General features: G+C 59.9%; 2 protein-coding genes across 6 annotated transcripts; one reads left to right on the top strand and one right to left on the bottom strand.

The window, feature by feature from the left end:
* Positions 1–22,006: 22,006 nt before the first annotated feature.
* IMPDH1 (inosine monophosphate dehydrogenase 1) lies at positions 22,007–108,218 on the top strand. 5 transcript variants are annotated; one of them, XM_039520255.1, is made up of 15 exons: positions 22,007–22,111; positions 68,497–68,595; positions 79,888–79,936; positions 87,468–87,569; positions 87,780–87,854; positions 89,002–89,208; positions 90,063–90,150; positions 90,811–91,010; positions 91,558–91,648; positions 92,778–92,882; positions 93,220–93,363; positions 95,288–95,432; positions 95,626–95,769; positions 96,424–96,507; positions 107,356–108,218. In XM_039520255.1, exons 1-15 carry the CDS (start codon positions 22,020–22,022, stop codon positions 107,375–107,377), a joined length of 1,647 nt encoding a protein of 548 aa, XP_039376189.1. In that variant the 5' UTR covers positions 22,007–22,019; the 3' UTR covers positions 107,378–108,218. The 5 variants fall into 5 exon arrangements, with proteins under 5 accessions (XP_039376189.1, XP_039376190.1, XP_039376193.1 ...); XM_039520256.1 differs by having other exon boundaries at positions 22,009–22,111; positions 92,787–92,882; XM_039520259.1 differs by lacking the exon at positions 22,007–22,111 and adding an exon at positions 67,100–67,118.
* Positions 108,219–108,564: 346 nt separating this feature from the next.
* LOC120395659 (transmembrane protein 53-like) lies at positions 108,565–117,208 on the bottom strand. The gene is made up of 3 exons (XM_039520260.1): positions 117,116–117,208; positions 110,744–111,328; positions 108,565–109,841 (listed from the first exon to the last, which is right to left on the bottom strand). The coding sequence occupies exons 2-3, from the start codon at positions 111,273–111,275 to the stop codon at positions 109,477–109,479; spliced, it is 897 nt and encodes a 298-aa protein (XP_039376194.1). The 5' UTR covers positions 111,276–111,328; positions 117,116–117,208; the 3' UTR covers positions 108,565–109,476.
* Between the last annotated feature and the right edge of the window lie 21,727 nt (positions 117,209–138,935).

The raw sequence follows: 138,935 nt of genomic DNA, 5'->3' as shown, positions 1-138,935 counted from the left end.
CTCCCTGCTGGCAGCGGGACATTGCAGAGACTCTGCGATGCCCTGACACCCCTTAGCCTGCCCCGAGCAGCGAAGGGAGCATTTCCCTTCCCCCCACACGCCGAAGCAGCAGCTGCTTCCCATTGACGGGACTCTCTTGGGTGACCCTAGGAAGCTCAGCCCCCCCTCCCCCCTCTTGGTGAGTCCCCTTCGGGGCCCGGCTGCCCCCTGACGCGCGGGCATCATCATCTCAGGCAAGGCTGGAGGTGTCTCTAAACCAGGGGTAAGCAACCTATGGCCCGGGTGCCGAAGGCGGCACGCGAGCTGATTTTCAGCGGCACTCGCACTGCCTGGGTCCTGCCACCAGTCCAGGGGCTCGGCATTTTAATATAATTTTAAATGAAGTTTCTTAAACATTTTTAAAACCTTATTTACTTTACATACAACAATCGTTTAGTTCTATATTATAGACTTATAGAAAGAGACCTTCTTAAAACATTAAAATGTATGACTGGCACGCGAAACCTTCAATCAGAGTGTGGAAGCAGAGTCAGGATGAGCTCTACCCTGACATCCGGTGGTGAATTATGGGGAGTGTGGAAAGGAATTTCAGGTGTTTGCACTGGCCCACCCACCCCACCTAGCATAGCCCCTTAACACCCTGTGTGTGCCCCCCGCATTTCCACCCAGGCTTGGGGGGCAAAACTCTGCAGATAAACTTTTGAACTCTGGGGTGGCACTGACCAGAGACAGAGACTTTTGGGTTGTTGGACTTTGGGGTGATTGGACTTAAGACCCTGAGGGGAAAGGACAGTGCCAAACTTACTTGGTGGGTCTTTTGCTCATGGTTTATGTTATGAATCCTGTTTGTGGTATTTCCCCACTATGATGCCACATTGTTTCCCTCCTTTATTAAAAGGATTTTGCTACACTCATACTCTATGTTTGCGAGTGGGGAAGTATTGCCTCCTAGAGGCGCCCGGGGTGGTGGTGTGTAATTGTCCCAGGTCACTGGGTGGGGGCTCGAGCCGGTTTTGCATTGTGTTATTGAAACGGAACCCCTGGATACTGAACCCGGCCCTTGTTGCTGCCAGCTCAGAGGGGCAGAAGGGTTACAAGTGAATAAATGCAGACTCGGCACAGGACTTCTGAAAGGTTGCCGACCCCTGCTCTAAACACACGTCTCTAGTTCAGACGGGTTAATTCAGGACGTCCCAGGGCCTGGCTCTGCGGGGGTCAGACTCCACCACTGCAGGGGCCCCTTCTGGCCTTGGAGGTGATGAATCCCCTCCCCCCGCCCTGCAGGGCAGATGAAAGGGCTGCCAGGGCCAGGTTCCCAGCATGCTCCCTGGTAGGCACGATGCCCAGGGGCTGGGCGGGGCACTGGGCACATGCCGACCTAGAGCAGGGGGTTCCCCAAGGCAAAGCTCCCCAGGCCCGGGCATCAAGGAACAGGGGCTGCTCTAGGTTAGCAAAGGCCTTGATCTGGGCCCCTGGCCCACCCTGAGGAATCGGTGCGGCACCCGGCTGCTTCGCACGGGGTGACCCGGCGGCTCCGCGGCCCATCACCCCGAGGAATCGGTGCGGCACCCGGCTGCTTCGCACGGGGCGACCCGGCGGCTCCGCGGCCCGTCACCCCGAGGAATCGGTGCGGCATCCGGCTGCTTCGCACGGGGTGACCCGGCGGCTCCGCGGCCCAACACCCCGAGGAATCGGTGCGGCACCCGGCTGCTTCGCACGGGGCGACCCGGCGGCTCCGCGGCCCGTCACCCCGAGGAATCGGTGCGGCACGGGGCTGCTTCGCACGGGGCGACCCGGCAGCTCCGCGGCCCATCACCCCGAGGAATCGGTGCGGCACGGGGCTGCTTCGCACGGGGTGACCCGGCGGCTCCGCGGCCCGTCACCCCGAGGAATCGGTGCGGCATCCGGCTGCTTTGCACGGGGCGACCCGGCAGCTCTGCGGCCCATCACCCCGAGGAATCGGTGCGGCACCCGGCTGCTTTGCACGGGGCGACCCGGCGGCTCCGCGGCCCGTCACCCCGAGGAATCGGTGCGGCACCCGGCTGCTTTGCACAGGGCGACCCGGCAGCTCCGCGGCCCATCACCCTGAGGAATCGGTGCGGCACACGGCTGCTTTGCACGGGGCGACCCGGTGGCTCCGCGGCCCATCACCCCGAGGAATCGGTGCGGCACGGGGCTGCTTCGCACGGGGCGACCCGGCGGCTCTGCCCGAGGAATCGGTGCGGCAGTCCTGCAGAGAGAGGGTGTGACAATGCTGCCGGTGGGAGCCAGCTGAGGTCACTCAATTAGGCTGAACTGCAGACAAAACGGGGCAGACAAACCCCAGAAGCTGGTGGATATTCCAATGCTTAGATTTACCAACCAGCACAGAACAGCTTCTCTAGCACCTCACTGGTTACTCAGGAGTCCAAACCCCGCAGTTCCCTTAAAGTGCCCAGCCTCAGGCCTCCGTCCAGACACACCTGTCAGATATGATGATGATTCCTGAGAATCTGATCTCATCATATAAAAGAAAAGGTTCTTCCAACCCCAAAGGGTCAGCCACATACCCAGGTCCAATTACAACTTAGATCTTACCCAAAATACACGCCACAGCCAATTCTTATTAACTAAGCTAAAATTTATTAAAAAGAAAAGAGAGAGAGTTGGTTAAAAGATCAATTACAGACAGACTTGAATTCAATTCTTGAGGTTCAGACACAGCAGAGATGAGCTTGTAGTTGCCAAAAGTCCTTTTAGAAATGTAGATTGCCACGGACTCGCAGGGGCGAAAGAAAATGCAGGCCTGTTATTTACCAGGCTGCACGTGGCAACAGACTAAATTGGTAAGGGATGCAAGGAGAGTGTGGGTCACGATGCAAACTGCAGACACACACACACACACACACACACACACACAACTTAATCAATTTAAAAGTTTTATTGGGGATAATTACAAGGGGTAAGGGAGCAGTGTATGATTAGCTAATAGAGTTAATGAAACTTAAAACCCACAATGACTAAAATATCTACTAACAATATTTATAAACAAAGATGCAGCATTTAGTAATAACTGATACTTACAAATACAAACCAATGCATAACGACTGGCAAACGTAGAAGCTCTGTTTGAAACACGTGAGCTGAGAGAGAGGCTTCGAGGTGATCAGGCTCGGTTACGGGCATACACAGGATACACGGGTATACACAGGACACACGGGTATACACAGGACACACGGGTATACACAGGATTCGTTTTTCTTTCTCCTCTCCCTGCCTGCACATGGCAGGCAGGCCATAAAGTACCCACTATGACATCATAGAAGTGTCATAGGGGACAGGGCCCAAAACCTGTTTGTGTTTGTTTCTGATTGGCACAAGCGAAGTTAACACCATGTAGGGGAGCAGGTGCCTTAAAGTCTGGCTTCGCCCCCAAAAGGTGAGGAAATGCATATTGCCTTAGAATGCGTTCAACACTGAATGACAAACGAAGAGGCCAGGGCAATACCGGTATGGGCAAGTTTTACAGGATGCAGATAGGAACTCATCTCAACAAGAAATAGTCCATAGGTTACAGTCCAATGTCCATACTCAGGTGGCTCCAGTCAGTGACTGGGGATCTCAATCCTTGGGGCTTAAGGTTTCCCCCTCTTGAAACCCAGAGCAGATCTGAGATGAAGCAGGATCGTGTCCCAGGTTCTTATACGTTTCCAGCAGCCTTTCGGCCTGAGGAAACAATAGGCTTAACTCTCCTTCCAAACATCCTGGCAATTAGCACAGGGTAATTTATCCATTAAACAGCTCAGATACAGGTTACCACAACCTTCCAAGAGACACAGAGACAATAACACTATTTCACTCAAGTATCTTCCTAAATGTTAATATTCCTTTTTGATCTTTGAATCAGAGCTATAGCAATAGACGAGACTTGTTTGCTGACATCCCAAGACCTGAGCAAACACCTCCCCTTCTACCTCTAACACTGGCGGCTGCATCTCAAAGCTCTGTTCATTTACAGATCTTCCTAACGAGTCTCTAAAGGTCGGCCCTGGGTCAGGTCAGTCTGGGAGGTCATTAACTCTTTCTGGCCCTGTCACCTTTCAATGAGATAGGCTATCACACTCATAACGTCATAGAGGGGTGTTAAAGGGCCAGCGCGTAGCCCCCGTGGGCGCAGGATGCTCTGCACAGCTCCCTGTTCATTGCGCGCCCTGCAGGACTCAGCAGGCAGGGCAGGTGGTGGGAGCTGGGCGCCCCTCGAGGAGGCGGGCAGAGGGGGATCCAGGGTCTGCGCACCCAGGTGAATCGATCACAGGATCGGGGCCTTCCATGGGCCGCCCGGCTAACGGGGGTGCGCAGTACAGCCTGTGTCCGCTAGATGGCGCTGCCCCACAGGCTACTGGCTGAGCCGGCTGATTCCCGGCGCTGGGGACTCGGGCTGGGGGTGCCCCGGAGCCGCTCACAGGGGGCGGGGCTGGGCTGGAGACTGAACCCGCCGCAGGTCCAGGTGGGGCCTCGGCTTCCCCTGCAGGCCCAGGGAAGGGAGGGTCTGGAGGGCGGCCTCTGCTCCCCGCTCGCCCCCAGCCCCTCGCTTCACCCCAGGAGCCCCCAGCCCCCTGCTTCAGCCCTGACCCTGTGAGCCCCCAGCCCCTCGCTTCACCCCAGGAGCCCCCAGGCCCCCTGCTTCAGCCCTGACCCTGTGAGCCCCCAGCCCCCCTTCCTGCCCCTGCTTCAGCCTTTGCCCTCGCGAGACCCCAGCCCCCCACGAGCCCCCAGGCCCCTGGTTCAGCCCTGACCCCGTGAGCCCCCAGCCCCCCGCTCGCCCACAGCCCCTCGCTTCACCCCAGGAGCCCCAGGCCCCTGCTTCAGCCCTGACCCTGTGAGCCCCCAGCCCCCTTCCTGCCCCTGCTTCAGCCTTTGCCCTCGCGAGCCCCAGCCCCAGGAGCCCCCAGCCCCCTGCTTCAGCCCGGCCCCGTGAGCCCCCCGCCCCCCTTCCCGCCCCTGCTTCAGACATTGCCCACATGAGACCCCAGCCCCCCACGAGCCCCCAGCCCCACACGAGCCCCCAGGCCCCCTGCTTCAGCCCTGACCCTGTGAGCCCCCAGCCCCCGCCGCCCCAGCCCCTCGCTTCACCCCAGGAGCCCCAGGCCCCTGCTTCAGCCCTGACCCTGTGAGCCCCCAGCCCCCTTCCCGCCCCTGCTTCAGCCTTTGACCTCGCGAGACCCCAGCCCCCACAAGCCCCCAGCCCCACGAGCCCCAGCCCCTGCTTCAGCCCACGCCCCAGGAGCCCCCACGCCCCTTCCCACCCCTGCTTCAGCCTTTGACCGCGAGCCCCAGCCCCCACGAGCCCCCAGCCCCCTGCATCAGCCCACGCCCCCAGGAGCCCCCAGGCCCCCTGCTTCAGCCCTGCTCCTGTGAGCCCTCGATGCCCCATGAGCCCCCGGCAAATGCCCAGCTCCCACTTCATAAGAACATAAGAGCGGCCAGACTGGCTCAGACCAAAGGTCCATCTAGCCCAGTATCCTGTCTGCCAACAGTGACCAATGCCAGGTGCCCCAGAGGGAGTGATCAGAACAGGGAATCTCAAGTGATCCAGCCCCTGTCACCCATTCCCAGCTCCCAGCTACAGAGCCCAAGGACACCATCCCTGCCCAGCCTGGCTAATCGCCATTGATGGACCTGTCCTCCATGAATTTATCTAGTTCTTTTTTGAACTCTGTTATGGTCTTGGCCTTCACAACATCCTCTGGCAGGGAGTTCCACAGGTTGACTGTGTGTTGTGTGAAGAAATACTGCCTTTTGTTTGTTTTAAACCTGCTGCCTGTTCATTTCACATGCTGGCACCTAGTTCTTGTGTTAGGAGAAGGAGTAAATAACACTGCCTTATGTACTCTCTCCACACCAGTCATGATTTTATAGATCTCGATCATTTCCCCCTTGGTTGTCTCTTTTCCAAGCTGAAAAGTCCCAATCTTATTAATCTCTCCTCATACAGAAGCTGTTCCATCTCTCTAATAATTTTTGTTGCCCTTTTCTGAACCTTTTCCAATTCCAATATCTCTTTTTTGAGATGGGGCGACCACATCCGCACGCCGTATTCCAGGTGTGGGCGTAACATGGATTTATATAGAGGCAACATGATATTTTCTGTCCTAGACCCCACTGTGAGATACAAGCCCCCTGAAACTCCAGATTCCCCCATTTCAGTCCATGTCCTCCATGAACCTCCAGCCCCCCATGAGGCCCCAGTCCCCCTGCTTCAGCCTGTGCCCCTGCAAAACCTCAGCCACCTCCAGTACCCCAGTGACCCTCAATTCAGCCAATGCCCCCCAAGACCCCAGTACCTGTGAGACCCCATCCCCCCACTTTAGCCCAGGCCACCCATGAGCCCCCCATCCCCTGCTTCAGCCAGTGCCCCCATGAGACTCCAGCACCCCTTGTTCAACCTGTGCCCCCCTAAGCCCCCAGCACCCTGTGTGACCCCAGCCCCCCTGCCTCAACCTGTGCCCCCCTAGGCCCCAGCTATCCACATGACTCCAGCCCCCCGCTTCAGCCTGTGCCCCCATGAACCTCCTGCCCATGACCCCGGTGCCACCCACACTGCCCTGCTCCTCTGGGTGGGTTTGCACATGCGTAACTGGCCGGGACAGATGTAACTATTCCATGGGTGGTCCGTGGACCAGACTGGAGGGGCTGCCTCTCCCCAGGGCAGGGCTGGCTTTGTAGGGCTAGCAGGAGCACCCAGTGGGAGCAGACCTGCCAAGGCAGAGGAGAGGCTTCCACGGTCACTTTTCAGAGTCATCTGCAAACAGCCACAGCCCAGGGGAAGCCAGCTGGTTTCCTGGCTTGTTTTGGGCTTGCTGGGGTGGGGACTGTGACGTGCCAGGTACACTCCAGAGCAGTGACTGGCTGTGTCACTCCTGCCCTGTAACCTGGGGTGTCCTTTACAATGCCTTGCGCCGGAGTCTCCACACTGGACTGCTCACAAACAGCTCCCAGCCCTGTCTCTGTGTGTGCTGCAGCCAGCCACCCCTTGGCTCTCAGCAGCCTGGGTTATACTGCAGGGTGACCCCAACACCCCCTCGTCTTCCATTTCCCCTCAGAATGTGTGTCCTGTCCTGCCCGGCCCTCTCCTGGACAATACAAGTTTATATAAAGTTTGTTATTGCTTTAATAGGCATAACACGCACACAGCTTGCCAGCCCAAATGGCGTTTCCCAGACAATGCAGTTTAAAGACGCTGGATCAGCTAAAACAATAACACCCGTTTATTAACTGCAACGAGAGATTTTAGGTGAGTACAAGTTGTGAGGCATAAAAGTCAGAAATGATTCCAGGAAAAAGAAAGATAAAGTGCAACTAGTGCCTAACATAACCCACCATGTCACACTGAGAGCAAAGCTTTCTCCCCACATGTCCGTCGCAGTCTCACCAACCAACCTTCTTAGGTCAGGACTCCTTCTCCCAGTATTCAACCAATGCTTCCTTTGTCCCCGCAGTGAATCAATGGTGGGAGGGAAGAGAATGGAGGGGTGTCTTGGGGTGTTTGTCCCTCCTTTTACAGCGTCAGTCCCCCTCTGGGAAAACATTTCCCACTGAGATTCAGGAGACAGAGAGTCTACAGGGAAGGATGCTCCCTGCTGCGTCTTCCTCCCCTGTAGGCACTTCTTTTGTGTCCCTTCCTGCTTGATGCCTCTGGTTACGGATTAACGGCAAATTAAGCGGAGCACACATTCCTTGTTAGAGCCAGACCTCTCTGCCAGCTTGTTCTGTGGTTTGGGACATGTGTTATATATAGGGAATGACATTATATAGGGAAACCTTACAACTTCCCAGACAATGTCGCCACTCACGTTTTGTGAGGCGAATACTGGCCAGCAAATGAGGCGGTTTCAGATAAGCCCTCACAAGACATGCTTTGGGCAAACAGCACGACGATGGCGTGCCAGGTGCGGACGGGGGGGGCACTGGCACCTCAGGACTCTATCAGGAAGCTCAGGCTGCCCCTGCCCCAGGGCAAGTTGTTCTGCGGTGAGAAAAAAATCCACTCTCTGTTTCACAGCATTTCAGCCAAATTCTTGGGGTGTCTCAGGATTTTGCCCCCAAATTCCCCTTTATTAGGAATTTGCACAAAGTGGCTCCCCAGGTCATGCTGGATGGAAGCGGGGGTTGGGGGAGCTGGTCTGGGGCCACGGTTGCATTCAAAGGTCCAGGCCAATATTCGCCAGCCGTGTCTCTGGGGCCAGCACTCCGCTGCCTTGCTGACCTACGCTGTGCGCTGCACAGGGCGAGTACCGGGGGCAATCCCTTGGCTCACTCGTGCCTGCAGTGCACCTTGCAGATGACCGAGGGGAGCGCACACGGGGCAGGCGTGCAGCATAGACACCTCTCTTGGGTTTGGATGGGCAGTTGTCGTTTGTCCAGCCCCGTTGCTGCGCACGGCCCTGTCCAGACAAACAGAAACCTAGGGATGGGGCTGTGACATTATTGATATAAATGGGGACCATATAGAACATGGGTTGCAACCAAGGTCCTGTAGTGGCACCAAACCTTAGATAAAGGGGGTCATCTAAGGTGTCTAAGACCAGGTTAGGGGTTGCTGGTTATGATTATGCTGTCTGTATGTCTGTGTATCATTTTGTAGTTGAAGTTATAAGTATTGGCTCTGTACTGTCGGTATTTTGTATTATGCTCTGCCTCTGGGAAGTGTCCCAGACAAGCTGATGTCAGCCCTGCATAGCTGGCTTGATGGCCCATTAAGGGCCATCGGCTACACAATTGACCCATGGAGAGAAGGCAGACACGCCTTGTGACTCAGCAAAGTATGCAGAAACTTGTCCATGTGACTGAAAACTCCATTTTTTGCTGTAAGTTTCCACCGTGAGGACAAAGGGATTCTTACACCTGGAAAAGTCTATATAAGGCTGATGCATCATCTCCATCTTGTCTTCAATCCTGCTTCTGACCTCTGGAGGGACTTTGCTACAAACTGAAGCTCTACACAAGGGACTGAGGACCCATCCCAACGGGGGATGTATTCCAGAGACTCAATTTGAACCTGCAGTTTACTCCAGCACTGCTGCAAGCCTGAACTAAGAACTTTGCCATTACTGTATGTAATTGATTCCATTTAACCAATTCTACCTCTCATCTCTACCTTTTTCCCTTTGTAAATAAACCTTTAGATTTTAGATTCTAAAGGATTGGCAACAGCGTGATTTGTGGGTAAGATCTGATGTGTATATTGACCTGGGTCTGGGGCTTGGTCCTTTGGGATCGAGAGAACCTTTTTCTTTTATTGGGGTGTTGGTTTTCATAACCATTCATCCCCAGGACGAGTGCACTGGTGGGGATGCTGGGAGACTGGAGTTTCTAAGGAAATTGCTTGTGTGACTTGTGGTTAACCAGTGGGGTGAGACCAAAGTCCTTTTTGTCTGGCTGGTTTGGTTTGCCTTAGAGGTGGAAAAACCCCAGCCTAGGGCTGTGACTGCCCAGTTTAAGCAATTGGTCCTGATTTGGCACTCTCAGTTGGGTCCTGCCAGAATCGCTCCGTCACAGGGGCCCAATCCTGGGGCGGCACAGTGCCCTAGTAGCCCCAGGTTGGACCCAGGATGGGGGGAACTGGGAGGCCGGGGGTGCAAGGTAGCCAGTGTGCTGCACGCCCAGCTCTGCGGTGGGGCCCGGTTTCAGTACCGGCTCTCTGGACTTGGCTGAATTCTGCCAGCCCGGGGGGGCAGCAGCCGCTTTGCTCCGGGGTTTCTCAGCCCGCTGGGCAGCGAGACACACAGGCCCTGCACCCTTCTGGGCTTCTCTGCTTTCACGTGCTCATTTCCCTAATTTAAAAATCATCTGGGGCTGAGGGGAGGGGCTGTGGTGCTGCCTGCAAGGGGGAGGGAGCAGCGGGGCAGTGGGTGTGGTGCTGTGTGGGGAGGCGGGGAGAGGGATGGGCACACGGGCCTGGCGCTTCTGGCCAGTGGCTTCCAGTGACTTTGTGGGTAACTTCCAGGATCTCTCCGAGTTAATGTGAGCAAAGTCCAGTGAGGGGGCAGGGGCTGGGGGGGTCAATGCTGGCGGGGGGGGCTGGGCCAGTATTAGCACCTGGGACAGCTCACCCCGCTGGGATCCGGCACTGGGGAGCTCAGATGCAGGCTGGGGTGAGATCCGGTGCCAGGGCCAGGCTGCAGAGGGGTGCGGGATAGAGGGTCCTTCATGCCAGCTGTGCCCAGGTGATCGCTCCCCTCAGCACCCCCGGGGGTGGGCATGAGGCGGGGGCGGGGGCCGTCCAGGAGAGCTGGTTACGTAATCCCCATAAGCGTCTCTGGCCTGCGAGTGGCTGCTGAGCCCGGATTGCTCACTAAGAGGCTTGGGCCCACAGCCCGCGGCTGCTTGTGTGTTTGTGTCTAATCCCCACCCCGCAGGGAGCGTCGCCGAGGCAGCTGCACCGGCCCCAGGAGCTCCCCAGGCAGCCAGCCCCACGCACAGGCTGCCTGTTACCAGGCTGCGGGGAAGCTGGGGACTTGGGTTCCCAGATCAACAGCCCCGTGCGTGTGCCAAGCTGCCAGAGCCGGGCGCCAACTCGGGCAATGAGTGTCGCTCGGGCGGCGCGGGGGGGGGGGGGGTTCAGCCATCAGTGCGAGAGAGGGAGACAGGGAAATCGAGAGCTGCCACCTCTGAAGTACAACTCCCCCCTCCCCACCAGACATCCAGGGTGATCCTGGGCCCATCCCACTGGCCAGCTGGCCGGGGCACTGCGCACCTGGCAGATTTCCCAGGCCAGCTACCTCAGCAAAGGGGTGACCCTGGGCAAGGCTGGGCAGGTGGCTGCCCTAGGTACAGCTTCCCTCCCCTGCACCCCCAGCGCAGAAACGCCCCAGAATGTTCTGGACCAGCTGTTCCCAGATCTAGGCCAGTCCACGCTGGAGACCAGCCTGCATTCTGGAGCAGGGAGCAATCTAGAGCAGAACACCTGGCCCTCCCCGGGCGGAAGGGCAGCGATGGGACCCTGTGGCCCCAGTCATGTCTGTGCTCCAGCTGGGCAGTTCCAGACCCCGTCTCACCCCTGGCAGCAGCCCGAGCTGGGGGGAGCAGCACAGGGCACCGGCTGGCACAGCCCCGGGCTCCAGCTGGCCAGAGGCTTCCAGTGCCCAGAGAGGCTGGGAACAGCTGCGCCGGGTGAGCTGCTGCAGGGGGGCACGTCCGAGGCCGAGTGCCCCGATGCCACCTGCCTGGGTCCAAGTTACTGCTTCAGCCCTTTAGCACCATCCCCCACCCCCTGCACTGAGCTCTGCAGCCTGTGGGCAAACACAGGCACTGGGCCGAGTGCCCTGCCAGGCAGCCAGGGCCCCTCTGCCCCCAGCCTGGGGGGCTCTGGGAACAGGATCCTGCCTGGCTGCTGCCAGCGCTGCCTCCCGACCCCGCCCTGGCAGCTGGAGCGGTGAGAAGGCTGCGGGGGCGGCAGGGCCGGGGCCGGGCAGGGAGGGCAGTTCTGGAGATAGTGGTGCTTGTTTGCACATTGCTGGCATTCCTACTGCCCCGGACTCAGCCACAGCTGCTCAGGGCAGCTCCCGCTGCAGAAGGCTGGGCAGGGGCCAGCTCGGCCTGGGGGTGTCGGGAGCACAGGCCGAGGGGTTTCATGCACAGTGTTCGCTCTGCAGCTCGTTCAGCCGTTTCTGGGCAGGAGGGTCTCAGCGAGCTGGGCTCTGTGGCCTCCAGGTGGGATCACCACCCAGGGACCCTGCCCCTCCGGCCTGGGCATCACTGCGCGATGGGAGCGTCTTGGGACGCAGCGGCAAAGAGCCAAGTGAGACGATGCCGAGCAGGAGTCCGCGATGAGCGAAGCCAAGGACGAGGCGCAGCCAGCACCATGCTGCCTGGCCTGGTCACACCCTGGGACCCACAGGATTTAACGCTGTGGGTTTATGTGAGCCCTGAGTCACTTCTCCTCCAGAGGCTAACAGCCTACTACTGCTATCAGCTCCTGGTGTTCTTCCAGTGATCGTGGGCAGTGCTGCAGGTCCTGGGTTCAAAGTCTGCTAATGCTCTGGGCATCCTGACAGGATGGATTGCACCCTCAGCAAGTTCACAGATGATGCTAAGCTAGGGGGAGAGGTAGCTATGCTGGAGGGTAGGGATAGGATACAGAGGGACCTAGACAAATTGGAGGATTAGGACAAAAGAAACCTGATGAGGTTTAACAAGGACAAGTGCAGAGTCCTGCACTTAGGACGGAAGAATCCCATGCACTGCTACAGACTAGGGACCGAATGGCTAAGCAGCAGTTCTGCAAAAAAGCACCTGGGGGTTACAGTGGACGAGAAGCTGGATATGAGTCAGCAGTGTGCCCTTGTTGCCAAGAAGGCTAACGGCATATTGGGCTGCATTAGTAGGAGCATTGCCAGCAGATCGAGGGAAGTGATTATTCCCCTCTATTCGGCACTGGTGAGGCCACATCTGGAGTACTGTGTCCAGTTTTGGGCCCCCCACTACAGAAGGGATGTGGACAAATTGGGGAGAGTCCAGCAGAGGGCAACAAAAATGATTAGGGGACTGGAGCACATGACTTATGAGGAGAGGCTGAGGGAACTGGGATTGTTTAGCCTGCAGAAGAGAAGAATGAGGGGGGATTTGATAGCTGCTTTCAACTACCTGAAAGGGGGTTCCAAAGAGAATGGATCTAGACTGTTCTCAGTGATGACAGAACAAGGAGCAACGATCTCAAGTTGCAGTGGGGGTGGTCTAGGTTGGATATTAGGAAACACTATCTCACGAGGAGGGTGGTGAAACACTGGAATGGGTTCCCTAGGAAGGTGGTGGAATCTCCATCCTTAGAGGTTTTTAAGGTCAGGCTTGACAAAGCCCTGGCTGGGATGATTTAGTTGGGTTTGGTCCTGCTTTGAGCAGGGGGTTGGACTAGATACCTCCTGAGGTCCCTTCCAACCCTGAGATTCTCTGATTCTAATACATTCTTGATTGTTTTAAGACAAAAAGTTTTCTGGAAAGGGCTTTTTCCTCGTTATTTTACCATTTCCCTGCAGTCCACGGAGGGCAGGGACTGGCCTGTTCGCAGGGCAGGGCCCCAAATGTTGAACTCCTGGTCAGGGGAGAGAGCCCAGCCACGGTCACATGTGGGACCCACCACCGCCTGCCCCAAGGAATAAGGTGCCCGGGACCACGGAGAGACGGGCAGATGAGATCATGGGGAGAAATCTGAATACACGACAAGGCTGTGTTGGCGCTCAGACCTCCCAGCGATGGGGCCTTGGAAATACCAGTGAGAGGGGCATGGGCAGAGGTGGGGGTGAGACCCTGACTGGGCTAGCAGGGGGCTGTGGGTCAGGACTGAGGGGCAGCAGCAGCGCTGTGCGTGGAGGGAGGCCAGAACCTGTGGGGAGATGGGTCCCAGGCCATGGCTTGGGGCCTTTGGCAGACCTGGGCGGCAGAACCTGCCCGTCACTCGGCTTTTCAAGAGCAACAAACCCCTTATTTTAAGGGATCTGCACCCCCGGCCCACGCGAAGCAGGGGGCCCTTCCCTCCCTAACGCTGCGGGCCCCGGGCAGGCCAAGGCGTGGCCGTTCTCCCACACCCTCGGCGTCCCTCCCGGTCAGCGAGCTGGGCCTGGCGAGCGGTTCCCACAGGCTGCCCCGGGCCACAACCCACGTACGCACTCTGCTCACGCACCACAACACACCACACACCCAGCAGGCAGCATAACCCCCACCTGCCACCCCTCTCAACACACACCTACCATGCAACACGCACAACATACCCCCACCCCCACCTGCCACCCCCTCAACACACACCTACCACGCAACACGCACAACATACACCACCCCCCTCAACACACACCTACCACGCAACACGCACAACATACACCACCCCTCAACACACACCTACCACGCAACACGCACAACATACCCCCCCCCCGCTCAACACACACCAACCAAGCAACACCCCCAACAAACACCCACCCTCTCAACACACACCTACCATGCAACACGCACAACATACCCCACCCTCTCAACACACACCTACCCCGCAACACCCACAACCTACCCCCACCTACCACCCCCTCAACACACACCTACCACGCAACACGCACAACATACACCACCCCCCTCAACACACACCTACCACGCAACACGCACAACATACACCACCCCCCTCAACACACACCTACCACGCAACACGCACAACATACCCCCACCCCTCTCAACACACACCTACCATGCAACACGCACAACATACCCCCACCCCTCTCAACACACACCTACCATGCAACACGCACAACATACCCCCACCCCTCTCAACACACACCTACCACGCAACACGCACAACATACCCCCATCTACCACCCCTCTCAACACACACCTACCATGCAACACACACAACATAGAGTCTCAGGGTTGGAAGGGACCTCAGGCGGTATCTAGTCCAACCCCCTGCTCAAAGTAGGACCAATCCTCAGACAGATTTTTACCCCAGTTCCCTAAATGGCCCCCTCAAGGATTGAACTCACAACCCTGGGTTTAGCAGGACAATGCTCAAACCGCTGAGCTATCCCTCTCCCTCTCCACGTATCACCCCTCTCAACGCACACCTACCACGCAACACACACAACATACCCCCACCTACCACCCCCTCAACACACACCTACCACGCAACACACACAACATACCCCCACCTACCACCCCCCTCAACACACACAGGTAGGGTCTCTGGGCTGGTGGCTCAGGTGGGGGTCTCTGGGACAGGCCGGTGGCTCAGGCTGGTCTCCAGGCAGGTGGCTTAGTTGGGGTCTCTGGGCAGGTGGCTCGTGGGGGGGGGGTTCTCTGGGCAGGTGGCTCGGTGGGGGGTGTCTCTGGGCCAGGCCAGGTGGCTCGGGGGGGGTCTCCGGGCCGGTGGCTCAGGCTGGTCTCCGGGCAGGTGGCTCAGTTGGGGTCTCTGGGCTGGTGGCTCAGGGGGGGTCTCTGGGCCGGGCCAGTGGCTCAGGCTGGGGTCTTTGGGCCGGGCCAGTGGCTCAGGCTGGGGTCTCTGGGTGAGGCCGGTGGCTCAGGTGGGGTCTCTGGGCCAGGCCGGTGGCTCAGTCGGGGTCTCTGGGCCAGGCCGGTGGCTCAGGCAGGGTCTCTGGGCAGGTGGCTCAGTCGGGGTCTCTGGGCAGGTGGCTCAGGCGGGGTCTCTGGGACAGGATTTGGTTTCCGGGAGAGGTTAAACAGTAACTTGCCAGGGCCGATGTTGTTGTTGACTGTCCCAGCAGGATTAGCTCAAGGATCCCAAACAACGGCCTATCTCGGCTGCAGTGTAAACTGTGACCTTGGGCTGAGCCAGCAGCTGGGCCGGGAGGGACTCTCTGAATCCCAGAGCCTGGGGCAGAGACCACCAGAGCCGCCTGCACTACGGACAGAACTAACCCAGGCTCTGGCCACTCGCGCCCGCAATGCCCAGTCCTGACTCCTGGCCTGACTCCCACAGGTGAACTAGGCCCCTCAACCCTTAGTGCCGCCCTCCAGTTCGGATTGGATGCAGGAACTTTCTTCACTTCCTGTCCCAAAGTGACTGTAGTGCTGCTGAGCCTCAGCCAGCGCCCCCAGCCTGCCCAGCAGCTGCACTTCAGGGGCAGGCGCAGATTGCGGCAGGCTCACCCCTGCCGCTGGGCCGGCGACGCCACTTGACTTTGCTGACGCCAGCTCCCAGCCTGATCCGAGTCTGTGCAGCCCGGCCTCCCGGAGAGCCCTGTCGCAGTGACGGGCTGGGACTGTGGGACGCTGCAGCTCAGTTCTGTGGGGAGGTGTCACGGAGTGTGGGGGACCCAGGGCCTTCACCCCCGTGCTCCCTACGATTCACCAGGACTCTCAGCCATCCAGTAAAGCAGAAGGTTTATTTAGACGACAGGAACACAGTCCAACACCGGTCTTGCAGGCACAGATAACCAGATTCCCCGGTTAGGCCCATCTTGGGGGGCCTCACAGCCCCCCCCCGGGGATCAGAGCTCGGTCTCCTGACTCCCCTCTCTTCTCCAGCCCACCTTCTTCTCCCAGTCCTCTCCGGCCCCTCCTCTCTCCTCCGCCTCCTTCCTTTGTCTCCCCTGGCCAGAGGTGTCACCTCCCCTCCCCCAGGCCAGGCTCAACTCACCCTTTGAATTCCTGCATCTCACCTAAACCTCTGGCTCTCCCCTCCCCCGCACAGACAGTCTGTGCTTCCTACTTCTTCACACCTCTCCCCCCTCCGAGACTGAACTGAGCGGGGTCACTCCAGCCAGTGACCCGGGGAAGTTCGGACCCACCTACAACCTTATGCCGCCCGCGCCCTTTCCCCACCCCAGTACCCCTGGGGTGCACCCTGGGCTGGGGCCTTCTCCCCACGTTCCAGTCTGGGGGGCTGTGATTTGGGCTCTCTCGGTTCAGAGCCCCCCTTCTGACCCGGGCCCCCCTCTGGACAGGCTCCTCAGGGCGGGGCGAGGGCCTTACAGCCATCTCCCCCCTGTCCCGGGCCTTCCCCCCCCTCCGGCAGGGGCCACAGGAGCGGCAGTGCTGCCGGACATGGGCAAAGACCCCAGGCCAGTAATAGTTCTGCAGCAGCCGCTGCTGGGTACGCCAGGCTCCCTGGTGCCCTGAGGGGGGAATGTCATGGGCCTGGCACAGCAGCTGGCGGCGATACTCCTGGGGTACCACCAGCTGCCTCCTGATCCCCCCTGACTCCATCTTCCCTGGGGGAGCCCATTCTCGGTACAGGAGCCCCTTCTCCCACAGGAACCTTTTCCGGCCACCTCGTCCCATGGTCTGTCCCCCCCCGAGGCTGGCCAGGTCCCTTATCCTCCGCAAGGAGGGGTCTTCCCGCACCGCGGCCTGGTACTCAGCCGCTGGGGCAGGGGCGGGGATCTGTCCTCTCTCACCGGCTGGGTCTGGGACCACAGCCTCTCTGGGCCCTGTCCCTGGGCGTTCCCTCCCTACCGGGTCCGGGTCCGGTGTCTCGGCCAAAGTACTTTCCCCGGGGTCAGGGTGCAGAGCCCTGCGTCGACCCTGACTACGGTTCACGGACAGGGTACCCTGGGTGTTACTTGGCCAGTCCTCGAGGTCCCCCCCCATTAACACCTCCGTGGGCAAATATGGGTGCACTCCCACGTCCTTGAGGCCCTCCTTGTCCCCCCACTTTAGGTGTACCCTCGCGACAGGCACCTTGAATGGGGTCCCGATCACGCCCCTCAGGTTCAGGTAGGTGTGGGGCACCATCCGATCTGAGCCCACCACCTGCGGCCGGGCAAGCGTCACCTCTGCGCCCGTATCCCAGTACCCAGTGACCTCCTTCCCGTCTACCTCCAGGGGAACAAGGCACTCGCTCCGGAGGGGTAGTCCCGTGCCCACCCTGTAAACCCCAAACTCAGGGCTGGGAGCATCCAGCCCCTCGGAGGGGTCGACCCGGGGCCCCCCTCCCTCCTTTGCAGGGGGTACGCGGCCTACCCCCCTTTCGTGCGACCGCTGCCCCTCATCCGGCTGGGTCTCTACCAAGTTGACCCGGTGTGGGGTTGGTCTGCTCAGTTTGTCCCGGAGCTTGGGGCACTGGCCCCGTACGTGGCCCGGTTGGCCACATTGATAGCAGCCCATGTCTCGTGGGTCCCCTCGAGGGGGATGGCTGGACCTGACGCCAGATGCTTCCCTTTGATGGGGGCCCTCCCTCGGCTCCTTCTGGGAGGTCCCATGGTGACTCTCTCTCTGCGTTGAGGCAGATCTGCTCCTTTGAGACTCCTCCCTGCCATCCCCCGCCCGACTGTCCATGTATTGGTCGGCCAGCCGGCCTGCATGCTGCGGGTTCTCCGGCTTCCGGTCCATCAGCCACTGCTTCAGGTCAGCTGGGCACTGATCATACAGGTGCTCCAGTACGACTAGGTCAAGCAGGTCCTCTCTAGTTTGGGCCCCAGCCGTCCACTTGCGGGCGTACCCCTGCGCCCGGTTGACCAGTTGTAGGTATGTGACCTCCCGGGTCTTACGTTGACCCCGGAACCTCTTCCGGTACATCTCCGGGGTCAGCCCAAACTCGCGGAGCAGGGCCTCTTTGAACAGGTTGTAGTCCCGCGCCTCCTCCCCTTTCATTCGGCTGTACACCTCCACGGCGGTGGAGTCCAGTAAGGGGGTGAGGCGCCGGATCCTGTCTGCGGGGTCAACCTGGTGCAGCGCGCAGGCATTCTCAAAGGCCGTCAGGAAGGTGTCTATGTCCTCCCCCTCCTTACGCGGGGCCAGGAAGTTCGTATCGAAGCTCTTTGTAGGCTTGGGCCCCCCCTCACTCACCGCAGCCGGGGCCTCCCTGTTGTTCAGTTGGGCCATGGCCAGCTCATGTCTGCGCTGCTTCTCCCTGTCCTCAAATTCACGTTGCTGTTGCTTCTCCTTCTCTCTCGCCTCGAATTCACGCTGGCTTTGTCTTTCCTCATATGCCCTCAGCTCCTTACGCTCCTCCATTTCCATCCGTTTGATCTCTCTCTCCAACTCCAGCCGCCTGAGTTCCACGGAGGCCGAGCGTTGCCGGGCCGATCCCCTGCTGGCCGGGGGGGTCACGGTGCCCTCCGTAGCTGGGCTCCTCCTCCCCCTCCCCCTAGGCCTAGGGGTGGGGGGTCTCGAGGAGCCCTCAGCGGCCGGCTGCCCACTCCCAGCGGGTCCAGACACTGGGGCCTGCGCTGCATCTGCCCGGCTGCTTCCCTCAGAGACAGGGACCGGTTCATTCCTGCGATCTCTCTCCTCCAGCCGGGCAATCAGCTGGGCCTTGGTGAGCCTCCCACTGCGCAGCCCCTTCTGCCTGCACAGCTCCACCAGCTCACACTTGCGCTTCTGGGAATACATCTTCCTGCTGGCCGCTCGCAGGCCGGGGTGTTCGCCGCTCCCCACGGGTTCCAGGGGGACCCCTCGTGTGCCAGTCTTTGAGGTCACCCCCTCTCTGCCAGGGTCGAGCTGCAGACTCCTCCGCCCCTGGGCTCGCTCGCTGTGATCCCCCGGGGGACCCTGTTACTGCAAAGTCCTGCTCTCTGGCCACACTCTCCCAGGGGTGAATCGCCCCTTCGTTTTCCTGCTCCCCAGTCACTTACTGCAGGAAGCGCCGTCCACGAGTGCCGCCCGATCCCACCGCTGCCACCAGTTGTCACGGAGTGTGGGGGACCCAGGGCCTTCACCCCCGTGCTCCCTACGATTCACCAGGACTCTCAGCCATCCAGTAAAGCAGAAGGTTTATTTAGACGACAGGAACACAGTCCAACACCGGTCTTGCAGGCACAGATAACCAGATTCCCCGGTTAGGCCCATCTTGGGGGGCCTCACAGCCCCCCCCCGGGGATCAGAGCTCGGTCTCCTGACTCCCCTCTCTTCTCCAGCCCACCTTCTTCTCCCAGTCCTCTCCGGCCCCTCCTCTCTCCTCCGCCTCCTTCCTTTGTCTCCCCTGGCCAGAGGTGTCACCTCCCCTCCCCCAGGCCAGGCTCAACTCACCCTTTGAATTCCTGCATCTCACCTAAACCTCTGGCTCTCCCCTCCCCCGCACAGACAGTCTGTGCTTCCTACTTCTTCACAGGAGGGCACTTGGCTGACGGCCCCAGGAGACAGGGCGGCTCCATCTTTGCCGTTGGGCTGATTCCTCGTGGCAATAACGGCAGCGAAGGCGCTGGCAGAGCAGCCGCCCCGGGAGATGTGGGTGAGGGCAAAGCCATGAGCCCCGCCCATCCACAGCCCCAGAACGGCACATGCTGGAGCCACCGCCTGGGAGCCTCCCCCGACAGACTTCACCAGCCGGTCACTTGTCAGCCCACCGGGGTGGGAGCCGCGTGTCTGTGCCAGGGGTGGCACCACGGAGCCTGGGCCGCGGGGGCACTTGGCCACTACGGCACCTTAGCCAATAATCAGTGCGGCACATGGCGCTTGCCTGCTACCCGAGAGACTAGCCAGTGAACTGGTGCTGGCAAAGCGCCGACAGGTCCTGCTTGGAGCCGGTACCAAGCAGAGTGGCAGGGCTGGGTGTGGAGTACAGTATTCGGGATGGGAGTTAAGGGCCCGACCAGCCGGGGATGTCTGTGTCTGTCTGTCTGAACGAATCGCTCTGGCCTATTATTGTTCAGAGACCTCACCCAGGATCGGGCCCCTTCGTGCCGCATGCTGCCAGGAGAGACAGGCTGTGCCCAAATGTAAATGGAGAAAGGGTGGGAGGCCCGGACAGGGGCGGGGACTGGGCCAAGGCCACCCAGCAGGGCGGGGCCAGGACTCCTGCGTCCCCTCCCAGTGCCCTCCCGGCTGGGCCATGCTGCTCTCTAGCTAGTGTGTCCTGTTTGCTCCTGTGCCCTCCGTCATCACAGCATCTCCCGCAACGAGCAGCATCGTCACCCGTCCATTCTGCAGGCGGGGCACCACACCCCAGCTCCTCGCTGGTGTGAATCGGGGCCACCAGGGGCCCGGTTTGGGCTGGGGGGTAGCAGGGCAGAGCTCTGCAAACACCCTTCCCCATAGCTGGGAGGGCGGAGCTCCATGTGCACCCCAGCAGGGAGACCTCGCGGGTGGGTTGAGGCAATGGAATTGGTAGGTTTGATGGAGCCAAAACGTGTCACCAGAGGGCAGCTGCCACTCCCTGCTCTTGGCAGGCTCCGGGGCGGCACAGAAATCCAGTTCTGAATGAATGGGAGGCGCCTCCTCCAGGGAGGAGTGCGGAGGGCAGTTATGCCACGTGTGCTCTCACCCCAAGGGGATTAGCTCTGGGAAAGGCCTGGCCCACTGAGCGGTGCAGGCTGCAGGGGCTGAGTGTCAGGGCTCCTAGTTCTGTTCCCAGCTCTGGGAGGGGAGTGGGGTCTAGTGGTTAGAGCAGGGGGCTGGGGGCCAGGACTCCTGCATTCCAGTCCCATCTCTGGAAGGGCTGCAGGATCCAGGCGTTCAAGAAGTGGACAGGGGGTGTAAGGACTCCTGAGTTCTATTCCCAGCTCTCACTGACTTGCGGTGTGATTTTGGGCAACTCACATAACCTCTCTGTGCCTCAGTTTCCCCATATTTTAAAACGGAGCTAGGCCGTGTGGGTGGTGGGTGGGGCACCAGACTGCCACGTTGAGTTCTATTCCTGGCTCTGACACTGGCCTGTGGGAGAGACCGTAGCCGGTCACGTGCCATGCCCGTGACTCAGTTTCCCTCGCTGTCAGTGCAGGGTGAGAGGACGGATCCCCTGAGGGCTCCGAGGGGAACAGGCTCTACAGGGGCCAGCGTAACCCGCCGCCCAAGCGGGAGCCCCATCGGCGGGCAGCGCAGCAGGCTGTTGCGCTCCAGTGGGGAGCCCCTCCCTGGGCTCGGCCTGTGCCTCTGCCGCGCTGCTGGGGCAGGACCTCCGAGGCTTTCACGGGGATCGCCTGGGAAATAGACGGGGAGTCCCGGGGGTCTTTCAAATGCGTGAACTCGCCTCTGCCAAGCGCCCCCGCTCTCCCCCTCCGGCCCGCCCGTCTGCGGCCCCGTCCCCCGCTTTGCCCAGAGCTGGGGCTCAGCCCTCGCGTCTCTGCCTCCGGGCTCAGCGTGGGTGGAGACCGCCCGACCTGGGTGTGCAAAGCGGGGAGGGAGGAGGTGGCGATGGCGGAGTGTAAATCCCCTGGCTCCACGCGCCCTGGACACTCCCAGCTGCTTCCCGGACCTGCCGAGCAGCTGCTGCGGGGCGAAGAAGGAGCTGCCGGGCCGGGCCGGGCCATGTGCGCCGCTGGGGCCCGGGGCTCTCCCCGCCCTGTGCCCGGGGACTGAGGACTCGGCACCGGCCCAGACACCCCTCCTCCCCCCGCCAGGAGCTCCCGGGACGCGGAGCCCGGAGCCTGCTGCTTCCCAGGACCGTGCGCCCTGCGCGCCCCTGCTCGGTTCCCGTGCGCCCCTCCCCGCCAGGCTCCTGCCCGGTGCCCAGTCCCCGCCTGAGCGCTCCCGGGGCCATGGAGGGGCAGCAGCCGCAGCCCGGGAGCCCGTTCCCCGGCCGGGAGCCCCCGCACTACGATTACCGGCTGATCGTGGGGGACCTGCGGGAGCCCGCGCTGCCCGGGCAGCGGCTGCGGCGCCCGGGGACCATGAACGGCTGCGCCCCGCTGCATGCGGGACACGAGACGGCGGCACAGAGGTACAGCGCCCGCCTGCTACAGGCCGGCTACGAGCCGGAGAGGTGAGGGGAGCCGGCTCGGGACGGCGGGGAGGGGCCGGGCGGTGCAGACCGGGGCAGGAGCAGAGGCGCTCGGGGCTCTGTCCAGGGAGTCTGGGGGGCGGTTGGGAGGGGTCCCTGCAGCGGGGAGGGGCAGGGCGACCCTGCCCTGGGGGCGGGAGCTCCCTCTCCCCTATTAAAGTCAGAGGTCAGGTTTCCGGGGGGGGGGCAGGATTTCTGCTCTGTTAGCCCCTGCTCAGCCCTGTCCCCCAGGTGGCGGAGATCCCGTGGGGGGCGCAGTCTGAAGCAAGGAGGGGGCAGCTTGGGTCTGGGAGGCACCTGTTGCTGGAGAGGGGCAGCTGTGCCCTGGAAGGGGGAAGGGGAGCAGTGTCAGCTTGTGCCTGTCCTGGGAAGAGCAGTGGGGGCTGGGCTAGAGCCCTCGCCTGGCTCTGGGTGGGGGGGACCTCCTGCTGCCCCCCCCTGCCCTCTGGTGCCCCCTTGGCCAGGCCGGGGGAGCAGCCCTGGTTTGCTCCTGAGAGGAGGTTTCTGGGCCCCAGGGTACATGATCACTGCCAGGGAAGATTTAACTGCCCCAGCCCACCGTCCCTGCAGTGTGACCCTGGGGTCTCACCGAGAGACACTCCCCTAGTGCACCCCTGAAATGGGCCTTCACGCGTACCCCAGTATGAGCTGCTGGCTGCCCCGATGGCTTGGAACCCAAAGGGCCCTTTCCTGGCCCAGGGGCCCAGCACACCTGGTTGCAGCTGAGGCAAGAGGCAGACCCTGGGGGCTGACTCCTCAGGACTCCAGTAGGGCTGCTCAGACCCTTCTGAGATGGGCTTGTGGGTCCGGCTGGTAAAGGTAACGGCGCGGGTTTGCCGTGGTGTTGGGGTTACTCCCGCTGCACGTTCTGATGGAGACATTCGCTCCTGGCAAAATCAGGGCAGCCCTCCTTGGGTCTGGGTTCCCGGCGGGCGAACTGGTCAGTCTCGACAAGGAATTGGAAATGAGGCTTTGTCGTCCTGTGCGGTGTTTTCAGTGGGGTCTAGGGTGACCAGACAGCAAGTGTGAAAAATCGGGATGGGGGTGGGGGGTAATAGGAGCCTATATAAGAAAAAGACTCAGAAATCGGGATGGTCCCTATAAAATCGGGACATCTGGTCACCCTAGTGGGGTCCCACAGGGACCTGTTCTCAGCCCACTGCTAGTCAATATCGCAGCCATCTGGGAGAGCAAAGGAAGTCAGTGTGGGGAAAGCTGGCAGCTGGCACAGAGGTGATTGGAGCAGTGAACAGGGATGGAGAGGTCAGTTCCACCGAGCGCTCGGCCTCACTTGACCAATGCGCCTTTAATCCCGTTGGACGTAATTTACGGTCCTGCATCAAGGACCCACGGACACGGGTCAGGTTGTCAGGCGGGGGCTGTCGTTTGGAGGGCAGTAACTGACAAGGACTCGGGCTCTGATTGTTAAAGGTGCCTGTGCCTTGCTGTGCTCCACATTGAAATGCCAACTGGATTTAGGAGCCCAATCTCATTTTCAAACGGGATTTAGGAGCCAAAATCCCATTGACAGTGAAAGCGATTAGGCTCCAAAGTGCCTAAGCCCCTTTTACAAATGAGATGTAGGTTCCTAAATCAGTTAGGCACAGCAAGGCCCAAATACCTCTACAAGCCTGGGGCCTTTGAGGTCCTGGTGGGAGCCAAGTGCCACGGAAGCACAGGCCCGGTGCTGGCACCCAGCTCTGGACCAGTCCCCGGGAGGACCTGATGCCACGTGAGCTTGAGTTTGCTGGGGGGTGTGGTGGCTGAGACAGCACACAGGAGCAGCGACTAGCAAGCGAGGGTTCCCTGCACGGACGGTCAGCACCCCTGGGTAGCGTGTCCAGTTCTGGTGGCCGCTCCTCCGAAGGGAAGTTGGCCAGTTGGACAGGGTTCAGGACGCTCCAAGGTCTGGAAACCCTGCTTCCCAGAGAGGGACTTACAGCTCAATCTGTTTAGCTTAACAAAGAGAAGGGGAAGAGGTGACCTGATCGCACTCTATAAGTACCTACAGGAGGAAGAGATTTCCGTTGGCAAGGGATCTAATCTACCCCCGGCGGAACAAGCTGCAGTGGCTGGCAGGGGAGAGAGACAGGTCCAGGGAGAAATAAGGTCCACGCTTGTAACAAAAGCAACGTCCCTCAGGTCATTAACCAATGGGCCAGACTGCAAAGGGGCAGGTGGATTCAGGCGTCTCTTTCGAACAGGCACCTGGTGGGTGCGAGGTGGGACTCAGGGGTGGGTTCTCTGGTGATGCAGGAGGTCAGATGGGAATAGTCCCTCCTAGCTTTGGAGAGAGGAGCTGGGGCCGTGAGATCTTTTATTGCGCCAACTTCTGCGGGTGAGAGAGACGAGCTTCCGGGCCCCCCAGAGCTCCTGCAGCCTTCACATCCGTCCCTTGCAGCAGAGAAGCCGCCCCTGGCTCCAGCCTCAGTTTGTCCAGACAGGGCCCAGCCAGGCTTGTCCCTGGTCGCTAGAGTTCTGTGAAACGTTCTGAGCGCTGGCGCTCCTGGCCCGTCCCCTGGGAGGAAGGTTTTCCTAGGTTGGGTGTGAATATTCCTTTTCCTAACCCGACTGCAGCTTGTCTCCCAGGTCCCACCCTACGCGATTCCTCGTCATCCTTAGCGGGCCCCCGGCGTTAGCTGGCGCTTGGCCGAGCTAGCGGATGTGAACGCGTCGTACCTCCCCACAGTCAGTGCCTGCAGCCCACGGGGCCCGTCGGCTGCCTTCCCCCCTCCTGTAGTTCCCTGGGGCTGAGCCCAGGGGGGCTGGCGCTCCCCAGCCTGGCAGCGTCACGTGTGCCTGGGCCCAGCTGGTGAAACGCGGCCCAGGGCGAATTTGACCCTCTGTGACAGGAGAGTTTTACACACTTTGCCGGGGACACAGGCCCCGTCTTCCTGGTGCCGTTCCCCGAGCCATGCAGGGAGGGACACAGTCGTCCTGCCCCATGAGCTCTGGGCATGGGGCACAGTCACCCCATGAGCTCTGGGGGTGGGGCATGTCCCCCCCACTCCATCTGTGGGGCTCTGGGCATGGGGCACAGTCACCCCCAAGCTCTGGGGATGGGGCGTGTCCCCCCCACTCCATCTGTGGGGCTCTGGGCATGGGGCACAGTCACCCCCAAGCTCTGGGGATGGGGCGTGTCCCCCCTACTCCATCCGTGGGGTTCTGGGCATGGGGCACAGTCACCCCAGGCTCTGGGGATGGGGCACGTCCCCCCCACTCCATCCGTGGGGCTCTGGGGTGGGGCACAATCACCCCCAGGCTCTGGGGATGGGGCACGTCCCCCCCCCCATTCCATCCGTGGGGCTCTGGGCATGGGGCATGTCCCCCCCCACTCCATCCATGGGGCTCTGGGGGTGGGGCACAGTCATCCCCAGGCTCTGGGGTGGGGCACAATCCCTCTCATTCCATTCACCAGCTCTGAGGCTGGGGCACAGCCCCCCCTCTTCGCTCCCCAGCTCTGGGGCTGGACATTCCCCCCCCCCCCATGCACGTGGCCCAGAGTCACCTGGCTCAGCATTTGCTGCTCTGTCCCATGACAGGGACGATCTGATTGGCTGCTCACTCTCCCGACCCCCAGCTACCCTCCGCCTGGCCCTGCCTGGGGGCTGTTGTGCTCAGTCCTCGCTCAGGCGATGCTCCCGCTGCAGGCCTGGGACTGGCCTGCCATTCTGGGCCCGATCTCTCCTGCCTGGCACCTCGGGCAGGACCCGCTCCCCCACCCCACCCCCGCCCGGCCTGGCCGCGCTGGTGCGAAGGGCAGCGCACGGCAGGGATCAGCACCTGCAGCTCCCCGGTGTTTCATGCCCAGATCAGGCCTGTCCTGGGGTCTCTGTCCCCGGCCCCCAGGCTGCTGTGCCCGGCCCTGGCCCTGCTAAGCTGTAACCGCCCTGAGGCCTGCGGGACTGGCTCAGCAATGCTCCATTGATGTCAGCGCGGCTGTGCCATGCACGTGCCTGCGTCCCCGCAGGAGCTGGGCCCTGAGGGCTCCCCGCTGCAGTGCCCAGCTCCCCATCCAGTGCTAGGCCATTGCGGGTCCCTGCGGGGCCCACCGCTGCTCCCCAAAAGGCTTTATTCTCTGCAAGGCACTTCTGGAGAGCGGCTTTCAAATGACACTGCAGGGGAATGGGCTGTGGGAGGATGTTTCTTCATCTCACAAAACTCGGCGCGGTTGGCAGACCCTGCTCAGTGGAGGCTGGGGGTCAGGAGTGAGGAGCACTGGGAGAGCTGGGTTTGGGGGGAGCCTAGGCTTGGGAGATTACGTGGGACTGGGGGGCATTGGGGGGAGAGTCCAGGGCTGGAATAGCAAGGGCTGGATTGAGGCATTGGCAGAGCTGGGGGTTCTGGAGGACGGGAATCGCCAGGGGACCCGTGGGGCAGGCGGAGGTGTATTAATAGCTCTGAGTGGCGTGGCCTGCACCGGGTGCTGTTCCCACCGGCCCCAGGAATTCCCGGCTTTCCCAAAAAGCTGATACGCCAGTGGGGTTCTGGTTTGCAGTGCCGGCGTCTGGAGCCGGATCCTAGGCTCAGCCACATGCGAGCGGCTGCTGTGCGGGTCTCTGCCACGGCATAGTCCCAGCGAGCTGGGGGGTTATTTTTTGGTTTTTAAGCAAATTCTGCCGTCGTGCGCGCAGTGTCGGAGCTGCCGGGTCAGCCACCCACATGCCTGGGCTCTGGTTTCTCTCCTGCCTTCGGCCCCTTCCCTCTGTCTGTGCACTTGTGCCATGAAGCTGTGAGGAACTGGGGCTGGGATTTCGATGCTGCTAGAAATGAATTAAAGGCCTAGGCTAAGCAGCCAGGCTATTTTGATTTAATTTTTTTAAGCAGCATTTGCTGTTCTCCATCTGCTGCTGGCAAGCCAGGCCTGCCGCGACCTCGGGGCAAAGCATTTCCTGGGCAGTTAGTTAGCTGCATTTCTGCCTCAGTGTCCAGGGCTCTTATGCAATCACTTTGAAAAGCTTGATGCCAATTTGAAATGGCCACAGCAGAGCCAGAACCAGGGCCGCCCGGAGGGGGGGGGCAAGTGGGGCATTTGCCCCAGGCCCCGCGAGCCCCGGCCCAGCGGCGGTCCAGGTCTTTGGCCGGCATTTCAGTGGCGGGGGGCCCTTCAGTGCTGCCGAAAACGCAGAGCGACCGAAGGGCCCCCCCCCGCTGAAATGCCGCCGAAGACTCGGACCGCCACCGGCTGAGTACAAGCGCCATAGTTCCCCCACTTTGCTCCAGGCCCCCCGAATCCTCTGGGCCGCCCTGGCCAGAACTGGGCCCGGAGGGGCATCAGGGGCTTTGGGAGCCAAAGGATTTGGCCCCAGGAGGGTCGGTGGGAGGTGGGTTTGACTGGCAGGAATAACAACGCGGCAGGAGTACGTTCTGTTCGTATTTCGATTTCGAGTGCAAGTGCATCAAGTGCATTCCCCCCCGACCGCACCCCCGTGTCCTAGCCCGGGGCGGACCCCCGTCCGTGGGGTCCCAAAGGGGGGGGGAAGAGCCGGTTATTAACCCCTGACTGCGGGAATGGGACCCTCTCGCGGAAACCCTCAGCCCAGGGAAGTGTCTCTGGCAATTGGTTTATTGTTAAAATTCCAACCAAACCAGCCCCTGCTACCCGCCCACGGCAGCCCCCTGCCCTGTTCCCTTGGCCAGGCCGAGTGCGAATTCAATGAGATCGAAACGTTCCTGTGTTTTAAGTGGCCTTGGCTGAGTTTTAGTAGGGAGGGTGAAGTGTGGTTGTTGAGATGAGACGAAGGTCTCCCACGCTGTGGATACACACACACACACACACACACACACACACACACACACACACACACACACACACGCTGCCTGTTGCTTGCTGCGGGTTCCCGTGCTGTGGCAGGGCATGGCCTTGCCATGCAGATCTGCCGGTGTCCCCGTCCATTCGCTCGGCGTGGGATTATCGCTCAGGCAGGCTGGGCCGATGACACGATCACGCTAATCCCGGCTGCTCCCTTCACTGCTCCTCCTGCCCGGCTGCAGCAGCAGGGACAGACCCAGCGTCCTGCAGGTGGAGGCAGAAATTGCATGACGAGCGAGCGAGAGCAGGGAGGGGGCAGGGCCGTGGTAACTGGGCGCTGGCTTGGCAAACCCTCTGTCTCCATTACAGGACAAGCCCGTCCTGCACACCCCCCCCCCCAGCCTGCAGCCCCCCTCAGTCCTGCCTGTGGCCTCCGCGTGGGGATGGGCTGGGGAGACACATCCTCATCCCCCCGGCTTGGACACTTGCACCAGGCATCCCCCACTTCCCGTCCCTCTGGTGCTGCGGGTGGTTGAACTCCCCCTTCTCCCCCATCCCCCTGTCTCTCCCACTGCCCACCTCTCTCCCTCCCCCACACATAGTGGCCCTGATCCGGAGCAGGCAGAAATCCTTGTCCCCATGGGGGGCCGTGAGGGAACCCTGGGCACAGGGCTGCCAGCCGCTGTCCACCGGAGATCACCCTGTTCCAACTCACCCCTGGCTGGGTAGGGAGAGGGGGTCTGGGGGGGTCCCATCTGGCCCCCTTCTCACAGGCTCCAAGTCATGGATTCTGCTGGGGGTGCAGGGCTCCGGCTGCTGCTGTTTGCTGCCAGGCGGGTGGAGGGGCCGAGGGCCGGAGCAGCACCGGGAGAGTGACTAGCTGGGGCTGCAGCAGGGACCAGCCAGCCTCTCCGTCTCGAACCCGGCACCTCTGCCGCCAGCTGCCGTCACCACCCGGAGATGGCACCGGCCCTGCCTAAGCTCGGGGACCCAGGGTCAATCTGGAGTCACTCCCTGAGGCCAGTGGGGCTACTCCAGCTTGACACCAGTGTCCTGAGCTCTGAACCTGACCCACAGGCAGACTGGGACTCTGCTGCGAATCTGCCTCCATTGCTCCAGCCCCAGTCCCCTGCACTCCTCCGTCCCTGGCTCCCGTGGCTGGCGCAGGATGGGGTCTCTGCCAGGATGCACTGGTGCAGGCGAGTGCCCAGCGTGGTGGGTGGAGAGAGGCCACATGAACTTTATGTGCCCCAGCATGGAGGTGATGTCACACAGGGTCGTGTCACAGCTCACCTTCACATTGCTGCACGTAACACAATTCCTTCTGCACATGCGTGCGGAAAATCAGAGGGAACCCCGGTGGTGACAGGTGGGCACAGAGGCCGACCCCCTTCCCAGCCCCCTGGGCACGTCCGCCTGCTGAGCCAGGCCAGGGTGGCGAGGGGCATGGGTCTGCAGCCACCATGCCAGAGCAATTGGGTGTCTCCCTGGCATGCCCCGGGGGCCAGGCAGGCTCCGTGTCCCGCAGCGTGGTGGGAGTGGGGGCTGAGCAGACACTGGCCTGGCTGGCAAGGCTAGCACCCTGCAGCACATGGGCCCCACGGCTAGTGCCGGCTGGCGCTCTCCTCTCGTGGCCAGGTGGCTGCGGTGGCTGTATTTAAGCTCGGGTGGCTGAGGCCAACACTGGCTATTGGTTATTTCAGTTCCCGGGCCGATGCCCACGACCAGGGCATTGAATTCATCTCCCAGCATAGATTTTGGTCAGACTCTGTCAAGCCGTTTCCTGAAGCCCCAGTGCCACATCTGCCCCCCTGCCCCCCATTCTCCCAGCACACCCAGTAGGTGAACGCGGGCTGCCCACTGCATGGGGCCCTTTTAGCTATGAGCTGCTTTGTCTGTCTCTTTTCACCCAGAGCGTCTCCCGTCCCTTGGCTGGGGGTTGAAGCCAGACCGGCTGGGTGGGATTTCCAGCATCACTTCCAAGCAGACCCGCTCCACGTTCCCTTCCCTCGAGGCCCCCGCGGCCACCCCAGCACCCCGGAAGCTATTGCAGGGACTGGGCAGGTCTTGCCCTGGGGTTCCCTCGCTCGACCAATAGCTGTTGGCAGGGTCCTCACCCCAAGCCAGCCAGAGCTCCGGGGCATCCCGGGGACTGTGGGGAGACTGGGGGCGGAGCGGGGCAGGCAGGCAGAGCCGGTCCCGTGCTAAGAGCTGCAGGACACGGGGTGGGGACGGTACTAGAGATGGATGCCCGCTGCAGAGCTGGCTCATGGGCCCGGCGCGCTGGAAGCACCCAGGGGTTGAGCTTTGGCTTGGGCCCAGCAGTAGAAAATCCCAGTCCAGGATGTTGCTTTATTGGCCTGGGTCCTCCCTTCCGGTCAGCTCTGGGACTCTCGCTCCAGGTGGGAGCCCCGACCCACTGCCCACTGGGGGGCGCCAGAAACCTTCCCCCTCCCAGCACAGCGCCCCCTAGTGACCACCCAACGAAACCTGCAGCGCACTAGTGCCCCCTGGGGCTGAGCAACGGTCCAGCATGTAAGCGATGATTGACAAGTCCTGGGAACGCAGGAATGGCCAGACTGGGTCCGCCCCGAGCTCCAGCCAGCCCAGGGTCCATCTCCGCAGCATCCCCTGCCACACGCTTCAGGCCAGCCTGAGCCTGAGAAGGCGCCAGAATTTACCAATGTACATTGCCAAAGAGCCACAGTAATACATCCGCAGCCCCCATCAACTCTCCCACCCCCCCACCCCACTCCCAGCGCCTCCCGCCCACCAGCAGCCCCTCCGATCAGCGCCCTCCCCGCAATCAGCTGTTTCATGGCATGCAGGAGGCTCTGGGGGGAGAGGGAAGAGCGAGGGCATGGCAGGCTCAGGGGGGGTCGGGAAGGGGTGGAGTGGGGGAAGGGCCGGTGGCAGAGGCAGGGGCTGAGCAGTGAGCACCCCCAGCACATTGGAAAGTTGGCGCCCGTAGCTCCAGCCCCGGAGTCGGTGCCTGTACAAGGAGCCGCATATTAACCTCTGAAGAGCCGCATGTGGCTCCGGAGCCAGGTTGGTCACCCTGCTTCATAGTGATCAGGGCCTGGTAAAACTCTCCTGTGGAGAGAGATTGAAAAGCCTGAGACTGTTGCCTCAGGGAGGAGAGAAATGCCGGGCCCTGGTAAAAGGCTGCCTGGTCTAGGGAATGGAGCTTCTGTCCTCCCATCTCAGCACAAGAACAAGGGGACAGGTGATGGAATTCAAAGGTGGGAAATTCACAGCCGCTGAAACCGAAGACTTTTCACACCACATGCAATTAGCCTGTGGAACTCATTGCCACAGGAACCATTGAGGCCAAGAATTGAGTATGATTCAAAGGGGGATGGGGCATTTATTTGGATGCCAAGAATAGCCAGAGTTAGCCTAGTCGGTGCTAACAACAGAGAGACAAGGTGGGGGAAGGAATATCTTTCATTGGGCCAACATCTGGTGGTGAGAGAGACGAGCTTTCCAGCTACACAGAGCTTGTCTGCAGGCCTGGGAAATGAACTCTACACTACAGCCCTCTCTAGGTATAGCGACATCGCTCAGGAGTCGGAAAGCTGCACCCCTGAGGGACAGAGTCACACCGACCTAACCCCTGTGTAGACAGCGCTAGGTCACCGGGAGAGCTTCTCCTGTCAACACAGCTACCGCCTCTCGGGCAGGTGGATTAACGAGGCCGATGGGAGAGGCTCTCGGTGTAGGAGCATCTTCACTAGCAGTACAACAGCACAGCTGCACGGGTGTAGCGCTGTGTGTGAAGACAAGCCCTTGGGGCACTGGCTGAGGTACCCTGCATGTTGTGGTAGGCATGGGTAGGATACCTGGATCTCGAGAGGTGTGTTGTGGGGGGTGTTAATCAGGTTTTGCATCAGGGTCTGGTGCCTGCCACTCCGCGTTGGTGTGTTCTGGTCTGTAGGGAGCCTGCTTCTGATGCTGAGCTTGGAGGGGCTGGGGGGTGCTTGAAGGCCAGAAGAGGGGGTCCACGGAGTCCCTGGACGATGCTCTGGAATTGCTCCCCACAAAGCCAGGCAGGACTTTGGGGAGCCTCCTCTCCCTTGGAGCAGCCTGTCTGCAGGGCAAGAAGCTCACACGGCTTCACCTCCTGGGTCTCTCCTTGGAGCATTCAGCATCCTCTGCCCCTCCGTGCGCTTCCCACAGCGAGTCCACCCAGGCGGGGTCCTGGGGAAGCCACAGGGTCCTGCCCCCCCACTGCGCAGTCAGACGTGACTCTCAGCCAGCCAGTAACACAGAGGTTTATTCGATGACAGGAACAGGGTCTAAAACAGAGCTTGTAGGTACAGAGAATGGGACCCCTCAGCCGGGTCCATTCTGGGGGGCAGTGAGCCAGACCCCCATGTCTGCACTTCACTCCTCGTCCCCAGCCAGCCCCAGACTGACGCCCCCTCCAGCCCCTCCTCCTCTGCTCCGTTCCTTCCCCGGGCCAGGAGGTCACCTGATCTCTTTGTCTCCAACACCTTCAGTTGGCACCTTGCAGAGGGGGGCCCAGGCCATCAGTTGCTAGGAGACAGTGTCAGGCATTTAGGTGCACTGGCCCCTTGCTCTGCAGCAATCACACCCCCATCCCCCCACCTAGATATTAAGAACTGCAGAGGGGACACTGAGGCACCAACACCGTATTCAGAGCAAACATTAAGAACAGTCCCAGTTCGTCACAGGAGGTTCAGGAAAGATTTCTCTCAGGATGGGGTCCCCATTGGGTATGGGTGGTAGGTGTTTGACGGTGCCCCATCTGAGTTCCAGCGTGGGGTGTAGGTGACAACTAGGGGTGTGCGGTCGGGGGTGATGAGGTTATTTCTGTATTGAAGCAGGTTCTGTCGGGGTATGTGGCTGGCCCGTTCCATGATGTGATCTGCTCCTCTGGGGCAGCGTCTTTGTTTGGTGAAGGCGGTTCTGAGTGTGTTACGCTGTGTACCCCGGACGTTCTCCTCGGAGCATGTTCTGGGGTATCTGAGGGCCTGGCTGCAGAGCACAGATCTCTCGGGGAGCTTGGGGTGGTTTCGGGGTCTGTGAGGGTAGGTGGGGCGATCCGTGGGTTTCTTGTATGTACTTGTCTGTCGGGTTCCATTGCTGAGCCTCCTCCCTGCCTTTCCCTGCAGGCCTGGGAGGTGTTAACCCCTCGAGCGGGCCCTCGAGAGCAGGGTCTGTTCACAGCTTGTCTCTAGCAGCGCCGGAGGAAGAGCTCTGTGGAGCTCGACAGCTCGGCTCGCTCCCCAATAGAAGTGGGTCCCTGGAGCCGCCAGGGCTGTGACATCCCTGCAAACAACAGTGTGGCGTGCGAAGTGCGATTGGACTGTGCTGACCCCAAATCACAACCAGCAGGGCAAACACAGCACAGCAGGGGCAGGCTTGGGTTTTTTAGGCCAAACCAACCACCAACCAGACAAAAAAAACCAAAAAGGTCTCACCACCGGCCCAACACACAAGTCACACAAGCAACAGCAATTCTCCTCTCCCCCAGTCCCACCACCAGTGCACCACCACTGGGATATAATGGTTATAAAAAAAAAAACACCCCAAAAAAAAAAAAAAAGAATCCCAAAGGAAGGACCCCCCCCCCCAGACCCAGGTCCATATACATCAGATCTTACATCACAAATCACATTGTTGCCAATCCTTTAGAATCTAAAATCTAAAGGTTTTAAAACAAAAAAAAAGGAAGAGGTAGAGGGTAGAATTAAAAAAAAAAAACAATTAACAACAGTAATGGCAGGTTTAGTTCAGTTCAGCAGCAGCAGTGCTGGAGTAAACTGCAGGTTAGATTTAAGTCTCTGGACATCCCCGCTGGGATGGGTCCTCAGTCCCTGGTGTAGAGCTCAGTTTGTGGCAAAGTCCCTCCAGAGGTCAGAAGCAGGATTGAAGACAAGATGGAGATGAGGCATTGGCCTTATATTTTTTTTTTTCAGGTGTAAAGAATGTCTTCACTGTCAAAATTTAAAAAAAAAAATGCCTAGAGTAGAGTCATGGGCCAGTCCCCTGCATGCTGAGTCACAAGGCGTGTCTCTGCCTTCTCTCCAGTCAATTGTGTAGCTGATGGCCCCTTTAATGAGCCATCAATCCAGCTATGCCGGGCTAACATCAGCTATTAATAAGCAACCCATAATCTGGTCTTAGACACCTTAGATGACCCCCTTTATCTAAGATTTGGTGCCACTGCAGGACCTTGGTTGCAACCCATGTTCTATATGGTCCCAATTTATATCAATAACGTCACAAACAGCAGCGCCCCTAGGGGTGCTGAACCTCCTGCCTCGGGGCTTCAGCCAAACGGTATCGGGGCCAGGAGAGGAGCCCACCCCCGGGTGCTCCAGCGGGCGGGTGCCCACCCCCTCCTCAGCAGCGCTGGCGCTGGCCACGGGCACAGACTGGCTCCTGGTCTCGGTGGAGCAGGGCGCTGATCCAGCCTGGTGGTTCCCATGGGGGGCTCAGGGCTCGGCCCCTGGGCGGGACGAAGGTCTGGTCAGTCCCGCTGCTCTCCCCCATCCCGCTCAGTGTCTCCCCTCCCCAGCTGGAACACAAGGCAGAGCGTGGAGCTGTTTTGTTCTCTCCCCCCTGGGGGGTCATTAGCCAGAGTCAGAGCACAGGCAGCAAGGCCCTCCGGGGAGCCCCCGCCCCGCCCTGCCCAGGGGGCAGACGCGGAGAACCCTGCACACAAACATCTCCGGTGCTGATCCAGGCCAGGCTGCATGATCTCCCTGCCTGCTGGGGGGAGAGAGGGGGCTGCAAGTGAGGTCCTCTGCCCCCCCCCCAACCTTCACTGACAGCAGCGTGGAGCTTTCCCCTCCCAGACCATCCCCAGACACCAGCCAGGCCTCCCAGCGTCTGGGGGGCAATGGATGGAGTCCTCGGGCGGGGAACCCCAAACACACGGCTCGTCTCAGGGGGTGGCAGAGGATGTGATGTATCTCAACGAGTAAGGCTCTGCCTCAGCCCCATGTGACATCTCCGAAGCAAACCTGGGCGATGAGGACTAGACGAAATGACTGAGAGGGTGTCATGGGTGAAGGAGTGTGATGGAGCAGGGGCTGTCCGTGTGGGGGATGGGAGAGCCGGGGAGGACTTTGGGTGAGGGACAGGTGCTCAGCCTGTAACCTGAGCCGGGGAGGGGAGGTCAACACCTTGGCCCGGAAGCTGGACAAAGGCAGGGAGCCGGTTGGAGAGGGTTGGGTCAGTTTCGGTTTGGGGCTGGGGGGTGCAGTGCAGGGAATCCCAAGCTGGGAACTAAGCTCCCTGCACCCCCAGAAGGACTTGATTGAGAGGTCCTGGCTGTGCCCACGAGCTCTGCTGTAGCCTGCGTTCCTGTTGTCCAATAAACCTTCTGTTTTACTGGCTGGCTGAGAGTCTCTGTGAGTCCCAGGAAGAGGGGTGCAGAGCCGGACTCCCCCACACTCCGTGACAAGGAGCATAATCAGAGCAGCTATCAGTGAGTCAGGCTGGGAGGCCGTATCCAGCGGGGTCCCACAGGGCTCAGTCCTGGGTCTGGGACCATTCAGTATTTTCATTCATGACTTGGATACTGCAGTGGAGAGTAGGTTGATCAAACGTGCAGATGACACCAAGCTGGGAGGGGCTGGAAGCACTTTGGAGGCCAGGATTAGAATTCACAATGACCTTGAGTAATTGGAGAATTGGTCTGAAATCAACAAGAGGAAATTCAATGAAGACAAAGTGCAAAGTACTTCACTTAGGAAGGAAGACTCGAACGCAGAACCCCAGACTGGGGACGGCCCTGGCTAGGTGGCAGCTCTGCTGAACAGGAGCCGTGTTGTACAGACAAAACTACACAGGATCTTTTCAGGGGGCAAGACAAAGATGCCACATTTATTATGATAACAATTTTATTTATGACCAATAACTAATATCTTAATCCTTATACACACATTATACTTAATATACACACACACACACACACACACATATCCATCCATCAGATGTTCTGCAGCTGCTGCATAGTTCCCAGTCCTGAAGATAGCTTGAGTTCGTGGCTTGAGTTTGCAGCTTGGGTTCGTAGCTTGTGGCGGTAACTGGCCAGGAAAGCCGGGCGCAAGGACGAGCTGGGTCTCTGTTGGGCAGGCACCGATGCCCTTCCATGTTGGCAGCAGAATGTTACCCTCCAAAGTCTCCCATCTCACCCATCCTTTTTGTAGGCTTTAGTTTGAATCCAGAGTCTATAGGTCTTGCTGTGTCCCGCTGCCTCTGGGTTTGGTGATTGATCACCCGTCAATTGCAGGCGTGACTGTCAGCCTGGGACCTGGCTTTGATCTTCCTTCTATTGCACCTTTTCTTTTTAGGGTGGACTCTGCTTACTGTGTTAGGGCTCTTGTCTGCAGCTTCAGCCGGTGGGGTTTGAACTCTATTTCATCGGGACAGGCTGGGGCTGGAGGTTGTCACTGGGCTCCTCCCCGCCCTTCCCCTAGGCATAGGAATGGGGGGTCTCGGGAAGCCCTCAGCGGCCGGCTGACCACTCCCAGCGGGGACAGACACTGGTGCCTGCGCTGCATCTGCCAGGCTGCTTCCCTCAGAGACAGGGATCGGTTCATTCACGCGATCTCCCTCCTCCAGCTGGGCAATCAGCTGGTCTTTGGTGAGCCTCCCACTGCGCAGACCCTCTGCTTGCACAGCTCCACCAGGTCACACCTGCGCCACTTGGCAAACATCTTCCTGCTGGCCACTCGCAGGCCGGGGTGCTCGCCGCTCCCCACGGCTTCCAGGGAGACCCCAAGTGCACCAGCCCTTCGTGAGATCACCACCTCTTTGCCAGGGTCGAGCTGCAGACTCCTCCGCCCCTGGGACTGCTCGCTGCAATCCCCCGGGGGACCCTGTTACTGCGAGAGCCTTCTCTCTGGTCACACACTCCCAAGGGTTAATCGCCCCCTGAAACCATCTCTCTCTGAATCTTCAGCATGCCTGGTCCCCGTCAATCCCCCTTCATTTTACTGCTCCCCAGTGACTTACTGCAAGAAGCGCTGTCCACGGGGTGCAGTAGATCCCACCACTGCCACCAGTTGTCACGGAGTTCCCGGGCGATGCTCTGAAACTGCTCCCCACAAAGCCAGGCAGAACTTTGGGGAGCCTCCTCTCCCTCGGAGCAGCCTGTCTGCAGGGCAAGAAGCTCCCACGGCTTCACCTCCTGGGTCTCTCCTTGGAGCATTCAGCATCCTCTGCTCCTCCATGCGCTTCTCACAGCGAGTCCGCCCCAGCAGGGTCCTGGGGAAGCCAGAGGGTCCTGCACCCCCACTTCACAGTCAGACTCAAGTAGTGTATCCTGTGTAGTCGCATAAAACTGTCTGTGTGGCATAGAATCCTGTGGCACCTTAGGAGCATGAGCATGGATTGGTGGCTCTTTACTGGTGAATACCCACTGCTTGAGAATGCAAGCAGCAATATAAACAAAGCAATAGCAAAGCTAGAGAATAAGAATGTTAGAGATAACGAGGTTAGATCAATCAGGAGGTTAGATCAAAGAGTTCCAGGGACTGAGGTGTGAAAACCTGATTTGAAGTCTTTTTCAAGTCCTTTGTTAGTCCTAAAAAATTAATTTTAGTCCTAAACTAATTAGTCCTAATTTGGTAAAAGTTGGAATCTGTTTTCTGGTTTTTTTTTTTTGGTTGGAATCTGGTTTTGGGCCTTGTTGTGTGGCCAGGTTGAGGTGCCCAGGAGGTTTGTTTTTCCTATTGGGTTTTGTCTCCATGTTCTCCTTTTGTCCATTTTTTTTCCTCCTTTAGATTTTCTTAGAGACTGTGGTCACTGTACACAGAGCATTGGCATAGCATGGGCATATATGGCATGCTGGCATATATTGACGGCATGGGTGTGATGGTGTGGTGATGGTGTGGCTGATGTGGTGAGGGTGGTGGATGGTGTGTGATGTGGTATGGGGTGGTTGGAGGTTGGCAGGAGTTGTTGGTTTGGGTTGAGTTGCTATGGTGTGGTGTTGCTATGGTGGTTGGTGAGTGTGTGTGCATTGGTGGTTGGCAGGGGTTGTGTGGGTGACTGGCTGGTGGAGGACTGCCCCCTGCCCAAGTGTGGGATCATTGTCCAGGATGGGTGGTGATGATGATGATGAGGCTGATGATGCGGTGGAGGGATTGTGCTGTGGAGCCAGTGGAGTGGGGCCAGTTCTTTGTTGGGGTTTTCTCTTGTTTGTCTCTTGGGTTAGGGGCACATCTGGACATCTGGCTCCTTTCCTTCTGTTCTGTGAGTGTTGGTGTGGTCTTTGTAGTCTTGTTTGAGTATTGTTGGGGTGTCTCTGTCTGCGGGGTTGTCTGCGGTCTGGTTAGAGCAGAGCCAGTGTGCTTGTAGTGCATGGCTGTTGGTAATGGATCTTGTGGTATGGGATGCTGGAGTAGGCATGAATAGGGGGTAGGGGGTTAGGGTTATGTGTTAGGGTGTTGTGAATGTGACCATCAATATTGTCAGTAGTGTAGAAGTGGACCTCCCCCGTAGAGAGAGGGAGGGCTGAGGTTGATGGAGGGGGAAGGCTGTTGATCATGGTGGAATTTTTTTTGAGTCTCCTCCTTCAGGGTCCAGATGATGATGATGATGATGATGTAGTAGCGAGAAGGGCGTAGGCGTGAGTGGGGTGAGAGGGCGAGCGTCCAGGTCAGCCATAAAAAAAAATGGCAATATATTGGGGCCATGCGCGTGGCCACCAGCGTGCCACCACTCTGGAGATATATATATTCATATTAAATTGAAAATTGTGTTGTGTGAGGATAAAGGCACAGAGCTCAGCAACCAGTTGTGCTGTGGCATCATCAGGGATACTGTTCCTGACAGCTTGTATTCCATCAGTGTGTGGGATGTTTGTGTAGAGAGCCTCTACATCCATGGTGGCCAGGATGGTGTTTTCTGGAAGGTCACCAATGCATTGTAGTTTCGTGACTCTCAGCCAGCCAGTAACACAGAGGTTTATTTAGATGACAGGAACACGGTCCACAACAGGTCTTGCCGGTACAGACAACAAGACCCCCTTTAGTTAGGTCCATCTGGGGCCCCAGGGAGGCCACAGCCCTGCTGGGAGGCCCGATCCTCCTCGGGGCTCCCCTGCATCTTCCAGCCAGCTTCCAAAAACTTCCAAACCCCCTCCAGCCCCTCCTCTCTGGGCTGTGTCTCTTTCCCGGGCCATCTCTGTCTCCCACACCTTTAGCATCCCCTTGCAGGGGGGAAGGGCCCGGCCATTAGTTGCCAGGAGACAGAGGGTCGGCCAGAGCTGAGGCCCCCCCCACAGTATCAGAGGGAACATTAAAACCAGTCCCACTTCGCCACAAGCAGCAATGGGCTTAATCTGCAGTGGATGCTCCTTAGACCTACCCCAGGGTCAGACATGGCTGATCTGATGCACAGGGGGTTGGATGGGGGCAGGGGGCCCCCATGGGAGCAGTAGGGGATGGAAGGGGGAGCGGGGGGCTGCCCCAGGAGCAGCCCCCCGCTGAATTGGTTACTGTAGTGTGAATCTGGATCCCCTGGTGCAGGCTGCCAGGCCCAAGGGCTGGGGGCACGTACAGAGCTGGAGTAGGGTGACCAGATGTCCCGATTTTATAGGGACGGTCCCGATTTTGGGGGCTTTTTCTTATATAGGCTCCTATTACCCCCCACCCCCTGACCCGATTTTTACACCTGCTGTCTGGTCACCCTAAGCTGGAGGGAGCACAGGGCACAGCTAGGAGCCTGCACCAGCCACAGCAGCAGGCTGGCTTCAGCGGGTGCAGGCTGGAGATTGTGGAGACCAGGGCAGGAGTCCAGGTGACACCAGCTGCCCAGGAGCAAGCTGGGGCAGCTCAGCCGTGGCCACCACCGCCCCGCCCTCCATTTGCCAAATGCACAGCACCCTCGGGCATCGGGGCGGGGGACTCAGCGAGTGGGCCTGGCCCTGCCATGAGCAGTCAGGCCACTGGAGGGCAGCCTGGCAGTGCTGGAGACGGGGCTCCCTGTCTGCCCTGCCCGAGAGGCGGAGGGAAGGGGGGCCGGGTGGGGAGCGAAGCCAGGCATGGGGTGGGGGCCGGGCACAGCTCAGCCCCTGCGGGATCACTGCGGCCAGGGGCAGAGTGCCGCCTGGGGATCGGGCGAGAGCCGGCTGGGGCCGCCGGCAGCTCACCACGCCCCTCGTCTGCCCGCTGGCATGTGGCCCTGCACAGCCCCGTCCTGGCCGTGGCCCCGTGGCTAGCCACCCTGGCCTGGATCCTGCAGGGGACACTGTTTGCACTCACCTGGGGGCTCCTTACATTCAGCCGGAGCCGTCCGGGGCGGAGCTCCAGGGAATATTTTCAAACCTGTGGGAGCCCCAGCACCTCCTGCAGGGCTGAAGCCAGAGGCCCAGCACCCCCCCCACACACACCCTCACGGGGCAGAAGCCCAGTGTCCCAGTGCCCTGCAGCTGAAGCCCAGAGCCCCAATGGGAGAAGGGCAGGGGGCTCCAGGAAATAACCTCTCTGAATTTAAGCCCTGCTCCTGGATCTTTGCAGGCTTCCCAGATTCCTGCCCCGTCGGCCTCACTCTGCCACGCTCCAGCCTGCCCTCAGACTGCTCAGCGCCTCTGTGCCCAGCGGGCCCTGAGGGCACAGGGCGTCCAAGGGGGTTTCCTGGGACCGCACACATGTCCTGGTCAGTAGCGTAGCTGGCGGGATTCAGCGGAAGCAGCCGCTTCCCCTCAGGCCGGCAGGTGCAGAAGCGGTGCCTGCCGGACGGCGCTGCCAGCCACACGGCCGGAGGAGCCACGGGGCGACAGGCCGGCGCTACCAGCCACACAGCCGGAGGAGCCGCGGGGCGACAGGCCGGCGCTGCCAGCCACACGGCCGGAGGAGCCGCGGGGCGACAGGCCAGCGCTGCCAGCCACACGGCCGGGGCGACAGGCCAGCGCTGCCAGCCACACGGCCGGGAGCCGGGGCGACAGGCCAGCGCTGCCAGCCACACGGCCGGAGGAGCCGCGGGGCGACAGGCCAGCGCTGCCAGCCCCACGGCCGGAGGAGCCGCGGGGCGACAGGCCAGCGTGGAAGCCACACGGCCGGAGGAGCCGCGGAGCAACAGGCGGCGTGGAAGCCACACAGCCGGAGGAGCCGCGGGGCGACAGGCCAGCATGGAAGCCACACGGCCGGAGGAGCCGCGGAGCGACAGGCCGGCGTGGAAGCCACACGGCCAGAGGAGCCGCGGGGCGACAGGCCGGCGTGGAAGCCACACGGCCAGAGGAGCCGCGGGGCGACAGGCCGGCGTGGAAGCCACGCCTGCCGGCCGGTGCAGGCACAGCTGAGCGCTGGTACAGGAGCCAGGGACAGGCAGCAGCGTAGGAGGGAAGGTGAGCAGGGGGGGTGTCCGGTCTGGGGGCGTGGCCAGAGGGGGAGCCAAGGGGGGCACCTTTTTTATGTTTTTTGCTCCCCCTACACTGAAAACCTGGCTACGTCACTGGTCCTGGCTGCTCTCACTGCTGGCCCCATCCCCACGCTCCCTGTCTCTGCCAGACCCCCAGCAGTGCTGGGAGGGCCCGAGGGCAGCTCCGCCTGGCTGGGCTGGGCTGGGCGAGGGCGTCCCCTCGGGGCAGGCTTTCCCTTGAGTTTTGCTGCGTCGGTAGCACCTGTGTGAACCTCCCAGACAAGGCTGCTTGCCCAGGAGCCGCGGCTCCCCTGGCAGGCCCGGCCCAGCCTGGGGGTCTGATCGGGTCCTGCTGCTGCCCCCTGGCTCAGCTCCTGCCCTGCACTGAGAGAAGCCACAAGGGCAGCAAACCTCACACTTGTTTTTTGTGGGCCTGGTTTTCCCCTGGCCGGCCTGTGGGGCTCCCCCGGAGCTGGGACCAGGAACTCCTCGGGGGGCCGACCGGCCAGGTGCTGGGCACCCCCATTCGTGTTGCAGCTAGCAGGGCTTGGGGTGCCCATCGACAGGCCCGGGGCTCTGCAGGCTGTGGGAGCCCGACGCTGGGACAAACAGGAGCTCTTGGGAAGATGCTGCCATGGCAGAGCTGAGACCCCCGGCTCATCCCGATTGCCCGCACACCAATCCCAGCCCCTCTGCTCCCTGTGTTTTCGGGGGGCGGGGGGTCTCCTTACACCGCCTGTGCCCAGGGGCTCACACCAGGTCTGAGTGGACTCTCTGTGCTGACGGAGCTGGGAAGGAGCTGGCCTCTGGGAGGCAGCGCGGGCACCTCCTCCCGTGGGATTCCTTAGCTCTGCCCGGTGCCCTGCAGCAGGAGCGGCCAGCACCCTGTGTGCTGTTCGGTTTGGGGGCAGCCCTGGAGGATGTGGTTGGCAGCCTGGTATTAAAATGTCGTGGGGCCTTACTCCATGCCGGTCACCGGGGCTATTCCGCCATGCCAGCCAAGCGGCAGCTTTAGTGCGGGCAGTGGGGCAGTGCCAGGGGCGCCAGCCCCCAAGGGCCAGAACAGAGTCCCTCCCTGCCCCGGGGGGAGACTCGGGCCCTGCAGGATTGGTTCCGGGCATGAGGCTGCCAACACGGGGGCAGCGGTGGGTCTGTTTTAGAGAATTGCTGCACTGGTGTGAGTGCTGGATTGGCAGCCCCAGAGACCAATGGCCTCTGGTTATTCCCCAGGCTCGCCACATCCTGCCCCAGAGGAGACCCTCTGGCACTGCTCTCTCTGCTGACCCTGCCAGGTGCATGGGCTGTTTGCATGGCCTGGAACTAGACTGAGACGGGCCCCCCGCCCTGCTCACTTCACACGTGCACCCAGACGCTCCGGCTCCACTGAGCTTGGCTGCACAGGAAGCAGCGACTCAGGGGACAGCTTGCAGGGACGGCTGCTGGTGACAGCAAGCGCCTGAGACAGAGCCCCTGAGTTGATGGCAGAGTCCCACTGGCTAGGATCCGGCCCTAGCGTGCACAAGGGGAGTGGGGACTGCGGTGAGGGGATTCAGACCGGGCCATGCAGCAGGTCCCTGCTGGAGCCGGGAGTGGAACTCAGGTCGCCTTAATGAGTTTTTCCTCCTTGAAAGTGGAGGGCCTGGAACTGGGCATCCCGTCCCCATTGAGGGCGCAGCGCCGGATCACAAGCAGCTGATTACATGCTTGTTAGACGTGCCTCCTGGGGAACAAGCCACGTTTCATGTTGTACCAGTAACGTCCCGCATGATTTACGGCTCCCGACCCGCCAGGCATGTTGCGAAACAGCTGCTGAAATCAGAGCGCACACACACCCTGGGTTCTGGCTGGGTAACTTCTGACCACAGCTTGGGAATGCAAAGGAGGCGTTTGTTTGAGAGCGGAGGCCAGAATGCATCTTGTGCTCCGGACCTGGCAGGAACGCGGTGCTGGCGGACCAGCCCCCGCTGAAATGAACCTTCACTTCCCAGCATGGAAACGCAAGGGGATTTCTGGTGATTCAGATGATAAATCCAAACTGCTGGGCCGCTTGTGCCAACTGAATCATTCCACGTTTCTCAACCTGCCGGCAGTGTGTGTTAAATCTAGCCCCCCTGGGTCACACGTGGCAGTTGGCATGAGAAGAACGTAAGAATGGCCACACTGGGTCAGACCAATGGTCCATTTAGTCCAGTGTCCTGTCTGCCGACAGCAGCCAATGCCAGGTGCCTCAGAGGGAGTGAACAGAACAGGGATCCATCCCGTCGCCCAGTCCCAGCTGCTGACAGCCAGAGGTTTAGGACACCCAGAGCACGGGGCTGCATTCCTGGCTAATAGCCATTGCTGGACCTGTCCAGTTCTTTTTTGAACCCAATTATACTTTTGGCCTCACAACATCCCCTGGCGACGAGTTCCACAGGTTGACTGTTGTGTGAAGAAATACGTCCTTCTGCTTGTTTTAAACCTGCTGCCTATTAATGTCATTGGGTGACGCCTGGTTCGTGTGTTATGTGACGGGGTAAATAACACTTCCCTAGTCACTGTCTCCACACCAGTCATGGTTAAGGCTACGTTTTAGTCACGGGTATTTTTAGTAAAAGTCATAGACAGGTCACAGGCAGTAAACTATATACCCCTAACTAAACCTTGGGTGGGGGCTGTGGGGGCTCGGGGGGTGGTCTGGGACCCTGCTGGTGTTCAGGGGGGCTGGGCTGTGGTGTGCAGCCCAGGACCCTGGCTGGTGCTGAGGCGGGAGGGTTGGCAGGGCTGCCAGGGGCTCCCTACCCGGCTCCATGTGTCCCTGTAGCTCCTAGGCAGTGGAGAGGCCAGGGGGCTCCGAGCGCTGCTCCCACCAAAAGCGCCGGCTGCGCGGCCATTGGCTGGGAACCACAGCCAATGGGAGCTGTGGGGGCAGGGCCTGTGGATGCGGGCAGCGTGCGGAGCCCCCTGGCCCCTCTGCCACCTAGGAGCTGCAGGGCCATGCCAGTGGGAGCCGCAGTAGGGGCCGGAGTCAGGGCCATGCCCAGGAGTGGAGCTGGGGGCAGAGCAGGGTTGGATGGCGCTCCCTCCCCACGCCCCGTGGGGGTTGGCCCAGGCCCTGCTGCGCCCCCCCAGGGGGCGCTCCCCACAGTTTGGGGAGCTATATTTGGGGGGACAGCTCCAATCGGGCCAATGGGGCCGAATGCGGGAGGGCAAATTCCACACCTGCCTGAGGCTTGCACTTTGGGGGTCAATGACCGCTGCTCCCCCGCCCCCCCAGTTATGCCTGTGGTTTTCAGAGAACTATCCACAATGACTGCAAGGTCTTTCTTGAGCGGTAGCAGCTAATTTAGAGCCCATCATTGTATATGTGTCGTTGGGATTGTGTTTTCCAATGTGCATCACTTTGCGTTTATCAACAATGAATTTCATCTGCCATTTCGTTGCCCAGTCATCAGTTTTGTGAGCTCCTTTTGTAGCTCTTCGCAGTGTGCCTGGGACGTAACTATCTTGAGTAGTTTTGTATCATCTGCAAATGTTGCCACCTCATTGTTTACCCCTTTTTCCAGATAATTTATGAATATGTTGAACAGCACATGCACCTGGATGGATGGATGGATGGATGGATGGATGGATGGATGGATGGATGGAGTCTCGTTTTGTTATCAGAGCTGATAAAAAATGGAATATTCCATGGAAGTGTCCGTAGGCAGAGACAGGGGGAAGGATTTTGGCCCCATTCTGATTCCTAACGTGTGTCTCAGTCGTGGTTCCAGTCCCCTGCAGAATTAATTTCAGAAATGGGGGGGGGGGTTAGTGATGCCTTTGGAGTCGTTCACAATCAGCACAATAAAACGGGACTCAGCCAATCAGCGAAAGTCAGACAGAAGCAAACTGCAAAGCGATACAGAAACGTAGCAGAACCACCTGGCAGGTTGGGGCTGTTTGTGTTTCTATCAGAAATTTTTGAAAAAAGGAGAAATTTTGAAAAAAATCTGAAATGTTTTAATGAAAAATTCTGGTTGGGGGAAAAAAGTCCCGTTTCAGCTAAAACTGTGTTAATTTGAAAACCTCCCGACCAGCTGTTTGGGGTAAGAAGCCCCCCACATCTGTGGAGTTGCTCCGTAGGCCTCTAGAGGACTTATGATCTAAATCAGATGCACCCAATGTGGGCTTTACTCTGTTCCAGTGCCCATCCCCTGAGTGTCTGGGCACCACACCTGGCATATGCTGTCAGGCGCCCCCGCACGGTAAAGGCCTTTTCCCCATGAGCTGAGAAGCTGTTACCTCAGGGCAGCCAGGGACACCGGAGTCCAGTTGAGGGCTGCTGTGTTGGTGATGCTAAAGACGCCTTTTCTGGCGAGGGGGATGGAGGAGAGATGGGAGACAAGCTGCAGCCCTGCAGGGAGGGCTGCCCTCCTCCCTCTAGGGGAAGCAGCCCCGCTGAGGGGGGTGTGAGGAAGGCTGGCCCCCAAGGGGCACCCCAGGGATGGGGCAGGGAGAGGGATTCCATTCGGTTTGGTGGAAAAGTGCTGCGGGGGCCCACCCTGGGGCCTACCTTAGAAATAGGGCAGAATAAAAACCCAAGTGAGGAATGAAAACTCTCCCGAGTGGGTCTGATTTAGCTCGACCCCTGCCCCCCGCCAGGGGAAAAATGCTGCACCTGGCGAGGCAAAGGAGGTGCCTTGTGCCCATGTGACACGTGTGGTGGCTGGCCCCCAAAGCGGGCATTTCTCTGCAGCTCTGATGCCCATCACTGGTTGCCAGGGGCTGGCCTGGTTTCAGGTGCCCATAGCTCCAACCTGGAGAGCGTGAGCTGGTCGGCACGTAACCCAGGGCCCCACCCGTGTCCTTATGTGCATCACGCTGCTGCCCGTATGGAGCACGAACGTTGTCTGTGTAGCGTCTAACAATGAGCCTCCTGCTCCCACCCCCAGCCACACGGTGAGGCCGGCTCAGCACATGATGCCTTGACATCTGGAGCCCCACCAAGGCCCCTGGTAAAAATCTACGGAATCATCATTTCAGGGCTGTCACCCACTGTAGTGTGGCTGGGGGGGCTCCTTGAGTGGAGGCTGAGGGGCCTTGGTTCAGTTGGGTTCAGGGAGGTGTGTTGTTTGTGGTCACGTTCATGGAGCAACTTTGACACAGGGATGCTTAGGTTTGGGGGCCTTGGTTTTCCTCGGCTCCATGGCACACCCCCAGAACCACTCATTCGAACGTGTATCGGTCAAACAAGCGAAAGAACAAAACGTTAGAACAAGCAGTGTAGTCCGGGACCGTGTGCGATTCGAGGGGCGAGTCAGGGACAGAAAATTAATGGGGGTGTCTACAGAAGCTACAGAATCATAATTTCAAAGGTGGCTCCCTCTGTGGCGTGGCAGGGAGAACTCACTGGCCCCCTGGCTCCCAGCTCCAGGTCCACCAGGTGTTGATAATACGTCGGCGATGGGTCGGGTTGGGTTTTAAACTCCTGATATTTTTTTTTAAATGATACATTAATCCGGGCGTGTCAGAGATGCAGCCCTCCCAAAGTGAAGCTGTGGCCCTCAACTGACAGTGCTGTGTGATCGGTTAATGCTCAGAGCATGACACCAGACACATTTTTTGGATGTTACAGATTGCTCTAAATGGAAGGAGGGCTTCGGGTTGATTTGCCATCATTGGCAAAAATAGAAGTGGTTCAGTGGGACTGATTACAGCTAACTAAAGAGTTGTAACGAGTCATGAAAACTATCGGTATGGAGCCAGAAATGACTGGGATCCACCCGTAAAGGGCATGCACGTAGTTACATACCATGATACGGGTGTTCAAAGTCATTCCCAAAGGGTACAGGGCTTGCGAGACCAGTTCCACGCATCAGTGACCTGTGACACATGATGGAGCGCTGCAATCCCAAGCAATTCGATGAGGTTGAATTGGTGACAAAGCCAGCTTTCGGGCTGGTGTGGCGATCCATGACAATGGTGGCGTTGCTGATGGTCTTTATTTGATCTGCTGGGACAGCTCATTGGCCTTTGCTCCTGGCAGCGCTGGAGGACATCACAAAATGCTTTTTGCTGTAGATTTAACCAGCTCTTGTGCGATGATTGCCCGGAACCTTGCTGAGCTCAGAGGTGTAGAAAAGTCCAACCCTGACAGATGGGAGGAATTTCGAAAAGGAAATTGGGTTGGTCAAAGGTGACCAATTCCCCTCTGGGCACTTGGTTCAGATGAAGCCCAAGGCCATGAGAACAGAGCAATGAAAGTCATTGGGGGATTGGTGGGCATAACACAGAATCCAAATGTTCTCGCCCAGTTCCCCCCCCCCCCCCCGCCCCTGAACTCCATCAAATTTCAAACAAAACATGTGGCTGGAATTCCTTCCCCAGAAGTAACCGAGCCCCTTCTGGACTCATTAGGGCAGCAGTCCCCAACTTTTGAGGGTGCACCCCCCCTTATTCCTGTCTGCATCCCATTGCCCTCACGCTGGACCTGGGGCCGGGAGCAGGCTCCAAGGAGGGATGCAGACTGGAGTAAGGGGGCCAAGGTTGGGGCCGCAGCTGGGAGCGGGTCTGGGGCCAGGGGTGGGGCCATGGCCAGGGACTGAGGCTGGGGGCAGGGCCGGGAGCGGAGCTGCACCAAGGCTGGGGATGGGGCCAGGGACAGGAGACGGGGCCACAGCTGGGGGTGGGACCGGAGCAGAACTGGGGGCAGGGGGAGCTGGGTGGCGCTCCCTCTCCACCCCCCATGGGGACTGACCCGGCCCTGCCACAGCCCCCAGATGTTCCTCCATGCCCCACTATGGGAGCGCACCCCACAGTTTGGGAACCTCTGCATGAGGGGCTGTTAAAGGCCAAGAAGTGGCTGTGGCAGGGCCGGGTCAGTCCCCTTGCTGCAATTTAAGCCCATTGCTTCTTGTCCTGTCCTCAGAGGTGTAAAGTAGTGTGGCCGGGGCTCAACCCTCCCCTGGGGAGGAGGGGAGCCACACCAGCCTGTTGTTCGTACTCGGGTCCTGCCCTGTTTCCGCAAGGCTGAGCAACAAAGCCCAAAGTCAGTTAGGGGCTCAGGCCTTCTGCTGCAAGGCTGAGCAACAATACAAGTTAGTATATAGGCCCAGGCCCTGGAGCAGGGTGGGGCAGCAACAGTCAGGGCTCAGGCCCTCTGGAGCAGGGGCTGAGCAACAAACAGTTAGTGTAGAGGCCCAGGCCCTGGAGCAGGGCAGGCCAGCAAGCTCAGCTCTGGCCCTTCAGGGGCTGAGCAACCAGACTAGTCTTAATGGCCTCCTCAGGCCAGGGAGAGGGGGAGTCTGCCACCCTGGAGAGGGTGGCAGGGGGGACGCAGGCCCACCCACTCCACTGCGTCCCAGCCCAGGGCCCTAGTAGCGGCTACCACCACTGGCGGTCAGTGGGGTCCTGACCGCAACACACTGACATAGGTACCGGTAGATCTGCAGCTGGAGGGTAGATCCGACAGCTCCTCCGGGAAGTCCCATAGCATGGGCTCCTCGCGGCCGGGGCTGGGTGGTAGATCCGGCAGTTCCTCCGGGAAGTCCGGCCAGGCTTGCTCCGGGGTTTCCTCGGGGTAACAGCAAGGGAGAGGGGGAGTCTCCGGCGGCTCCTCCTCGTAGCTGGTGCGGGGAAGCTCCGGCGGCTCCTCCCAGTAGCGGGCGTGGGGAAGCTCCGGCCAGTCAGGGCAACTGCTCTGGGCTCCAGCGACTTCCCAGTCCCGAGCCCTCTCTGGCAGGTCCGCTCCCGACGGTGGCTTGGCTCCCACTGAGCTCTGTCAGCCGGCTTTTATGCTTCCCTGACCCTCTGAGGGGCGGGTTCACTGCTCTGTAGCCCCGCCCCTTCCGGTGTCCAGCGGGGCTCAACCCTCCCTGGGGAGGAGGGGAGCCACATTGGCCTGTTACACTCCCCCACATCAAGTCTGGCTCCCGCTTGTCGGGGCAGATCTTTCCATCTCCCCGAGGCGGGATAGGAAGTCCGCATTGGCATGGTCCTTACCTGCCCGATGCTGAATGGTAAACGCATAGGGTTGCAAGGCCAAGTACCAGCACATGAGACGGGGGTTATTGTTTTTCATGCGCATTAACCATTGGAGGGGGGCATGGTCCGTGACGAGAGTGAACGGGGCACCCAGGGGAAAAACCAGAGGGCGTCACAGGCCCATTTCACCGCGAGGACTTCCCTTTCGATCACGGCATAATTCCGCTCCCTGGGGAATAGTTTCCCGCTCAGGTACAGCACCGGGTGGTCCCTTCCGTCCACTTCCTGGGATAGGACCACCCCATGCCTGTCTCTGATGTGTCCGTTTGGAGGATGAACCGCTTGTTGAAATCCGGGCTATACAGGACCGGTTCCTGACACAAGCAGCCCTGAAGCGTCCTGAAGGCAGTTTCGCATTCGGGGGTCCACCGTACTTGTCAGGGGCTATTCTTGGTTAGCAGCCCGGTTAGGGGTGCTGCGATCGACGCAAACTGCGGGATGAACTGCCGGTAATACCCCACGAGGCCCAGGAATTGCCGCACCTGGCGTTTCGTCGGCGGCGTCGGGCATTCCGCGAGGGCCTGTATCTTCCCCACAAGGGGTTTTATTCGTCCTCCTCCCACAGTATAGCCAAGGTAGGTTGTCTCCTGCCAGGCTATCCGGCATTTCTTGGGGTTGGCTGTCAACCCCGCCTCCCGCAAGGTTCTGAGGACCGCGGCGACCCGGTTTAGGTGGTCTTCCCAGCGGCTGTAAATCACCACGTCGTCTAGGTAGGCGGCCGCATAATCCTGGTGCGGCCGTAATAGATGATCCATTAGCCGCTGGAAGGTCACCGGGGCGCCATGGAGACCGAAAAGCATTCGGGTGAAGTGATAGAGCCCCGATGGAGTGGCAAAGGCGGTCTTCTCTTTGGAATCCTCATCGAGCGGGATCTGCCAATAGCCTTTGCTGAGGTCCAGGGCAGTAATAGAATCATAGAATCATAGAATCTCAGGGTTGGAAGGGACTCAGGAGGTATCTAGTCCAACCCCCTGCTCAAAGCAGGACCAAACCCAACTAAATCATCCCAGCCAGGGCTTTGTCAAGCCTGACCTTAAAAACCTCTAAGGAAGGAGATTCCACTACCTCCCTAGGTAACCCATTCCAGTTCTTCACCACCCTCCTAGTGAAAAAGTTTTTCCTAATGTCCAACCTAAACCTCCCCCTCTGCAACTTGAGACCATTACTCCTTGTTCTGTCATCTTCTACCACTGAGAACAGTCTAGATCCATCCTCTTTGGAACCCCTTTTCAGGTAGTTGAAAGCAGCTATCAAATCCCCCCTCATTCTTCTCTTCTGCAGACTAAACAATCCCAGTTCCCTCAGCCTCTCCTCATAAGTCATGTGCTCCAGCCCCCTAATCATTTTTGTTGCCCTCCGCTGGACTCTCTCCAATTTATCCACATCCTTCTTGTAGCGTGGGGCCCAAAACTGGACACAGTACTCCAAATGAGGCCTCACCAGTGCTGAGTAGAGGGGAATGATCACATCCCTCGATCTGCTGGAAATGCCCCTACTTATACAACCCAAAATGCCATTAGCCTTCTTGGCAACAAGGGCACACTGTTGTCTCATATTCAGCTTTTCGTCCACTGTAACCCCTAGGTCCTTTTCTGCAGAACTGCTGCCCAGCCATTCGGTCCCTAGTCTGTAGCAGTGCATGGGATTCTTCCGTCCTAAGTGCAGGACTCTGCACTTGTCCTTGTTGAACCTCATCATATTTCTTTTGGCCCAATCCTCTAGTTTGTCTAGGTCCCTCTGTATCCTATCCCTACCCTCCAGCGTATCAACCACTCCTCCCAGTTTAGTGTCATCTGCAAACTTGCTAAGGGTGCAGTCCACACCATCCTCCAGATCGTTAATGAAGATATTGAATAAAACCGGCCCCAGCACCGACCCTTGGGGCACTCCACTTGATACCGGCTGCCAACTAGACATGGAACCATTGATCACTACCCGTTGAGCCCGACCATCTAGCGAGTTTTCTATCCACCTTACCGTCCATTCATCCAGCCCATACTTCTTTAACTTGCTGGCAAGAATACTGTGGGAGACTGTATCAAAAGCTTTGCTAAAGTCCAGAAATAGCACATCCACTGCTTTCCCCTCATCCACAGAGCCGGTTATCTCATCATAGAAGGCAATTAGGTTAGTCAGGCATGACTTGCCCTTGGTGAATCCATGCTGACTGTTCCTGATCACTTTCCCCTCCTTTAAGTGGTTCAGGATTGATTCCTTGAGGACCTGTTCCATGATTTTTCCAGGGACTGAGGTGAGACTGACTGGCCTGTAGTTCCCTGGATCTTCCTTCTTCCCTTTTTTAAACATGGGCACTACATTAGCTTTTTTCCAGTCGTCCGGGACCTCCCCCGATCGCCATGATTTTTCAAAGATAATGGCCAATGGCTCTGCAATCTCATCGGCCAATTCCTTTAGCACCCTTGGATGCAGCGCATCCGGCCCCATGGACTTGTGCTCGTCCAGCTTTCCTAAATAGTCCCGAACTACTTCTTTCTCCACAGATAGCTGGTCACCTCCTCCCCATACCATGCTGCAACCTCAACCTTAATGGCAGTGATGCTCCGCAAGGGGATAGCCTCTGGGAAACAGGAGGCGTAGTCCACGAGGACTAAGACGTACTGGAAGCCGGCCGCGCTTCTGGGGAGCGGGCCCACTAGGTCCATGGCGACCCGTTCAAACGGGGTCTCGACCAATGGCATGGGGACCAATGGCACCTTGGGTACCTGAGGTGGGGCGGCCAGTTAACACTCCAGGCAGGAGTTGCAGTATCGCTTCACATCCTGGTAAAGTCCGGGCCAGAAGAACCGTGCCAGGATTCGGGCGAGGGTCTTCTCATGCCCTAGGTGTCCAGCGGCTGGCACATCATGGGCCAATCTCATCACGGACCGTTGGTGACAGCGGGGCACCAGCACCTGCGTCTGCGGTTCCCGCGTACGGGGGTCCCGGTCGACCCGGTAGAGCCTGTCCTGGCGTAGTTCGAAATGGGGCCACTGCGTGGCCCGATGAGAATCGATAACGGACCCGTCTACTGCCGCGAGTTGCTCGTAGGCTCGGCTAAGAGTAGGGTCTGCTCGCTGGTTGCGGCAGAAGTCGGTGTCGAAGCGGGGTTCAGCTAGGGGCTCTCCCTGCGGACCACCGGCTTCTTGGTTTCCTGCCTCGTTCTCCTCGACGTCCTCCGCGGCCTCTGGCGGGGGTTCCTGGGGTTCGGCTTCTAACGCCAGCATTGACCGGAGGACATCCTTGAAGGTGGGCCAATCCCACCCCAGAATCACGGGGTACGCCAGCCGGGGGGCCAAGCCAACTACTAGCTGTCGGGTGACGCCATCCACCGTTAGCCGGACTCGAGCGCTCGGGTAGGGCCGGACATCCCCATGAATGCACTGCAAACGAATCAGCCTCAAACGGGGGTCGGCTGGGGGTCCCAGGGCCTGGCGAACCAATGTTTGGCTGCACCCAGAGTCAATCAAGGCCTGCGTGGCTTGATCCTCAACGACCACCGGGACCGTGAGCTTGGGGGTCTGTGGCAGTCGGGCCCGGCTGTCCCCTGCGTAGACCTGTCCAAAGCTACAGTCCATTTTGGGGCAGTCCCATTGTAGGTGCCCCGTCTTCCCGCATCCGAAGCAGGGGCCGAGCTTGGGGTGCCCGCTCCGAGGGACGGCGGCTCTGGGACCTCGAGGGGGGCTCCAACAGGCCCTCGGAGCCCCCTGATTGGAGGCCGGGGGTGCCAGCCGTGGAGTCGAGACCGGGCGCTGGGTCTCGACCCTGGCCGGGAGTCGGATCCGTGGCCCGGATGTCACGGGCCGGGCAGGTTGATCACCTTCTTCTCACTATGGGGGCGTTCAGGCCCGGAGGTAGGTGACCGAAAGGTAGGCCCCACGGAGGCTTCTGCGGCCAGGAAGCCTTCCATTAACGAGACGGCGGCAGCCAGTGTCGCCGGCCAGTGGCGGAGTACCCAGGCCCTCCCCCGGGCGGGCAGAGTATGGACAAATTGCTCCAAGACAACCTGCTCAGTTACCTCCTCCGCCATCCTGGCTTCCAGCTGTAGCCATCAGCGACATGCCTCCTTTAAGGTTTGGGCCACCAGCCGGGGGCGGGCGCACGCAGGGTAGGTCTGGCACCAGAACCACTGTCTAAACGTCTCGGTGCTGACGTCCAAGGCATCCAGGACCACAGCTTTCACCCGGTCATAGTCCCTGGCCTCTTCCGCCGCCAGCCCGCGGTAGGCCGCTTGGGCTGTTCCAGTCAAATACGGTGCCAAGAGAGTGGCCCATTGGTCTCGGGCCCATCCCGCGACAAGGGCCACGTGCTCAAAAGTGACCAAGAAGGCTTCGGGGTCATCATCCGGGCCCATCTTGGTCAGGCGCAGGGGGGCAGCCGAACGTGGCCCCCCAGCGCCCTCCCCCGTCGACGGGGCGGGGTGCGGTGCCCATGAGCTGCTGCAGCTGGCTCCACAGTTGCTGTGCCAGCTGCTGCTGCTGCTCAAGCTGAGCCGCGTGCTGCTGCTGCTGTTGGTGGACATGAGCGGCATCTCGCTGTTGCTGCTGCTCCAGTTGTGCGGCTGGGCCGCCTGCTGCCGCTCCTGGCTCTCCGCCAACAGCTGGAACAGCCGCTCTATATCCATACTCCTGGCTGGGACGGGGGGGTGAACCACCACCTTCCTACCGGCCCCTTCTCACAGGGGCAAGGGGTCAGGTCCCTGGTCAGGTGCCACTTGTAAAGGTGTGTGGCCGGGGCTCAACCCTCCCTGGGGAGGAGGGGAGCCACACCGGCCTGTTGTTCGTACTCGGGCCCTGCCCTGTTTCCGCAAGGCTGAGCAACAAAGCACAAAGTCAGTTAGGGGCTCAGGCCTTCTGCTGCAAGGCTGAGCAACAATACAAGTTAGTATATAGGCCCAGGCCCTGGGGCAGGGCGGGGCAACAAGCTCAGCTCAGGCTGAGGACGGCTGAGCAACCAGACTAGTCTTAATGGCCTCCTCAGGCCAGGGAGAGGGGGAGTCTGCCACCCTGGAGAGGGTGGCAGGGGGGACGCAGGCCCTCCCACTCCACTGCGTCCCAGCCCAGGGCCCTAGCAGTGGCTACCACCGCTGGCGGTCAGTGGGGATCCTGACCGCAACACACTGACATAGGTACCGGTAGATCTGCAGCCTGACTGGGGTCAGCTGCCCCCGGGCCACTTCCAATTTCCCCCTCTGGGCCTACCTGGTATGTGGCGTCAGCTCCCGGGAAGTCCCACAGCATGGGCTCCTCATGGCCTGGGCTGGGGGGTAGATCCGGCAGCTCCTCCGGGAAGTCCCATAGCATGGGTTCTTCGCGGCCGGGGCTGGGTGGTAGATCCGGCAGTTCCTCCGGGAAGTCCGGCCAGGCTTGCTCCGGGGGTTCCTCGGGGTAACAGCAAGGGAGAGGGGGAGTCTCCGGCGGCTCCTCCTCGTAGCTGGTGCGGGGAAGCTCCGGCGGCTCCTCCCAGTAGCAGGTGTGGGGAAGCTCCGGCCAGTCCGGGCAACTGCCCTGGGCTCCAGCGACTTCCCAGTCCCGAGCCCTCTCTGGCAGGTCCACTCCCAACGGTGGCTGGGCTCTCACTGAGCTCTGACTGCCGGCTTTTATGCTTCCGGGTCGCCGCCTGACCCTCTGAGGGACGGGCTCACTGCTCTGTAGCCCCGCCCCTTCCGGTGTCCGGCAGGGCTCACCCTCCCTGGGGAGGAGGGGAGCCACACCGGCCTGTTACAGAGGTTAAGAAGAACAATTCTTCTCCTTCCTCCTTGTAACAACCATTTATGTACTTGAAAACTGTTCTCATGTCCCCTCTCAGTCTTCTCCTCTCCAGACTGAACAAAGCCAGTTTTTTCAATATGCCCTCAGAGGTCATTTTTGTTGCTCTTCTCTGGACTTTCTCCAATTTGTCCACATCTTTCCTGAAATGTGGCCCCCAGAACTGGACACAACACTCCAGGTGAGGCCTAATCGGTGCGGAGCAGAGCGGAAGAATTACTGCTCGTGTCAAAGTTAAATGTCTGCACCTGCCCCGTCAAGATCTATCTACTTAACTGTCCTAGGTCTGTCACGTTTGGCACCACTGTGTTTGTGGGAGAAGGGGCTTTCGAATGATACCCAACTCGACCCGTCTCTGATGCCACTGTATTATCAACATTTCTACCACCCAGGGGCCCTGGAGCTGGAGGGGGGCAGCGCGTCCCCTCCCACCCACACCACAATGGGTGACACCATTGAAATGGTGATTCTGTAGATTTTTATGAATCAAAGGACACAGACCTTCCCTTTCTCTCAATCCCTTGCCAACAGAATGAGATTTGACTACATTATGCCCCAGGCTATTTGTACTGAATCTGGAATTAGTGATTCTGCAAAACAAACATAATTAAAACCTATTCAAGTCTCTTTCCTTTTCCTTTATCTTTTGTTTAAGCAACAACCTTCCTTTGACAAAAGGGAAAGGGTGAATTTACTGTCTGTCATGAGGGGTGATGGGTATTCACATCTCCAGGTGGAGATCAGATCGGATGGAAAAAAGTGGGGACATACAGCTTTTGTTGATGTCTTGGGAGCAGTGGTCGGCTAGTCGGTCACAAATGGACACTTTGGCTGGCAGGTTGATCACAATACCTGGTGCTCGGACCCTGGTTGGGTCACTTGGTTGGGTCTTTTCTCCTTAGGCGGGGTAGGGTTGTGGTTGCCATGCTGATGTAGTGCCGTGGATTTCTGGATTTGATGAAAAGTGGAGACAGAAGGAGAGACAGGAGAGGAGAGAAGGCGGGGTGAGGGATGGGGCCAACAGGTGTCCGCTCCCCGCTCCCGCTCCCTCCTGCCAGGGGCTGAGGCCTGGATGTCAGGACGATTATCAGGAAGGAAGTGTTCCAGTCTGTCTGGGGGGCTGGCGAGGGAGAGCAGACGGGAGGAGCTGGCATGCAAGCTGGGACAGGAGATGAGCTTTTTTTTCAAAATCTCTTTGTAAGGGACCCGAGAAGGGAAAACGTGGGCGGCACAGTTCAGGCCTTGGTTATTTTGTCCACCAACGAAGCCTAATCACCGCCACAGCAATTATGGTTCATTCATTTTTGGCTCCACATCTGTTTTCACTGAGCGTGATTTCCACAGTGTGAACCAGATCAGCAGGTCCTTCTGGGGGGCCTACGCCAGTTTCTCTGTGTGGCTCCCTGGCACTTCTTCATAACATTCATTGCTGAAAGTAACTCGACCAATTTCCCATGGTTCATTTTCAAGCCAAAAAACAGTTCCTGGTCACTGAGACAGCGTTATGAACTCGCACGTCCTTTTTACACTTTGAGACCCAGGAGTCCCAGAGGGTTCATCTCACCAATGCTTCCAATTCAGGGTCAGCTGCAGCTTCTTTCTTCACCTGCTTCATTCCTGGAGCTATCACTGAAAGCCAGTCGCAATGTCACTGCAGCGCGCCACTCCTCACTGCCTTGCGGGTTTATGGTCCTCCGTCTGATTTCATGCAGGGGTGTCATCAGGAAGGCAGAGGCACAATTGGATTGCAGCTAGCAAGGGATGTGAAGGGTGACAAGAAGGGTTTCTACAGGTATGTTAGCAACAAGGAGAAGGTCACAGAAAGTGTGGGACCTTTAATGAATGGGGGAAGCAACCTAGTGACAGAGGATGTGGAAAAAGCTAATGTACTCAATGCTTGTTTTGCCTCGGTCTTCACAGCCAAGGTCAGCTCCCAGACTGCTGCACTGGGCAGCACAGTATGGGGAGGAAGTGAGCAGCCCTCAGTGGTGAAAGAACAGGTTAAGGACTATTTAGAAAAGCTGGACATGCACAAGTCCATGGGTCCAGACCTAATGCATCTTAGGGTGCTGAGGGACTTGGCTGATGTGATTGCAGAGCCATTGGCCATTATCTTTGAAAACTCGTGGTGATCAGGGGAGGTCCTGGATGATTGGAAAAAGGCAAAAAGGGGACTGGACTCAATGACCTTTCAAGGTCCGTTCCAGTTCTAGGAGATAGGAGTGTGTGTGTGTGTGTATAATATATAGGAAACACTATTTCACTAGGAGGGTGTGAAGCACTGGAATGGGCCAGATCAGATGAGAAACAGTCACATAAAAAGAATCCAACACATCAGAAAAGGGCAGACTAATAAACAGGGACAAGTTTTTAAAGTGCTTGTACACAAATGCTAGAAGTCTAAATAATAAGATGGGTGAACTAGAGTGCCTTGTGATAAAGGAGGATATTGATGTAATAGGCATCACAGAAACCTGGTGGAGTGAGGACAATCAATGGGACACAATCATTCCAGGGTACAAAATATATCAGAAGGACAGAACAGGTCATGTGGGGGTGGGATGGGGGTGGGGTTGGGGAATGGCGCTATATGTGAAAGAAAATGTAGAATCAAATGAAGTAAAAATCTTAAGTGAATCCACATGTTCCATTGACTCTCTATGGATAGAAATTTCATGCTCTAATAAGAATATAACATTAGGATCTATTATCGACCACCTGACCAGGACAGTGATAGTGATGATGAAATGCTAAGGGAGATTAGTGAGGCTATCAAAATTAAGAACTCAATAATAGTGGGGGATTTCAATTATCCCCATATTGACTGGGAACATGTCACCTCAGGACAAAATGCAGAGACAAAATTTCTCAGTACTTTAAATGACTGCTTCTTGGAGCAGCTGGTACGGGAACCCACAAGGGGAGAGGCAATTCTCGATTTAGTCCTGAGTGGAGCGCAGGAGCTGGTCCAAGAGGTAACTATAACAGGACCACTTGGGAATAGTGACTATAACATAACTTTTAACATTCCTGTGGTGGGAAGAACATCTCAACAGCCCAACACTGTGGCATCTAATTTCAGAAAGGGGAACTATGCAAAAATGAGGGGGTTAGTTAAAGAGAAATTAAAAGGTACAGTGACTAGAGTGAAATCCTTGCAAGCTGCATGGACACTTTTCAAAGACACCATAATAGAGCCCAACTTAAATGCATACCCCAAATTAAAAAACACAATAATAGAACTAAAAAAGAGCCACTGTGGCTTAACAACCACATAAAAGAAGCAGTGAGAGATAAAAGGGCATCTTTTAAAAAGTGGAAGTCAAATCCCAGTGAGGCAAATAGAAAGGAGCACAAACACTGCCAACTTAAGTGCAAGAGTGTAATAAGAAAAGGCAAAAAGGAGTTTGAAGAACGGCTAGCCAAAAACTCAAGAGGTAATAACAAAATGTTTTTTAAGTACATCAGAAGCAGGAAGCCTGCTAAACAACCAGTGGGGCTCCTTGATGATTGAGATACAAAAGGAGCGCTTAAAGACGATAAAGTCATTGCGGAGAAACTAAATGGATTCTTTGCTTTAGTCTTCACGGCTGAGGATGTTAGGGAGATTCCCAAACCTGAGCTGGCTTTTGTAGGTGACAAATCTGAGGAACTGTCACAGATTGAAGTGTCACTAGAGGAGGTTTTGGAATTAATTGATAAACTCAACATTAACAAGTCACCGGGACCAGATGGCATTCACCCAAGAGTTCTGAAAGAACTCAAATGTGAAGTTGCGGAACTATTAACTAAGGTTTGTAACCTGTCCTTTAAATCGGCTTCGGTACCCAATGACTGGAAGTTAGCTAATGTAACGCCAATATTTAAAAAGGGCTCTAGAGGTGATCCCGGCAATTACAGACCGGTAAGTCTAACGTCGGTACCAGGCAAATTAATCGAAACAATAGTTAAGAATAAAATTGTCAGACACATAGAAAGACATAAACTGTTGAGCAATAGTCAACATGGTTTCTGTAAAGGGAAATCATGTCTTACTAATCTATTAGAGTTCTTTGAAGGGGTCAACAAACATGTGGACAAGGGGGATCCGGTGGACATAGTGTACTTAGATTTCCAGAAAGCCTTTGACAAGGTCCCTCACCAAAGGCTCTTACGTAAATTAAGCTGTCATGGGATAAGAGGGAAGGTCCTTTCATGGATTGAGAACTGGTTAAAAGACAGGGAACAAAGGGTAGGAATTAATGGTAAATTCTCAGAATGGAGAGGGGTAACTAGTGGTGTTCCCCAAGGGTCAGTCCTAGGACCAATCCTATTCAATTTATTCATAAATGATCTGGAGAAAGGGGTAAACAGTGAGGTGGCAAAGTTTGCAGATGATACTAAACTACTCAAGATAGTTAAGACCAAAGCAGACTGTGAAGAACTTCAAAAAGATCTCACAAAACTAAGTGATTGGGCAACAAAATGGCAAATGAAATTTAATGTGGATAAATGGAAAGTAATGCACATTGGAAAAAATAACCCCAACTATACATACAACATGATGGGGGCTAATTTAGCTACAACGAGTCAGAAAAAAGATCTTGGAGTCATCGTGGATAGTTCTCTGAAGATGTCTGCGCAGTGTGCAGAGGCAGTCAAAAAAGCAAACAGGATGTTAGGAATCATTAAAAAGGGGATAGAGAATAAGACTGAGAATATATTATTGCCCTTATATAAATCCATGGTACGCCCACATCTTGAATACTGCGTACAGATGTGGTCTCCTCATCTCAGAAAAGATATACACCTCTACCCTGATATAACGCAACCCGATATAAGGCGGGTTCGCATAAAACGCGGTAAAGCTCTGACATGCTGCTCTGAGCAGCGTGTTAAGGATGCCGGGCCAGGCCGGGGCTGAGGGGTTGGAGAAGGGGCAGAGGGTCTTGGAGGCAGTCAGGGGCTGTGTGGGGGCACTTTTGGGGGCCCACAGTCCCAGAGTGGCCCTGGGGATTAGTGAGGGGCCAGGAGCAGCCCGCTCCGCTTCCCTCGCCCCTGCCCCAGCTGTGTCACTCGGGGGAGGGGGCTTGGGGGAAGGGATCCTCCCCGCACTCACCGGCAGCAGGAAGCGGAGCAGCCCGGCCCCAGCCAGCTCCACTCCGCCAGCTCCCAGCCGCGACACTCCGCTGCCCGCCACAGGTGAGTACGGGGCGTCCTTTCCCCAACCTCCCCGCACTCACCGGCGGTGGGAAGTGGAGCAGCCCGGCCCCAGCCAGCTCCACTCCGCCAGCTCCCAGCCACGACACTCCACTGCCCGCCACAGGTGAGTGCAGGACCTATCCCCAGCCCCGCCCCCCCCCCACAGGGAGCAGGGGGGTTGGGTGGGGGTGGGGTCCTGGGGGTGAATAGGGACAGGGGTCTCTGAAGGGGGTGGTCAGGGAGGGCCAAAGCAAGTTCGATATAACACGGTCTCACCTATAACGGGGTGAGGTTTTTGGTCTCGGGAGGACCGCGTTCTATCAGGGTAGAGGTGCACTGGCACTAGAAAAGGTTCGGAGAAGGGCAACTAAAATGATTAGGGGTTTGGAACGGGTCCTGTAACGAAGTGGGATTGTTCTTAATGTTCCCTCTGAATACTGTGGGGGGGCCTCAGTTCCTGGCCAACCCTCTGTCGCCTGGCAACTAATGGCCGGGCCCTTCCCCCCCTGCAAGGGGATGCTAAAGGTGGGGGAGAACAGAAAGGTCAGGTGACCTCCTGGCCCGGGAAAGGAACTGAGCAGAGGAGGAGGGGCTGGAGGGGGTGTCAGTCAGGAGCTGGCTGGGGACGAGGAGTGAGGGCAGACATGGGGGTTTGCCTAGCTGGGCCCCAGAATGGACCCGGCTGTTTAGACCATGATCCTGTCATCTAATAAACCTCTGTGTTACCGGCTGGCTGAGAGTCACGTCTGACTGCGAAGTGGGGGTGCAGGACCCGGTGGCTTCCCCAGGACCCCACTGGCTGGACTCGCTGGGGGAAGCGCACGGAGGGGCAGAGGATGCTGAATGCTCCAAGGAGGTGAAGCCGTGGGAGCTTCTTGCCCTGCAGACAGTCTGCTCCAAGGGAGAGGAGGCTCCCCAAAGTCCTGACTGGCTTGGTGGGGAGCAGTTCCAGAGCAGCGCCTGGGAACTCCGTGACAGGTCCCATATGAGGAGAGATTAAAGAGGCTACGACTTTTCAGCTTGGAAAAGAGGAGACTAAGGGGGGGATATGATAGAGGTATATAAAATCATGAGTAATGTGGAGAAAGTGCATAAGGAAAAGTTATTTACTTGTTCCCATAATACAAGAACTAGGGGTCACCAAATGAAATTAATAGGCAGCAGGTTTAAAACAAATCAAAGGAAGTTCTTCTTCACGTGGCGCACAGTCAACTTGTGGAACTCCTTGCCTGAGGAGGTTGTGAAGGCTGGACAATAACAGTGTTTAAAAGAGAACTGGATAAATTCATGGAGGTTAAGTCCATTAATGGCTGTTAGCCAGGATAGGTAAGGAATGGTGTCCCTAGCCTCTGTTTGTCAGAGGGTGGAGATGGATGGCAGGAGAGAGATCACTTGATCACTACCTGTTAGGTTCACTCCCTCTGGGGCACCTGGCATTGGCCACTGTCAGTAGACAGGATACTGGGCTGGATGGACCTTTGGTCTGACCCGGTACGGCCGTTCTTATGTTCTTACTGGTTTGCCTAGGGAGGTGGTGGAATCTCCATCCTTATTGTTTTTTAAGGTCAGGCTTGACAAAGCCCTGGCTGGGATGATTTAGTTGGGGTTGGTCCTGCTTTGAGCAGGGGGTTGGACTAGATACCTCCTGAGGTCCCTTCCAACCCTGATATTCCATGATTCTATGATTCCAAGCCATGGGACGGCCCGTTCAGTGTCATTAGGAGAATCAGATGTTGTGACACCTGGTACCAAAGGCTTTCCCCAAATCCTAATGTGACAGCGACCTCTCCCCTCCCACCTGCTGAGTTCGCAATCGTAGTTAAGAAGAAAAAGCAGCCCAGTTTCTGACAGTTGGTGCTGCTGGCAGCCTCTCCCCGACACAGGCTGCTTAGTGCGCACGGCTCCACAATCAGTGGCTCATTTCCTCTCAAGACTTGTTCCGTTATTTCCCTGGGAAAAGAAATTAGCCTTCTAGGCACTAGTGCAGTCTAGGTGACGCTGAATTACGGACTTCTGGGACAGCAATGGTCAGCATCACTCTTCTGATACTATGCGGCTCTTCTGCCTTTGGGACCTCTCCGCTTTCCCAGGACCTGTCAACAAGTAACTGTCAGCAGCGCAGCGAGTTTGGTCCATGCAAGTTTTCATACGAGCGGCCAGACTGGGTCAGACCAATGGTCCATCTCGCCCAGTTTCCTGCCTCCCGACAGTGGCCAGTGCCAGGTGGCCCAGGGGGAGTGAACAGAACAGGTGTTCCCTTCCTTGATGGCTATTGCTGTAAGGCCAGCCTCCCCTCCTAACTAGCTACGTTTAGCTTTACTCTTTCTCATGCTGAAAGTGGGTTTAATGAAGGGTTCAGGGCTGTGATGGGATATACAAACCCCACGCTGACCGGAAAGGGTGAATAAGCTGCTGAGAGCAGGCGAAGGGGTGATTCGATCGCAGTCTGTAAGTATCTACCTGGGGAACGAACCTGTGATAACAGCCTGGCAGAGAAAAGTCCAACAGGATCCAGTGGCTGGAAGTGGAAGTGAGGCAAATCCAGACGGGAATGAGCTGTAACACTTTTACCACTGAGGGTAATTAGCCATTGGAGCAACCTCCCAAGGGGGGTGCTGGATTCTCCCTCACGGGCAACCTTTACATCAGGGTTGGCTGGTTTTCGAACCACTCTGCTCTAGTTCAAGCAGGAATTAATTCAGGGAAATCCTGATGTGACTTGTCCGCCACAGGAAAGCCTAGATTCCAAGGTGGGACGAACTGGGAATGTTCTTAATGTTTTCTCTGAATACTGTGTTGGTTCCTCAGTGTCCCCTCTGCAGTTCTTAATATCTAGGTGGTGGAATAAGGGGGTGTGATTGCTGCAGAGGAAGGGGCCATTGCACCTAAATGCCTGACACTCTGTCTCCTAGCAACTGATGGCCTGGGCCCCTCCTCTGCAAAGGTGCCAGCTGAAGGTGTTGGAGACAAAGAGGTCAGGTGACCTCCTGGCCCGGGGAAGGAGCTGAGCAGAGGAGGGACTGGAGGGGGTTGTTAGTCTGGAGTTGGCTGGGGACGAGGAGTGAGGGCAGATGTGGGGGTCTGGCTCGCTGGGCCCCAGAATGGACCCGGCCGAGGGATCCTGTTCTCTGTACCTACAAGCTCTGTTTTAGACCCTGTTCCTGTCATCGAATAAACCTCTGTGGTACTGGCTGGCTGAGAGTCACGTCTGACTGCGCAGTGGGGGGGCAGGACCCTGTGGCTTCCCCAGGACCCCGCTGGGGCGGGCTCGCTGGGGGAAGCGCACGGAGGGGCAGAGGATGGTGAATGCTCCAAGGAGAGACCCAGGAGGTGAAGCCGTGGGAGCTTCTTGCCCTGCAGACAGTCTGCTCCAAGGGAGAGGAGGCTCCCCAAAGTCCTGCCTGGCTTGGTGGGGAGCAGTTCCAGAGCATCGCCCGGTGACTCCGTAACACAAGGCCAGAAGGGACCACGGTGATGATCTAATCCAGGGGTCAGCAACCTTTCAGAAGTGGTGTGCTGAGTCTTCATTTATTCACTCTCATTTAAGGTTTCGTGTGCCAGTAATACATTTTAATGGTTTTAGAGGGTCTCTTTCTGTAAGTCTATAATATATAACTAAACTATTGTTGTATGTAAAGTAAAGAAGGTTTTTAAAATGTTTAAGAAGCTTCATTTAAAATTAAATTAAAATGCAGAGCCCCCCCCCCCCCCCGACTGGTGGTCAGGACCCAGGCAGTGTGAGTGCCACTGAAAATCAGCTCACGTGCCGCCTTTGGCACACGTGCCATAGGTTGCCTAGCCCTGATCTAATCTGACCCCCTGCATAATACAGACCATCAGACTTCCCCACAGTAACTCCGAGGGCTGTTAGAAAAACAGCCAGTCTTCTTCTGGAAATTGCCAGCAATGGAGAATCCACCATGGCCCTTGGTAAATTGTTCCAGTGGTTAATGACTCTCACTGTTAAAAATATGCGCCCGAGTTCCAGGCTGAATTTGTCTAGCTTCAACTTCCAGCCATTGGATTGTGTTAGACCTTCCTCGGCTAGACTGTAGAGCGTATTGTAAAATGTTTGTTCCCCACATAGGTACTTACAGCCTGAGATCACCTCACCCCTTAACCTTCTCTTTGTTAAGCTCTTGGAGTCTAGCACCATAAAAACCTGTTTTCTAATCCTGTGGGCACCAGAACTGGACACAGGATCCCAGCAGCGGTTGCACCAGTGCCAACTCCTCCTTGACATTTCCTTGTCTATGCATCCCAGGATCGCATTAGCCCTCTGGGCTGCAGCATCACCCGGGGAGCTCATGGTCCTCTGATTATTCACCATGACCCCCAAATCTTTCTCAGAGTTGCTGCTTCCCAAGAGAGAGTTCCCCAGCCTGTAGGTGTGGCCTGCATGCCTTGTTCCTAGATGTACACGTTTACATTTAGCCAGATTAAAACACAGATTGCTTTGCTTGTTCCCAGCTTACCAAGTCACCCAGATCACTCAGTATGTGACCAGTTCCCTTCATTATTTACCACTCCCCCAATTTCTGTGTCATCTGCAGACTTCACCAGGGATGATTTTATGTTTTCTTCCAAGTCATTGATAAAAATGTTCAATAGCACAGGGCCAAGAACAGACCCCGGGGGGATCCTACTAGAAACACACCTGTTCATTGATGCTTTACTTTGTGAGACCTCTCCACTCGCCAGCTTCTTGTCCATTTAATGTGGGCCATCTTCATTTTGTATCGTTCTAGTTTTCTAATCAAAATATCATGTGGTACCAAGTCAAACACTTTACAGAAGTCTAAGCATATTACAGCCACACTATTACCTTTATCAACCGCACCTGTAATCTCATCAAAAACAGATGTGAAGTGAGTTTGACAGGCTCTGTTTTCCATAAGCCCCTGCTGATTTGCATTCATTACATTACCCTGCTTTAATTCTTTATCATCCAGTCCCATATCAGCTGCTCCATTTTCTTGCCCAGGATCAATGTCAGACTGACAGGCCTCTAATTACCTGGGTCATCCCATTTACCCTTTTTTAATATTGGCACAACAGGAGCTTTCTTCCAGTGTTCTGGAATTTCCTCAGTGCTCCAAGCCTTATGAAAAGCATCATTAATGGTCCAGCGAGCTCCTCAGCCAGCTCTTTTAAAACTCCTGGATGCAACTCATCTGGACCTGCTGATTTAAAAATGTCTGATTTAGTAGCTGCTGTTTAACATCCTCCTGAGATACCAGTGGAATGGAAAGAGTGTTATCACCAGCCATGATGAGACTATATCATCCGTTCCGAATACAGAACAGAAATAGTCATTGGACGCTTCTGCCTTTTCTGCATTATTATTGATAATTCTGCCATTTCCCTCTGGTAATGGCCCAATACCATGGTCAGGATTTTTTTTGTTCCTAGTGTACCTCAGAAACTCCTTATTGTCCTTCAGTCTCTGGCCAGCAGAGTTAAGGACAATATGTCAGACTAGGTCAGGGGTAGGCAACCTATGGCACGTGTGCCGAAGGCAGCACGCGAGCTGATTGTCAGTGGCACTCACACTGCCCGGGTCCTGGCCACCGGTCCGGGGGGCTCTGCATTTTAATTTAATTTTAAACGAAGCTTCTTAAACATTTTAAAAACCTTCTTTACTTTACATACAACAATAGTTTAGTTCTATATTATAGACTTATAGAAAGAGACCTTCTAAAAACATTAAAATGTATTACTGGCACCTGAAACCTTCAATTAGAGTGAATAAATGAAGACTCGGCCCAGCACTTCTGAAAGGTTGCCGACCCCTGGACTAGGTGATCACAGAGGTCCCATCTGACCTTTTAAACTCTGAATCAGCCCTGCCCCCTACACGTGCAGTAGGTGTCAGGCCTGGCGGGAGAGGCTCAAAGGGGAGAACAAGCCTGCTGCGGGCGGTGCCCTGCCTGAACGGGGCAACCACCAAATAAAAGACCTTTTGTTTCCTTAAGGCCACCTGGGGAACCCAGCAGTGGTTCGTCTCAATCCCAGAAATGACCCAATCACAAGTGTCTCAGATGCCTGGCTTTTGTCATACGTGCTTTTCACAGGGCTAACCTAGCAGGGAGGGAGGGAGAAGTCTGGGGGAAAGGGGTTGATGGTTTTTGCATTCTGGGGAGGATGCTGAGGCGCAGTTTCATGGGCACAAATAAACGTGTCTCACTTGGAAGTGCAAAGAACACCTTGGCACCCACAAAGCGGCTAACAACAGAAAACGGGATTTCGGTGAATGCCAGATCTGCACCCAGGCAGGTGCAAGCCCATTCCCAAACCAGGCCCTCTCTGCATCTGTGGCTTTCTAAAAACATTCTTCTAGTTTCAAGGCCTGAGAAAACTCCTTTAATCCCTGCAGAGGACAGTGGGGGCCGGCCGGCAGTGCCAGAATCATGTGAGGGAGTTTGAAAAGAGAGTCAGGAGAGGCGGAAAGGGAAAGGGGCAGATAATTAGAAACAAAGCGAGGGATTCAAACCCTCGTGGTCATCATGGCCAATTAACTGTGTCGAATTCCCCACTGGCACATGACTGGGACAAGTCACATGCACCCAGAACATGCCTCTTGGCCGCTGCACTAAGCCCCTGGGGGTTGCTCTGGTCACTGCGGCTAGGGCAGCACGTGCCTGTCTCCTGGGGGCCCGATCCAGCCAGCAGCCTGAGCAAGGGGGAGTGAGCCTGTATCCAGCATAGCGCTGTGCCCTTCAGTCGGATTGGCTAGCCCAGATCAGCCCAATGGGATCCTCCAGCTGGTTATAGCTCATCTCCAGCCATGGTTCGAGCCCAGTGTCCAGCTGTGCTGGGTCAGACAAGGGGCCATGTAGTTCTCCAGCACTGGGATGGGTTTGACGTCCACCAGCTGTTCTCTGGGAAGGAAGAGCTGGGCCTAGCCACGGATTCACTGCCAGGCTCCATGGAAAACCAGAGGGTTAGTCATTCCCCCAAGCCCACTGTTAGGCCTACGTGGGTATTTCTATACTGCAAGCGTTCCCCACAGCAGCAAGTCTCAGGTCTGAGATCGGAGCAGGGACTCCGGTAGCAGCCGCGGGGCCAGATGCCGTTGCCGACGTGGCCACAGCCATGCAGGCAGCACCATGTCCCGGCAGGCAGCCCAGTGCAGCAGGCGCTGAGGCGGAAAGGGCAGGGGTAGGGCAGAGCGGTCGCTGCACTGCAGGACGCCCCAGTGCCCGGGTTTATCGGCACAGGTTAGGGAGCCGGGTCCCAGGACAGGAGGAGAGCCCAGGGGTGACCCCTCCGCATGGCCCGGGCAAGGCCTGGCCAAATGCAGCATTCGGGGGCTGGGGAAGGAGGGGGCTCAGGCCCGGCTGCCTCTGGCCTCGCCATCCCGACCAGCCTGCGAGCCCACGGCAGCCCTCCCTGGCCCTGGGGCAGGCCTGGCCCCCGCTCCTTGGCCAGCTGCCAGCGTGGGCCGGGCTGGTGCCTTCTCCTCCCCCTGGCCCTTCCTCCAGCCGCCTTCTCCCTCCCCCGCCCGCCAGCCGCGTGGAGCGAGGCCGAGCCGCCCGGGGGAGCGGCGGAGCCCCAGGCCGAGCCATGGGCGAGGGGGAGCCCGCGAGGTACCGGCTCGGGCGGCGGCAGAGGAGGGAGGTTGGGGGCGCTGGGCGGTGCCCGTCTGCGCGCAGCAAAGCCCGGCCTGGCTCCCCGCGCCCCGGGCGGTGCAAGGGGCCGGGCCTGGGCAGGCGGAGCGCGGGAACCCGGGGCCGGGGGCGGCCAGGTGCGCGCCCCACGGGCGGGCGGGGTCCGTGCGCTGCGCCCTGCGCCCTCCCCACGGGGCGGGCCCGGCCCTGCGCTGCGTGTGCGCCGGGAGCAGCCGCCGAGCCGCGGGTCCGCCCTGCGCTCCGCCCCGCAACGGCCCGGCGGGTCCCGGGCCCGGGCCCGCCCGCTGCAGGCTCCGCGCTTCCCCCGCCGCCAAGGTGCGCGGCGCCCCCGGCTGCAGCCCGAGCGCGGGGTCGGGGCTGGGGCGCGGGGTTCCCTGCAGCCCACCCGGGGTCGCGGCTCGGGGCTGGGGCTCCCTCCCTGCAGCCTCCGGGCCGGGCCAGGCGTGCTCCCCATCCCCGCCCCACCCTGGCAGTGCCCCCCGGCGGTACCCAGCCCATGCCTGCAGGAGCCAGACTCCCTGGGCCACCAGGTGCCAGCAGGCCCGGACCCCTGCTCCCCCAGGCTTGTGGCGCTGAGACACGCTTGGTGCCCCCGGGGCTGCTAGCGGGCAGGGCAGGGCCGGGAGGGTGGCATCCCTGGCCTGTGCTGGGTGCGTGCCCATGCTAACGGTTCTGCCCCTCTCCCTGCAGCATGGCCGACTACCTGATCAGTGGGGGTACGGGCTACGTCCCTGAGGATGGCCTCACGGCCCAGCAGCTCTTTGCCATCGCCGACGGCCTCACCTACAAGTAAGTGGCTGCGGCCTCTCTCCGCTCGGCAGGGGGGTGGGCACACGCTGCCCTGCGGGCAGGCACCGGAGCACTGGGCAGCTGGCAGCACTGAGGCTGCTGCTGCCCAGCCTGGCTCCGGGGCAGCCAGGGTGGCTCGCACGTGGGATCAGGATGTCCCAGCTCCGCGCTGGCTCCCTTGCTGAGCGCTGGCCCTGCCGCAGGCTGCTCGAGCAACGTACGGCAACGAAGGCCGGGATGCTCCTCACCCCCACTGGCCTCACTAGAAGGGCCTCTCCTTTCTCCCTGGCTGTCCTGCCACCCTCCTGGTGATTCCTAGGCCGGCTAATGCCCTGCCAACAGGCCGGCTGCTCCAGCAGTACCTGGGTCTCCATGCTTCTGATCCCTTCTGATGTGTTTCAGTACCAGACACAAGTGAATTTTTGTCACATCACAGAAGGAAAAGCCTCTTATGTATTGGAACATTTCTATGACTGTCCGGTTTCATAACACCTCTGCTTTATTTGAAACATACCTACATGCTGGCCCTTACCTGTCCCTTCAGGCTTGTGTTAGTGATCTGAACAATCAGATGCGGAGAGAGACGCGTGCAGCCTATTTGGGGTGTGTCGTGTGCAGACCCACGCTCCAGAAGTGTGTGGAAAGCAAATATCAAATATATTAGTATAAATGATCTCATGGCTACATAGCATAAAATGTATGGTGCTATTTGTCAATATTTATTTATATATAAATATTTATACAAACCCTGATGTTCATAGAAATGTTTTTTAAATTTAAAAACAAAACAAATGGTTTTTGTCTAAATCATCCCTGGTAATATTTGCCTCTCCAACCTCATTAAGGCAACTGGAAAGTGAAACTGACTGCAAATAAACATGAGACTTAGAGGTCTGGTTTCTGTCTATGCAAAAAGACCCAGGTGTTATTCATGGTGAAAATTAAATTGGATTGTTAAAAAAATGTGATTGGAAAAACCCCCAAAGATGCTGGAAGTTGAACCTGCAAATAAATTGCAGATTTGACCAAGGAGGGTAACGTAACCGTGGGCGCAGATTCGGTAGCGCTGGGGATGTTCTCCGTCACATGGGGTGTTTACAGCAAGAGCCATTGCCGTTCTGCAATACAAGCTCTGGGCACATCACAAGCTGTTGGGCTGGGCGCAGGGACCGTGGGGAGAGATGCTCTGGCTGGGCTGGGCAGGATGATCAGAATGGTCCCTTCTGGCCTTGACGTCCACGAGCCCGACCATGGCCCTTCGCCAGGCCGAGGTTCAGCCTCTCGTTGGATCCTAGCGGCTAGGTCAGTGCCGGCAGCTGAGCGCTGATACTGCAGGTGGTTCTGCATGGAGACGCTTGCAGGGTCGTGCCCATGGGACCTTCCACCTTTGGCCAGGTGGGTTAGTTGTCCTGTCCTGTAGGGCACTTCTGCGTGTGGCGATGGGGTAGGCCCCAATTCCTGTGTCCAGGGGCAGCTCTAACTTTTTTGCCACCCCAAGCACAGGAGGCAGGCTGCCTTCGGCGGCTTGCCTGCAGGAGGTCCCCGGGCCCGCAGATTTGGCAGCTTGCCTGCGGGAGGTCCCTGGTCCCGTGGCATCGGCGTACCCGCCGCCTAATTGCCACCGACTCTGCGGGACCGGGGACCCCCCGCAGGCGCGCTGCCGAAGGCAGCCTGACTGCTGCCCTCACGGCCACCGGCAGGGCGCCCCCCGCAGCTTGCCGCCCCAGGCACGTGGAGTGCTGGTGCCCGGAGCCACCGCTGCCTGTGTCCCCTCCCGCCCTTTGCTGTGTGAGAACTGCGGGGCAGGGGCTGGCTCTGAGCAGTGCCAAGCACAGTGGGGTGCTGCTCTCGAGGCCTTGCTGGGATGCAAATAATTATTAGCAGCGCGATGCGGTTGCGGATTTTTAAAAGTAGCGATGCATTAACTTTAGAAACCCAGGGCGCTGTTGCCGTGGAAACTCCCCGCTAATAGCACCAGCTAATCCAGTAACACAATCCTGCTGGGAGCCTGCAGCTTGCTGGTGGGAAAGGGCAGCTTTTAAACCACTGGAACCGGTCGCTGGAATTCCTCTGCAGCCTGGGTAACGGGAGCCGTGGATTGCAGGGTCGGGCCGCAGGGTGTGGACGGAGATGGTCCCTTTTCGGGACCCTTTCGGCCTGGGGATGTCACTTCTGCTCCTTTCTGTGCAGGGGTCCTGGAGGACAGGGGAATGTTCCTTGGCAGGGCAGGGCCTGCTGGGGGGACTGGGCCTTGGGGGCTGGCATGTCCCCTTTCAGTAGCACTCAGTCCCTCCCCCCAAAGCAGAATCTGTGCAGTGACCAGGGGCGGGGGATGGCACACGGGGCCCCCTGGCTCTGCCGTGAGACCCGCCTCGCTCTGATCGATGGTGATTATTTTGCCAACTCATCCTTTTTGGCCAGGAGGCTCTGAGCCCTGGGGAGGGATGGGAGGCCTGGGGTGCATGCCAGGGCGGGTCGCTGTCGGTCACGTCTCCTTGTCCGACACCGTCTCTGTGACACTGGGAGTCTCTGGTGTCGCTGGACCCCCTGCCCCTGATCCCTGGGGTAGTTGTGACCGGGGCGGGGTGCCCTATGCCTGCTAGCAGCCCCCCGCGCTAAGGAGGGAGCTGAATGGGGGGCAGGCAGCCAGCATGCGGGAGGGGGGCATTACTGTGGGACACCCTGCGGCCTGTCCTCAGGACAGCACTGCGCTTCCAGCCATCTCTGTCTGCTTGCAGCATGCCTGCCCTGTCCCAACCTTCCCCCCCACCCAGGCCCCCGCTGCGGCCGCCTGCGAGTGACACCCTCCCCCCCACGGTGACAGCCGAGCCAGCCTGCTCCGGGAAGCATTCGGAGCCCCCGTCTCACGGGCTGAACAGCGCCGTTGGCGAGCGAGGCCTGGACGCTGGCGTGGGCTCAGTCAGCCAATGGAGGGTCCCTGCCCCACAACCCAGAGGTCTCCCATGGGCCGAGCAGAGCCAGTCGCCCCCTCGCTGCACGGGTCCCGGCAGCCAGCCTCTCTGTGAAGGGCGTGCGTGCCTGGGATAAAGCCCCTGGGGCAGCCCTGGAATCAGACTGGGCCCTGCAGCCGCCCCCCGGGGTGGATTAGCCATTGGGCTAGTGGGGCCCATGCACAGGGGCCCCGGCCCCGCTCCGCGGCCGGAGCGCCAGGCAGGGCGGAGGAGGCTGCAGGCAGAAGGGGTGGAGAGGGGTCCCCACTTGCTCTGGCCCAGGGCCCCACAAACCCCTCATCTGCCCTCTGGGGTGGGGACGGGCTGCAGCTGTCTGGGTGAAGGGCAGGGCTCTGGGGGGGTTGGTGGGGGCAGCGGGTTGCTCGGTGGCCATGAGCCCTGAACACCTGCCCAGGTTTGTGGAGCGGTGAGGGGCCCGAGTGCGAAGCAGTGAGGGGGGGGGGGGTGAGCGCTCCGGGAGCACGCGCCTGCCTGGGATCGTGTGCAGCGAGCTGGGGGCTGCTGTCCTCCCCCACCCCCCGGTGGCTGCACTTCAGTGGGGGAGGGGTGGGTGGCAAACCCTGGAGACCCCGGGCCGGCGTCTCCCTCAGCGGCAGGCTGAGCAGCCGTGGTGCTCACCCACCAGCTGTGCCTGAGCCGCTCCCAGCCGCCTTGCCAGCAGCATCAGCACACAGCAGGGCTGCCTGCCGCCCTCTGCACCGGAGGGCCGGGGGTTAGTCCCTGGCACCAGGCGCCCGGTCTCGATTCACCGCTGCAGGGCCCGGCAAAGCTGCTGAGCGTGGGGTTCCTTCCTCTGCATGGAGACAGGGCTGGGCTGGGGAGGGGCAGGGGGCTGGTCCCAGCCCTGCAAAGGGGCACAGCCTGGGGAGCGAGGACCCTGGCCCGTGGAGCTGCTATGGGGGTGAGGCACCAACGTGGCTCTAAGAGGCGTGGAAGCAGGATGCGAAATGCCGGGGGGAAGCGAGTCCTGCATCTGCATTGCGGGGTGGGTCACTGTGTGGGGCAGCCTCAGGATTTCATCTCTGTGCGACTGTCCCCCGCTTTCTTCTCTTCAAGCCCAGGCTCTGCCCCATGGACACAGCTGGGGCTCGGGGCGGGGCTGGGGGGAGCCTGCTGTGGAATGGGGCCGTTTGGGGGCTCGGACTCTCGCTCAGGAGGTGGAGGGGTGCGAGGGCTCCCAGCATGCTCCTTGCACCTGCTCCCGGCGTATCTGTATCCGCACTGGAGCTGCTGGCGTCAGGGCCAAGACGAAGCCCGTTTGGCCCCTGGGAGGAAGCAGGCAGGATTCCCTCCTTGGCTGGGGACCGCCATGGTGCAGTCAGAGTGGAGCTGCTGATGTGAGAGCCAGAATAGCCCCCAGCTGCCTGCTCGTGTGTCTGCACCAGGACCGGCCCCGGGGCTCGACTGCTGCATGGCGCTGGCGGGGGGTCGCCTGGCTTCCCTGCCCGTGACTTGGCCCTAGCGCTGGGTTGCAAATAGCCGAGCGCTGGTCCCGACAGCACCTCTCAATCCGCTTTCCGGGGGCCGTGCGTGAGGCTCCTGGCTCCGTTCCTCTGCTCAGCATCCTGCCGGTAGCGCTGTGTTTGCAGCGTGGGGAGATGCGGCATTGCCGGGGCAGGACCCTAGAGCTCTGTAAGGGGCAGGGTGCAACCTGCTGCCCATGAGCTGGGATCCTCCTGCCGTGGCCTGTGGGGGCAGGTGCTCCCGGGGGGGAGACGCCCTTTTGCCTAGGGTGGGCTCTGGCTGGCTGCCCAGGTGTGAGGAGGAACCTGGTAGGGGCGGGGGGGGGGGGGCATGAGGAGGGTGCGGGGTTTATGGCCTCCGCTGAGGGGCTGCATCTTCCCCTGTTGGCCGGGCAGATCCTGGTGTGTGTGTCAGAGAGAGCAGCACCCATGCAGCCCCCACGGGCCTCTCATGCTCAGTCGTGCCTTGTTCTTGGGCAGGGAAGTTTAGAAACTCCCCCACCCCCAGGGTCCCAGCGGGGGCTGTTTGGTGGGTTTCGGCGGAAGAGGCAGGCTGCCCCCGCGTCCCTGTGGGGAGGAGACAGGCTGTTTCGGAGGAGCTGAGGCCCATGGGCTCAGGGAGAGATCTGTGTGGTTGCTCTCTGCAGCCAAGACGGCCTATTCCCTTCCCGCCAGGCCGCAGCTGTGAACAAGGCAGCTGTGACTGCACCATGCTGAGCAAAGGTCGGTGGGAGGTTTCCTCTCTGACCCAAACCACAGCCCCACGTTCCCGGAACTGCTGCTGTCAGCCAGGCAGCGGCTGGGGCCGTGGAGTGGCGCTACCTGCCGCCAGGGGCCCCTGGGGGTGATGGGGAGAGAGACCCAGCCAGGCTCTGATGGGCAGGTCTGGCAGGATTCCTGTGCACGCATAAAGCCAGCCTGGCCTAGCCCCCCCTGTCCTCCAGGCCCTGCACCCTGGCCCCCCAGGGCTGAGCCTCTCAGCGGGGGAAGCAGCGGGGTGCAATGGGCAGCACCCGGGGCTGGCATGCAGGAGACTGGGGTCAGTTCTGGGTGAGTCACAGAATCGCTCTGGGCCTCGGGTCCCAGCTGTGAACTGGGGGCGAATCCTTCCGTTCCCTGCCCGGTGTCGGGCTCTCGGGGCCGGACAGTCAACAAGGGCTCGTCCGCACTACGGCTGCTTTGCCCGTCCAGCTGTGCCGGCAGAGCCCCCTAGTGGAGACACAGCGTAAGCTAAGCACCTCCCCGACTGAGGGTTGCATCTACACTGGGGATTGAGCCAGCATAGCCACAGCGGCCGGGGGGTGGGATTCACGCTGCTAGCCGACAGCTGTGCCGGCAGAACAGTGTAGTGTAGACGCGGCTTCACTTAGTCCCGCTGTAGTTACACCAGTGCGGCAGCCCGGCGTGCCGGCGGCTGTACCAGTGTAAAAGTGCCTGGCCCAATACGGCTGTTCCAGCGTGGAAGGGGCGTAAGTGCTCCTATTAGGGGGCACCAGTGCGGCTCTGGAGCTGCATCTGCGGCAGGGCTTTGGCCGATCAGAAGGGCACCCAGGCCCGAGCTGTCATCCCACGACCCTGACGTGCAGCAGGGCCCTATCCGGGCGCTGTGTGCGACCCCCATGGCGCTGGGGCGGGGGTGTCTGCTCCCTTCGCTGGGTTGCAGGCTGACTCCTTGTGGCAGGTGTTTCAGAGCTTTCCCCCTAAGCTCTAAATCCCTGGTAATGGGAGATTTGTGGATGATTCACGGAAGCCTTCAGCCGCCAGGGCTCTGCCAGGCTGCCCCTCCGAAGGCTGGGTTCCAAGTGGAGTGTGGTGGGAATTAACGGCAGGAAACGACCCACTTCCTAGGCCCTGAGCCTGTGGGCACTAGTGGGCAGGGGCAGGGTGGCCGCTGCCCGGTGTCTGTGCTCGTTCGGGGGGTGCCTCATGGTGTAACTGCAGTCTGGGAACTGAAGCGTTCTGGTCCTGCAAGCACTGGGGGCGGAGTTAGGGGCGTGCATGCCAGCTCGCTGACGGGCAGGTTTCGGGTGTGGAGTTTCCTGCCCTCTGCGAAGGAGAGGAAGGAAGTGAAGGAAGCCCAGGCTCTCGACTGTGTGAGCGCCATGGACGAGACTGCTGCTCTGCACAGCATGGGTGCTCGGGGGGCTGGCAGACCCTGCTCCCTGCCCCTGCCTGCACACGGCATGGGGAGCGGGTGAGTGCCGGCTCATTCGCTCTCTCTTCCAGCGGAGCCGGTGCTTTGAAAGCTCCTGTTGGCCAAGCCCAGGCAGCAGGTTGGCACCGTTCAGGGAAAGCAGGGCACGGGGCCTGGGGTGATGGAGCCGGGGTGGGGGGCTGCACCCCTGGGCTCCATCACCTCCAGGACTGCGGAGGGGACGACTGAGCCCTTTCCTCTCGAGGCCGCTGGCTCGTTGCTCAGTAAGGTCACTGGTGACTGACAGTGGCCCCTGTCCGTGGGAGCGTGGGCTGTTTTCGGGGAGTCGGGGGGGAGATGAGCATGAGACTGGCCACAGGGTCTCCTGCCACTGGCTCGAGGCAAGTCCCATCCCCGCGCAGTGCCTCGGTTTCCCCCATTGGTTGATGTCTGGTTGCAGCACTCTGTCTCTGTGCGGGATGAGTTGGAGGCTCAGGGCTGGTTCCCGGCTAGCGGAGGTCAGTCGCTGTCGATCTAGGTCAGGGCTCAGCACAGACAATTTATTCCTCACTCTGCTCCGAGCCAGTGACCGTGACGAGTTGCTGCTTCCTGGCGCTCCTGTTCTACCAGCAATCGGGGGGACCCTGGTTGCTGTGCCTTCCTCCTGGGCGTGGGCGCCCCGGGTGCTCTGCCCTGCTGGGAGGGGCAGTTCAGCCCCTGGGCTGCCAACTGACACGTGCCAAAGCCAGGGCAGGTGTGAGGCCTCGCTCCCCAGCGCGTGGCTCCCAGGCACACCCTTAGCAGGAGCACCGTGGCACAACCATGCCAGGAGCAGGCAGGGGCACAGCGGCATTAGCACCCGGGCATCCAGTTACGGGGCTGCGGGGACCGTAAGTTGTGAGTTGCCGGGCGTTGGGCGTCCCTGTTCTCCGCCGGAAGCTTGGCCTTGCTGCAGGGCCCTGTCACGGGCGGAGGAGACGGGTGCCTCTCCCTGGCCTTTGGCATCTCGAGATCTTGCTGTCTAGGAACACGTCCCCGAACCGGGGAGGCTGGGTGCCGTGGGGCAGGCGGCGTGGCAGGCTGGGCGGCAGGCAGCTGTAGCTATGGGCGGAGGAAGAGATGTCCGGTGTCTGGGATGGAGCAGTCTGTGGGCTGAGGGAGGTGCAGACTGGGACATGGGGTGGGGAGAGGAAGGCACAGCCCCTGTTGGAGATCCCAGAGGAGATGGGCATGACCCACCTGCCGGGGTCGGATGCGCCCGGGACAGCTCGGTGTGTCACTAATTGGACCCGTGTTTGTGTTTTACACATAGCCCTGACCCGGGGAGCTGCCTTTCCCCTGGCCAGTTCCAGTCCCACCCAGAACTCTTCCTGCCCCAGCCGGCTGAGTGACTATTCAACAGCTGCTGCGTTCCGCCCCAGAGGTGGCTGCATTTCAGTGGTGGGTGAAGGAGGCCCCTGTGCATGTGCGAATGAAGAAACTGCTGCATGCGTGGGACTCTGCTGAGCTCAATGGGGCTCCTTGTGGGTGCAGGGGGCTACTGGATACCTGGGCAGAGCAGCTTGCAGGGTTGGGGGCGGGGGGGATCCTCAAACCGCAGAGAGTGAGTCTGAAGGGCAGAGATCCAGGAGAAATCACCTGTTCCCTCCCCTGCCCCGTGGCCATATCGCCTCCTCCGTGGCTTGGTCCGGCCCCTGTGCTCCAGCCTCCCTGCCCCTTGACCTGAGTGGCCCAGGCGGCTCTGGGCTGGTGAACTCGCCTGTGGATGGCCGGGCTGGGCTCTGGCTCCTAGCAGGGCGCTGGCTGGCTCGGGGTGGGGCGGGGGGAGGCCCTGCCCTGCTCTGGGCGGCGCGGGTGGGCACAGGGTAACTCCTCTGCAAGCCCCTTGCGGGGGGACCGGTGCTGAGGCGGGCGCTGCCCCAGTGTAGGACCAAGCCAGTCCCTTTCCTGGGCTGCTCCAGGCACTAAGCAGTGGCCCCGCCGTGGGGTCAGCGGGGCCCGGCTGGCAGCTGCCGCAGCGTGCCAGGTGTGACGGGCGTGCGCCAGCGCAGGGGGACGAGCGTGTCCCCACCTGGCCGCTGGGGCTGGGGAGCAGTGTGGGTGGAGGAGGGGCTCATGGCGCTGACGTCCCCCTGTACTGGAGTGGGGGCCAGTCACTCGGAGCGGGGGTGGGGGGTGAGGGCTCTCCCCAGCAAGGGGAGAAGTTTCCCCCTCCCCCCACACACCCCGGCCTGCGCCCTTGCTGGGGTCCCTGCTTGGGCATCGTCTGTGTGGGGGCTGGGCAACCCCCTAGAACGACTGGGCGCAGGTGACGGGGGGCGTTGCCGGGCCTGGGGGAGGAGGGGCCACTGCTCTGTATCCCCCTGGCCCAGGAGCAGAGGTTATTGTACGGCTGGAGCCCTGGGGCCGATTCAAGGGGTGGAAAACCTGCCTGCGAGTGAGAGACTCCAGGAGCTCGGTCTGGTTAGCCGGGCAAAGAGTCGCCCCTTTGCCTGCGAGCCCCAGCCTGCGAGTACCGACGTGGGGCAATGGGCGCGGCAGCCGAGCAGGGGAGGCCGAACGCGCCCCGGTGGCTGGAAGTCGAAGCTAGACGGATTGGGCCCGGAAATCAGGGTGAATCTCTACCGGGGAGAGTGGTCGTTGGGCTGGTTCGTTTCCCCAGGGCCGTGGGGGAGGCCCCGTCACTCACCCCGCTGGTTTCTGAGAGCTCTGCTCAGGAATTTGTGGGGGGCTGTTCTCTGGCCTGTGTGACACGGGGCTCAGACTAGACTGGGGGTCTTAACCTTTTGCCTTCTGAGCCCCCCTCCTCCCCCGCAACAGGCCCACGGGTGCCACAGCAGCTGCTTTACTGCCTACAGAAGCCAGGGCCGGTGTTAGGGGGTAGCGAGCGGGGCAGGTGCCTGGGGCCCCACGCCACAGAGACTCCCACAAAGCTACATTGCTCAGGCTTCAGCTTCAGCCCCAGGCGGTGCAGCTTCTGCTCTCTGCCCTGCCCCAGCGAGTCTGCTTCTGGCGGTCGACCCCTGAGACCTGCTCACGGCCCCTAGGCCCCGGACCCCTGGTTGAGAACACTGGAGTAGCCATCCCCGTCTGGCCTGGGCTCCAGGAATCTCCCTGGGGAGGAGGGAGGGGATGGGATGCTGCCACACTGCGCCCTCCCCCACCTGGAGAGATCCTGTCCCACAGCTCTGTCCCTGCCCCATTGGACCCCTGTGCGCTGGGATGGGGCAGTGGCTCCGGCGCCAGGCTGCAGGGGGGCGTCGCTGGCCCCTGGGTGGGATCTGGGTGGCTAGAGAGGTGCTGGGTCCTAGTTTTCGGGGGGGCTGGGGAGGTGTGGGCTCCCCCCCGCTCTGCCCAGGGTTGCTGTTTGCAGCTGCTACAGCTGCTTCTATTTTTAGCAGCTGCCTCCCCCTCCTGCCACATCTGAGTGGGAGCCAGGCAAGCGGGGAGGAGCAGGTGCCTTCCTGTAGCTGGGGAAGGAGGAATTCAAGGGGGCCCGGGCGGAGCCCTGCCCCCCCCCAGGTCCCTGCCTCTGGACTCCGCACCCTGTTGACCTCCAAAGGGGCTGGGGGAGCATGCCCAGGTCCCCTCCCCCCTAGCCAACGGAGGGGCCAGTGGGGTGGCACGTCCCTGGCAGAGCTTCATCCATCCTGGACAGGCTGCAGACAGGGGCCTGCCCCCCTCCCCCAGCTCAAATGCTGCACTGTGCCGGCTGGCGGCCCCCTGTGTGTCGTGCCTGCTGCATCGCCCCCACTCCCGCCCCACCCAGCACCCTGGTGCCCCCCGATGGCCCTTGTGCCCCTGGCTGGCGCCCGTGAATGCAACTGGCCATAGCCGTGAGGGCTCCAGGCCGTGCATGTCCCCCCCACCCCGGCCTTGCCCACGCAGCCCTGCGGGGATGCTGAACCCTGGCTCTGCCAGTGGAGTGGGGAGCGCGGCCAGGCCAGGCCCCCTGCAGCGAGCTAGCCCAGCAGGGGTTTGCATCGGCCCCTTGCCCCGCCAAGCCAAGCCCTGCCCGGTTCACAAATAGCCCTGGATTAGCAGCTCAGCCAGGGCAGCTGGGCCTCCGTAATCCTGCCTGCCTGCAGCCGTCCTGCTGTGCTAGCCAAGGGCTTCGTAACCTGCCTGGCTGGCTTCCCAGGGGCCCGGCCCCTCAGCCCTGCCTTAGTGCTGGGCAGGGGCTGCCCCGCTGGGCTGAAAGGGGGGCAGGGTCCTGGTACCTGCCCAGCCCACGTATTCACCCCTCGCGCCGGCCCTGCTCTGTTTTCTGCCCTGTCCTAGGATGTTTGTTCCTGTAGCTCCAGGGGCCGGGGGTTCGGCCAGCGCCGGCTCTCACGGCGGGTGGGGGGGAGGGGCAGGGCGCTGGCGCTGGCTCTGGCAGGGGGGACAGGCGGGACACCGGCTCTAACTGGGGGGGGAGGGGTCAGGCCAGGTGGGGCGCCGGCTCTGATGGGAGCAGGCAGACATGGGACGGGAGCTTTTCCCTACTCCCCAGTCCCCTGCCCATCCTGTAAAGCCATCTGGGGCCCAGCCGTGATCACTGCCACGGCCCCATGCCACGGGGATGGCGTGGGGGGAGCCCAGCCTGCCCTCTCTGTGCAGCTGTGGCTGAGCGTGGGCTGGGCTCCAGGGGCGTGGGGTCCCCGAGGGGTGCGGGGCTGAGTGGGGGCCGCAGGGGAGGCCCAGCCGCCGGGTAATCCTCTCCCCCTCTCTGTTTCTGCAGCGACTTCCTGATCCTCCCAGGCTTCATCGATTTCACGGCGGATGAAGTGGTGAGTCCGTCCCTGGAGCGCTCGCCGGGGTGTCCCCTGGGCCGGGTGCTGATGGGTGGCATGCCAGCCCCTTGCACCCTGGGGTGGGCATGCCTTGCTGCTGGGCACGGGGCCAGGGCAGCACCAGAGCTGGGGGGTGTTAACATTATGAGCCACCTTCCCCCATGGGCAGGCCCCTCTGCCGTCCGCTCACACTCCCGCTAGGTCTAGGGGGTCCCATTGGGCTGGCGTGCAGCCCCCCAGCCCGCCCGTCCGCCTGGGAGCAGGGGCCCTGGGGCCCAGCAGGGATGGTGCGGGGTAGAGCTGGAGGAGGAGACCGGGGAAGTGGTGTCCCCGCCATGGGGCCTGCAGGACAGCCTGGGGCCCGAGACGAGCCCGTTGGGGTTCCCTGCACAGCCGTGGGTCTGGGCTCTGCGCTGCATGGGTGACGCCTTTGCCCTGTCCTCTGGCTTTCAGGCCCCTTGCCTGCCTGGCCTTGTGCCTCGGGGGGAGGGGTGTCCTCCAGCACCCAGGCCAGCTTCTCCCTGACCCCGGAAACCTTCGCGACCTGCAGCGCCAGCGCCCGGGGCTTGGAGGGGCTGGGCAGATGCTGTGCCAGCTCTCAGCACTCCCTGGCAGGGAGCTGGGCTGAAATGGGGCCGGTGCCCTGTGCGGGGAGCTGGGCTCTGAGCAGGGAGCTGGGCTGAAATGGGGCCAGTGCCCTGGGCGGGGAGCTGGGCTCTGAGCTGGGAGCTGGGCTGAAATGGGGCCAGTGCCCTGGGCGGGGAGCTGGCTCGGGGCTGGGCTCTGAGCTGGGAGCTGGGCTGAAATGGGGCCGGTGCCCTGGGCGGGGAGCTGGGCTCTGAGCTGGGAGCTGGGCTGAAATGGGGCCGGTGCCCTGGGCGGGGAGCTGGGCTCTGAGCTGGGAGCTGGGCTGAAATGGGGCCGGTGCCCTGTGCGGAGCTGGGCTCTGAGCTGGGAGCTGGGCTGAATTGGGGCCGGTGGCCCGGGCGGGGTGCGGGGCTCCGCGCTGGGAGCTGGGCTGAAATGGGGCCGGTGCCCTGGGCGGGGAGCTGGGCTCTGAGCTGGGAGCTGGGCTGAAATGGGGCCGGTGCCCTGGGCGGGGAGCTGGGCTCTGAGCTGGGAGCTGGGCTGAAATGGGGCCGGTGCCCTGTGCAGGGAGCTGGGCTCTGAGCAGGGAGCTGGGCTGAAATGGGTCCGGTGCCCTGTGCAGGGAGCTGGCCTGGGGCTGGGCTCTGAGCAGGGAGCTGGGCTGAAATGGGGCCGGTGCCCTGTGCGGGGAGCTGGCCTGGGGCTGGGCTCTGAGCAGGGAGCTGGGCTGAAATGGGGCTGGTGCCCTGTGCAGGGAGCTGGCCCGGGGCTGGGCTCTGAGCAGGGAGCTGGGCTGAAATGGGGCCGGTGCCCTGTGCAGGGAGCTGGCCCGGGGCTGGGCTCTGAGCAGGGAGCTGCGCTGAAGCCTGGCACAGGTGTGGGGAAGCCCCCGGCACGGTCTGGGCCTGGCTTGACCTTTGCTAGGGCTCCGCTGGAGGTGAGGCAGAGCCATGTGGCCTGGGGCTTGTTTCACGCCTGAGGGCACGTGGCTCCGTTGTGCTTGGGGTGGGGGGGGCGACGCGCTCTGGCGCAGCCAGTAACGGCTCTAAGCACCTGCCTGCGCCGTTAGCCTCTCTGGCTTCCCGCGCTCGGGCCTGGCCGTGCCAAGCTGCCCTCGTGTTCCCCGGGCGAGGCCCCTCCCTCACCCAGCCGCACTGGAATTAGCGAGCAGGTAGCTGGTGAAGCAGACGGGTCAGTTATGGGCCTGCCCTTCCCATGCTGTGCCCGCCAGCTTGGGGCCGCAGCTGGAGATACAGAGCCTTGGGGAGCCGCGGCTGTTCTGAATCAGACTGGGAGGGAGTGGGGTGTAGTGGTTAGAGCAGGGGGCGGGGACCCAGGACTCCTGAGTTCTGCCCTGGCACTGTCACAGCGAGTCCCTTCCCCCCCCCGGGCTGAGGTGACGTCTGGCGGGCAGTAGTGTGGAGTCGAACTGCGGAGCGCAGTGCGGGGAGCCCTAGAAGGGGGCGACTCCAGGAGCCTTAACTCCAGAGCACCGCGTCGGGTCTGTGCAGCCTGCGGCCTGAGCCCTGTGACCAGTGACTGCTGCTAGCCGGGGCCAGGGGCCCCCAGGGCTGGACCATAGCCTGGCCCCCTTGTCAGTCTGACCTTAATCCCCCCTAGTACACATGGGTGGGGAGCTGGCAGGCAACCCCATGGTGCAGCCACAGGCCGGGGGGTGCTGGGACCCGCTTAGCATGCAGCTTGGCCAGGCAGTGGGGGGGGGGGCTGCCAGCCGGTGCAGATCCCGAGTTACCCCCACCCCCCCACGCGGGGTGTTTCCTGGCAGCCGTGGGGCGAGCGGGGGGCTGATTCTGATGGACCCTGTCCCGTAGCAAGCTGCAGCGTTGCATGCTGGGAGCGGGAGTCCCTGCAGCTGCTCCTGAGCCGGGTGATTCGTGGGCCCCACTGGTCTGGCTGGCTGGGGTGGGACCCCCGAGCTGGGTTCCCTTGGGTGCGTCGGAGCCTGGCTGGGCCCCGTGCCCCATTTCCTCTGCAGAGCCAGGCAACAGCTCCCAGCTGGGAACCTGGCTCTGGGAGAGCAGCATCTCAGGGGAATCAGGCTCCCAGCTGGGCTCGGCTAATCTGCTGGGAAGCCGGGGAAGGTCAGGCCTGGGGCTGGGAGGGGAGCAGGGAGGGTGGGAAGGGAAGGCCAGCTGGGGCGGGAGAGCCAGCCTCCCTGAGCTCTCCTAGCACAGGACACGGTGGGGGCTGGGAGCTGCCCCGTCTGAGCTCCCGCAGGGCAGGGGGCAGGGCCCAGCGCGCTCCGAGCTCTCCTGGGGTGGGGGTCGGGGCCCAGCGTGCTCTGAGCTCTCCTAGCACGGGACACGGTGGGGGCTGGGAGCTGCCCCATCTGAGCTCCCCCAGGGCAGGGGGCAGGGCCCAGCGTGCTCTGAGCTCTCCCAGGGTGGGGCTGGGTTGGGGGTTGGGGCCCAGCACGCTCTGAGCTCTCCCAGCGTGGGGGCTGGGTTGGGGGTTGGGGCCCAGCGCTCTCCGAGCTCTCCCAGCGTGGGGGCTTGTGACGGAGCGATTCTGGCGGGACCCAACTGAGAGTGCCAAATCAGGACCAATTGCTCAAACAGGGCAGTCACAGCCCTAGGCTGGGGTTTTTCCACCTCTAAGGCAAACCAAACCAGCCAGACAAAAAGGACTTTGGTCTCACCCCACTGGCTGACCACAAGTCACACAAGCAATTTCCTTAGACACTCCAGTTTCCCAGTATCACCACCAGTGCACTCGTCCTGGGGATAAATGGTTATGAAAACTAACACCCCAATAAAAGAAAAAGGTTCTCTCAATCCCAAAGGACCAAGCCCCAGACCCAGGTCAATATACACATCAGATCTTACCCACAAATCAAGCTGTTGCCAATCCTTTAGAATCTAAAATCTAAAGGTTTATTTACAAAGGGGAAAAGGTAGAGATGAGAGGTAGAATTGGTTAAATGGAATCAATTACATACAGTAATGGCAAAGTTCTTCGTTCAGGCTTGCAGCAGTGATGGAGTAAACTGCAGGTTCAATTTAAGTCTCTGGAACATCCCCCGCTGGGATGGGTCATTCAGTCCTTCGTGCAGAGCTTCAGTTTGTAGCAAAGTCCCTCCAGAGGTCAGAAGCAGGATTGAAGACAAGATGGAGATGAGGCATTGGCCTTATATAGACTTTTCCAGGTGTAAGAATCCCTTTGTCTTCACTGTGGAAATTTACAGCAAAATGGAGCCTAGAGTCACATGGGCCAGTCCCTGCATACTTTGCAGAGTCACAAGGCGTGTCTGCCTTCTCTCCATGGGTCAATTGTGTAGCCGATGGCCCTTTAATGGGCCATCAATCCAGCTATGCCGGGCTAACATCAGCTTGTCTGGGACATTTCCCAGAGGCAGAGCAGAATACAAACTATAGACATTACAGAGCCAATACTTATAACTTTAACTACAAATGATACAGACATATAGACAGCATAATTATAACCAGCAACCCATAATCTGGTCTTAGACACCTTAGATGACCCCCTTTATCTAAGATTTGGTGCCACTGCAGGACCTTGGTTGCAACCCATGTTCTATATGGTCCCAATTTATATCAATAACGTCACAGGGCTGGGTTGGGGGTCGGGACCCGGCGCTCTCCGAGCTCTCCCAGGGTGGGGGCTGGGTTGGGGGTCGGGGCCCGGCACTCTCCCAGGGTGGGGCTGGGTTGGGGGTCGGGGCCCGGCGCTCTCGGCGCCCTCCCCGGGGGGCGCTGGGTTGGGGGTGGGGGCCCGGCGCTCTCCGAGCTCTCCCAGGGTGGGGCTGGGTTGGGGTCGGGGCCCGGCGCGCTCGGAGCTCTCCCAGGGTGGGGCTGGGTTGGGGGTCAGGGCCCGGCGCTCTCCCAGGGTGGGGCTGGGTTGGGGTTGGGGCCTGGCGCTCTCTGAGCTCTCCCAGGGTGGGGCTGGGTTGGGGATCGGGGCCCAGCGCTCTCCCAGGGTGGGGGCTGGGTTGGGGTCGGGCCCCGGCGCTCTCTGAGCTCTCCCAGGGTGGGGGCTGGGTTGGGGGTCGGGCCCCGGGGCTCTCTGAGCTCTACCAGGGGGGGGCGTGGGTTGGGGCTCGGGGCCCGGCGGTCGGGGAGGTCTCCCGGGGGGGGGCTGGGTTGGGGGGGGGGGGCCCGGCGCTCTCTGAGCTCTCCCAGGGTGGCGCGGGGTTGGGGGTTGGGGCCCGGCGCTCTCCGCGCTCTCCCGGGGTGGGGCTGGGGTGGGGGTCGGGGCCCGGCACTCTCCCAGGGTGGGGGCTGGGTTGGGGTCGGGGCCCGGTGTGCTCGAGCTCTCCCAGGGTGGGGGCTGGGTTGGGGTCGGGGTCCGGCGCTCTCGAGCTCTCCCAGGGTGGGGCTGGGTTGGGGTCGGGGCCGGCGCTCTCCCAGGGTGGGGGCTGGGTTGGGGTCGGGGCCCGGTGTGCTCGAGCTCTCCCAGGGTGGGGCTGGGTTGGGGTCGGGGCGCTCCCAGGGTGGGGGCTGGGTTGGGGGTCGGGGCCCGCGCTCTCTGAGCTCTCCCAGGGTGGGGCTGGGTTGGGGTCGGGGCCCGGCGCTCCGAGCTCTCCCAGGGTGGGGCTGGGTTGGGGTCGGGGCCCGGCGCTCTCCCAGGGTGGGGCTGGGTTGGGGGTCGGGGCCCGGCGCGCTCGGAGCTCTCCCAGGCTGGGGCTGGGTTGGGGGTCGGGGCCCGGCGCTCTCCGAGCTCTCCCAGGGTGGGGGCTGGGTTGGGGGTCGGGGCCCGGCGCTCTCTGAGCTCTCCCAGGGTGGGGGCTGGGTTGGGGGTCGGGGCCCAGCGCTCTCCGAGCTCTCCCAGGGTGGGGCTGGGTTGGGGGTCGGGGCCCGGCGCTCTCTGAGCTCTCCCAGGGTGGGGCTGGGTTGGGGGTCGGGGCCCGGCGCTCTCTGAGCTCTCCCAGGGTGGGGCTGGGTTGGGGGTCGCTCTCCCAGGGTGGGGTTTGGGATCCAGCGCGCTCCGAGCTCTAGGGCCGGGACCCTGTGCACGTGGGACGTGGTTGTATTAGCCACCAGGCCGCATGAGCCTCCCTCATGGGTTGCAGAGTGGAGCGGCCAGGCTCCCTTGTGGCTCGGGAGTGGGGTGGGACCCAGGAGCTCTGGGGTCTAGTCCTGGCACTGCCTCCGTGTTGCCAGGGCCGTGTCCCTTCGGCCTGCGCTGTGGTGCGCCCATGGGGAAGTGCTGCGCTCGGCCCAGTGCCTGGCACCGTGCCACCTCCCGCTGCCGTGGGCTGCAGGACAGGGTCGGGCATGGCCCTCGGGTGCTGTGTCCATCACAGGCCCCTGCCATGATGCTGCTCCCCGGCCAGCTCCCTGCTGCGTCACCCGGGGCGGTGGGCTGGCGCTGAGGCGTGCCCAGCACCTGGCTGGGTGGAGGCATGAAAAGACCCCGTCGCTGGGGAGCTCAGCACTGGTGGGCCTGGTTGTAGGGCAGGGCCTGAGCTGTCCCTGTGGCGCTCAGCCTGAGGGGGATGGGCTGTGGGGGGCCGGGTGTCCCGTCGAGCCGGCCGGGCGAGCCTGGGGGTGGTGAAGAAATACAGCCATTGGCGCCGTGGGGGGAATGCTGGGGGCCGTACGCTGGGGCCTGCAGAGAAGGAGACGTGGGGCGGGTGGGAGTGTGGCCTGCTGAGTATGTGGGGCAGGGGCAGGAGGGCTGGGACCCTCTGTGGGGCTGAGCACGGAGCCCCGGGGGACGAGGGGGCTTGGGGCAGGGCTGCGTCCTAAGGAAGCCCTGTGTGAGCTCCAGGCCCCCGTCAGGCCGTATCTAGGGGATAACGCCTGGCGAGCCACAGGCACTAGGGTGGGGGCGTCTCCCCCGTCCGGCCAGGCGCTGCTGGGGAGGAGGGCGGGGCTGCAGCCAGCGCCTGGCCCAGCCTGGGCATCTCCCGGCATCGGGCCTGGCAGCTGGGCAGCCCTGGGCTAGGGCTGGTGTTGGATTCACAGCTCTGCCCCCCCCCTGCCAGGGAGAGTTGTTGGCAGGGGTGGGGGGGCTGAGGGGCTCAGGGCTCTGTGTCTCTCCCCCCTCCCCGTGGAGAGTCAGTGCTCAGGGCTCTGTGCCTCTCCCCCCCCCCCCGCCCCCTGGAGAGTCAGGGTGGGGGGCAGAGGGGCTCACGGCTCTGCCTCCCCCGGGGAGGGTTAATACGGGTGGGGGCTGAGGGGCTCACGGCTCTGCCTCCCCCGGGGAGGGTTAATACGGGTGGGGGCTGAGGGGCTCACGGCTCTGCCTCCCCCGGGGAGGGTTAATATGGGTGGGGGCTGAGGGGCTCACGGCTCTGCCTCCCCCGGGGAGGGTTAATACGGGCGGGGGCTGAGGGGCTCACGGCTCTGCCTCCCCCGGGGAGGTTTAATACGGGCGGGGGCAGAGGGGCTCACGGCTCTGCCTCCCCCGGGGAGGGTTAATACGGGCGGGGGCTGAGGGGCTCACGGCTCTGCCTCCCCTGGGGAGGGTTAATACGGGTGGGGGCCGAGGGGCTCAAGGCTCTGGCTCCCCCGGGGAGGGTTAATACGGGTGGGGCAGAGGGCTCACGGCTCTGCCTCCCCGGGAGGTGTCACGGGGCTGAGGGGCTCATGGCTCTGCCTCCCCCGGGGAGGGTTACACGGGCGGGGCTGAGGGCTCACGGCTCTGCCTCCCGGGAGGGCTCTGAGGCGGGGCTGAGGGCTCACGGCTCTGCCTCCCGGGAGGGTTACGGGGGCGGGGCAGAGGGGCTCACGGCTCTGCCTCCCCCGGGGAGGGTTAATCCGGGGGGGGGGCTGAGGGGCTCATGGCTCTGCCTCCCCCGGGGAGGGTTAATACGGGCGGGGGCCGAGGGGCTCAGGGCTCTGCCTCCCCCGGGGAGGGTTAATACGGGCGGGGGCAGAGGGGCTCACGGCTCTGCCTCCCCCGGGGAGGGTTAATACGGGTGGGGGCTGAGGGGCTCACGGCTCTGTACCCCCAGGACCTGACCTCGGCGCTGACCCGCAAGATCACCCTGAAGACGCCGCTCATCTCGTCGCCCATGGACACGGTCACTGAGTCGGACATGGCGATCGCCATGGCGGTGAGAGCTGGGGCGGGGGGGGGTCCACAGCTCTGATGTCAGTGGCCCCGGTTCCCCTCCCTAAGCCTCTCGCTGGAGACTGACCCAGCCCTGAGCGTCAGGCCGCTGGGCTGGGCGCCTCGTGAGCACCCTTCCCCTGCGCTGCTCCCCCACGGGGCTCCCCCATTGCTCCGTGGGGCTGGCCGAGGCTGACACGCTCTCTCCCCGCAGCTGATGGGCGGCATCGGGATCATCCACCACAACTGCACCCCGGAGTTCCAGGCCAACGAGGTGCGCAAGGTGAAGGCAAGTACCAGCCGCGCCCTGGGGCGACCCTGGCACCAGGGGACTGGCTCTGGTCAGACGCGGGGTCCGGCCTGCCCTGACCCTCCTTGCCCTGCACCTCTGGGGACCCTGGTCCTTTGTGGGCCCCCACCCCAGTGTGCGCGGCGCCCCCGTGGAGCCGTTCCCAGCAGACGCCTGTGCCGGGCCTGAGCATCCAGCTCTGACGGGCTTCCCGGCTGCATGGAGGTTAGCGCCCCGCCGGGGGGGGGGGGGGTCTGAGCCAGGTGGAGACACCCGGTGCTGCCCCCCTTGGGCCTGCTGGGCCGTTCCCAGAGCCCTGGGGCATCCAGGTGGCTGTGGAGGGAGAGATCTGCCCAGTGCCCTGGTGCCAGCAGGCCTGGGGATGGAGCCGTGAGCTCCTGGCACCCACTGCCTGTGTGCATGCTGTGGGGAGTGCCGGGCTGAGTGAGGTGTCACCCCCCAGGATCGTGGGGCATTAGCAAGGCCAGAGTGCTTGGGATGAACGGGCGTTGGGTGGGGCGCTGTGGGGTACGGTTCCTGGAGAGCAGAGCTGTGCGGGTCAGTGGGGAGATTGGCGCTCCCCGGGGAGCATAGGGGCAGGGTGGGGCGCTGTGGGGCAGGGTCCCTGGAGAGCCGGGCTGTGCGGCTCAGTGGGGAGATTGGTGCCCCCCAGGGAGCGTAGGGGCCGGGTGGGGCGCTGTGGGGCAGGGTCCCTGGAGAGCCGGGCTGTGCGGGTCAGTGGGGAGATTGGTGCCCCCCGGGGAGCGTAGGGGCGGGGGGGGGCGCTGTGGGGCAGGGTCCCTGGAGAGCCGGGCTGTGCGGGTCAGTGGGGAGATTGGCGCCCCCCGGGGAGCGTAGGGGCAGGGTGGGGCGCTGTGGGGCAGGGTCCCTGGAGAGCCGGGCTGTGCGGGTCAGTGGGGAGATTGGCGCCCCCCGGGGAGCATAGGGGCAGGGTGGGGCGCTGTGGGGAAGGGTCCCTGGAGAGCCAGGCTGTGCGGCTCAGTGGGGAGATTGGTGCCCCCCGGGGAGCGTAGGGGCCGGGTGGGGCAGTCGCGGGGTTGGCACCCAGGCGGGCGCTTGCGGGAGGCTAACCCTGGTCTGTGCTGCAGGCGCCCGGCTGGTGACTCCCCCTCTCCCTCCCCTGCAGAAATTTGAGCAGGGCTTCATCACGGACCCGGTGGTGATGAGCCCCACGCACAACGTGGGAGACGTCTTCGAGGCCAAGCTGCGGCACGGCTTCTCGGGGATCCCCGTCACCGAGACGGGCAAGATGGGCAGCAAGCTGGTGGGCATTGTCACCTCGCGGGACATCGACTTCCTCACCGAGAAGGACTATGCCACCTACCTCAGCGAGGTACCGCCCGCCCGGTACCAGGGCCTCGGCTGGGGCCCTGCCCCGGACACGGCCTCCCCTGCGCCCGGCTGCGTCTCGCGCCAGCCTGCCCCCCTGTGCCGCTCAGTGTCCGGGCTGGGCCCGGTGGGGGGGCGGCTTGGAATTCGCTGCCCTCTGGTAGCTCAGCCCTCTGAACATGGTGCTGTGAGGCCAGGCACCCAGTTCTGTGGGGTGGGGGTGCACAGGGGGTGGGGACATTGGGGCAGGGTGACCAGACAGCAGGTGTGAAAATCGGGATGGGGGTGGGGGGTAATAGGAGCCTATACAAGAAAAAGCCCCAAATATCAGGACTGTCCCTATAAAATAGGGACATCTGGTCATCCTATTTTGGGGAGAGGGCCAGGGGGATAGAGGAGGTGGAGCTGTTGGGGAAGGGGCAGGGCACTGGCGTGGAGGGGTCAGGAGGAGTAGAGGGGGTGGGGCTGTTGGGGAGGGGCAGGGCAGGAGGAGTAGAGGGGTGGGGCTGTTGGGAGAGGGGCAGGGGCAGGAGTAGAGGGGGTGGGGCTGGTGGGGGAGGGGCAGGGGCAGGAGGAGTAGAGGGGTGGGGCTGTTGGGAGAGGGGCAGGGGCAGGAGTAGAGGGGTGGGGCTGTTGGGGAGGGGCAGGGGCAGGAGGAGTAGAGGGGTGGGGCTGTTGGGGAGGGGCAGGGGCAGGAGTAGAGGGGGTGGGGCTGTTGGGGGAGGGGCAGGAGTAGAGGGGTTGGGACTGTTGGGGAGGGGCAGGGGCAGGAGGAGTAGAGGGGGTGGGGCTGTTGGGGGAGGGGCAGGGCGCTGGGGCCCCTCTGGTTGCGCTGCCATGTGCCGTTTGGCCCCGCAGGTGATGACGAAGCGAAACGACCTGGTGGTGGCACCCGCCGGGGTCACCCTGAAGGAGGCCAATGAGATCCTGCAGCGCAGCAAGAAAGGTACCAGGGGCCTTGCGCCGCCCGCCCTGTCCCGGGCACTGGAGAGAAACGGCTCCGCCGGCGCCCCTCATTGCTGGCCCACAGCCCCTGCCAGCCCAGCCCGGGGCGCTGTGAGCTGACGGGGGGGATGGCAGGGGAGAGACTGAGACGCTTCCAAGCCCATTATGGGTTTTTTGCTGCCCCAGGGCTGGTGCCCCCTGTGCCCGGGCAGGAGGCCACGTGGGACCCCCTGTGCTCTTTAACCCGGGCTCCCTCTCCTTGCTGACTCTGCGGGTTGTTCTCCGGGGCATGGAGCAGAGCGAGCTGCAGTGGCAGTGCCTGGCCCGGCCCTGCTCTTGCTAGAGGTGGATTGGGGCGCGTGGGGCAGCCCCACGTGCTCGGAGTGGCGGGCAGGGCGGTGTGGCCGAGGTTCCAGTGTCATCAGCAGCTGACGTTTGAGGAGGGGGCTGCCAGGACTGAGCTGGGCTGCGGGCACTGGCTTGTCTCCGTGCAGGTCTCGGATGGGCTGAGCTGGGGGTGGTGGGGCTGTTAGCCAGGGTCAGCGTTAAAGGCCAGTAACCAGCCACGGCCCCACCGTGGAGCCAGCCCCACTGCGCGTGCGGCTGTGGCTGCGGGGCTCTGCCAGGTGCCCCCCTCACCACCGTGCCCTCCCCGTGCCAGGGAAGCTGCCCATCGTGAACGACAGCGACGAGCTGGTGGCCATCATCGCCCGCACGGACCTGAAGAAGAACCGCGACTACCCGCTGGCCTCCAAGGACTCCCGCAAGCAGCTGCTGTGCGGGTCAGCCATCGGCACCCGCGAGGACGACAAGTACCGGCTCGACCTGCTCACGCAGGCCGGCGTCGACGTGGTGGTGCTGGTGGGTACCGGGCTCGGGGGGGCTCCCTGCTGCCCCCCGGCACAGCAGCCTCCCTTACCCCTGGCACAGCGAGGGTTAAGGCCCTGAGCTCCTTGCCTGGCCAAGCCAGATGCTTGGCACCTCCCTGCCCGGGTCAGATGACCCCCACCCTGCCCCAGATCGGATCATCTGCTGGGCCTGGTGTCTGCCCCCCGGAGCAGGGCGGCTGGTGCTTGGAGCAGGGTGTGCATGGGGCCGGTCTCCAAGCCTGAGGAGCTGGATCGGTCCCACATCGTTTCAGGCTCGCCGGGATACCAGCTCGCTCTGCATGGGCTCTGCCGCCTTAGGGAGAGCTGCCAGGCCAGGTGTGTGCTGGTGGGCAGGGAAGGAGCCAGGATGCCCCTGGGTGGAGCGGGGCTTGGAGATGAGGGCTGGGGATCTCCCTTCTGGGGGTGGCTGGGCCCATTAGCAGTCACGGCGGGGGCTGGGAGCAGTGTGGGGGCGGGGCCGGAGCGGTCTCTCCTGCTCCCTTCCTGCTGTAACTGTGGTGTCGTCCCCCCGCCCCCAGGACTCCTCCCAGGGCAATTCCGTGTACCAGATCGGCATGATCCATTACATCAAGCAGAAATACCCTGAGCTGCAGGTGATCGGTGGGAATGGTGAGTCTCTGGGGGCCGCAGCCCTGGGTGGCGGGTGCAGGGTGGGGCACTCACGGGGCCGTGGCTCTGACGGGCACAGCACTGCTCCAGCTCCAGCAAGGGCGGTGTGGAGCTGCGTGTGGGGAATCACTGCCAGAATGCCCCATGTGGCGCATCTGGGCCCAGGGCTCTGCTCGCTCCCCGGCATGGTTCCGGTGCCCTGCATGGCACGGCGCGTCTGGGCCCAGAGCTCTGCTCGCTCCCCGGCACGGCTCCGGTGCCCGGCACGGCACGTCTGGGCCCAGGGCTCTGCTCGCTCCCCGGCACGGCTCCGGTGCCCCGCACGGCACGTCTGGGCCCAGGGCTCTGCTCGCTCCGCGGCACGGCTCTGGTGCCCAGCACGGCACGTCTGGGCCCAGGGCTCTGCTCGCTCCCCGGCACGGCTCCGGTGCCCAGCACGGCACGTCTGGGCCCAGGGCTCTGCTCGCTCCCCGGCACGGCTCCGGTGCCCCACGTGGCGCGTCTGGGCCCAGAGCTCTGCTCGCTCCCCGGCACGGCTCCGGTGCCCCACATGGCGCGTCTGGGCCCAGAGCTCTGCTCGCTCCCCGGCACGGCTCCGGTGCCCAGCATGGCATGGCACGTCTGGGCCCAGGGCTCTGCTCGCTCCCCGGCACGGCACGTCTGGGCCCAGGGCTCTGCTCGCTCCCCGGCACGGCTCCGGTGCCCCGCATGGCACGTCTGGGCCCGAGGCCCTGCGCCAGGGGCTCCCCCCGATGCTATGGGGGGCCCTGCCCTGTTCTGGGCAGCTGGGTACCACGCTGCTGGCCGCAATTGCTGAGCTAGGCGGAGCTGGAGCGAGTGCTCGCCGTGCTGGGATCGGAGCAGTTTCCTGGCCCCTCTGCGACCCAGTGACCCGGAGTTGTACCAGATCCTGCCTGCCCAGACTCGTGGGAGCAGCCCTGCCAGAGCCAGCAGTCTGCCAACGCCATCCTCCCCTGCTCTGCCCGGTCCAGCCTCCCTGCTGCGAGGGGGTCGGGGGAAGATGTGGCTGGGATTCCCGGTCTGAGAGCAGCCCAGGCGGGGCCCTGGTCTCTGCCCCGGGCCCAGTGACCAGGTATTTCATGGCTGCCTTTGCTTTTCTCTCCTATTGGATCCACAGTGGTGACAGCGGCGCAGGCCAAGAACCTGATTGATGCAGGGGTGGACGGCCTGCGTGTGGGCATGGGCTGCGGCTCCATCTGCATCACACAGGAAGGTAGGGGCGTGCTCTGGGCATTGCGGGGGGCCCTCGCAGCCCCAGGGCCGGCCCCCATGGGGGTCAGCAGTCCCTGGCGGGGCAGGACGGGCCCAGGTCAGTGTCCCGCCGGGCAGAGGTATAGCTGAGGTTATGTGGGGGCTGCTCCGCCCCACCACCTCCTTCCCCCCCACCCTGCTGGAGGTCTCCAGGCCCCTGCTCAGGCCAGGCTGGCGCTCGGCTCTGGGCCTTTGTCAGCATGGCTGACTCCTGCAGCTGGCAGAGGAACCCAGCCTCACGCGGTGCCCGGCGTGTCAGTGGACCGCCCCGGCGCTGACAGTCCTGTCTCTGGCTGCAGTGATGGCGTGCGGCAGGCCCCAGGGCACAGCGGTGTACAAGGTGGCGGAGTACGCCCGCAGGTTCGGTGTGCCCGTGATCGCCGATGGCGGCATCCAGACCGTGGGGCATGTGGTGAAGGCGCTGTCTCTAGGAGCCTCGACGGGTGAGTGAGCCTGTCGCCGTGGGGCCAGCCTGCCTGGCCCCAGTGCATCCACCCCGTGCTGCTGGCGTAGCGACACAACGGAGAGTACCAGTTCAGGACCAGTTGCTGGGAGCAGGGCAGTCACAGCCCAAGGCTGGTGGTTTTTTCACTTCTAAGGCAAACCAAACCAGCCACACAGAGAGGACTTCGGTCTCACCCCACTGGCTAACCAGAAGTCACACAAGCAATTCCCTTAGACACTCCAGATTCCCAGTATCACCAGCAGTCCCACTCGTCCTGGGGACGACTGGTTATGAAAACCAACACCCCAGTAACATAAAAGGTTCTCCCGATCCCAAAGGACCAAGCCCCGGACCCAGGTCAATATACAAGTCAGATCTTACCCACAAATCACGCTGCTGCCAATTCTTTAGACTCTAAAGGTTTATTCATAAAAGGAAAGAAATATAGATGGGAGCTAGAATTGGTTAAATGGAATCAATTACACACAGTAATGGCAACGTCTTGGTTCAGGCTTGTAGCAGTGATGGAATAAACTGCAGGTTCAAATCAAGTCTCTGGAACATCCCCAGCTGGGATGGGTCATTCAGTCCTTTTCAGAGCTTCAGTTTGTAGCAAGGTTCCTTCAGAGGTATGAAGGAGGATTGAAGACAAGATGGAGGGGTTTCCAGGCCTTTTATATTCTCTGCCCCCCTGGAAGGACCCCTTTGTTCATTCTGTGGAAAATCACAACAGCAAGATGGAGTCTGGAGTCACATGGGCAAGTCACATGTCCATGCATGACTCAGTTTGCAGGCGACGCCATTGTTTACATGTTAGTTTGAACATTCCCTGCTCAGATGTGGGTTGGCATCTCCCAAAGTTCATTGTCAGTTAAATGTTTCCTGATTGGGCACTTAATGAGGCCTGGTCTGCCCGGGGGGAGGGGGAGGGATTAATCTAAGATACGCAACTTCAGCTATGAGAATAGTCGATGTATCTTAGATCGAATTAAAATTACTTACTTCGCGTCCTCGCGGCGCTGGATCGACGGCCACGGCTCCCCCGTCGACAGGAGAGCGATCGGGGATTGATTTATCGCGTCTACACTACACGGGGTAAATCGATCCCCGATAGATCGATCGCTACCCGCGGATCCGGCAGTAGTGTAGACGTACCCTGAGATTAGTCCCTTCTCAAGAAGCTGACCAAATGCTTCACTGAGGCTACTTAGAATCAGAACACATTGAGAGGCACGTCCATAGCCAGTATTTATAGCTGCAGTTACCAAAGGATACACACATACAGACAGCATAATCATAACCAGCAAATCAGAACCTTTCCCTAGACACCTCACTCGACAACCTTTGTACAATATTTGCTGCAAATATATAACAGTGGTTCCAACAGTGATCTATACGGTCCCAGTTTGTCAATAACGTCACACAGGGATCCGCCGGGGCGCTCTCCCCTTGCAGTCAGTGCTGGCCTCGGTGCCTGGGGTGGCACTAGGGGGCGCTGTACTGCAGGAAGTGGGGCGGGGGCTCAGCAGGGGGTGGTCTCCCCCCCGCCCCCAGTGGGTGCTGGCTCCGGGGTGCCATGGCTGGCTGCATGAGATACCACGTGCCTTGTGGTGGTGGATTCCACAGGCGAATTCCCTCCGTGCTGGCCCCAGAGGGTTCAGCAGATGCCCTATACCTGGCATCTCCTGCGCCCCCAGCCGGCCACATTCAGCCCTGACGCGGTGCTTGCTGCGGGGGCTCAGAGGCCGGCAGACGCGCTGCTGCCTGAGCCAGGCGGGACGGGGGGCGCGGGAGCTGTACACGCTTGGGGTTCGGGGGCCGTGCCCGTGCCCAAACGTGCCCCTGGGGAACACGTGCAGGCTGGTCTCTGCCGTGGCGCTAACGTCCCCCGTTCTCTGCCTCTCTCCCTGGCACCCGGGCAGTGATGATGGGCTCCCTGCTGGCAGCCACCACGGAGGCTCCAGGCGAGTATTTCTTCTCGGACGGCGTGAGGCTGAAGAAGTATCGGGGGATGGGCTCGCTCGACGCCATGGAGAAGAACAGCAGCAGCCAGAAGCGATACTTCAGGTGTGGGGCAGGGACTCCTTGGTCCAGCCTGGGCTGGGGGGCGGGAGCCGGGAAAACAGCCTGCCAGGCAGATGCTGGGCGCAGCTTGGCGTGGGGCCCAGAGGGAGTGGGGCAGCTGGAGGGGGTGGAAGTGGGCAGGCTGGAGTCAGGAGCAGGGCCCCCCCGTAACAGCCGCCATGTTTTCCCCCCACAGCGAAGGGGATAAGGTGAAGGTGGCGCAGGGCGTCTCCGGCTCCATCCAGGACAAGGGCTCCATCCAGAAGTTCGTCCCATACCTGATCGCGGGGATTCAGCATGGCTGCCAGGACATCGGGGCCAGGAGCCTCTCCATCCTCCGGTGAGGGGCGTGGGGGCCGAGGAGAGGCTACGGTTCTCCCTCAGCCCTGGGCAGGCTGGCCTGGGAGGGGCCTGCCCTCTCCCCTGCCTGGGAGGGTGGGGACAGATGGCATCTGAGGGGTGGGGAGCCGAGCTGGGGGCTGCAGCCGTGCAGCTGAGCATCCCCCCCCAGAGCTCATCCCCCCAGACCGCGCTGAGGGTGTCTCACACGGGGCGCCATAGGACGGGAGAGGCCAAGGGGTGGCTGACCAGGCCGTGGGCCCCGTGGGGGCTGCTCCAGGGCCCCGTTAGGTGGGCAGTTACGTCACTGAGTCCCGGGCTCTGGTAGCCTGGCCCTGGGTGGGGTTAGATCCTTGTGACATGTCCCAGTCACTGCCTGGGGCCGTGGCAGGGCTGACACAGCCGGGCAGCGTTGTCGTGGCACCTGTGTGGGGTTGCCGTGGTGAGGGTGGCGCAGCCTGGGTGGGCCTGGGCCAGGCCGGGCTGCCATGGCGGGGCGCCGGCATGGGGCCTGGCGGGTTGCTCTGGCAGCTGCTGCTGCGCTCTGGTGTGCTGGCTCTGGTGCGCGCTCTGTCCTTTCCCCCGCGTGCCTCCAGGGCCGGCCGGGCAGGGGGGTGTCTGCCGCACACCTAGCCATGCTGTCTCTGCTTGCCAGCTCCATGATGTACTCGGGCGAGCTGAAGTTCGAGAAGAGGACCATGTCAGCCCAGATCGAAGGCGGCGTCCACGGCCTCCACTCGTAAGTGCCCGGCTGCTTCCCAGCCCCGCCGGCTCTGGCTGCTGCTTGGCAGCGTGTCGTTACCCAGGAGGCAGTGCGGTGCCCTGGGGTTGCTGGGCTCTGAGCTCCTGGGGGCGTCCCCGCTTCCCTGACTGGCTTGGGGCAGGCAGGGGCCCTCCTCTGACCCTGCAGCCCCACAGGCAGCCAGCAGCAGCTACCATCCCACAGGTTCCTGCCACCTTCGCCATGTGTCGACCAGGATCCTTCTCTTCCCACCCTCTCCTGCCCCTGCTCTCACTGCTGTGACCGTCTGGCATTGGGTGTGCTGTGGTAACGCCGAGGTGCCCATAGACTCAGAGACCAGTGCGCTAGGTGCTGTACAGACACAGAGCGGGAGGGTGCTCCTCGCCCCCAGGAGCTCAGCATCTCCCTGTGAGACAAGAGACCCCAGGAGGATACAGGCAGGGTGGAGAGGATGGGCCTGGTGGTTGAACAGCTGCCTGGAGCTGGGTTCCCTGCTGGAAATCCCAAATGTTCTCCTCCCCTTTGGGGGGCAGCAGAGGATTTCTCTGGGGGTGGGGAGGGCCAGGGTGGATCTGTGGAGCTCCCTGGGCCCGCTCCCCGCTCTGGGTGGGCAGCAGTATTGTCACTGGGGCAGGCAGGGACCCTCCTCGGAGAGCCTCCCCCCCCCCCGCTGCCACCTCTTTGCTCGCTCCACGTGGTGCGCTGGGAATGCAGCTAGTCTGGGTGGAGAAGGGGCCTGCAGCCTCGCTCCATGAGGCCTGGGGAGCCAAGGACTCCCAGCCTGACCACAGATCCCTTCTCCGCGCTGGGGGGCGGTGCTGCCGTGCCCGGCGGGGGGACAGCCAGCGGCCGATGGAGAGCGCTGCGCATCCGGTATTCCGGCACCGAGCCCCTCTGGGTGACACAGCTCAGGGATGGCAGCCAGTCACTGCACGGCTGTCCCTGCCATCCCATGCCCATGCTGACCTGCCCAGCCCTAGCTAGCTGGGCCGATCCTGGCATCGCCAATCTCCAGGATCCTGTCCCCACTGGGCACCCGCTGTGCTGGCAGCGGCTGAGTCCACGCTGGGGTCTGTTCTGACAGGCGAGAGGGGTGAGGGCGGAGGTTGGTAGCAGTGTCCAGCTGGCCAGGAGGAGGTGTTACCAGAGCAAGAGAGAGAGAGCTTCTCCACACGTCACTGACCCCTCAGACGCCCCAAGAGGCCAGGTCTGGCCTGTCCTGGGGCTGGGCGAACAGCCGTTCCCATGCAGTGCTGGGGACTGTCGCTGGGCAGTGTGCATCTGACAGCCCCCTGCACTGTCTGCAAGGGAGCAGATCCCCAATGCTCACCTGGCTGCTGCCTTCCTGGTTCTCCCCTTCACAGCAGAGCGATGCTTTGGCTCCCTGCTCCTGCGTCTGCCCCGGGGCGTGGTCTCTCTCTGAGCACCGGTGGGACCCTGAGGGGCTGGGTTAGCAGCCCCCTGCCCAAGGGACTGTGGATTGTAGCTAGGACGCTTGGAGCCATCACGGCATCACCCGCCTGCTGTTGTAACTCATGTTTATTCCAGTAGTGCCTAAGGACCAGCTGAGATCAGGGCCCCTTGCGCTAGGCACTGTACGAACACGGGGTAGCAGAGGGTCTCTGCCCGAAGGCGTTTACAGTCTAAGTAGAGCAGATGGCTTTGGTGGGTGAGAGCCACTTGCCAGAGCCATCGTGAACAGGCCTGTGGCCATCCACCCTGCATGCAGAGGGCGCAGCCTGCAGTGCCCGGCACACAGAGCTCTGCCTTGACCCCGGCCCCTGAGGGCAGCGCCTGGGCACTCGGGCTCGGAGAATTCTGGAGGCCATTTCTGGCCCAGAGGCTGCGTGGTCACGTGCCAGCCAGCCCCGGTTAACATGCTGCCGACAGACGGCTCCCAGGTCAGGCAGCACAGAGCGAGCACCAATAGAGACCCCATGTTTTACCCTGACTTTGTTCAGCCAAAGCGATCGGCCTGCGGGGCCAGCGGTGCGATCTCAGCCCCGCGCTGAGCACTCTTGGGGCGTGGGGGGCGAATCAGGCAGCGTATCCGGGGGATACAGGGCGTGGCCCGGAAACACCAGCATCTTTCATCTGTTGGCCTGTGGGAAGGCTGCGGCCTTTGAGTCGTTCCAGGCAGGAGGAGCGTTCAGTTTCACTCACTTGGTAAAGTCTGCGTGGGCACAGCTGGGACATGGGGGGAGCAGTGGAGGGACCCAAGGCTGGGGGTCTGGGTGTGAGTCCAGGCTAGCATTCAGGCCGGGTCTGTGGGGAGCAATGTCCCGCTGCCAGAACAGACACTGATCACTTCGCCGGAGGTAGCGTCAGACGTAGGCAGAGTCCTAGGCAAAAGGCTGCAATGAAGGCTGCAGAATGTCTGTTCAGGGACAGGCCCGTCAGCGAATGCTGAGGCTTCTCAGAGGCGCGCTCAGCCTGGCTGGAGCGTGGCCGGCTGATTATGGGATTTTCTCTTTGGCTTTCTAAGCCCTCTCCAAGCGAAGAGCTCCATTTTCCTCTCCCGCGTTCTCCCTCCGGTAACTCAGGCTTGTAAGGACGGGCCTGATGGCAGGGCTGCGACCGGGGTGTGGGGGTGTGGGGCGGGGAGAACGGGCTGGATTCGTGGCCCAGACGAGCGCTCGAGCCCGGCGTGCGGAGAGGCTAGCACTCTGACGGAGCAGGCTAGAGAATCCACTCAGGTCCTTCAGGGCATGGTCTGTCGCACCCAGACAACCCGGGCACACTGGTGCCGTGGGAGCGTCCCCAGGTAACCAGGGACGTGCCCGTGGCCTGGCTGTCAGCAGCTTTCAGCCTTCGGCGTGGGGGGGGTTACACCTCAGGGCAGCTGGACCCATCTCCCCAGACCCCTCCCAGCAGGGAGGTACCAGGATGCCTCTGCCCGGATCGTGACATCAGCACCTTTGCCGATACTCCCTAGTGCTGCAGAGGATCATCTTGTGCTTAGGTGAGGCGGGGCTTGTGCTGTAGTGGAGGTAGCCACGCTGGTTGGCTGGCTGGCCTGTCTATCTTCCCATTCCTTGCTCATTGGCTGAGACTTGAATTCAGCCCCTGCCCTATCTGGGGGGATTAGAGCGGATGGCACCGGCTCAGCCCTCCCCTGCCTCTGCTGGCGTTAACCCACGTGCGCTGTCCCCTCCCCTCGCCGGGCCGAGCTCCCTGCCTGGGGGGCTGCTGGCGCTCGCATGGGATGATGCGCGGGGGATTCCTGCGCCTGGGGGAACACTGTGCGGGTCCCATTTCTAGCACCTCCTGCGCAAATCAGGATCTTTGGCTGCGCCCGCACCCTGTTCTCATCCGCCCTCCCACCCGAGGGCAGAGCAGCCCTGGCTGGCCCTCATCCCCCTCTGACCCTCCACGGCAGCGAGATGGAGCCCAGCGGCGCCTGCCCACTCCCCTGTGGCTCCCTGCAGTCGTGTCCACTGATCAGCTGCACAGGCGTGACCAGACGGCGGGAGTTGGTGGCAAAGGAGAGATGCTGTTCTCTCAAAGCGAGCAGTCAGGTTCCTCCAGTCACTCCGCCCTGGGCCTGCTGGCACTTGGAGATTTCTGCCCTCCCCGGTTAGCCATTAGTCGAGACTCTGCTGTAATTGCCAGTGGGGGTTTAGTTGAGGAACACTCTGCTGCCAGCTCCTTTACGTGTTTCTTGGTTTTATTTCCTTCCCCTGACTGTTCCTGGTGCCGCAGGCACCTTCTGACCTCGTGGCCAAGCCAATCTCCCCGGCTTCCCACCATGCCTGTCGCATGCTGAACTTGCGCCGTTTCAGGTTGGGCCCCGCCAGGGTCGCTTCCTTGGGGTGGGAGCCGTGTCCTAGACAGCTGGTCCTTCTCCGCCAGAACCCGCCCGTCCGGGGATGCTCCCGCGCCCTGTAAGTAGGGACTCCCTGCTGGAGACTCCTATTGCTGGTACCCAGAAAGTGTCTGCAGCCGCCCTTGGGCCTCCAAACAGTTGGCACCAGCTGGGAGCTTGGCACTGGAGCCCAGGACCGCCTGCACCCCACCATAAGGGCAACCCGCAGTGCAGCTCCTCTTTCCCCGAACAGAGGGACCAAAGAAATTGAGTTCTGAATGAGTATGGAATGGCAGGTCGCCCCTCAGTCCTGCCCGGCCCACAGAACGCACAGGGGCTTGGGTCCAGACGCACACATCCGCGATCAGACAGCAAAACCCTGTCTGAGTGTTGGGTCACGTGGCACCAAGCACAGATGTGACGCCGCTTGCCAGAGGTCACCTCCTCTCTCCGGGATGGCCGAGCGTCCTATGGACGCTCACCTCCTGGGCCTGACGGCTGGCCGAACCCCAGGCAGTCACAGAGGGAATCAGGCACTCCTCCCAAGGGGAGTGATTGCAGATGCCCAGAAAAAGTCCTGACCCCATGTCAATGGGCTGGAAGTCAGGGCAATTGCATTGGCTGCAGAACATTCCTACAGTGCTGAAAGGAACCAGGCTGCAGATGCGGACGGACGGCCCCTCCGTGGCAGGCGGGGGTACCCACTGTCAGCCGCTGATCCAGCAGGGGAGGAGGGACCGGCTGCATGGAATAAATGCCATGGCTCTCCTCCTCCCAGGAGTACATCGCAATCTGGGCAGACAGTGCTGAGCCAAACACGTATGTCACTGAAGGACTCCTGTGTTCGACAGATGGGGCAATAGACAGCTCACCCCCAATAGGAACAACGGACGCCTTCTCTTCTGCCCCAGAGCACCAGCCCAGGGTCCCTCCAGGAAGCCTGCCCCATGCCCTCTATGCCTCCCCACCCCCAATGCCCAGGGGGGGAAGGAAGACGGAGGCAGGATGCAGTCGCATGCATAGCCCCTTAGTGGGCCAGCCAGCATCAGCTAACAGACCTGCTGCAGCTGCTCCAGTCCATACAGGTACTGACCTGTCATCAATCCCTCAGCCAGACCCAGCGATTGTACCGCTGATGGCATGGAAGCTGGCAGAGCCCTGCAGCCGCGGATAGCTCTAGAGAACCATACAAGAAAGCCACACACAGGACGGGAGGCCCCCTACGAGATCAAAGTGGCAAAGATTTTGTATCTGGCTTGACAGCCTGGTTTCACCTATCAGGACCCCTCCCACCCTCCCGCCTTTCCAAGATTTCACACTCCATCCTTCAACTCCAGCTATCCGGCCTCACCGTGGTATCCACTTTGCTGCAGACAACCTTCCACCATCCAGCGCGAGCCCATACAGCGTTCCCTGAGCCCACTGGTTCAGACGCTCAAAGGACTGGCCCAGGCCTGGTCCCCGATTTGTGAGCCCTGTGCTCCTTGGGCCTTGTGGACCCTCTCCTCCGAGCCCTTGGCTAAGGGTTCTCTCCACCATCCCAGTCGGTAAAACACCTTCCCGGCGGCTATTGCCTGTGGCAGCAGTTAGCTGGGTCCCAGCACCCAGGAGGCAGCTGACTTTTCATTGAAACTGAGTGAGTAATTGACCTTGTAACGGGCTCAAGACTCACCACCGCGGCACCTCCTGCTGGTTGCTCCGGGAATTCGCTCATTCCAGCCTCGGAGCGCCTCCTGCTGGGTGGTGTCTCACCCGTTGTCGGCTCTGCTGTGTTGTCTCCACCACCGGGACACGCGTCGCTCTCTGGACCGCGGTGTCCTCTTCAGGGGGCTGCCCTCCAGCAGTGCCCACTGCTCCATTCTCCCCCCTTCCTGGGGTATATCAGCACTCCTAGTCCACACCTGCCTTCATGGCCACCTGCCACCCCAAAGTCTAGCCCCTTACCTCAGGGACAAGGTGCAGTCCACAGGCCACGCTCCCTCATGGCAAGGTGCAGTGCAAGGGGGGACCCAGCCTGGGGACCCGCGAGCAGCAGCCACTGCTGCCTTCCTCCACTCCCCGTCACTGCCTGTCTCCCCTGGGCCACTTCCCCCTAGCCCTAGCCCCCACTCAGCCCTTGTTTCAAGGCCTGCCGTCTGGCAGGGTCAGCCAGAGCTCCCACAGCCCTGCTTAGCACTGCTCTGTCCAGAGTCCTCCCTTGCTGGTGGGGGGAGACTGTTCTCCCCTCTGTGCTGCAGCCTTTATATAGGGCTCAGCCTGACCCTGATTGGCTGCCCGCAGGCCCTTTCTGATTGGCTGCCTGTCTGCACAGCCTCTCTGGTCTCTTTAACCCATTTTCTGCAGGTGGCCGGTAGCTGGGCAGGTGGCTCACTCCAGCGGGGGGTGGGGCAGAAGCAGCCAGGGAGGTTGTGGAAACCTGCTGCTAATTAGGATGAGGCTTGTTAGGAGGCAGCTGCTGGGGCAGCCGGGATATAAGGAGCTGCCCAGCGGGGCAGAGGGGAGGCTCTCTCTGCCAAGCCAGGCAGGAGGACTGGCTCCCAGGGACAGCACCTGAGACAGAGCAGTGCTGGGCAGGCTCAGGGGACTGGAGGAGGAGCTCTGGCCTGTTACCCTGCCAGAAAGGGCCAAGAAGGTGCCAGGCCCAGGGGAAGTGGCCCAGGGGTGATAGGCAGACAAGGGGAGAGAAGCAGGGCAGAGAGGCTGCCGCTAGAGGGTCCCTGGGTCGGGACCCAGAGTAGCAGGTGGGCCTGGGTCGCCCCCTTGCACCGCACCTGGCCATGGAGGTGCATGGCCAATACAGACTGGAACTTGCCCCTGAAGTGAGGGGCCGGACTTTGGGTTGTGGTTGGCCCCTGCGGTGGGAGCAAGCCACAGGACGGCCGTGACCCCCGGCAGTGGGCACTGCCAGAGGGCAGCCTCCTGAAGAGGACACCGCCGAGCAGGGGAGCAACGCGGGTCCCAAACAGCGGAGTGGAGCGGACAACGGGCGAGACACCCCGTGCAGAGGCGCTCTGGAGCTGGACTGAGCTAATTCCCGGAGCAGCCAGCAGGAGGTGCCTGCGGGGGTGAGTCCGCGCCGTTACACCCCCCCAAACCAAGCTCCACGCGTCGCGGGGTTTGCAGACCCCTTGTTTATCACTCAGGCCAAAGCCATTCCGGAAATCGCCCCGTTTCTTCGCAGCACTGGGGGAGGCTGTGAAAGCTCCGGTGCCTCCTCCCAGAGGTAGCCACGTGGATCACTCTGTGCGGTGCAGTTTGTTACCAGCGCGCAGAGGCCGCCTTCCCTCCAGCATCCAGGCTTGCTCAGCTCGAGGCCAGGCAGCCTCAGCACGCTCGAGAGATCCCTGCGAAGGGCAGGGCAGCCACTCGGCATGCAGCACATGCCCTTACCAGGCACGATGCGCCGGCAGCGGGGATCAGGTGCCACTTTCAGGAGAGCTGCTAGGACTCCCATGGAGCTGCCAGCTGGTCACCGGGATGGGATCCAGGTGGACAGACTTGAAGAGAACAGTGACTGTGGGTCTTCAAGATGTCCTGTCTGTGCGGGTCCCGCCCGCCATCCCGTCTTTCCAGTCCCTCTCTGCTGGGACCGTGGATTAGGAGGGGACTGGGGGCGGGCTAGGCTGCTCTGGCTGTGCACCCCCGGTGGGGGCAGGGGAGGTGATGCAGGGCACTTGCATGGCCCCAGGGGACCTTGTGCATGAGGCGTGCGCCCATGAGTGGGGTCCACGCGGACAAAGGCTCATGAACCCACAGAGACTGGGAGGGAGGGACCCGTTCGGCAGCCGGGCTGGGGTGGCTCTGGCTGGGCTAGTGGAGCTTGCTGGTCGTGGTGGTGGGTGCTTTGTGGCAGTGCCAAGGGCCCGTTCGGCTGGGTAGTGCTGTGCTGGTGGTGAGGGGCCCTGTTCGGCCGGCTAGTGCCGCGCTGCTGGTGCCGAGGGGCCCCGTTCGGCCGGCTAGTGCCGTGCTGCTGGTGCTGGCGGGAGGGCGGCCGGCCAGGCCGTGCTCTCGGCGGTGGTGGGATCTCACAGCTGCAGTGCCCAGCGGTGTGGGGAAGGGATGGCTCCCTGCTGGCCGGGGGGTGGGCAGAGGGTCCCATCTCACTGGAACACATTGTAACCATCTCTCTCTTTCCTGCCCATGCCTCCGCCCGTAGCTTTACGTTTCTGCCATGTAAGTAACCAGCTCCTTTCCTTTCCGTAGTTAGTTGTAGAGCAATGACTGGGGCGGGGGTTTGGGTCTGGGGGGCCCCTCTGGGTTTGGGGCCCAAGCTCCCACAATCCAATTCCCCTGGCAGAGGGGGGCTGTTCCTCTCTGTGGGGCTGCAGGGGGCAAGGGGGCACCGTGACCCCAGCTACAAACGCTTCCATCCAGAGACGGGGCCAACCCGACTGCGTGCCCCAGGCTCTTCCCCTCTGTCACTGCCTCACTGGGCCGGGGGTTTAACGCCCTCTGCATGGGCCGAGGACCCCCGGGGAGATGGGGCTCCTGCCTCAGCCTGTTGGGCCACGAGCTGCAATGGCCCTGCCATGAAATCCCACCCGGCCTGCCCCAGGAATGGGGGAGAACCCAAGCCCCCCGCCCATGGGGACCCCGATGTCCTGGCTCCCAGCCGAGGAGAGCGCGCAGACCCTGTTGGGGGGGGGGAGCTGAGCCCTGCCGGGGGGGCTGCCTGGGCGTTGGGTCTGGCCAGGAGTCGATGGCCTGTGGGGATGGAGCTCGGCTCTGCCGGGGGCCTGGGGACAGGGTTTGGGGGAGGGGATGCTAATGGACTGAGAGGCTACTGGGGTCCGTGCACCATAGGGCTCCTGGGCTGGATCCATGGGGCGTGCGGTGCCGGCTCTGTGGGGTGGCTTCCGAGGGCGCAGGCTCCGAATGGGGGAAGGGTCAGGCCCGAGGGCTCGGTGTGGCTGGGGTGCCCTGCCCTGGGGTGTACTGGGAGGGACTGGGGCCGTGTGGGTGGTGGAGAGACTCCACTGGGGTCGGAGGCAGATTCCCTGGCCAGGCCTGCCCTGGAGGGGTTGGGGTCCTGAGCCGTTAGCCCCTGTGCGAGGGCAGGGCCTGGGCAGGCGAGGGGCCCTGACTGGTGGGGAGGGAGGGGCTGTGCTGAGGGATGTAAGGGCCCTGCAGCTGTACTGGGGGTGGGGTGGACACCCTGTGTGGTGGGGGCAGCCTGTGCCCGCTGCCTGTGAGTGGGGGTCGGGCACTGCTGGCGTTCACAGTAGTTTGCATCGGGGCTGAGCTGACGCTCCTGCAGCCGCGCGTCCCTGGCCCCGCAGGGCCGTGCACCCAGCCCACTGACTGGCTTTCTCCTCGGCGCGCTGGGGCTGGCTGGCCCTGCCGCGGGGCGGGCGGGTGCCTCCGCAGGAGCATGGTCCAGCGGGCGTGTCTGTTAGAAACACAAGCTCCAGCATCGCCAGCCCCGCAGCGGGCGGGCAGGGCGCAGCGGGCGGGCGGGCAGGGTGCACCCCCAGAGAGCTACAGGGCCAGCGCCCCATGCTCGAGCCGATAAAGCGGGGGCCAGCTGTGAGTGTGATGCTCTGAGGCGTAGCAGGCTGAGGGGAATGATGAGCCAGGACTCCTGGGTTCTTCGCCCAGCTGGCTCCCTGGGTGAGCCCTGTAAGGTGGGCAGTGGTTCTGTGAGGAGTGGGATCCTTTCATTCGCACTGGGGGGCCGTTCAGGGAGCGGACTGGGCTCCGAACTCCTCTGCTGGGCGACAGGCCAGGCCTTGCTGGCTTTTTGCGCCTGGCCTCCCTGGGCTCTGGAGGAGCTGGAAGTGTGGTTTAGGAGGGAGCAGTTACCCCTCAAGGGGGAGCGGGGGGTCTGCCTCAGTGCTCTCCTCTCCCAGCTGCTGCTCAGAGCTTGGAATGGGGCCTGGTTCTGAGCTGGGAATAAATATCACTCCCGCCCCCCCCCCCCCCCCGCATGTGTCTCTGACTGCGTCCCCCATCCTGTCGGGCAGCCCAGGCAGGGTTGGGTGGGACGGGAGGGGCGAGCAGGGCTGTGTGAGACGGGGGAGCACTCGCCTGGGGGAAGGGGACTGCCGGGCCTGGGGGGAACTGGTTGGTTTTACACCATTAGGTGGTCAAAGTCTTGCCCCCTCCTGATGGTTAGCCAGCTCCCCACCCCCACCAGCCCACCCCCTCCTGTACAGCGTGACCCTCGCGGTTCTGGTGCTGCCCCTCTCCCCCGAGGGGAGTCTCCCTCCTAAGCGGCTCGGCGGACGGAGCGAGTCCTCGGCCAAATGACCTGGTGCTGGATCTCCAGCGAGCCCAGCAGCGCTGCAGCAGCAGAGGGTTTGCCCTGCTGGGTGGCGCTTGTGAGCGAGGGGGAGGAGATAGAACGGGGTCAGCGTGGGAGCCGTGTCAGTCTGTATCGGCAGAAACAACGCCGAGTGCCTGTGGCAAAGCGGGACGGCGGGCGGGGCAATGGGCACCTACATAAATAAATAAAAAAAAGCCCCGAATGTCAGGACTGTCCCTATACAATCGGGCCCTGTGGTCACCCTAGGGTGTGCGCCTGTGTCTGGGAAGCGCTTTTGGATCCTTCAGGACATGAGGCCACTTGGCGGGAGCCTGGGTAGTGGCTGCTGTGGCATTGCCCATGCGAGGCGGCCGGCCAGTGACCACCACGTGCCCTGCAGGTGCCAGCCCAGGGCGTGAGCACTTCCTGCTGGGGAGCCAGGGCTCTGCTTAGCCCACCAGCATCAGCCACTCCCACCGGGGGCAGGGGGTGCGCAGAGGGCAACCGACCAGCCAGGCCTGGTTCAGGGTCCTGGCTGCTGGTGCCAGGCAGGGCTGGAGATGGGCTGAACCTAGCCCCTGGGAGGCGGAGGTGCCGCGGGTCAGGGCACCAGCGGGTGTCGGCATGGTGTGTGAGGGGGCCACAAAGTCCTGCCAGCAGCTCTTCCCCTCACCCTCTCAGCCAGCCCCCGGGGCCGGCCCGGGGCTCCTGACCACGGGCGATCACAGCCCTGCCCAGGGGCGGGCGCTGTCGGCCCAGCGCTAACCCTGCCTCTCCCTCTCCTCCTCCCCCCCAGTTACGAGAAGCGGCTATACTGACGACGGGCTCCGAAGCAGCAGCCAGCGCGCAGCTCCCAACGTCCCTGCCCCGGTCGCCGCCCGCCGCCTGTAGCCCAGCCCTCCCCTCCCAGCGCCGGGACAGCGCTCCGACCTCTCCACGCAGGGATGGATTTGCACTACGGCCAAGAGCGTCTCGCCTGCCCGGAGCCCACTTTGGCCAGGACCTGGCCCTGGCTGGACGTCCGGCAGCCAGGTTTCCCCAGCGCCTGGGGCTGGCCTGGTGCAAGGCCCCAGGAACCAGCCCCCTGGACTGGGCAGAACAGAGAGCAGGTGCTGGCAAGAGCTGCTGGGGGGGGCCACTGCCGGCTGGGCAGGAGCATTTCAGCACTTAGCACTGGAGCACTGAGCAGTGCCCCCAGCTCCCACCTGCTGCATCTTCACAGGCAGCCAGGGCCTGGCTGGAGCCTGCATCCCCCCCCACTCCACACATCCTGCTCCGCTACACTCCCCACCGCTGCTGCCCTCCATGGACACTGCTCCCCCAGCGCCAGCAGCGTGGCACGTCCCCCCCCACCAGAGCTAGTGCTGCAGCAGGGCTCACTGCTGGGCACAGGCCGGGGCGGCCGGCACTGCCCCTTCCCTGCTGGCCCTGCAGCAGGGCAGTGACGGGAGACCCAGGGATCTTGCTGACAGCCCGGGCCTGGCTCCGGACCAGTAGCCCCTGGGCTTTAAGGGATTTTATAAACTTGTACAGGAGGCTGAGCCTTGCCTCGGCTATTAACCCTCTGCTGCCCAGGGGCTGTCTTACCCTGCCCGTTAGTAGGGTCTCTCCAACCTGGACCAAACACAGGGACCAGCCACCTCCCGTCCAGTCCTTGTCCCTCTCTGCAGAGCCCCCGGGGTGTCAGCCCACTGCACGCCTGGCAGCTGCTCTGGGGCTCCTGCAGCCTGCCCAGCCACGGGGTGACGTCCCTCTGGGACAGCAGCTGCTCTCGGTGAGGCAGGGGGCAGGAGTGACCCCCACAGCTGGAATGGGGCCTGGCCACCCCTCTGCAGCCCGCCTCAGGCTCTGTGGGGCTGGCCAGCTGTTTCCTTCACTCGGTTTCTGCCAGATGAGTTTAAATCTCCTTTTTCTGTCACTGCAGCTACTGGCGAGTCCCGGCCTCTCCCCCTGCAGCACCGACCCCCCCTACTCATTGGAAGGCTTTAACTTTGCACATCTGGGGTCCAGTGTTTGTAAGTGTGTATTGAAGAAGAATAATAAAGTAATACAGCATCGGGCCCTGGCACCGGCTGGTGTGGTGGAGCATGCTGAGCTGGACTCCAGCTCGCCTCGCTATGGCAAACCACCAGCCTTTTGGAGAAGGGGGTGTAATCCCCTCCTCCCTGGCCCGCAGGCCTGCCTGAGCAGTGCTAGGGCACGGGGCTGGAGGATCAGTGGCAGCTGCACTGTGGAATCATGGCAGGGCAGGATCCTGTGTCGGGGGGATTTCAAACCCATTTACAGATGGGCTTAAAAAAAAACTCTGTTGAAACTAGCATGAAATACTCCCCGGAGCCCCCATCCAGCCTGCTCCCTCCCTCCCTGCCCAGCCTGGCCATTCCCCCAGGCCCTGCAAGGGGCCTTCGCTCCGGGAGGGGGCAGGTGCACAAAGGCAGCTGGGTCCTGGTGGGAGGTGGAGCCGCAAGTTCATCGCAGCCACCAGCAGCCTGTCCCAGTACAGCCCAGGGCAGAGGTGAAACTGGGGGAGGGGAGGGCTGCAGCAGCTGCCCTCCCCCCAATCAATCCCCCTGGGGGAAATCTGCCTCCCCCCACCCACACCACTCAGCCCGGTGGGGCTAGAGCAGGCAATGCCCATCATGCCTCCCTGGGGCAGAGGACTCAGTGGCTTCCCCCCTCCCCTAGCCGGGGTGTCCATGGTGCAGCAGCTGTTCCCTTGCTCTGAGGCCACCCAGTCGGGCAACGTGCCCATGGCCTGCCCGGCAGGGCCAGCTGAGGAAGGTGACTGGCACAGCTGGATGTTGTGATGGCAGGGGCACCCTGCCTGCCAGGGAAGAGCAGGGCTCTGGCTGCAGCAGCAGCTGCATGTCACCCTGGCCGGGTGAGAGGGGCTCCTGGGACAACCCAGCCCCCGGTGCTAGAGCCTGGCTCGGAGCAGGGCCATGTCCAGCTGCTCCAGGAAGCCCTGCAGCACCTGCTGGTACTCCTGGGGGTGCTGGCGCAGATGGGCTGCATGGCACGAGTCCTGCCAGCCCTGGGCCCACACCAGGATCCCCGCCCCCCGCCAGCTCTCCAGCAGCTCCTGCACCCGGGCGGGGTCGCTCAGGGGGTCGTTGCAGCAGTAGAAGACCAGGACGGGGCAGCGAAGCGGCGGCCGGAAGAACACGTCCTGGGCCGCTTTGTAGTACCGCACGGTGCAGCAGCGCAAGAGGCTGAAGTAGAGCCTGGTGCCTCCCCTGACGAGGGGCCGGAGGGCCGCGGAGCTGCTCATCTGAGCCACGCCTGCACGGGGCAAGAAGGGGGTCAGTGGGCAGGGGAGCCGCCAGCCAGACGCAGACCCGCCCTGGGACTTCAGCGGGCTCCCGCCTGCTCCCTCAGCCCTCGCTGGGCCGTGACTCCCTGCCCGCTGCCCTGTATTCCCCTGGGTGTCCCCCTGTCAGCCCAGGGTACGGCCCAACCCTTGCCAGGACCCTGCTGTAACCACGGGGCCCAGGCAAGGGCAGCTCTCGCAGATGCCACCCTCCCAGGGCTGTCTGAGCAGCTCCTCTCCCTGCCCGGGGGTAGTTCTGGGCCAAACCCAGCCTGAATCCAGCAGGAGCCTGGGAGGGAAGGACTCAAGCTGCAGATGGAGCCGGGGCAGCGAGGAGGGCTGCTGGGCAGTGTCTGCAGAGGGGACAGCCAACCCAGCCAGTGCATCGCCCCCCGTCCCAACGGACAGGCGCTAAGAACAAACCCGTTAGCCCTGTGGCACGCACTGCCGGGGCATGCTGGGAAGGCCAAAAGGAACCAGACCCGTTCCTGGAGGAAAGGCCCAGCAATGGCTATTAGCCAGGATGGGCAGAGACACACCCCTGTGTTCTGGGTGTCCCTAAACCTCCGCCTGCCAGCAGCTGGCACTGGGTGACGGGCTGGATCACTGATAATTGCCCTGTTCTGCTCCTGCCCTCTGAGGCACCTGGCCCCAGCCCCCGTCAGAGATGGACCATTGGTCTGACCCAGGGTGGCCGTTCTTACCCCCCCACACCACCCGCCCCGCATCCTGCTGCAGAGCCTGGTGATCTCTGGGCTGGACAGGGCTCCAGCACAGCTGGGGCTGGAGGAGACAGTGAAAGATCTGTCCTCTCCCCCGGGCTCATGCCTGGAGAGGGGGTTTGCCCCACGGGACCTGCCCAGACCCCACTCACCCAGCGCCATGTCCCCCAGGCTGCCCGTCACCAGGCTGTCGTAGATCAGGCCCCGGATCCTCTCTGCCAGCTGCCGGTGCCGCTGCGGCTCCCGGCTCACGTGCACCATCATCTGGGCAAAGGTGTAGCCGCCGATGGAGAAGGCGTGGACGAGCAGCGGGCGGGAGCAGAAGGGCTGGCTGCCCTGGAGCAGGCCCAGCACGCAGGCCGCGTAGGCCAGCCCGTGCCGGGGCCAGAGGAAGTGGCTCAGGTCACTCTCCACCACCAGCACGTCCAGGCCGCGTGGCAGGTAGAGCTCCAGGTACCTCGCAATGGAGCGGGAACGGGCGCCAAACCAGGGCAGCAGCACCACCAGGGGCCTGGAGGGGGCGCTGCCCCCAGGCACAGAGCTGCTGTACAGGCGCAGGGTCCTGGAAAAGGCCGTCACCGTTGCTGCCCCGCCAGGGGCGAGAGCTGCTGCCAGCAATGGGGCGGGCTCTGGGCCCCCAGGCTGCTCTAGGGGGGCAGCCCTGGTGCCTCCAGCCTGCTCCATCTGCGTCCAGGCTGCTGTGGCCACGCTGCCTCCAGCCTCCAGGCCTGGGAGCCCTGCAAGAGACACACGGGCAGGCTCAGGCGCCACTGGAACCAGCATGGGCTATCACAAGGGCAGAGGAGCCAGGGCTCCCCAGCAGCAGGGGGTGCTGTCCCCCACGGGCTGGGGGGAGTTCGGGGAGGTAAACTGAGGCACAGAGCAGGGACTATCCTACCCCAGGTCACACAGTGAGCCAGTAGCAAAACGGGGAATAGAACCCAGGAGTCCTTGGGTCCCAGCCCCCACTGCTCTAACTACTCCAGCCCTCTGCTCCCGGAGCCAGAACCCAGGAGTCCTGCCTCCCAGCCCTGCCACAACAAATCCATCCCCCTTCACCAGCTCCAGAAGTTTTCTTCCCAGAGGGTGGAGTTGCAAAGGGGCCTCAGCCCCACGGCTAGAACATTCCAGCCCCTGGCAAAGGGACAAGAGACCCTCACATGCCTGCCCAACTGGGACCCTGCTGCTGTGACCAGCCCTGTGGGCTCTGCCCCACCCTGCAAACAGCCCCCCCAACAAGTCCCTGCACCTGCCAGGCAGGGCCGGATGGTCACACTGCGTTGGCTAGCAGGGCCCCCCACTAGCCCAGGTGGGGAATACACCTGCCCCATTTGGCTTGGGGTGTCAGACCCAGTGATACCAGACACCTCTGTGTTCTTGGGGAACCAAGGTGCAGTATCCAGCCTGACTCACGAAAGACACCCCACCCCCAGCCTCTGCTTAAACCAAAACCCATCAGAGGAAAAAACTTGCAGAGAGCAGTGAAGGGCGTTGGGAGACACACCTAGACCCCTCCTGACAAGGGTGACAAGATTAAGACATTCCCCATTAGCATACAGAATGGAGAGCAGAGACAACTCCCCTAGCCTCATCTGCATGAGAGATGGGACAGGGAGACATCTCAATTTACATACAGAATGGAGAACAGAGAACCACACTGAATTCTGGGACCAGAAAAAGCAGGGAAGCACTGCATCATGGGAATCTCTGCTCCAGATGCTAATGAACCTAGTCTGCACACACCCAGCTCAGCAATTATCAGACCAATTCCAGTAATGAATCCTTAATTGATATCAAAATAGTGAAGCCGCCTAGTTGCATTGTGAGCTCCCTGGTGTGATGGAGCAGGGGCTGTCTGTGTGGGGGATGGGAAAGCAGGGAGGATTTTAGGTGAGATGCAGGTATTCAGACTGTAACATGAGCTAGGCCTGGGGGAGGGGAGGTGACACCTCTGGCTGGGGCTAGACAAAAGGGAAGGGTGGAGTGAAGTCAGTCTTCGGTTGGAAGCTGGGAGGTGGGTTTTCAGGGGATCCTAGGCTGGGATCCAAGCACCCTGAACCCCCCAGATTGAGGGGTCCTGGCTCTGAACACAAGCTGGGCTGTATCCTGTGATCCTGCTGTTCAATAAACCTTCTGTTTTACTGGCTGGCTGAGAGTCACTGTGAGCCCAGGAAGAGGGGTGCAGGGCTGGACTCCCCCACTCTCCGCAGTCAGGGTTCTGATGCTTAGAGCCAAACTAGGCATCAGTTCCACCAGGACTCCATCTTCTCCTGACTGATCGTGCTGGGGACTCTGCCTGTCTCCTGCCCTCAGGACCCTCGGCTACCAGCATCATCTGGGAACGCTGACCAGTTCAAGCGTCAGGGAGCGGTGAGATCCCCTTCTCTCGCTTTCCCTTTTCATTTTTCCTTTCTACCATAGTTATTAACCTTTAATAATGTAGGTTAGGTTGGTTTAGGCTCCTTGTGCAGTTATCACCAGTATTCAATAAATAACTTTTATGGTTAAGCTGGTTGCTTCTCTCTCTCTCTGTTGCTGGACTTTACTCTTTTGTGTTTTTAGCTTCCCCCAGTCACTCTGCAGCAACGCTTCTTTCACCTAAGCTAAAGATCCCTGCAGCACCCAGAATACTGTGGGGTTTGCTCATCAAGTAGGCTACTGCCAGTACAATGGTGTTGTGAAGGTGGGGACAGGGACGTGCTGAATCTGGGACACATATGGGTAACAGCTTGAAAGTGCTGCTTGACCCACTCCATGGAGCCCAGGGGCATATAATGGGGGGCAGCTTGACAGTGCTGATTGACCCGGTCCGCTCAGACTTGCTCTGTTAATGTATGTGTGGGTGGGCGTGTGCTCATCCGGTTCTTGGGCTGGAGAAACCCAGCCCTGGGGAACCTAGGTCCTGCAGGAGAGCTCCATTGGGAGGGGACGTGCAGAAGGGAGGAGTAGAGCTCCATATGAAAACACACGTGACACAAGCAGCACATTGATAGAATTACAGAATCCCCTTCCCCAGAAAAGTGACCCGAATGGGCAAACCTGGTAACACCAGAGGCCAGGACCCAGACCCAGGGTTGGCAGGGGCTCGGCCCCAGCACTGTCCAGTTCTGGGCTCCCAGTGCTGAGCATGAAGCCTGGATTTTTGCATAGCCCTGACCGGTAGCTGGGAGTGGGCGTAGTGGCAGGGCCTGGCTCTTGGCAGGAGGGCTGGGCTCCGAGTTCATCCAGTCCAAGGCCAGAAAAGGGCCACATGCCATGGAACCACCCAGAACTCCTCCCTTGAGACGAGCTTCAGGCAAACATCCAGCCTGGACTGAAAAATGACCAGCGATGGAGAAGCCACCGCACCCTGTGGCTCCAGTAGCTCCTCCCTCTCCCTGCCAAGCACTTGCACCTTGGTTCCAGGCTGAGCCTGGCTAGCGGCCGCTTACAGCCATTGGACCCGACAGACAGGTGGCCTGGCCGGCAGCCACGGGCATGGGAGACGGACACGGTGATGGGCCATCACAGGGACAGCGTGGCCACCCGGGGCATTAAAGCCAAAGATCCTGCAGCGCCATGCTCTCCCTGCCACCAGGAGGCGCTAGGACCGTGGGCAGAACCACGCCCCCAATTCTGATATCTTCCTCTCAAGCAGCTGGCTGGCCAGGCTGGACACCGGAGACCAGCCTAGAGGGACCCCAGGGCTGCCCAACCTGGCCGCTCCTCTCTCAGCCCCCAGGGAAAGGTGCCCAGTGGGTGTGCGAGGGCACGCACTGCCCCGGCAACAAGCTGGGGCACCAATGGAAGCTTGTCCAGCCTGCACAGCTCCTGCCTTCGTGGCACTGCCAGCCGTTCGCTGTGACGCCTGCAGGGGAGACAATTCCCTGGGGCTCGGCCCCGCACTCCTGCGTGCTGATATGGCGGGGGGGGGGGCATATTTCACATTCCTCTGCTTACTGGGTCTTTGTGCTCAGGGCAAACTGAGATGTAGCTCTGTTCCCTGCTTCTCTCCCAAGTTAACCCTCAGGACCTCAGCCCAGGCAGGGCACCCACCCGCTGCACGCTGCACAGGGGCCCCCCCCGGGCCTGCGAGGGATGAGGCGGATGGCAGCCCGCCAGCCCAGGAAATGGAGTGTTCTGGGATGGCCCAGCCATGGCTACATAACAGATTACACAAGGCAGGGCTGGCACCGCGCCCGCTCTCAGCCAAAGGCAGCAGAGAGACGCTACGTGCGACTAGGGAAGGGGCCTCCTGCCTCCCACCCGCTGGCCGCCCGCCAGCCAAAGGAACAGCGTGTTCCCTTGCTCCCCGGGGAGGGTGAGATCTCCCTCCCCCTCTGCCCCCTCCCCCTGCCCTCCCACACCCCCACCGCAGCGCCTGGGCTCCCCAAACCCACCGGCACCAGCCCCCCACACGTCCCCGCCCTGCTGGCCAGGGATCTCTGCTCCCTACACAGACCCCCTGCTCCAAACAGCCCCCGGGACGCTGGGCTTCTGGTGAGGAGCCTCTTGTAGGAGCTGTGCAGGCTGGCAGAGGCCCCACAATCTAATCCAGGCTCCGAGGGTCTTCCCACCACACTCACCGCCGTACCTGAGCACCTCCCCGTCCTGCACTGCGCACCTGTCTCGTGGGCTCCTGCTGTGCCCCAGGGAGAAGCAGGCAGGTGGAGCGTCTCACCTGGGCAGGGCGGGGCACCGGGGGGGGGTATATAGCCAGGCGCTCTGTGTTCATACGGGAGACGGCGGCTCAGAATAACCTGCCGTGCACTGGGAGAGTGGTGCTGTCTGGGCCAGCCCTTAGCTCCTGTTCACCTCCGGCTGGCCCAGGTACCCAGCCCACCCCTCTGGAGACCAGGGTCCCCGGGCACCGCACAGACAGTCCTTGCCCCCGAGGGGCTGAGCGCCTGCAGCCCCCGCTGCCTGGAGCGCTGAGAACTCCCCGCCCATCTCTCCCCCAGGGCCCGAGAAATAACCCCTCCCCCCCCATCTTGGCTGGGGGGCTGCTGTCCCCAGGGCGGGACTCTGTCGAGCGCCTTTTAAAGCTCTACAGCTGCATCCCAGTCCCAGGATGGGAGGGGCGCAAGGTACCCTTTGGGGGTTCCCCATGTGACCCACAGCTCGGGGAGAGGGGGCTGGGCTGCATTCCTGTATAATCCTATTAATTAACCACTCCCAGGCCCTGCCAGTGACCCCTCAGCTGGAACTGCCCCACTCAGCCCCTAGCGCCCTGTCTAGCATCAGCCCCTCACTCCCGCTCCCCTGTGGGGAGCGAATCCCAGCTGGGGCAGGGCCCGGCATCGGTGCCAGGGTGCCATGGCAACACTCACTAAGCATCCAGATAAAGAGCGTCTGATTCAACGGCATAGGCCACGTGCCAGGCAGCGTGTGCGGCAGGCTCAGCCCTGGGGACCCTGGCTGACACTGGCACATCTCCCCAGCAATGGGCAGCGTGTGGCACCTCAGGGGAGCCCTGCCGCCTCTCTGAAAGCAGGGTGCCCCCCACCCTCCACTGGCAGCAGTTCGATATCTGCCTCCCTGCGTCCTCAGCTCCCTGGGCCCCCCCTTCCTCTGGCCAAGGCTGGGCTGCCAGCCCCCAGCCCCAACCACTGGCGCAGTCCTTCCCCTCCCCCGGTTGTACCCCCGGCCCCACGCCCACACATGGGGGACACCAGGCCAGGCTGCAGACACTGGGGCTGCCAAGGGTCTCCAACACGCCAGGGTCTCTCTGGCTACGGACCCTGCCCTGGCGACGCGAATTCGGCCCATACTCAGCAAGCAGCTTGGGGCTGCCCTGGCAGAGTTCACCGCCTGGCACCGGGCAGATCCTCAAGCCTCTCGCAGGCTGGCAGCAGAGCACCAGGGGGCGGGGGGCTTGGGCAGGCGCCGGCACAGCTCCAGGCAGCATTTCCCCTTCTCCACGGCTGGCCCCAGCCACTGGGGCCCCACAAGTGCAGCCAGCTCTGGGGTGGAGCAGGGCTGCCACACAGCCTCGTCCATGACAACCGGGCTGGGGTTAGCCCTGTCCCCATGGAGAGCGCAGCGGGGTCTCTAGATCCACAGAGCAGAACAGACGGGGCCTTGGGGCCTTCTAAGGGCTCATGCATCCCCCCACACCGCCCGCTGCTCCCTACTGCACATGTACCCCGCACGCGCCTCCCACTGCTCCTCCCCGGCTGCTACCTACCCCCACACGCAACCCCTGCGCCCTACACCCCCGCTGCTCCCTACCCTCCGGCCCACACGCGCCCCCCGCTGCTCCCTACCCCCCGCACGGGCCCCCCACTGCTCCCTACCCCCCCGCTGCTTCCTACCCCCCACACGTGCCCCCCACTGCTCCCCCGCTGCTCCCTACCCGCCGCACGGGCCCCCCACTGCTCCCTACCCCCCCGCTGCTTCCTACCCCCCACACGTGCCCCCCACTGCTCCCCCGCTGCTCCCTACCCCCCCCCGGGCCCCCCACTGCTCCCTACCCCCACGCGCCCCCCGCCCCATCCCGTCGCTTAGCCGCTGGTGCCGGCCCGGTGCCCGCGGGCGCTACTCACCCTGGCGGCGCCGCGTCCCAGCGCGCTCGGCCCGGCCCGGCTCCGCCCGGTGCCCCCGCCTCCCTCCGGCTGGTCCAGCCCGGCTCCCGGACCCGGCCCCGGCCCCGCCCCCGCGGCACAGGCCCCGCCCCCTCGAGGGACCGTCTACAAATTACCAGCCGGCTGGAGGGGGCCATAAAGTGCCAGGGAACTGCCCCTCCCCCCGGCAGATGCGTGCCGCGGGGTAGCTCCCCCCCCCCCGCACTGGGGCAGCCCCACCCCAAGCCGAGCCGAAGGGAGGGGGCAGGGGAGCAGGTGCACCCAGCGGTGGGATGGGGGCCGGCTGCTGGGGGGGGGGCGGCTCCTGGCAGTGCTGGCTACGCGGGGGGCAGCCCCAGAGGATTCAGGGGGCCCCTTCCATAAAAAGACCTGCAATACTATAGAATCCTGTATTCTTGTGGGGGGGGCCATTGCCCCCCCCCAGGCAGCCCCAGCCCAAGGAGGGGCCCGGCCAGGCGGAGGAGAAAGTCTGGGAGCACCCGGCAGACTCCAGGCTGGTGGCGCAGGCCCACAGGGCTCTTGGATGGGACACTGTCCCACGCAGACAGTGTCAGAAACCCTCCCCATAGCGCCATGCCGGGGATCGGCCCCACAGGCACCACTGGCAGCCAGGGGGCGGGGGGAGGGGGGTTTTCATAGTTATTTGCAGAAGCTGCTCAAGACAATCTGCAGCTGTGGGGAGTGGATTAGTGCGCTCCACCCCCCCACCCCCCATGAGAAGCTGCAGAGCTGTAGCTTTAATTTAAGAAAGAGGAAATTACCGTAAAACACCTACCACGGGCAGGACAGGATAGTTTCTAGGGATGCAAAGGTTTTTCTACAAGTTGCATCACATTAAAACTGAAGTGGTCTAAAGTGCCCCAGGGCTTCTGTGTACATCAGTTGGCTCATAGAATCACAGACTCTCAGGGCTGGAAGCAGGGGTGGCTCTAGACCCCAGCGCACCAAGCAGGTGCTTGGGGCGGCCGTTTCCCGGGGGGGCGGCATTTGGCTCCGGTGGAGCTCCCGCCGGCATGCCTGTGGCAGGTCCACCGGAGCCCGGGACGAGCGGACCTGCTGCAGGCAAGACTGCGGCGGGTCCCCTCTTCCCGCGGCTCGGTTGAGCTCCCGCAGGCATGACTGCGGCAGGTCCGCTCGTCCCGGGCTCCGGTGGACCTGCCGCAGGCACGTCGGCAGGAGCTCAACCGGAGCCGCGGGAAGAGGGGACCCGCCGCGGGACTGGGGAAGGGCGGCGCAGCGCTCCGCGCTGCTTGGGGCAGCGTGATCTCTAGAGCCGCCCCTGGCTGGAAGGGACCTCAGGAAGTATCTAGTCCAACCCCCTGCTCAAAGCAGGACCAATCCCCAACTAAATCATCCCAGCCAGAGCTTTGTCAAGCCTGACCTTAAAAATCTCTAAGGAAGGAGATTCCACCACCTCCCTAGGTAACCCAGTCCAGTGCTTCACCACCCTACTAGTGAAAAAGTTTTTCCTAATAATCAACCTAAACCTTCCCCACTGCAACTTGAGACCATTACTCCTTGTTCTGTCATCTTCTACCACTGAGAACAGTCTAGATCCATCCTCTTTGGAACCCCCTTTCAGGTAGTCGAAAGCAGCTATCAAATCCCCCCTCATTCTTCTCTTCTGCAGACTAAACAATCCCAGTTCCCTCAGCCTCTCCTCATAAATCATGTGCCCGAGCCCTCTGATCATCTTTGTTGCCCTCTGCTGGACTCCCCCCAATTTTTCCACATCCTTCTGTAGTGTGGGGACCAAAACTGGACACAGTACTCCAAATGAGGCCTCACCAGTGTCGAATAGAGGGGAATGATCCCGTCCCTCGATCTGCTGGCAGTGCCCCTACTTATACAACCCAAAATGCCGTTAGCCTTCTTGGCAACAAGGGCACACTGCTGACTCATATCCAGCTTCTCATCCACTGTAACCCCCAGGTCCTTTTCTGCAGAAAAGGCTCAACTCGGGCCTTGCTCCACCACAGTAGGTTGGCCCCTAAACCCCAGACATAAGCCCCCAAGTCCCAGTTGAGGCTAGCCCATCAGAGGCTAGCAGGTGTGCAGGGCCTCTGGCCAGGCCCTGGTCACCCAGCTAGCAATGCCCCTTTACAGCTCCACAGAAGTTGCACAGGGATTCTCATTGGGTGTATGTACAGAAACCAACTATAACGATGCTGCCTTTGCTATGACACCACTGGGAGTATCAGTTCAGGACAAATTGCTTGGAGCAGGGCAGTCACAGCCCAAGGCTGGGGTCCTTTATTATTAAGGCACCAAACCGGCCAGACAAAGAGGACTTTGGTCTCACCCCACTGGCTAACCACAAGTCACACCAGCAATTCCCTTAGACACTCCAGCTTCCCAGTATCACCAGCAGTGCCACTCGTTATGGGGACGACTGGATATGAAAACCAATGCCCCAGTAAAAGAAAAAAGGTTCTCCTGATCCCAAAGGACCAAGCCCCAGACCCAGGTCAAATGATAACTTAGATCTTACCCAAAATACACACTTATAGGCAATTCTTATTAACTAAACTAAAATTTATTTTAAAAGATAAGAGAAAGAGAGTTGGTTGAAAGATCAATATACAGACAGGCTGGAGTTTAATTTCTTGAGGTTCAGATACACAGCTGAGATGGTGAGTTTGTAGTTGCCAAAAGTCCTTTTAGAAATAGTCCAGAGGTTATAGTCCAATGTCCATATTCAGGGTGGCTCCAGTCAGTGACTGGGGATCTCAATCCTTATGGCTTAAGGTTTCCCCCTCTTGAAACCCAAAGCAGATCTGAGATGAAGTAGGATCGTGTCCCAGGGTTCTTATATGTTTCCAGCAGCCTTTAGCCTGAGAAAACAATAGGCTTAACTCTCCTTCTCCCAAACAACCTGGCAATTAGCACAGGGTAATTTATCCCTTAAACAGTTCAGATACAGGTTATCACAACCTTCAACCTTCACAGAGACAGAGACAATAATACTATTTCCCTTAAGTGTCTTCCTAAATACTCCTTTTTTGATCCTTGAATTAAAGCCATAGCAATAGACGAGACTTGTTTGCTGACATCCCAAGACCTGAGCAAACACCTCCCCTTCTACCTCTAACACTGCCGGCTGCATTTCAAAGCTCTGTTCATTTACAGATCTTCCTAACGAGTCTCTAAAGTTGGCCCTGGGTCAGGTCAGTCTGGGAGGTAATTAACTCTTTCTGGCCCTGTCACCTTTCAATGAGATATTTTGTTATACTCAGAACATTACACCACCCCACAGAGGTCACATGGGGGACAGGAGTTCAAGACCTTAAGGTGCCTAGAGGCATTGTCAATAGGATCTGAGGGTGCGCCGCATCCGGCACAGTCAGGTCCTAAATGCCCAGGTTCTGTGTAAGAATCTGACGCTGATGCCAAAGAGAAACAGGAAGCCAATGAAGGAGCTTTAACAAAAGAAATAACAAGAAAAACAAAACCAATAAAAGATTGAATAATTTTCAAGAGATTGGACACTGACTAGGGGAATTGCCAGCAGACCAGGGACCTGTCCAGTGCAACAGTTATGGAAACAGGACACACAGCAAGATTTTAGTTACATCAGTTGTCAGGTAGACGGACTTTGTCCCAGCAAAGAGGATTATTCTACATTACTAGCAAGGGGATTAGTTATAACAACATAAGTCAGGAGCATAACTGATGTTTAGAGAAAAAGGTTTGAAAAGATTCCTCTTCCCCCCAAAAGCAGCCCTGATGAAGATTACAAAACGGTGCCTGTTTTAACTCTTTTCCTGAGTGAACTCTAGGAACCAGCGGGCTTCTCCATCCAGCGCTTTAGTGGACAGCAGGATGGATGTATTGGGGTGATCACCTGCCCGGAGGGGCTAAAAGCAGCGCTGGGGAGGGCTGTGGCTTGGAACGGCTGATTGGGGAAGCAGCCTCAGCTGGGGCCATGCCCCAATCAGGCTGCAGCTGGCCCTATAAAGGGGCTGTTAGGTTGGCACTTAGAGTCTCTCTCTAGCTTGCTAGGAGAGGAGGGCCTGGCTGCTGGGAGCTGAACTGGGTACCTGAGTGGAGCAGGGCTGGGGTAAGGCCAGAGGAGCTGGGGAGCTGCAGGCCTTGCTAAGGGCTGGAAAAGGTACTGCGGCTGCAGGGGGCAGCCCAAGGGTAGGTGGAGGCAGCAGGTCCAAACCGCCCTTGCCAATGATGAGTGGCCATTACACTGCAGTCTGCCCCAGTGAGCGGTGGCTAGATGGTGACTGGTGGTAGCCCAAGGCTGAGGTGAGGGGGGTTCCCCTGGGAAGGGGGACCCAGAGGGCTGAAGAGGTTCTGCCAGGGGACAGCACCCAAGGGAAAGGGACACGGGGCCAGCGACAGGTGAGACTTGGGCCTGCAGAGGGTGCTACAGAGGCTGGAGAGCTGATTCCCTGGACAACCAGCAGGAGGTGCTGTGCTGGTGAGTCATCGCCTCCCTCCACTGGAATGTAAACACAGCTCAGCAGCCTGCTGCGCATTAAGTGGCTGTGTCAGCCCTGCTGATGCACATGGTTGTATGAATCTAGGTGGAATATATGGGCCAAAAAGTCAAAGGTGTTAACCTGACCCTGTCGCTATCCAGGACTAGAAATTTTAAACAGGGTTTGGGGGTTGGTATATATGACCAGAGCTTTGAAGTGTAAGTCTTGTTGCGAATGACACCTGTAGGCCACGCACCGTTCGTTTCTAGGCTGAGGCACAAAAACCAAAGATTTACAGTGTGTCCAAACAACAACGTTTTGTTGCGCAAGGTTCAAACAACGTTCGAACGTGGTGTCCCCCTGCTATCAGGGAGAGACCCAGGCTGCAGATTACATAGAAGTTATATTCCTTTTTAGGAGTGCATGCTACCCTCGTGGATCGGAAGCCATTTTCTTATCTTTAGCCTATTACAATTAATCATCGCCCTCATGCCGGCTAGTGCACAGTCCAGCTGTTACCTTGCATACTAGAATTTTTCCTTAATTATGCTGTTGCAGCTGTTTTCCTATCCTCTTTCCTGTTTCTGGCTTTATCTTTCTTTAATGCTGCCCTTGGGAGCTGTGTACGTGATGTGCTCGCTTTTAGTTAATGATGGATACAAAATAGGGGAACTTACAAAATGGAGTCGCTCATGCTAATTACCCTTAACAGTCTGCATTGTTAGAGGTAGAAGGGGAGGTGTTTGCTCAGGTCTTGTGATGTCAGCAAACAAGTCTTGTCTATTGCTATAGTTTTAATTCAAAGATCAAAAAAGGAATAGTAACATTTAGGAAGATGCTTGAGTGAAATAGTGTTATTGTCTCTATGACAGTTGTGGTAACCTGTATCTGAACGGTTTAATGGATACATTCCCCTGTGCTAATTGCCAGGATGTTTGGGAGAAGGAGAGTTAAGCCTATTGTTTTCTCAGGCTAAAGGCTGCTGGAAACATATAAGAACCCTGGGACACGATCCTGCTTCATCTCAGATCTGCTTTGGCTTGGTCTGGTCAGGGTATCTCTCTGGATTAGGAGGAAGATGGCCTGGAGGAGAGGGTGGGAATGGCAGCCAAGATGAGGAGAAACTACTTTATTAGATAGTAACTGTTTTCTTTCCTCAGTGTAGGCTCAGGTTCATGTTTCACGATTGTTTTGTATTGTAGCCACTTGTTTCCATCGCTCTCTCTCGTTTCACCCTACTCTTGTTTTGAGACATCTTCCTCGCTGCTGTGCGGTTTGCAGGAGCATTGGGTTAAGGTAAAACTGGCAAAGGGGGTACACAGCTCCTTTGGGGGCAGAGGATGCAGGATTTCTGTGAAGAGCCAGTGGCAGGGGCTGGAGATCACACGGGAACAATTTAGAGGTGCTTGGGGGGCTGGCATAGCCCAGAGGAGAGGGTGTGAGCAGCTGACAGGTGGGTGGTGTAACAGAGCAGACGCCCAGCAAGATGCCATCACACTGGAGGGAGGTGGGTGGGTGTGTCAGACTCACAGTCGTGCCCACTCTTGGCCCCGTATGGTCAACTTGGGGGTCCACTCTTGGGGGTTAAGCCCCTCCGCCTCCTGGAACTGCACCTCTCTGAGCCTTAGCACAGCTGTCTCTCACCGTGAGCCCCCACAGGAGTCCACGCGCTCTGGACCCCGGGGCCGCCACTGCCCAGAGGGAATAATGCAGCCCTGGTCTCTAGATGGGTTTATTGAGATCTGAACCCAGCACAGGAAACTCACTGGGCCTTCAGGCCTGGCTTCCTTCAGCCCAGCACATTCCAGTCTCCCCTGCAGCCAGGGGCTCTGCGGACACAAGCCCCATCTCTGTCCATTGGCTTCTCTCCAAGGAAACAGGGTTGCCTGGGCCTCCTCTTCTCTCCTGTCCTCTGGGCCTCTCTGGCTGGAACCGGCTGGTCAGGTCACCGGGGTCCTCTCTCCGCAGCCCATTGTCCTCCCACTGGCCAGAACCAGCTGTGAGTCCTGAGCCGGGTCTCCGGGTCGCTGGGGTGTCCATTCTCCAGGCCATTGGCTGGGGTACCAAGTTCCCTTGCTGGTCCTCTGTAACAGCAAACTCCCTCTCCCATCACCTCGTTAAACTCGTAACACCCAGAAAAACTGAGTCCCACCCCCTCTGCATGCAAACCCTTGGAGAAACCAAGAAACCCCCCCACTTCATCACAGGGGGACAAGGTGACTGGCAATCCCGGGGTACCCTGAGAACCCTCCCAATTACCCAGAACAGCCTGCAGTTCAATCTCTGAGACACTCAAGAGATCTGTAACTAAACACCAGGGTTCCATGGCCAAGGCCAGTAACCTTGGTTGGATGGTTGATGGATATTTTACTTGCAAATGTGAGCAGCAAAATGATTTTGAATGAATGACCCTGCCCTGTGGCCGTCTCACCATTAGGGAATTCGAGGTACCCACCACTGCAATACAAATGGTTGCAGGCCCGTCTCTGGGACACAACACCGTTTGGCTGGCTATGTATTAGTGCCCGGCTGGCCAGTTTGAAGGGGGCAGGGCCAGGAGATGCTCAGCCATCACCACCTCCGGTGAAATCACAGGGGAGTGAGGGTGCTGAGCTGCAAGGCCCTGGCAGGATGAGGCCCGAGGAGCGCTGAGGACTGTATTGTTCCTAAAGAGACTCAGCCAGACTGCCCAGTTCCTCAGACCCTCCCGAACAAGGAGAGCCCCGTGTCACACGCTTGTGCAAGGTTCACTAGGGATATTGTTCTCCTGCACTAACTCGGCCCTGGAGCTAAGAACTGCCCTACATCTGCACTAATTCCTACACCAAGCCCCTTGTCATCCCCTCTGGAGGGGCCAGCCTGACCTCCCCCCACCCCCTGGAGCCCCTGATTCCCCACCCCCAGCAGCCCGACTCCCCAGAGCCCTCCTAGAATCCCTTCCCCTCTGCCCCTGATCCCCCAGCAGCCTGACCTCCCACCCCTTGGTCTTCCACCCCCACCAGCCGGACTCCCCAGACCCCTCCTGTAAACCCCTCCCCTCCACCCCCCGGAGCCCCTGCTCCCCAACTCCCTGGAGCCCCCTCCCCTCAGCCCCTGGAGCCCCTGATCTCCCTGACCCCCCACCCTCAGCAGCCCGTCTGGCCTCACAGCAGTGGAGACCCCTGGACCCTCTCCCTCACTGGCGCATGCAGTGTGTGTGGGAGCCGACCCGCTCTTACCTGTTGTCATGGGCCAGGGGAGAAACTGCCGCTTGGGGAAGCCAGCTCCCCAGCCCACCTCTTCTGTCTGGGGCCCCGCCCATACGCCACTCCTGCCCTGCCCACTCTGCCCAGGCCCCGCCCTGCCCCACTGTTTCCCTCCCCCTCCCTTCCAGCCATAGGTTATTGGGGTTGGAAGGGACCTCAGGAGATCATCTAGTCCAACCCCCTGCTCAAAGCAGGACCAATCCCCAAATGGCCCCCTCAAGGATTGAACTCACAACCCTGTCCCTGAACCCAAATGAAGCAAATGACATTTGAAAAAAACACTCTTCTGAAATTTTTCTCTAAAGAAACAGAGCTTGTTTTCCACTGCATGCCAGACGGTGAAGACTGGACATGCAAAAGGTACCTAATTAAAGCACTAAACTTGGGAATAAAAAATGTCAGTCACAGGTTTTTTGATATGCGCTGAAGTTTGTCAGATTTATTTGCAAAAACTCTGTAGTAAGGGCGAGTCAGCTGTCCTGCTGAATACAACATTTAATTATTATGGAATACAGTAACTCCTCACTTAGTCATCCTGGTTAACTAGTTTCGTTGCTAGGTTGCTGATCAATTAGGGAACATGCTCGTTTAAAGTTGTGCAATGCTCCCTTCTAACATCGTTTGGCAGCAGCCTGCTTTGTCCACTGCTTGCAGGAATTGCAGCCCGTTGCAAGCTAGCTGGTGGGGGTTGGAACCAGAGTGGACTGGCAGCCCCCCATCAGCTCCCGGTTCCCCTAAGTTCCCTGTGCGGCAGCCGCCCAGCAGGCTACCAATTGCCAGGCAGTTCAGCTGTCCCTCCCCACACTGCCATGTGCTGCTCCTGCCCTCTGCCTTGGAGCTGCTCTCCGAGCCTCCTGCTTGCTGTGTGGGGGGAGGAAGGGGGGGGGCTAATGTCAGGGTGTCTCCCTCTCCCCTGCACCCAGCTTACCCTCTCCCCCATAGAGCAAGGGGGGACACAGGAAGCTTCCAGGCAGCTGCAGTGGGGTCTCAGCTTGCTGATCTAATTAACAAGGCAGTGTACTTCTGATCCCACTCTTCACACTTAAAGGAGAAATGTGCATCTCTCTCTCATACACATGTCTATAGTAATAGGAGATATACCAATCTCCTAGAACTGGAAGGAACCTTGAAAGGTCATTGAGTCCAGCCCCTGCCTTCACTAGCAGGACCAAGTACTGATTTTTGCCCCCAATCCCTAAGTGGTCCTTTCAAGGACTGAACTCACAACCCTGGGTTTAAGCAGGCCAATGCTCAAACCACTGAGCTATCCCTGGCTGCCCACCTGCCTTTCCTGCTGCCTTATAGAGTGTGGGAGTTGCACATTTTAACCTCAAGGGTTATTTTAGACAAGGGTAATTTTTTTTTAAAAATAAATCCTTCAAAAGACCATATGTCTGAAGAGCCAAGCATTTAAGGCTAAAGATGATTGTGCATCTAAAAATCTATGCAAGGATTTTTCAGAGATGTGATGTTATAATTTTCAGCAACTCACTAATATTTTTAAAGCAAATTTTAAGCTAAGGACAGGTCCTGTAGACGAACGTGTTCTGAGTAACTATGACAGTGACGCACAACTGTTTTATGTCAGTAAATTCAGAAACTGACAGTCTATGCCTGGGGGTTGGCACATGCCTGTTACATGGCTTCATTACCCCTTGAACGGCTCTTTAACAGGTTCAGTGTTGTGCTAATAGGTCTGGCGGGCTGGAGGCTTTTCACTTTTCAGTTACTAGATCCCCTCGGAGGAGGGCTCACCAGGCTGCAGCAGCCAGCTGGGGGAGCCTGCAGGAAGGGTCAGAACAAGGATAGGAAGAGCCAGGAGGGTGGACATCAAGATCCAGTGGTGCCCCGTATGCTGCACATGCCTAAGGAGGGCCCTGGCTCTGGGCAGGGCATTAGCCAGGCGGGGGCTGCAGCCTGGAGCTGCACAGTACCTTGCCCTGCGCCACACCCAGGGACGGAGGCACTGGGGTGTGCAGAGCCTTGGCCCCCAGCAGCACAGGGAGAGGTTCTGTGCAGCTCTCTGGGCCCCCAGCGCCCCCACTCCTGTGCAAAGCCCCAGCATCAGAGCTGCGGCTCGCCTGCCTGCAGGCCGGTTTGCAGGGCCACAGCCGGGGAAGGCACGTCCCAGATCCTTCCCTGCCTGCAGCCGTAGGAAGAGCCTGAGCCGTAAGCCCATGTAGCAGAGGCCTGAGGCCTGAACTAAAGTAGTGCTCAAAACTTTGCCAATATGAAATAACAGGGTCACCAACCCTCCTGATTTTGACGGAAGTCTCCCGGAATCGGGTTCTGTCTCCCGGACGCTGCTGCAGCCAAACCGGGAGACTTTAGGCAGCTAACAGTCTGGTGGTGCAGCGGGGCTGTGAAAAACAATTGTGAGGAGGTGGGGAAGCTCCCTTTTATGGACACCCAGCCAGCCAGTAGCTATAAAATCCCTGTTAGCTGTTCTCTACCTGCTTTACCTGTCAAGGGTTAACAAGCCCACAGGCAAAAGGAAAGGGGTGGAATGGGCACCAGACCAAAAGAGCCAATGGAAGGGCTAGAACTTTTTAAAAGGGGGGGGGGGGGAGACTTCCTCTTTATCGGTCTGTGGTGTTCTCCCAGAGAGCAGGGACCAGGCTGGAGCTAGGCTGTGAGAGCCTGGGGCCACGTATGAGAAACCACCAGCTCATACCTAGAAACTACTCCTTGAAACCCCAGCTAGGGAAGGAGATCAGGGGATGTCTAGGAAGATGCGATTAGCTTGTGGATTCCCAGGTGCAGCTTGTAACCCTTAAGCTGGACCTCAAGAGAGCGATCTTAATGCTTAATCCTTGTAACTGGTTTGGGTTTTTAATCTAGAAAAGAGCCTAAATTCCCGATGTATTTTCTTTTGTTGTTAATAACAATTACCTATCAATAACGTCACATGGGGGTGGGGCTTTGGGGAAGGGGCAGAGCAGAGTATGTGGGTTTGTGCAATTAGACAGTTGGCAACCCTAGTGTGGAGCCAACTGACCTTCAGACCCCGGTGTCACCTGTCCTGGGTGGGGTCCCTGCAGGTGCTTCTGAGGATGCCCTGGCTGACTCTGCCGCTGGGAGAAGGGGAAATGTCCCTGTCCCACTGACCCGGCCTCCGGCCTGACCTGCCTGTCAAGAGCAAGCTGGCTGGGGCCTGATTCAGCCCCCCCTAACCAGACCTGGGCCCCGCAGAGGGTCCCCTCTGCCCTTCCCCTGTCTGCATGCGGGTGGAGGAAGCGATTTCACAGATCGCAGCTTCGTAAGTGAGCTGGGAGCAGCTTGGCTGCGCCCCTAGTCATGGTGTTAGCGTGGAGAGGGTAGGGGCCAAGCCGGTCCCTACACTGCCCTTGTAGCCCTGACACAAGCTGGGTGTGAATGGGCTCTCCCCTGACATCTAGTGGTGAGCTGGGGAAAAGGCTTCCCGACCAGACCATATTGACCGGAACACACCTGCTCTGCCGAGGGATCCAGCAGACAGAGCTGCGGTGCCAAAGGCAGCACTTTTGGCTGGTGCTGGGTTACAAATCCCCACTGATTGCGGGGTAATGACAGGTGGGTGTCCTGATTGCACCAGTAAAGGGCAGCAGAACTGTGCCCAGCTGGCCCTGACTGATGGGTCACCCCCCCACTGCAGGGGCTCAGAATCCCACCCTCGTGCACCACATGGGGAAAGTCAGGAAATGGCCACAGGGCTTGGGAAGGGAGCCGCCTCGGCCCACAGGGGCCCCCCTGGAAGGCCTGTCCAGCCGGAATCCCACCAGGACTGCGAGGGCCACGAGCCGAGGTCGCTGTGAGGATCGAAGGACAGAACATCAAGCAGTGCTTGACTCCAGGTCTCAAGTGACCATCATACTTTGGTCCTTCTACTGACAACTTCTTAGGCACCTGCTGATACACCACTGGCAGGACTTGGCCCATGTGGCCTCGCATGGAGGAAGACCCCTATCGAGGGCATGTCGTAGTGCACCTGGAATTCCCAGAGGCGGTCGCTGGGGTAAGACGAGGTGACACAGCGGCATTATATGCCCTGACCCTAAAGGAACCTCTGAGGTGTCTGTGCCGATAGGGACCAACTCCAGTCTCCAAGGTACTCGTGGATTACTGCAGACGATGGGCTGGGGACCAATCCCTGATGATCCATACGCTTTGTGCTGAAGCCTATAGGAAAATTGAGAGCACTAAAAAGGAGACATTTGAGCTACTGATGGGTGTAGGCGCCGACTCCATGGGTGCTCTGCATGACCCCCTTTGTAGTGCCTGCAAGGACGGAGCAAGAAGTGCTTGTCACGAGTACCTGGCTGAAAGGCGGTAAAGGGGCATTGGAAATGGTAGAGCAGCCAGCTGAGGGAGGGCTCCCTGAAGGTCCTCAGTGGAGTCATAGCCCTGCCTGCTGGAGCCCAGGAAAAGGTGATCATGCTGATTGCTAATGACACAAGCCGGGATGCTGTTGTGAAGCCAGGGCAGAAGGTAGCAGGCCTCCTTGAGCCTGAAACCATCATGAGACCCCAGTGTGCAGCTGAGGCTCCATCAATACACCTGCAAAGTTTGACTTCAGGGATTCTCTGGTGTCTGAGGAGTGGAAGAATCACCTGAGGAAGAACCTTTGTGGAAGTCCCAAGGAATTCTCACTCATGGGATGCCCAAAAGGAGCGACACACAACATCCGACTACAGGACTTCTGGCCAATTGGGGAGAGATCTGGGAAGATTGCCTTCTCTGAGACGGAATACCTGCAGCAGCATCTTCAGGAGCTGACAGCGAACGGCATCATTACAGAATCCCGCAGCCCATACGCCTCCCCCACTGTGGTGCTCTGTAAAAAGAATGGGAAAATCCGGATGTGCATTGACTACCGCACCCTGAACACCGTACTGTGGGTGACTGGTACACCATGCCTTGAGTACAAGGTGCCTTAAGCTGTTTGCTGGCAAGCCAGTGGTTCCTAGTATTGGATCTTCAAAGGGGATAATACCAGATCCCTCTGGGAGTATAAGATAAGGAGAAGACAGCCTTCATCTGCCCATTAGGGTTTTATCAGTTTGAACACATGTCCCAAGGGATTTCTGGAGCACCTGCCATATTTCAACATCTTATGGAGAAAGTTGTGGGAGACATTAACTTTTCTTGAGCCTTAGTTTATTCGGATGACCTGATTGTGTTGGAAGAACATGAAGTGAGACATCTTAAAGTGCTTGACAGGCTGGAGGCCTATGGACGGAAGCTTTAGATTGATAAATGCCAGTTCCGCAGAGCATCAGTGAAGTACACGAGTCACGTCGTGTCCCAAGAAGGTGTGAGTACTGACCCAGATAAAATCGAAGCACTCACTACATGGCCATGCCCCAGTAATTACAGAGAACTCAAGACATTTCTCAGATTTAGCAGCTGCTGTTTGCAGGTTTGTGAAGAATTATGCTACCATCATAAAGTCTCTGAATGACCTTACCAGGCCTATTTTATCCAGGTCAGTATTCACACCTTCTTGGGACACGATGTGACCCACGTACTTCACTGCTGCCCATCCAGCAAGAACAATCTAAAACCAAGAGCCAGGAGAGGTCGCCAAAGCCTCCTGAGCAGAAATGCTACGGCCCTTTAGAGCTCTTTGGGCCTTGATGGGATGAGAGGTGTGTGACGTTATTGATATAAATTGGGACCATATAGAACATGGGTTGCAACCAAGGTCCTGCAGTGGCACCAAATCTTAGATAAAGGGGGTCATCTAAGGTATCTAAGACCAGATTATGGGTTGCTGATTATAATTATGCTGTCTATATGTCTGTATCATTTTTAGTTGAAGTTATGAGTGTTGGCTCTATGCTGTCAGTATTTCAAGTTGGTGCTGGGCTTCTGGGGGAAGCCTCCCAGACAAGCTGGTGTTAGCTCTGCCTAGCCTGTTTGATTGGAGAGAAGGCAGACACGCCTTGTGACTCAGCAAAGTATGCAGGGACTGGCTCATGTGACTCCAGGCTCCATTTTGCTGTAAAATTCCACAGTGAAGACAAAGGGATTCTTACACCTGGAAAAGTCTATATAAGCCTAATGCCTCATCTCCATCTTGTCTTCAATCCTGCTTCTGACCTCTGGAGGGACTTTGCCACAAACTGAAGCTCTACACCAGGGACTGAGGACCCATCCCAGCGGGGGATGTTCCAGAGACTTAATCTAAACCTGCAGTTTACTCCAGCACTGCTGCAAGCCTGAACTAAGAACTTTGCCATTACTGTATGTAATTGATTCCATTTAACCAATTCTACCTCTCATCTCTACCTTTTTCCCTTTGTAAATAAACCTTTAGATTTTAGATTCTAAAGGATTGGCAACAGCGTGATTTGTGGGTAAGATCTGATGTGTATATTGATCTGGGTCTGGGGCTTGGTCCTTTGGGATTGAGAGAATCTTTTTCTTTTATTGGGGTGTTGGTTTTCATAACCATTTATCCCCAGGACGAGTGCACTGGTGGTGATACTGGGAGACTGGAGTGTCTAAGGAAATTGCTTGTGTGACTTGTGGTAAGCCAGTGGGGTGAGACCAAAGTCCTTTTTGTCTGGCTGGTTTGGTTTGCCTTAGAGGTGGAAAAACCCCAGCCTAGGGCTGTAACTGCCCTGTTTGAGCAATTGGTCCTGATTTGGCACTCTCAGTTGGGTCCCGCCAGAATCGCTCCGTCACAAGGTGTGAAAGGGCTTTTTTGAGAAATCGTTAATTGCTAAACTCACGCTCCCATCCTAGTCTTCGCTGACCCAAGCAAGCCGTTTCGATGCCAGTTTGGAGGGCTTGGGAGCCGTCCTGTACCAGGAAGTGGAGGGCAAACAAACCCGTGGCCTTTGCCAGCTGAGGACAGTCTGCTAGTGAGACTCGCTACCCCACTCGCAAGCTGGAGTTCTTGGCCTTGAAATGGGCCACCACGGAGAAGGTTTGAGACTCTTTGTATCGGTGACGAAGTGGGGGATTTACTTTAATGATTTGTACGAGTGCTGTGTGTGTCCGTTTCCCTGTGGGCTGCGTGTGTAACAAGGTGCTGGGAGGGTGTTTGTTGTTGCAGAGAACCAGGTGTGACCTCACCTAGAAGTCGGAACCCCGACAACGGCCTGGAGACGCGGGTGCCGACACTTGGAGTGCGGGAAGTGTGGCAGCACCCCCGGCTTCCATTGGCTTCCATGATGTACAGGTTAGTTTAATGGATCACAGTACCCGCACTGTACAAACTGTTCCAGCCCCGCTGCCTGGAGATCGGGTACCCTAGTGACCAGCAGGCCCACCCCAGGGCTAGCACACTGACAGGGTTACTGCCAGGGGCCGCCCAGAACCAAGCGAGCATGGGGCCTGTGAGTCCATGACAGCGTGGTGTGGACAATCACATGGGGGCTGACTCTGTGGGTGCTCTGGGGCTGGAGCACCCACGGGGGGGGAAGAGTGGGTGCTCAGCACCCACCGGCGGGCCCCACCAATCAGCTTCTCCCCCTCCCGCCTGCCAGTGGCCAGCTGTTCAGTGGCGTGCAGGAGGTGCTGGCGGGAGGAGCGGGGACAGGAGAGGCAGAGCGAGGTCGGGCTGCACTTGGGGAGGGAAGAGGTAGGGAAGAGCCTTGGGAGAAGGGGTGGCGTGGGGGCGGGAGCTTCCCTCCACCTCTATGTCCCCAGTGTCTAGCAGCTGAGGTGCATCATCACTGGCCTGTTTTTCTTGCAGGAGGTCTGGGAATGTTGATGGGGCAGGCGCATTGCCCCAGGCTGGGCTCGCGGGTGGGGGCAGGGTGGGGGTGGGAGGTGCTAGCTACAAGCCTAAATGCTTCCACCGTGGGGTTTAGGGCTGAGCACTCAGCGAGTTCAGCTGACTGAGACCAGAATCTGGTCTCCATGGCACTGTCCTCTTCAGACTCACTCTCAGATGTGCTGGATAAGGGTGGATGGGCCTCACAGGGCCCATTGCGCGTGCTGGGTGGTGGATTTGGTCCAGCCCCCTTTTTTACCCAGGTCCCATGTCATGGTCCATTCCTTGAGGGGCACCTGCCAATTCCCCCACCGGCAGTAGGAGGTTTCTATGCACTGTCTTTATTTGCCTGGGCCCCATCTCGGGTTTAATCTTGGAGACCAGCAGATCTGGCAGCTTTTCCACCCTGAGGTTGTATTGCCTTCCATCTGTCAGCAATCCTGTGTCTGCCAGCAACACCCACATTTCCCAGCAGAACTCTGTGCCCTGGCTGGAGCTCCTGCAAACGCACCTTTGCATCATACCGGTGCTTGTCACTAACTGCCGTCTTGTGGGCAGCAGCTGGAGCCCAGCGATAAGCATCCCACAGCTTTTCTCTCAGCCAGGAAACATACTGCTGATGTCTCATAGCGTTCTCCACCCTCTGGTCCCCCGCAGCACCCATCTATGGGTGATCTTGGTTCTCACCCACACATCAGGAGATAGGACTCCCGTAGTATCGTTCTTTGTGGCCTTGTAGGCATGCACCAAAAATGCAACATTCTGGCTCCAGGTTGCCTCCTGCTCTGGACATAAAGTCCCAGCCCAGCATATCCTCTGGCTGAAGGTCACCTTGGAGGTGATCAGGCGTTGTCCTAGTTCCTGCCATCCTTAGCACCTCCTTCAGAAGGGGACTCTCGAAGACCTGCCGGGTTCAGACTGTCTCTGAGCTGGGATTCCATACACTGAAAAATATTTCCTCAAAACACTCGAGCAACGGTGGTGGCCCTCTGGTCACGTGTGGGATGTGCCTGCGCATACCGGGTAAAATGGTCAGGCACTACGAGAATGTTCCCAACATTCCTCCTGTCCACATCTAAAGACAAGAAATCAACGCAGGCCAGCTCCAGAGGTTTGCTGCAGGTGCAGTTCTTCACATACGCTGCTCTAGCAGGCAGAGTTTTCCTTTGAACACAGAGTTCATGTCTCACATTTCCTGCAAATGTCTTCAGCCATCCGGGGCCAGTAGAACCTGCTACGGATAAGTCCGAGGGTTCTCGCCATTCCCAAGTGTCCCAAGTCGTCATGCAGGGCTCTGTACTCCTTTGGTAGCACTAGCTGTGTTAGTTGACTCTGTAAAGGAGTGGCTGGGATCCAGAGCAGCACTCCCTGTATCAGTCTCCGTTTGCTCCAGTCCCTCATTCGTAGTCTGCCCTCAGGGGATAGATGGAATCATTGCAGCAGGATTTTGCCCCTCTCTTTTGCAAGTAGTGGCACCAATGTCAGTATCTTGCAGTTTGGCTTTTTGCCAGTCAGCAGCACTGAGCCTGGGCAAAGGAGATTGATCCATCACTGAGGGAGACGCCCACTCTCACGGGAGACCCAGAGCTTCTGCAACACCCATGAAGACTCTCTCGTGGGCCTCTGGTCTCGACGACTCACATTGCAAATAGCTCTCACTCCACCCCTAGGAATCACAGCAACTTCCAATGCCTGTGGATGCCGGTACAACACATCCACATTGCTTCTCCCTGGTCGGTACTGAATAAGAATGAATGGCCGTACTGGGTCAGACCAAAGGTCCATCTAGCCCAGTGTCCTGTCTGCCGACAGTGGCTGATGCCAGGTGCCCCAGAGGGAATGAACAGAATAGGGAGTCAGCAAGTGATCCATCCCCTGTCTCCCATTCCCAGCTTCTGGCAAACAGAGGCTCTGGACACCATCCCTGCCCATCCTGGCTAATAGCCATTGATGGACCTGTCCTCCAGGAACGTATCTAGTTCTTTTTTTGAACCCTGTTATAGTCTTGGCCTTCACAATATCAGTCAAAGAGTTCCACAGATTGACTGTGTTTTGTGTGAAGAAATACTTCCTTTGGTTTGTTTTTTAAATCTGCTGCCTATTCATTTCATTGGGTGACCCCTAGTTCTTGTGTTATGAGAAGGAGTAAACACTTCCTGATTTACTTTCTTCACATCACTCATGATTTCATAGACCTTGATCATATCCTACCTTCGTCGTCTCTTTTTCCAAGATGAAAAGTCCCAGTCTTAGGCCTGGTCTACACTAGGACTTTAATTCGAATTTATCAGCGTTAATTCGAACTAACCGCTCAACCGTCCACACCAGGAAGCCATTTAATTCGAACTAGAGGGCTCTTTAGTTCGAATTTGGTACTCCACCCCGGCAGGTGGAGTAACGCTAAATTCGCACTTGCTAGCTCGAATTAGGCTTGGTGTGGATGCTAATCGAACTTAGCAGCTCCGGGAGCTATCCCACAGTGCACCACTCTGTTGACGCTCTGGACAGCAGTCCGAGCTTGGATTCTCTGGCCAGCCACACAGGAAATGACCCGCGAAAATTTGAATTCATTTTCCTGTCTGGGCGGTTTGAATCTGACGTTCTGGTTGCACATCGGGGCGAGCTCCGCAGCACCAGCAACGATGCAGAGCTCTCCAGCAGAGGAGTCCGGGCAATCCCAGAATAGAAAGAGGTCCCCAGCATGGAGTGACCGGGAAGTCCAGGATCTGATCGCTGTGTGGGGCGAGAGTCTGTGCTCTCGGGCTGCGCTCCAACAAGCGGAACGAAGCGTTCGAGAAGGTCTCTAAAGCCATGAAAGACAAAGGATACAGCCGGGATGCGATGCAGTGCCGCGTGAAAGTGAAGGACCTAAGACAAGGGTATCAAAAAGTCAGAGCGGCAAACGGACGCTCCGGAGCCAAGCCCCAGACATGCCGCTTCTACGAGGCACTGCATGCCATTCTAGGTGGGTCTGCCACCACTGCCCCACCAGTGACGGTGGACTCCGAGGACGGAATAGTGTACCGGGACAGTTCCTCCTCCCTGTTTGCCGATGGGGAAGATGAGGAAGGGTCTTTTGAGGACGGCGCAGGCGACAGCGAACCCACTCCCGCTTTCCCTGACAGCCAGGATCTCTTCATCACCCTCACAGAGATCCCCTACCAACCGTCCCCGCCCGTTAACCCGGACTCGGAATCAGGGGAAGGATCAGGCGGTAAGTGCAACACACGTATAAACATTTATTTTTTATAACATTGTTATAGAAAAAATAGAAACAGTATTTACAAAATTCTAAATATTAAACTATAATATATATTAAATTATATGAAGAGAAGGTCCACACAAATGGACTTTAAAAAATTCTAAATATTTACAATTTAAAACATTCTAAATATTAAACTATAATATATATTAAACTATATAAAGAGAAGGTCCACACAAATGGGGATAGAAAAATAGTCCTCTAGCGACATTTCTACGAAGGTGTCATTCAGTTCCTCGCAAAGCCTCCGCATGAGGTTCGTCGGAAGAGGTCGCTTGTTGGGCGCTCCGTGGAAGCAGACTCTTCCATGCCAGGACATCCGAATATAGAGTGGAACCATCGCCTCTACTAGCATTGCTGCATATGGTCCTGGTCTGTGCAGTGCGTCCCGTAACATGCGGTCTTTCTGGGCACGAGTGACCCGCCTCAGGGTGATCTCGGTCTGCAAATACTGCATCTAAGTAGGGCAATTAGTGTAGTGTTACTATTGTTAATGGTTTACAATTAGGTTGCATAACAATGACCCTCGCCTAACAGCCACGTGCGAGGCCACAGAGAACAAGCATGCATTGATCGTTCCCGTGCGCTGGCGGGAGGGCTGCAAAAGGATTATCCTTTCTGCTTTGCACATTGCCTTTAGCAGGAGATCACAGCTAACCAGTAACTGATAAGCAGTATGTACTGTAAGGCTTACCAGGACTTTGTGCAAGAGGATGCAGCTATCTTTCCTCGCTTGTGCGCTCTCAGTGCAATGGCGCGCCAATGAGGCGTATTCGAAATCTCGGACTAGTTCTGAGATCTCCTGAGACTTGGGTCCCTCTTTGGTCTTGTTCACTGAAACTGACTAGACTGTGTGTACTGTTGGCAAACATGTATGTGTTCAAGGAAATCACCTACTTTTTCACATCACACAGCTTCGGCTCCTTCCCGGACTGCCCGCCATCCCCTCGCAGAGGCTGGCTCGGATTAGGCGCCGAAAGAAAAGACAAGGGACGACATGTTCCAGGAACTGATGGCCAGCTCCAGAGCGGAGGCGGCAGAGCAGAGACAGTCGAGGGAGACCCTGTGTCAGCAGCATCGCACACACCTGGAACGGGAGGATAGGTGGCGGCAGGAAGACCAGCAGGCGACTCAAACGCTGCTTGGTCTAATGAGGGAGCAAACGGACACGCCCGGCGCCTTGTAGATGTTCTTCAAGACCGCAGTCAGGAGGAGAGAGCCCTGCAGTGCATCTGCAACCGCTCCAACGCCAAGAAGTCCTGTCCCCCTCACCTAAAGTGACAAGACGGAGGCGGTAGGGGCCGTGAGAACTGTCCCTGCACCGCAGCACACCGATAATGTTAGAGACAACTGTCGCGCTGTAAATTTGTACAAGCTCTTTCTTTACAGCATCAACCAGTCCCAACTCCAAGTTCAAACCCCCCACTGTGTATTACATTATTAAAAGCGGTTTGGTGTTACTGACTGTTTCCGTCACGTTTCTGGTGTCAGAAGACTTTCTGTTGTTCTGTGGGGAATTGTAATGTCACTGCATAGCCCACAGTGTCATACTACAGACTTGGCTGCAGGGTCAACTGCAGGGCACACACAGACTGCAGTCACTAGGCACCAGGGACAGTCTGTGTGGTGTATGCTGCCCCGGGTCTTTCCTTGAGGTGTATGCTTGTGCAGGGTCCTGGTGCCTGACATCCCGAATGTAAAGGCAGGCTTCCTTCACATGCATTTGGACCGTAGTCACGATCCTCCCGGTGCCCCGAGCCCCAAAAATAGACCTCATCCAGGGGCAGATACTCACCCTTCCCCACACCCTCACCCCTTCCAACGCCCAAACCCACAGCCGTCATGGTAACCCCTATCCAAGGACGGCACCCTCGCCCTTCCTGCAAACCCACCCATCAGTGCACACCTTAACCAGCACAGAATGCTTCCATGTTTCAACGAATAAACAGAAATGCAAAGTCAACGAAAGATTTATTATTAATTACTAAAACATGTCCTTAGTTTTAAAACGTCCTTGGGAAGTGGGGAAAACTTGGTTTATGATCAGGCTCTCTTAAAATCAAGTGGACAGTCACAGGTTACCCTGCTCTGCGAGGAAACTCGCTTTCAAAGCCTCCTGATGCATATCGCTTCCCGCTGGGATATTCTCTCAGCACGGGTGTCTGGCTGATCGTAAACAGCAGCCAGGCGATTTGCCTCAACCTCCCAAGCGCCAAAAGGTCTCGCCCTTGCTCTCACAGAGATTGTGGAGCACACAGCAAGCAGCAATAACTACGGGGATATTCTTTCGCTGATGTCCGAGCGAGTCAGTAAGGTCCGCCATCTCCCTTGAGACGTCAAGCACACTCCACCACCATTCTGCACTTGCTCAGCCGGTAGTTGAAGAGTTCCTTTTCAGTGTCCAAGGCGCCTGTATAGGGCTTCATGAGCCAGGGCATTAGCGGGTAGGCCGGGTCCCGAGGATCACTGTAGGCATCTGCACATCCCCAACCGTTATTTTGTGGTCCGGGAAGAAAGTGCCTGCCTGGAGGCGTCTAAACAGACCAGAGTTCCTGAACACACGCGTCATGAACCTTGCCCGCCCACCCGACGTTGATGTTGGTAAACGTCCCCTATGGTCCACCAAAGCTTGCAGCACCATTGAAAAGTAGCCCTTTCGGTTAATGTACTCGCTGGCCTGGTGGGCTGGTGCCAGGATAGGGATGTGAGTCCCATCTATAGCCCCACCGCAGTTTGGGAATCCCATCGCGGCGAAGCCATCTATGATGGCCTGGACATTTCCGACAGTCACTACCTTTGAGAGCAGTTGCTCAACGATTGCGTGGGCTACTTGAATGACAGCAATCCCCACGGTAGATTTGCCCACGCCAAAGTGGTTCGCTACTGACCGGTAGCTGTCTGGCGTGGCAAGTTTCCAGAGGGCTATGGCCACTCGCTTCTGCACAGTCAGGGCTGCTCGCATCCTTGTGTCCTGGCGCTTCAGGGCAGGGGACAGCAAGTCACACAGTTCAAGGAAAGTGCCCACGCATCCTGAAGTTTCGCAGCCACTCTGTGTCATCCCAGACCTGCAGCACTATGCGGTCCCACCAGTCTGTGCTTGTTTCCCGGGCCCAGAATCGCGTTCCACACCATGAACTTG

This window comes from Mauremys reevesii, linkage group 1 (genome assembly GCF_016161935.1).
Source record: "Mauremys reevesii isolate NIE-2019 linkage group 1, ASM1616193v1, whole genome shotgun sequence".
NCBI lineage: Eukaryota > Metazoa > Chordata > Testudines > Geoemydidae > Mauremys > Mauremys reevesii.
Note: the sequence above shows the minus strand (reverse complement) of the source record. Positions and strands in the feature narration are given on the sequence as shown.

Bases quoted from the DNA above. Each gene is read 5' to 3' on its own strand.
- IMPDH1 (XM_039520255.1), top strand. From the start codon at position 22,020: ATGAACGGCTGCGCCCCGCTGCATGCGGGACACGAGACGGCGGCACAG. The intron at 87,570-87,779 runs GTGAGAGCTGGG...CTCTCCCCGCAG, and splicing joins ACATGGCGATCGCCATGGCG to CTGATGGGCGGCATCGGGAT. The intron at 95,770-96,423 runs GTGAGGGGCGTG...TCTGCTTGCCAG, and splicing joins AGGAGCCTCTCCATCCTCCG to CTCCATGATGTACTCGGGCG.
- LOC120395659 (XM_039520260.1), bottom strand. From the start codon at position 111,275: ATGGAGCAGGCTGGAGGCACCAGGGCTGCCCCCCTAGAGCAGCCTGGG. The intron at 109,842-110,743 runs GTGAGTGGGGTC...TGCCCCGTGCAG, and splicing joins CCTGGGGGACATGGCGCTGG to GCGTGGCTCAGATGAGCAGC.